General features: G+C 39.5%; 3 protein-coding genes, 2 long non-coding RNA genes and 2 pseudogenes across 10 annotated transcripts in view; 5 read left to right on the top strand and 2 right to left on the bottom strand.

The window, feature by feature from the left end:
• The first annotated feature begins 5,655 nt into the window (after positions 1 to 5,655).
• Positions 5,656 to 11,308, top strand: LOC104450705 (annotated as a pseudogene).
• Positions 11,309 to 31,279: 19,971 nt separating this feature from the next.
• On the bottom strand, positions 31,280 to 33,448 carry LOC104450706. 2 transcript variants are annotated; one of them, XR_005552038.1, is made up of 3 exons: positions 32,468 to 33,448; positions 31,874 to 31,998; positions 31,280 to 31,470 (listed from the first exon to the last, which is right to left on the bottom strand). It is a non-coding gene; the product is annotated as an uncharacterized LOC104450706 (long non-coding RNA). The 2 variants fall into 2 exon arrangements; XR_726723.3 differs by lacking the exon at positions 32,468 to 33,448 and having other exon boundaries at positions 31,874 to 32,443.
• A 14,315-nt stretch (positions 33,449 to 47,763) lies between these two features.
• On the top strand, positions 47,764 to 53,402 carry LOC104431739 (annotated as a pseudogene).
• On the bottom strand, positions 53,075 to 56,660 carry LOC120294664. Its single transcript, XR_005551891.1, has 2 exons — positions 56,292 to 56,660; positions 53,075 to 53,807 (listed from the first exon to the last, which is right to left on the bottom strand). It is a non-coding gene; the product is annotated as an uncharacterized LOC120294664 (long non-coding RNA).
• Positions 56,661 to 66,991: 10,331 nt separating this feature from the next.
• On the top strand, positions 66,992 to 72,037 carry LOC104450708 (beta-amyrin synthase-like). Of its 2 annotated transcripts, XM_039315212.1 has the most exons (16): positions 66,992 to 67,201; positions 67,980 to 68,255; positions 68,370 to 68,567; positions 68,699 to 68,783; positions 69,045 to 69,211; positions 69,307 to 69,495; positions 69,599 to 69,712; positions 69,887 to 70,006; positions 70,114 to 70,236; positions 70,332 to 70,430; positions 70,616 to 70,672; positions 70,787 to 70,977; positions 71,055 to 71,232; positions 71,342 to 71,422; positions 71,537 to 71,620; positions 71,915 to 72,037. In XM_039315212.1, exons 1-16 carry the CDS (start codon positions 67,001 to 67,003, stop codon positions 72,035 to 72,037), a joined length of 2,286 nt encoding a protein of 761 aa, XP_039171146.1. In that variant the 5' UTR covers positions 66,992 to 67,000. The 2 variants fall into 2 exon arrangements, with proteins under 2 accessions (XP_039171146.1, XP_039171145.1); XM_039315211.1 differs by lacking the exon at positions 70,616 to 70,672 and having other exon boundaries at positions 67,001 to 67,201.
• Positions 72,038 to 73,738: 1,701 nt separating this feature from the next.
• LOC104452272 lies at positions 73,739 to 77,504 on the top strand. The gene is made up of 6 exons (XM_039314679.1): positions 73,739 to 73,820; positions 74,346 to 74,437; positions 74,513 to 74,641; positions 76,147 to 76,228; positions 76,794 to 76,979; positions 77,239 to 77,504. The coding sequence occupies exons 1-6, from the start codon at positions 73,739 to 73,741 to the stop codon at positions 77,502 to 77,504; spliced, it is 837 nt and encodes a 278-aa protein (XP_039170613.1).
• Positions 77,505 to 122,854: 45,350 nt separating this feature from the next.
• Positions 122,855 to 125,884, top strand: part of LOC104452270 (beta-amyrin synthase-like) — a 5,880-nt gene continuing 2,850 nt past the window's right edge. For 3 of the 4 annotated variants that reach the window (XM_039316081.1, XM_039316080.1, XM_039316079.1), the window contains exons 1-5: positions 122,870 to 123,070; positions 124,711 to 124,986; positions 125,099 to 125,296; positions 125,428 to 125,512; positions 125,777 to 125,884. The exon at positions 125,777 to 125,884 is cut by the window's right edge and continues 59 nt beyond it. In XM_039316081.1, the coding sequence (XP_039172015.1) occupies positions 122,870 to 123,070; positions 124,711 to 124,986; positions 125,099 to 125,296; positions 125,428 to 125,512; positions 125,777 to 125,884 (868 nt within the window). Of the gene's footprint in view, positions 123,071 to 124,710; positions 124,987 to 125,098; positions 125,297 to 125,427; positions 125,513 to 125,776 lie in introns of all 4 variants that reach the window. The other variant, XM_039316082.1, reaches the window with a different exon arrangement.

The following is a 125,884-nucleotide window of genomic DNA, read 5'->3' as shown; positions in this document are numbered from 1 at the left end:
CAAAAGTGCGTTCAGTTCATCATTTGCAAAGGCCTTTAGGCTTCAAAGTCACTATTTGGCAAAATTTTTGGGTTTGCATTTGCCCAAAGCTCTCTAAATGCTTTTAGCCCAAGGCAAGTTTGCGGTATTTTGGAAGGCTGTATTTCCAAAATGCAAAGAGTTTTTTTCTTTCAATTTTGCCCTTGCTCAACTTTATAATTCTGAAAATATATTCAAAAACTCTAACTTTACCTTAGTCATCAAGCGAGCAGTGGGCGTGCCATCGACGAGCGATTGGCGAGCCACTGCCACCTGTGCCTCTAGATTATTATAAGAACATCTCTATCCTTCAAATATGCAGCACAAATTTTTTTTTTTTATCAGTTCAATTTAAGCCCAAGTCTGTTATAATTCGGTGACACTACTACTAACCTGCATCTTCATTCTGTCTTCAACAAACTACCGGTAATCTGATATCCTAGTAAGATGCTTCTCAAAATAGTCACCGTCTAGGTCTTCTGTCCAGCAAGCAAGCATGAATAACACCTGTCCAAGTCCAAAGCAAGAGATATATTCTTCCCATGATTTGTGAATTTTGCAACTTATGTGTCTCTCTTCTCCTTGTATTCATCACCTTTCTACACAACCAATAGTGATATATAGATTGTTCTCATCTTCGTAGTGAATGTGCTTGATTGTCATAAGAAGAGACTGTTCTCTAAGATTATTAAACGGCCAACAGTTAAAGAAGGAAAAAAAAATACCTCAAATGCCAAGACTTAGCACGAATGAATACATAAATGCTAAAACTTCCAAAAAATACATTTTAAGTGCTATTTTCTTTTTTTTGAAAATTGGATACTTAAATGCCAATTCCAATGACGCTTGCTGGAAATTTGACATGTCGTTAATTTATTAATAAAATTGTCTACGTGGCTTGCTAGAATGTTTACTTAACAATCCTTGTCCCAAAATGACATCGTTTGCCCTTAAATTTAATTTTTGATATAAATATTAATTAAATTAGATTTTTTTTTAATTTAAAAGGAAATCAGCAAGGGCCATCAAATTTGACAGTCACGTTAGCGCCACATGGATAATTTTCTTTTGTTAGGAAATGACATATCATTTAAAGTTTTCATCAAAAAATGTCACATTAGTTGTTTGGTCAGAAATTCCCGCCATTAGTACTTAAGTGTTCTTTTCTTCTTTGATTTTGGTATTAAAATGTACATCTTTAAAATTTTGGCACTTATATGTCCATCAGTGTCAAATTTTGGTACTTGGGTTTTACTCCCTTATTCGGGATTGATATTTTGGAACAGCTAGAAATACTTGCCTGAGCACAAAGATGGCGGACTTTTCTCCAGCAAATCGTGTCGTGGGTTTGAGTATGAATTTCATCTGTCAACTGTTGAACAAGAGGCTTGATCTGGCCTACGATTTTTTTTCCCGTACAAGTACCACACGGGCATGTAAATTATCCGACAGTGGCACCACTTCATAGCTAAATTATTCAAAACGGGACTATTTAGACAACACATCCATGAACCTAAGGAGAAAAGCAAGTACAAAACAGAACTTGAAACTTTCTATCTTCTAAGCGGAATTCTGGAAGGGTGGCCACTTCAATAACAAGCCCATACGATATTCCTGTTGATGCAGCAAAAAATGCCCTGTGGTTTCAATTTGAAAACTAGTCCAACAACTTTGTTTTAATGCTTATACAAAATTACATATAGATAGGGTTTTCAAGTGGGTGGCTCAGGTCGAAAATGTTCGATTCATATTGACCCATTTAACCCATTTTAACCTATTTCATGAAATATAAATTTGATGACCTATACCTGATCCGATTCATACTCAACTCAACTCATATTACCAATACACATTAATATTTAACTCAATTTAGGTTAATCCACTCACACCCTTTTAATTCGCTTTAAGCTCTTCAAATATATGTTACTTGAATAAAAACTTCACATCAAATTTAAAAAGTAAATAAAATAAAAAGAATGTGAAAATCCTTTAAATTGAAATACTTTTGAAGAATTCTTGATAAGAAAAAGTTTGATAAGTTAATAATTGTCATGAAAATAATATTTACATATATGTGAAAAACCATTTTTTTGTATTGCATGACTTGAATGGCGCTGCCGGGCAAAGCTTTTTTGGCACTCCACTGGTTTCTCTCCGGTGCACCATTCTCTCGTTCCTCAGGATTGAACAGTCATCACGGGCCGTGCTCTTGAGTGCATCCTCACGAGACTACATGAATACGTCGGTCCACCTCGACTCGTTACATCGAGTAAAACGAGTACGCTTACGGTGAGAGAAGCAAGCAAGTTTGGATTAACTTTCGATCAAAAAAAAAAAAAGTTTGGATTATCTTAGTGTAACATACCTACGATTCAGACTGAGCATGTGAGAGGCAAGGGCTTTGAAATATAATAAATACAAAACAGAAATCAAAACCCACTTTTGTGGTTTTTCTTGTTATCATAAATACAGATCCGAAGGACTTATAGTCCTAGAATAGAGGACCCAAGCTAAGACGATGGTGTTTTGATAAGTCATTGTAATATAATTCAAAGAAGCTTTATACACACTTTTTTTTTTTAATAACTTCAACAAGTCATTGTCTTCCTTTTGTCTTTTTTTTTTTTTTTTTTTAATTCCTATAATTGAACGTTCCACTATTTATTCTAAAATATTTAGATTATTAAAAAACCAGTGGAATTTATATCTGGTTTCCCAATTTGCATGCATGTCTTGGTGGTACCTTTAATTGAAGAAGTTAATACAGCTTGCTTTCTTTAATGTTGCATTAGAGAGTGTGAGAGCAAGATGCCTCCCCATTACTCTTTGATTAAATGGGTTGAAAGCGGGTCCTCTCTTAACCCATCGTAAACCTATCATTAGTTGGTTTTTTGGTTTATTAGACTCATTCTTACCCATATTTCAAATATTAGGTAACTCATATATCACCGACGAGATTAATTACTAGTTAAAATATGGGTCCATCATCGATCTTGCCACATCTATGTGAGACCACGGATGAATTGATAAGTGATTGACATGGGAGACTCGGATGGACTTAAAAGTTATTTCAGTTATGAGTGTGGAAAGCCATATTGATACGGCACCGGCAGCTCGTCTTTCCTTGTCGTCCTCGACATCGCTAAGTTCAAAGACATGGCCCAGGTGCTTCACTAAAAAGTCGAGACAAAACATGAAGATATTGTATATCCGGGTCGCAGGTCTCTCGCGGTTCGACTTTCCACAAAGGCAGGCGTAAGTCTCAGGCGCGGGACCTTGAAACCCCCATTAAAAAAATGGGTTCTTATGCGCACTTCGCGCCTCACGAGCCTCGTGAAATGCAGGTGATAACGATTGAAGCCCGAGTTAGATTCTCCAGAACTGAAGGCGCGAAATAGAAGGGATATGTAGGCATTGTATCGTTCACGATCCACCGTCACTTGTACAAATTTTCGCCACTGACAGCCCAGTTTGACCTTGCTTTATGAAGGAGGAAAAAAACGCTTATCGAGTGATAGGCCAATGCGGCATATCATCGATTGCTTCTTTTTAACTTCGGATATTTGACATTCGACTTCTTTTCTTTCACACCTTTTACATCGAAGGGTGATGTCGACGTCCGAAATTTGATTTTTAGTTGAGTGTGGACAAAATTAAGTGAAGTAAATCAAGATATCGACGAATTTGCTAAAAATATAAAAATAAAAATCAAGATATCGACGAAACCACGAGGACTAATTGCACACCTTCCCATACCGAGATCAGGTTTTTCTCGCCCACCTTTGAGGACCTTCTTGCCTTTGTCCACCTCTCAAGTGTTTACCACAGGAAAATAATGCAAAAAGGGGGCGTTGATTAGTCTCGCTGATTTTGACATAGAAAAGTACAGTTAGCTACTCAATCGAATCCTCACATCAATCGGAATTTTCGATTATTTTAACGAATCACGTTAACAGATTTTTATAACAAAAATAGAATGTTTTCCACGAGGAATCTTCTGGTTATAATTTAACAAAATATTTAAATTTGCCATGAATATCGTTCGTACATTTATTAAGCATATATACATGACTTTTCATAAAATCCTGTCCCCTTTCACACCTTCACGAATAGTCGTTCATTTAAAGTATAATGTAGTATGCACGTATAGAGCACATGCCTTAATGTACTCTGGAAAGATTACTTCAATTTTCAATATAGTTAATATCTTTTCATTTATTAATCAACGAAATGCCAATACAATTGTTATTTATAAATTAAAGTCATGGTAGTGTCACGACCTATCAACGCACAAAAATGTAGTTTTCTTTGATTTATTATCAAATAGCAGGCAAATGTGAGTTTTTTTTTAACAAATTCTTGTAATTCAAAAGGTCATTTTTTATTTGTTTGTAAGTTTTCTCATTCATAATATGGTCGGTATATCTACATGATAATAGAATTTTGAGTACTATCAAAGTAAAGCCAAAATTTTGTCACGTACTTTTGAGAAGATTGATGGTATTTACTTATTCGTATCCACTATCATGTAATCTCAATCCCTTATATCAGTAACAGAGGAAAGGAGCTCATGCTTGCAGGTCAGTACTAATTTGTTGCTTGGATCACACATGACTTGAATTATATGGGGAGTACACGAACATCTTTCATCATTTATTAGAAGAAGTATACACGTCACAATTAGGAAGCGCCATGGAATCGAAATCATAATAGCAAGACTATGAGAGTAATTTCATGCCGCATTTTAATTGGAATTGAATTCTCAAGAACCTTATTCTTATTTTGTAGGATGTACTTTCAAAAGGCTGTAGTTACATTCTTTTGAACTTAGATCCCATTTCCCGTGAAGCAAACGATGCTTCTATGGTAATGTGATTCTAAATAATGTGTGGCCAAATAAACGTGTTATGTACTATACGTTTTTCATTTCTATGAATGTGTTACAATACAAATACATTTATATCAGACTCTGGATGGTGACCAATGATACTACAACTTGATATGGAAGCTCGGATTGAGCTGATGAAAGCGATTCATGGTCAAGTTTGTATGCCTGTTCCGGTATTGCTACCCAGTCAGGATGGAAAAAGCCATGGCTCTTATTAGGTATGATAGGATGATATATCTAGCATTATTTTGCTTTTGTTTGGCAAACCCTAAGTACTATTTTAAATGAGATAAAGAGAGTAGGAAGAAGCTGGCGACCCAAAACGTGGGTATTAATAGAGTTCCCTTTCTTCTCCTAAAGATCACAGCAACGCTTGGTTTTGGAGAGAGAGCTTGATTCTTTTCTCATCAACTCTCACATATCTCTCACAGTCAAAAGAGGTGTCTCTGTCTGTCTGTCTGTCTGTGTGATAAGTTCATGCTTTAGCCATGCTAAACCAAGATCGCTGCGGGATATGTTTTGATATCTATAATGTGATATGCATGCACATGGTGACATAACCTTAGAGAACAAGCATAGTTCATGGATATATAGCGACCTTGTTCATCGATGAGTTTTGGTTTGTGGCATCTGGCAACTCATTCATCATTTTCTTGTGCGGGTTGTTTTACTTGTTCGTTTGCATGATCATCAGGAAGGACAGTACAGGAGAGTCCCGATATAATCAGCCGAAGGAAGAGAGGAAAAGAGAAGGCCTCAGCATGTGGAGGCTGAAGATAGCAGAAGGAGAGGATGGCCCCTACTTGTACAGCACCAACAACTACGTGGGGAGGCAGACTTGGGAGTTCGACCCTGAGGCCGGCAACGCTGAGGAGCGTGCTGAGGTTGCGGCCACCTACCAGCACTTCTACAACCACCGCCACCAAGTCAAGCCCTGTAGTGACCTCCTCTGGCGCATGCAGGTACATAACATTAGGAGTAAGCATAGTTCTAGGGTAGAATTTGGAACTGAGAGTCAGATTGATGGGCACTTGTAGATTCCAGGTTTTAAGGTATGCAGGGTAGATTCTAGGATCCAAAAAATGAGGAACCTATTTTGATGGGTGGGTTCCAAGTTTTTACTTGGAGAAATACTGAACTTGGAACCTGGAACCTGTAACCTAGAACTTAGAATAAGTTTTAATGTTTTTCTTGGTTCATGTCTTCGTGCGATCTTACAATATTCCATATTATTTCAATGATAAGTGTATAATCTTGAAGCATTAATTTGAGCTTTCATTTTATGACCGAGACTTTTATTTATTTATTTATTTTGTTAATTTTTTTTATTTATTAATGTTAATATTTTTCGTCTTTATGATCAGTAAATTATAGCAGCAAGTGGTGGTTATTAAGAAAATTCATTACAATGATTCAATTGATAATATAGATGGAACTTGAGTAGACCATGGAATTGATTTTGGAACCTATAACAAGATAGGTTCCAAGTTATAAGGTATGCGAGGTAGGTTCAAATTTCCAAAAATTGAGGAACTTGTTTTAACAAATAGGTTTCAAATTCTATATAGAACTTGTATAGAACCTGAAACTGTTCACCCATACATAATATACACCGTGTACTTGAACACACATACATGCCTACTCATTCTCATGTAGCAACAGGCTTACTAAGAGGCAGTTGTACATTGTGCACGGGCATACATATCAAACTTGACATGGATAGGTAGAATCAATTCCCAGTTACGCTAGCTAATATTGTATTTAGTCTCGGTGACGGAGATAGCGTGCTATCCAGTTGCTGTCGGGCCTACTTTGAAGGAGAAGATCCATGGCCACACGCCCCTCCTCTGGGCTCTTCTTTCCTTTCCAAAAATTTCGCTATAGCTCAATCCCCCAAGTCCACCAAAACGTGAAAATTCTCAGTTGTGTTCTTAATATGAGCTTGTCACCCTATTCTAAGAAGGAATGCTAGATCTCATGCATTAGTCGGGCTGAGCAATCGTATCGATCTCGAGACTTGGGGTTTGTAGATAACTAGTCTATATCCTCTGTTGCCACTACTAACGATGAGGGACGGATAGTTTTTACCGAAAGCTTTTTACAAAATGATAAATCATATCATAAACACACTGACGGAGGAATGGAATTATGTCTTCTACGTACAAAAATCACTTTAGAACCTTGGTATATCATTTGTAAACTAATAGGAGAGTTGTTTGAATCCCTGTCATAATTCAAAATTTTAATTGTGTTCTGAAAATGAGAAAGACGGTAACTCTCATACGCCAATTGGAATTTTACTGTTGTTGCTCGTCATTAAGTTTAAAATTTGTTAAATGTGTGGCAATACGAAGTAATGGGCAATCTACAGCTGATGCATGGTGCTGATTCCTGGGCAGTTTCTGAGGGAGAAGCAGTTCAAGCAGACGATCTCGCCGGTGTAGGTGGAGGACGGGGAGGAGATCACGTACGACAAAGCGTCCACCGCCCTGAGGAGGACTGTCCACTTCTTCTCCGCACTGCAGGCCAGTGATGGCCACTGGCCCGCTGAGAATGCCGGGCCTCTTTACTTCCTCCCTCCCCTAGTCATGTGTGTCTACATCACCGGCCACCTCAACGCCGTCTTCCCTGCCGAGCACCGCAAAGAAATTCTCCGCTACCTCTACAACCACCAGGTTACTCTTTTTTTCGCAAAAGGAAGACACCCAGATGGAGAAAATAGCAGAGGAACTTTGAAAGACTTAAGTCTTGAAACTGTTTGTGGGTTTTGCATTAATTTTGTTGCAGAATGGAGATGGTGGGTGGGGCTTCCACATTGAAGGTCACAGCACCATGTTCTGCACGGCCCTGAGCTACATATGCATGCGCATTCTCGGGGAAGGGCCTGATGGTGGCCAGGACAATGCTTGTACTCGGGCGAGGAAGTGGATTCTTGACCGTGGCGGGGTCACCTACATACCCTCCTGGGGCAAGACGTGGCTTTCGGTACTCTCTCACTCTTCCTTCAGTAATTGACAAAAAATTGTGCTCCAGATTGTTCTGTGCAAGTGTTTGGGTGAATTGGATATGTGACATTGTGCTTGTGCATGTGTGTTGTCTTGTCACATGCTATGTAGATTTTCGGCCTTTTCGATTGGTCTGGAACCAACCCAATGCCCCCAGAGTTCTGGATCTTGCCTTCATTCCTACCCATGCACCCAGGTTTGTTTTTGCAGATTTTCTTGATCATGTCCTTGATGGTAATCTATAGTAGTCTTAACATATATAAATTTGGACTATTTTCAAATTGAAAAACGTGGCGTTTTTGCTGAACGAACAAGAATATGGCATTGGCTTATTATTGAAATGGCCACCCTTCCAGAATTCCCCTTGAAATATAGAAAGTTTCAACTTCTGTTTCGAGTGACTACGTTTCTCCTTAGTTATATGGAAACGTTGTCTGAATGTCCCTTTTTGAAAGATGTAGCTAAGATGTGGTGCTACTGTCGGACGATTTACATGCCCATGTCGTACTTGTATGGGAAAAGATTCGTTGGCCCAATCACACCGCTTGTTCAACAGTTGAGAGAAGAACTTCATACTCAACCCTACGACATGATTTCCTGGAGAAAAGTCTGCCATCTTTGTGCCAAGGCAAGTATCCATAACAGGTCCAAGATATCGTTCTAGAATCAGATGGATTACGAGTCAGAAAATTTTTAACAAAATGACTCGAATTGTTGTTGCAGGAGGATCTCTACTATCCCCATCCCTTAGTACAGGATCTGATCTGGGATAGTCTTTACATATTTACAGAGCCTCTTCTCAACCGTTGGCCATTTAATAAACTTAGAGAAAAGGCTCTTCAGGTGACGATGAAACACATTCACTACGAAGATGAGAACAGTCGATATATCACAATGGGATGTGTAGAAAAGGTAATGAATACATAAATTTGAGGAGAAAGACACATTAAGTGTAAAATTCTCGCATCGTGGGAAAACACTACTGAGAATTTGTCTTTTGCTTTGGACTCGGACAGGTTTTATGCATGCTTGCTTGCTGGGTAGAAGACCCAGACAGTGACTATTTCAAGAAGCATCTTGCTAGGATACCGGATTACCTTTGGGTTGCCGAAGATGGAATGAAGATGCAGGTTAGTAGTAGTGTCACGGAACTATGACAGAATTGGGCTTAATTCGAAATGATAGGTGCTTATGCTGCATATTTGAAAGGTGGAAGCAATCTTATAATAAGGAGAAGATTAATTTAGTAAAGTGTGACCGTCTAGAGGGAAGCTTAGTTTGGTTGTTGGCTCATTCATATGCAGAGTTTTGGTAGCCAAGAGTGGGACACGGGCTTTGCCATCCAAGCTTTGCTTGCCAGTAATATGACTGAGGAGATAGCACCGGTATTAGCTAGAGGACACGACTTCATAAAAAAATCTCAGGTTTGATCTTTGATTGTTGCGAGCATCGCTTATCTCCAAACATCTTCCTAGTTTCTTTTGCTTCCTTGCATAAACTGAAGTGCATCGATCTCTTCATAATATTCCAGGTCAAGGACAATCCTTCTGGTGATTTCAAAAGCATGCACCGTCATATTAGTAAAGGATCTTGGACATTTTCAGATCAAGATCACGGTTGGCAAGTCTCCGATTGCACTGCAGAAGGTCTGAAGGTAATACTCCAATGGATGCCTTCACTGTATCTGCAGGTTCAATCCAATCCTAAATTGCTCAGTTTCTCACTGAATTTTTCCCTCTTTATTCAGTGTTGCTTGCTTTTCTCAATGATGCCACCTGAAATTGTTGGTGAGAAGATGGAGCCAGAGAAATTGTATGACGCTGTCAACATTTTGCTTTCTCTACAAGTGAGTATACCATTGCTTTTCTTTCTTTAGAAAGACTTGAGAAAATCTTTGATTAAACAAGAAATATTGGCTAAGCTTTGTTTGCTCTATGCATCCAAAATCACGTTGCGAGTTAATTCTTTCATTGAGTTTGATTATATTTACAATATCATCACATCGTCCATGAATGCCACTTGTTCCGGAGTGAAAATGGCGGATTGCCAGCATGGGAGCCTGCAGGAGCTCCAGCTTGGCTAGAAGTAAGTACTTGATAAATTTTTTGGAATTCCTTGGCGGTCCTCACGGACTAAGACATGTCTGTTTGTTCATAAATTACTATAGCGGGACTTCTTCCTCATCATTTGTCACTTGCAGCTCCTAAACCCGACAGAGTTCTTTGCGGACATTGTCATCGAGCATGAATATGTTGAATGCACGTCCTCAGCTATCCAAGCTTTAGTTTTGTTCAGGAAGTTGTATCCTGGGCACAGGATGAAGGAGATTGCAGATTTTATATCAAATTCTGTAAAGTATCTGGAGAATGTACAAAAGCCAGATGGCTCGTGGTGTGTTCCTCTTCCAGTGGGTATTGCTGAAGAATTCAGATAAATTAAAGAAACAGCTGACTAACTGAGCAATTCTTGCAGGTATGGGTGCTGGGGAGTTTGTTTTACATATGGCTCATGGTTTGCGCTCGGTGGACTAGCAGCTGCTGGCAAGACATATAGCAATTGTGCAGCTATGCGCAAAGGAGTCGCTTTTCTTCTACGAACACAGTTGCAGGATGGCGGATGGGGAGAGAGCTATCTTTCTTGCTCGAAGGAGGTAATTTCTAGAGGGACCTTCCACCGCATGTTTGGCTTTAGCTGTTTTAGTTGCTCGCTTTTCTGGAAACACGGAAATCTTGAATTTTCTGTTTGCCAAATGGGTTGATGTAGGAATACGTACCGCTTGAAGGAAACAGATCAAATCTGGTGCAAACCGCTTGGGCTATGATGGGCATGATTTACGCGGGGCAGGTCAGTTGATGATAGTGTCGTTTTCGTCTCCATGGCATTAAACATACTTTGGTGATGGTAAAAGATCAATATTCAATGTGAAGTTTCTGACTTTGGTTCATCTACTATCAGGCAGAGAGGGATCCGTCTCCCCTGCACCGTGCCGCAAAGCTGCTAATCAATTCACAAATGGAAGACGGTGATTACCCTCAACAGGTTTGTACCTTTCAGAAAGTTGATTTCATACAGGGTTAAAATCTCAGGAAATAAGAGAGTGCGCGCCACCAATATCCCGGGAAAGAATTTCCTGCGAACTAATCCATACAACTAGGAAAATCCAGAGATGATTATGGTCCACGCATATTATCTTACAAACAATTGGTTCAACTGATTCGGTATGAATTGCCTTACAACCAAACAACATGATCTAAGCATGAACTTTGCATTGCAGGAAATCACTGGGGTTTTCAGCAGGAACTGCATGTTGCACTATGCCAATTACAGGAACATTTACCCATTGTGGGCTCTCGCAGAGTATTGTAGGCGGGTTCCCTCACCGTCAACAGCCCTTTGATGAAACAAGGCATACCATCACAGCTTGCATATTGAGAAAACATAGATTTCACTGGAACAGTAATCAAAATTCATGTATTTGGTTTTTCTAGTATGATAGATGTAGATCCGAAGGACTTTTGGTCTTAGAATAGAGGATTGTCACACCCCCAACTCTACAAGTACATGGGCAATATCACGGCCATCCTTTCTCTCAAAAGATGCTACCTTAAGCATAACTACTATCAATACGTACGCTAAAGAGTCATCTGGTCACAATATTAGAGTTTTTATAATCCATCAAAAGAATAGGTATGTGTTAATCTAACAACTAAACTCAGGAGTTCATTTGAGATATAATTTTCAAAATGTCATCCCAATAATGTAAATGCTCTCATTTTACTTGCTTATGGCTAGTTGAAGAACCTGAAAAGCAAGTAAGATGAATAAAATGAGCAATCACAGCCCAATAAGTAATACATCTTTTATATGCACATTATTATAAATTAATACCATAAACTCACAACCCAAATCCAGTATAAGATATAAGTAAAATATCAAAAAGTGGATAATATCTTTCCAATGAAACTTTTTACAAATAAGATCAATCAACAATATCAACTCACAATAACAAGTCGACCATATATTCAATTGATTAATCTCAAACAAGTCAAATGTTAATGATCCATTCCATGGATTGATCTAATACTTGGTGTCTAACTATGGTCAAATTTAACGCTTTGTGACATAGGCAATCAAGTTCCCTTGGTTAGGTTTTTCCTTTCTTTCTTCTCCTCGTGCATGTTCACTGTTCTTTCCTTATAATGTTCTTGGTCCTTCTCGTTTGTTATTAACGAAGAAGGAAAGAAGAACTTCTCCTTAAATAATATATGTGCTAAGGCTAACGTAATAATGGGCTTAAGTAGTGTAACAGCTCATTATTACAAAGATAACTGTGTATCCATAATTTATTGTTATGTAATCTAATTTGGTGTTGAAATAAATGGAAATGGTCAAATACAAAGTGGCTGAAAGCATTGGAGCGCTTACACATTTTTTTTCTATTCCTTTTCTTCTGGTATCGAGTAAAAATTGTTTGTCATTTTGCCCTTTTAATTAGAATAGGTACCGATGCAAGATTCGCAGATATTTATTCATTTTAATTTTATTGTCGTTCTTTAGTGACCTACTCTTTTCTCTCATCCTCTTAATGATACACGAGGCAAAGTAGTTCTTTTATTTATCATATGTAGATATAGTCCATTTTATCTATATAAAAATTCTATTATGACTGTTTTTAGATCCATTAACATGCATATACATAGATGAGGGTGTAATTATTTATTTTAATGAATCAATTTAGTGATTGAGTTCCTCTTATGGCATTTCATTAGACCGGCTTCATAAATAAGAAAGGTCCTCCTTAATTAGGTATTATCAATTGCTTATTTTAACTTTGGACGTTTAATATGGGACTATTTTATTTTCATACCACTCACTTGAGCACTTAACAGTTTCCCCCTCACATGTGAGTTTCTACCACATTGGGCCAATTCCCCTCAATCCAAGTCCAATGTTCCTTTGCATCGACAAATTTTGACCCAAATCTCCAATCATTGCCAATCGATGCAAACATGCACCCATGGTCTCCTCATGGGCCTAACCGTGATGGCAATACGTACTTGATAATCACGAAGATCCGTGAGATTCCTTATATAATCCAGGATACCAATGCACTTTGAATTGCCATTGATTAATCATCATTGGCTATTATATCGAAGTGCCGTAAAAATGCGCTACCTTCATAATACAAAAATCCAAGAGGAAGCCCAAAATTTAAGCCTATTGACAATTTAGTTAAACCTATCTTCGCTAAGAAATACAATTCATTAAGTTGTCGGTCAATTAGAAATTATTGATTATTTCTGTTGGAGAAATCTTCTTGAAGTGTTCTGAAGTTGACAAAACGTTTCTATCAATCTAGTCTGAAGGCTTGCAGACTCTGCTATTTAAAGTCTGAAGACCTCCGGACAGCCAGACTCAAGACTCAAAGTCTATCCTCATTAACAGTCTCTAATCCATTGAAGAAAGGTTATCCAGAATTGGATGTTTCGTTAAGGATTTGACCTTATCAACTGGAGAAGATCTCGTGGCTGGAGAAGATAAACGGAGTCCTTTGATTGATCGAAGATTGACTCGATAAATTGAAGATCCGGTGATTGCCTAAATATTATTGGAAGGTTCTGCTTATGGAAACCGAGATCTTGATTGTATGGGCGAACATGATTGATGGGCTATCAACACGTTCCTTTAATAGCTTGAACAATCTTCCTAATTGATTTCGTCCAACGGGTAGATTGGAGGAATTCCTTTGGTAAGTGCCAACGGGTATGATGGCATAAAGGAGTATATAAGGAAGACTGTCTTAGTTGTTCAAGGTGTGCGCGATAGAAGAATTCCAAAGTCTGAAGCTCCTTTTTGTTTAGACAAATCCTTTGAGCGAACACTTGTATACGAAAGAAAGAGTCTATATTTGTGAGAAATCTTGAGGAAGTGTGGTAGAACATCTACACTATGGAATCAAGGCAAAGCTGTGCTGTAACTTCTCTTTTGTTCATAGTGGAATCTAGCCAATAGGCTGTCAGTGAAGAAGAGTGGACGTAGGCTTGATATAAGCCGAATCACTATAAATCGCGTGTTCAATTTTCTCTTCTCTCAGTCTTACTTTGATTATCGTTTCCTTCAACTGTCTAGTATTGTGCAATTGTTGAAGAAAAATCCTTTATATACCTATTCACCCCCTCTAGGTACTCATACTACCAATATCAATTTCATCTTTCTTTTGACATCCAATATGGGTCCTTGTCTTTTCACACCACCAACATACGCATTTCCTCATCTCAAACGCGTGCTTACGTTCGGGGGGAAGTGCCCAATGCTTGGGTCTTGGACCGACGTCAAACACGCGAGGTTTAAATTTCATTTTTGACCTATTGAAAGCAAATAAGAGTGTTGAGATTTCCTCTTTATGAGTTTTCTAATGAACTCTTTATGAGATATTGTGAGATAACATTTTGTGAGTTTGTTTTGAGACTAATCTGACATTGCCAAAGACTTTAGCAATTGAGTGATTATAATTTTGTAATTCTCGAAATTCATAGTGAATTTCCTTCATGGTTGAGTCTCTAGATAGCAACACTTAGACAGAACTGCCTTAATTTCCAATGTCCTCATTGTCCTTTATTGAGTTCTCTGCAATTTCATCTCCTTATTTTTTTTTTTTTGGTCAGAAAGATAGATATTTCATTACGTACTTTCAACATTACATAAAGGAGTGGTATTACAACCAGAAGCTATGGCTTTGGCGGCTACCAAACTTTGCAAAATAAATGGAGGAAATATATTCCAGTTATGGGCTAGATCAGATCTATTGTGGGCTTTAGCAGCCCAATCGGCAACTCCATTAGCCTCCCTTTTACAATGCAGCAGCTGCAAATTAGGGTAACGGGATTTCAAGTCTTCAATCTTAGCGAACATCGCACGTTCTTCCCACGGTGGCTTCCGTTTCGCTTGAACTATATCGATCAAGAGCAAGCAGTCCGATTCAATGATAAGATTTTCCATATTGAGGCCTTGGTGCATCAGATAATGAAGAGCAAAAGTGAGCGCCTATACTTCCGCTTGAGAAGCCGAAACCGCTCTAAATCCTCAAGTGTAGACATTGGTAAGAATACCTTGATAATTGCGGCTTATACACGCCATAGTGAATTGCGCGGTCTATTAGCTTACACATTATTTTACAACAAAACAGTTGTTTATGTTGAACGATAAAGGTTAGGAATTCCCTTTTTTTTTTCTTTATTTAATTTGTATAAATGTGTTGAGGCTAACAATACAAATTAAATGGATAATTTTTTTAAATGATTTTGACAATTATTAGGAATACTTCATATTAAACTCTGGTAGATACAAAATCAGTTTAACAATAGCAAATGCAAGTAATTCTATTAAGAGATAATAAAATGAATGAAGAGATAATAGATATTGTAAACACATTCAGTGATTTAGCTTATATTAAGTCTACATTCACTCTCCTAGACGAATGCAGAATCAACTTTTGTTGTCTTGGGTGGAGAAAGGATTAGACTTTTTTATTATTATTTATTATTATTATTATTATTATTATTTTTATAAATTATCAATAAGTGCCTTCCATCAAAGCATATTGTATCTTCATAAGAGTCACACATTTTCATAAGTATTACACATTCTAATAAAAATTACACCTTTTCATAAGAGTTGCATTGAGTTGCACTTTCTTACGACCAATGTTTTTTATATAGCATTCAAAAAATTATTAAATCATTAATTAATGATATCATGTGTATCACGGTGATTCTTACAAGTCTCTCGTGGCCTCCCCATACACCGGAGGTTGTAGGTCAAGTCTGATTGTGTTCCATCTTCAATAGGATAATAAATCTGTGTTGTCAATGAATCTAATCTGCCAAAAGTAAAATTGAGATATCATTCAGACTGTTAATAGTCAAAAAATCGCCAACACAGGAAAGGTAGTAGGATCATTCTCATATCTACAGTGATGAACTTGCAACGAAAAGCCCGAAATGGAATGACATTATGACTAATCCAAGTAGGAAGAATAACATTAAGAGAACTGCTCACTTGAGGGAAGAGCTGCCAAGACTTGAGAAATAATTTTAACTAATTGAAAAGGCAAGAAAGGACGAAGACAAACAAGCCACCGCCAACTTATCTACAATGTCTGAAGATACCTCGAATGGACGACAAGCACGGTAATGTCAGATATCATACGGAATTTAATGGCAAAGCTCAAATAGGGATTCTCTCGTAGATCTATACATCCAATGATTTGAACTTAGATTCACCTTGAACATCAGTTTCGTCCACTTCTTCAGCATAGAACAATACCAACTCCTGGAAGGCTGCTTCCTAATAAAGACAATAGAAAATGACATGTGGTGAAAAGCTAGGTTAGGTGCTGATTTAAACCACCAAATAGTGCACATATTTGTCCATGCCATAGATTTTAGAGGGACTCTTTTTTGTTGAGGGGGAAGGAACGCGCTAAGCAGAAAAACAGAGTCTGGCTTGCCGCACAATTTGCCAATAAAACCGAAGGAAGTGAGCAGCTCAACTTGCATTGAAAAATAGGATGGAGTAAAAGTTACCAAAAAGAACATAGTGTGGTTTGATTTGGTAAACCGTGTAAGAGTTTTCCTAATGTGGACTAAATTAATTGATATTGTAATTTACTGTTTTTATGGTTACCGTAAAACATGGTTGGTCTAAAGTGAGATAGAATGTTTCTTAATTAGTTTAATATGGGCTGGCTAGTGTGGGCCGAGTTGAGCCTGGCCCGTAATGAGGGGGACTGGCTGGAAACTCTATAAATAGTGCTCAAGTCTCTCCTCTAACCCTAATTCTCACCTGTATCCTCAGCTAAGGGGCATTTACCTAACGCTACACGTGAGGGGGGCCGCCTCATTGAGCCAGTGATACGGAGGGCAATAGAGGAGAAGGACTTGTGCGTGGAATATTGTGTTTCTGCTTCCGTTTCAAGAACAATGGATCCCAAAACAGGTGCGCTAATATTTCTACTCAATTATGCATGTTTTTGTCTAGTTATGAAAATCTTGGGATTACACAATTTGCGTCCAACATGTGATATCAGAGCCACCATAACCCTAGAACTTGAACGCATAAAGTTTTTGCCCTAATTTGTGATTTTCGAAATTTTTTGTTCAATAAAAATAAAATAAAATCATAAATTCGGATTGGGCTCGATGAGACGAGCAAGACAGTCGGTGGCGCATTGCCGGAGGCCGCGCGTGAGCTTCACACGCCGCGCACTCAGGCGGCGCGTGTGGGCGCGTGGAGCCTTCGTTCGGCGCGTGGATGGTGGCGTTAGGTTCGTATGATCATCCTCTACGTCGTGGTGTATTTATTTTACATGTTTGATAATTTTATGGATGTGAAAATACATATGGAACCCTAAATACGTGTATTTTTAGTATATTTTTGCGTATTTTTCTTATATTTTTTGTGATTTTGGAAATATAAGTATTGGGTTACAGGTATGTTATCACATAAACATTATAATGGTGTGATTCATTAATAAAATTAAACTTTATTGTGAACTGAAGTTGGCTTAATGAGATACAACCATTATGGAATAGTAATTGAGCTATGTATTGAGCTGATGAGAAACAGTAAAGGTTATGAAACTTTTGTTACTCAAGCATACTCCTTGACACGCTGGTAATCTTTGAATGATAGACGTTCTTAAGAACTCATGACCAAACTGATTGTACTGATTAACATATCTGCTGTATGTGGGTAATGCATGTCAATTAAGTTACTGCATATGGTACATGAACTCATCTGGTCACATGTTAATGTCTATCAAGTTGAATATTTTTTTATGGTTAAGGAGTATGACAACATTTACGCAGAGCAATAGTATCTACTGTTAAATTTTAGATATTTAGTTCTCTGGTTTGACTCAATTAATAGGTCACTGGTTGATTACAATGATAATTTGTTACTTAAAAATTGGCTAATAAATCAGTTGTTGGCCTTGGAGTTATTTTTTTGGCTTATGAACTCATGAGTGATAATGGATAAGCTGTCAAGCTTGTTGATTTGGTGTACCTTATATTACTATTGATGTTAATTTGTGAGAGATATTTTATATCAGCATTCTTTTTATGTTGTTCTGGTAATATGTAATCGGGGTGCATAAGAGATGTTTTATTCTTTGTGATGAGAAGTTTCTTGTGTTACTGTGATCAATGATCTCATTGGAATCTGTCTTTCAGGTTCGCTGTATATATATTTATATATATGTATGATTAATTTTTATTAATGATTAAAGCAATGTAATTAGCATGATATGTGATTTTGGTGATATGCTGTCCTTATCACTAAAGTTAAAATCACATATATATGGTGTATGTGAGGAGTAAAGTTTATATCCCTAGTATGAGAGAATTTCAATGATTCAATTGAGTAGTGACCGCCAAAGTGGCACGCTTGATTGGGTTTGACAAATTTTGGTCTCGTATGATGATTATGATGTCTCCTGATCTAATGCGTAGTCATACTCCCAAAGGAGGTGATTGTGTATTAGTTTATGGAGGGATACATGATAGTGTGGTGGAGGAGTGACTGATTCTAGTGATTCATATGCCTAAAGGTGATGAATTCACGAAGAATTGGAATATATTCTCATAACCGCTATCATGTGGGGAGTGTACAACTGCATGTCATGTATTTTGCCCAAAGGTGATTATATGATTATGCATATAAATTTCTGGATGTGTACTTGTATGTCAAGTTACACGGTACTCACATGATGCTAATTATATATATTGCTTGGTTTTTAGTCACCTTTTCTGTAATTAATAACTTCATTATTATTGAGATTTTTACTGCTTCAAATTTTAAGTTGTGGACACATGATTTGTTGCTTGAGAAAATAGCAATTGAATTTGCTTACTGTCCATGAAGCGTTCCATTCTGGAACACTTGAAAAGAGGTTTGCCTGCGGACTGCACTGCTATAAGATAATGGAAGCCTTAGTTGCTTGAAATTATGTCTTGTCTGATATTGAAATTAGAACATATTTGCAAAGATTGTGTTTAAGTCCTAATGACATATATATCTCGTATATGATTAAAAGGTTGTCTCCGAAAGTTTTCTATTTAAGGAAAATGACCAAGATAAAAAATAAAACAATTACAATTAGTCTTAAAAGGTTGTCAGGTTTAACAGTGGCCGTGAGTATTTTGGCAAGTATGACAATACGAAATAGCTTAAAGGGTGACTTTACCAAAAAAAAAAATAGCTTAAAGGGTGATTTGTCAAGTACTTGGTAAATTCTGGGGTGGTAATTTAATTACTATACCTGAAAATTCTGACAAAAAGATTTGGCCGAAAGGTATAAATGCACCATATTGAACATGGTGATGAGTATGATTAGTAAGACTAATTTATCTGTTTTTTTTTTTTTTTTTTTGTGGGCTGATAATATGAAAGCAATTTTTTCACATACAAAATGTATCTCTTATCAAAGTTGTTTCATAAACTTCTTTTGAGTTATAAATTGGACATAAATTACTTGAATCATATGAAATTTAGAGGTGTCATGCAAAAGTGAAGTTATCTAATCCAATATTAAGTGCGTTGGAATTCAGATCCACTCGCAATTATTTTGTATCTTATCTAAATTGTTAAAGGGGTATTGATCTTATGACCCTAAAGAAGGTACGAGAATTATGGAATCACATATTCTAAAATTTCTAAAGATTGGCGTAATTATAGAGGATAGCTGCTCTCAGACTATTAAAGATAATAGTATGATGGAGGTTACTATGTTTTTGTCTTTACCTATATAGATAATTATGGAATCTCATGTGCCATAGACTAAACTTGTTGAGGTTCAAGGTACTAATTTTTTTTTTTTTTGGGTACCCAGGGAACTTCCTTTCGCCGCTTTCCGCTATTTGGAGTAAACCCTGGGGTGACCTAGGCCCCCACCGCTGACCTAGAACCATAGTTAAATCGCGCGTTAGCGCGACCACGAAGTTTCGAACTCCTCCGCCCTCGCAATGCGTACTAAGCCCAAACCAGCGCGGCCACCGCGGGCGGTGGTTTCAAGGTACTATTCTTGATATAGTTTATAATGAAATTTCTTAAACCTCTCAAGTGCAGAATGAAGTGGTTGCAGCTTTATTAAGGAGATTTGTTAGGGAAAGACGATCAGTTATACCATCAGATTATATAGTCTATTTGTGAGAGCATGATTATAATATCTACTGTATGGTTGATGTAATGACATATTTATAACATCGTTTCTTATTCTTAATAAAGTATGTGATTAGATGCCATAAAAGGCGGTATACAATCTATGAAACATCATAGTGTTTGGAAACTAACTTACTTGCCTAAAGATCATAAGTTCATTAGTTGCAAATAAGTGTACAAAACTAAAAAAATTTCAAAGAAAGATTGTGGAATTTAAAGCCAAATTGGTAGCTAAAGTTTTCACTCTGAAAGATGAGTGGATAGTTAATAGTGAAGAAATAAATATTTCTTTCTAGTTTTTTTTAAAGATTCTTTCAGAGTGAACGTGGCAATAATAATTTATTTTGATATGGAGTTACGCCAAATAGATACAAAATCTATATTGTGCAATTTGAGGATTTTGCAACAAATTGTTGACACCTATTTTTACAAAAAAATCATCAATCAAAAAGTAAAAAAAAAGGAGAGAAAGAAACAACAACAACCCAACCCCCCTTTTTCCCTTTCAGCCCACGAGTGAGGGTCTTCTTCCCTCTGTGTCGTCTTCGAAGACCTGCAAAAAAGAAAGAAACAGAACAGAAGACAGAATAGGAGGAAGCCGAAGAAGGATCTGCAGAGGATCAACAACTGCGATTTCAGAAAAATGGAAGCAATGAACACTTGGCTGCAGCGTGGCAGCTCCTGCAGTTGACGAAGTCCAAGAAAACCTGCAATTGTTGTAGCTGAAAATAGATTGAACTCGGTCCCAAGGAGAAAACCGACCGAGACATACATAGAGGCAAGGAGGTTGGACTGACCGAGGAAAATTAGAGCTGAAGATGGAAAAGAAAGAGAGCTGGCTTCGTGGGCTAGCAAAAGACATTTCGGACAAAAAAAAAGGGGAACCAACGGCAGTTTTAAAAGAAAACAAGGGATGAACAGATAAAAGGGGGGGCGGACCCAAGACAAAGAAAAAACGGAGAGAGAGAGAGAGAGACCGAGGAGGAGAGGGAGCGAGTGAGCGACCTAGATAGAAAGTGCAAGCTCGAGAGAGTGGTTGGTCGTCGCCGGAGGTTCGTTCGTCAGTTGCTATTTGACGCGTTCCTCCTCTTGAACCAGGTAGGCTTTTGTCTCGACTGTGTGTACTTGTTTTTTTCGGGAAGCGTTAGGCCGGAGCTCGTGCCGACTAGTTCGTGCGAATTTCGGTCTGAGCCGGTCCTCCTTGAAAGCTGCTAGCTATTCTAGTATATGTCGTAGGGAGATTTAGATTTGTCTAGTGCGGAAACTTCCCCATGTCAGGAATGCACACCAAATGCTTGTGGAAATGTGTAAACGATATCTAAGTTCTGCAAGTTTGTTGAAGCCCAAAGATACTTGTTGTACTCACATCCGTTCGAATGTGATTGATATGTCCCTTAGCGGATCTTGAGCGTTGCTCATGCATGTTGTTGTGTTGATCTTTACCCGAATCCGAGCCTCGAGTGAGTCCGTATGCCCCTTTTAGCTGCTGCACCTCGACTATTTGACAAAATGCCCCAAAGAGAACCGAGAAGCATCCCAAGTTTAAACTCCGTCTGATTCGCGCTTGCTCATATATATGTTGGACCGTACCTTTCTTATATGTTTCCATTGCGAATCTATACGATTTTCATGGAATAACCATGTGTGTTTGAGCCGTGGGAATGTTTGCATCCGAAAATGGTTTGGCTGTCGGTGTTCGTGGCCGACGGTGGTCGTTGCCGGTCGGAGTGGATAACGGGTAGATAGTGGTGTTTTGGCGGTGGAAAGGATGGCGGTTGCTCTCACTGGTGTTGTCGTGCCGGTGGGTTCTCGGTTGAAGGATGTCCTGGGTAAAGAGTCGGGCATGAAAGCGTAATGAAGAAGGTCAGAAGGGAGGAGGGAAAGAATAAAAAAAATAAGAACAAAGAAAAGAGGAGAACCAGCAAGTAAAAAAAAGCGAAAGAGGAAAACCCAAAAAAATAAAAGGGAAGGAAAGACAATAGATGGGGATGTTCGGTGAAAAGGCCAGAAGGGAAGAAAGAAGGATTAAAAAAAAAAAAAAAAAAATCAATCAAAAGAAAGAAAAGAAAAGCAAAATGAAAAATAGAAAACTATAAAATGAAAAGTGGGCTTCGGGAATGACTGTTGAACAGTAGGTGCAAGAAAAGGACACAGAGTGTGCGGTGAGAAAAGACAACCGAAAGGATATATATATATATATATATATATATATATATATATATATATTTTTTTTTTAATATTTTCTTTTCTTTTCTTTTCTTTTTTTTTCTTTTTTCTTTTTAAAAAAAAAAAAAATCTAAAAGTGTTGGATCCGGGTTCGGGTTGGGTCCTGGGTCGGATCGGGTTTACCCGGTCCGAACCCATTTTATTGAAGTATAATAATATTAAATATTAAATATATATTAAAAAATTAAAAAATTCAAAAATTAATTATAAAAATAAAAAAAAATTCAAAAAAATTCAAAAAAATTCAAAAATATTTCCGAAAATTCAAAAACTCAGAAAGCATTCAAAAAAATTCGACCTTTTTCTTAATTAAAAAAATTTTAAAATTTTAAAATTTTTAAAAAATTTAAAAAATTAAAAAATTAAAATTTCGAAAATCCAAAAAATGTAGGATTTGGCTAGGAATTGTTATGTACTGCCTTTTAGTGTAATTAGGCATTTATTTGCTCGTTTATTATTATGTAGCATGTTTAATTTGCATATTTTATTATGTTTGATTGCACGTGTTTAGTCTTACTGCAATTAGGATCTTGGTAGTTATGATTATTACTTTAATGATTGCGCGCCTGCATGATCACCTCACATGTTAGTGGATAAATATAAAATCAATCCAAATTGCTTGCCAAAAATTCATTTTGTTAAAATGAACAAGATTAGGTACCGAAAGGGCACTAATTGGTTAATTAGTGTAATCAAGTCCCCGAACCTAAATTCTCTGGTTGCGTAGGAAGTGAGGCACGCTCCCATGCCTCACTTGGTTTCTAGCCGACCCCAATAGGCTAGTGGCGACTCCTTTTATGCAAAAATTCATGAAAAATATCCCAACGTCACGCGGGGTATGGGCTTGGGAGAGCCCGCGCCTAATCATGGGTCTTAGGTCCATACTTTGGGCAATACCCCTAAACCTGTTCCCTCCCCCCGAGGGTAGGTCGCGACACAAATGTTTCAAGTAAATTTGTGTGTAGACTGAAAAGTTTTATTCATAGTTTTAAGCAAGTTTCTAGACAATATTATTAAAGTTTCATAGTGTTATTATTTTGTTCAATTGTGAACAAAGTAATTCAATATATTGCAAAGTCAGTGGGAGAAAATTTATTTTTTCATACTCTATGTACATGATATTTTGCTTACAAGTTGTGACCTTTAGATATCTTATGTCCATTGTACTGAGGTCTGTAAGGATTGTTTTTGCCATATTATATTAGATTTTCTCGAAGGACATTTGCTGATTGTATATTAAAAATATTCAATATACATCATTGTAAGCCAAGAATTGCTCCTGTTGTTAAGGGTGATGGACTAAATCTATCACATTGTCCTTATTTAGATATTGAGAAAATCTAATTGAAGGGTGTACATTGTGTTAGTGCACTTAAAAGTATAATATATGCTCGAATTTGCACTAGACTAAATATCATCTTTGTGACGGGATTTCTAGGCAGATATTGGTCAAATCCAAGACGTGATCACTGGACTGCTGCTGAGAAGGTTTTAATGTACTTAAAGAGGACAATGGATTATATGCTAATTTATAGACATGTTAAATTCTTGCAGTTAGTAGGGTATTTAGATGTAAACTTTGCTGGCTATTCTGATGACATGCAATCAATAACAGAATACATATTTATGTTAGCAGTAAGTGCAGTAAATAAAGTTCTATGTCATCTTCTACTATGTAAGCAGTGTTAGTAACATTATTTTGGCTTTTTAGGCTCCATAACCTCATGAAGGAGTTGATCGTTTTAACTTTATGAATAGATCCATACGGTTGTATTGAGATAACAAATTTGTAGTATTATTTATTTATTACAGAGGTCTCAAGGGGTCTAAATATATGGTGGTCAAAATTTTTGACTAAAAGGAAACGGTACAGTAAGGTGACATAATAATATAATATATTTTCATAGATGATATGGTTGCAGATCCACTAATTAAAGGCCTATGCCCATGTGTATTTAAGTGACATGTCATTAGTATAGGCTTAGAAGCATTATGAGATGCTGTTATTTAGTGGGAGCTATTTTGGTTTTACTCTGATAAAGATTTCATCTGTGTTCATTACACTTTGTAACGGTTTGATATGTATCAACTTTTGCATTCAATAAAATATTTTTGAATGAGTTGTTATTGATAAAGTCTCAAGGGATTGTATAAACCTTGAGTGAAGGCTAGGGGCATCTGGTTATTAGCCTCATGCATATGTCTCGTGATACATAAATAAATGTTAACCGTAAGGACAAGACATACGTGGGTTCATTGGAACCATAAAGCATTCTCTAGTGGCACAAGTTTTTGTAACGCCTAAGGTAAGAGAATGGTGACTGGCAAATGGGATCTCTCTATGAGAGATGTTATCCATTTGCCACACCACCATATCTCTAACCCTAATTCTCACTTGTATCCTCACCTAAGGGGCGTTTACCTAACGCTACACGTGAGGGGGGCCGTCTCATTGAGCCAGTGATACGGAGGGCAATAGAGGAGAAGGACTTGCGCGTGGAACATTGTGTTTCCGCTTCCGTTTCAAGAACAATGGATCCTAAAACAGGTGCGCTAATATTTCTACTCAATTATGCATGTTTTTGTTATAGTTATGGAGATCTTGGGATTACGCAATTTGCATCCAACAAACCGTATTAATGCAATTCGTTTGGTTCGGTGCCCAACTGAATGAAAAAGGGCCGTGCTCACCTCCATTATCAACGGTGCAATGTACATCGACCAACAACTTAAATGGATAGATCAATGAAGGTATAAAAATTTAAAAGAGCAACACATTCCATGAAGCTAAATACCCGAAGGGTAGATTGCGAGAGGAGGATGGACACTCCGGTCTACAACACTTCAATGGAGGTTTATCGGGAGCCAATGCCTCTGCAAGAAACCGTGGCCCAAGAGCTGAACCTCCGATTCCAACTAAAAGTACTTGGGTAAAGCGATCCACGGGAGAAGAGGAGGGGGCTTAATCTGCAAATTAAGCGTCAAAGATAATCAAGTCAATCAATCCATCCGTGTCCGATGCAATCAGCTAAGCACACTAAAAGAAAACCAACGATCAAAAACCGAATTTTATGCTGACATTAATTGGAAAACCTAAAGAAAATTTTGAAATTATTGCGTCTCAGAGTCGGAAATTTCCATACACGGTCATTTCAAGTGAATAACACGTAAATGAGCTCTCAACCTCTTCGACCATAAACCAATTCAATTTATCATTGGCTCGCACTTCCTTGAGTGACTAAGACAATGTTGGTATTTAACAGAAAACTGACACAGGTATTTATGACAGCCAACCGATTCTAAAAAAGAAAAAGAAAAAAAGGAACGCAGGGAACTATAGACTCTGTTACCACACAGAGAGCAACAACGACCGAAATTCTAGAACTGACCTTATCGTTGATCACGTTGGCAGCGAAATTGCAGATGGCATCGAGCGTGCTCTCAATCTAGCGCCTTCAGGAACCAGGCCGGCATGAGTTCCGACTTCCTCAACCAGTAGTGCCTGACCATGCGGCCCTCGTCCAGGCCGGGTTCGCCATCGAGCCCTTCTCCAGCTTCTCCATTGTCACGCCTCGACCCTCCGGACTCGTGCCCATCCCTGCTCGGTAAATATAATAGCAATGTCCTAGGACGCATCACTGACTCATTTGTTTAATATACGCATGCGGAAGCAAATATAAATCCCCAGATAATAAAACAATGAGATAGGAAAGTAGGGCCTGTTATGAAATACATGAATGAATAGAATACATGAATGAATATTCATTATATTCATCTTATCCAATGTACTTATTATGGTACATTTGTATCAAATGTTCTAAGTACATCTCCCTATACAATAAACGTTCGTCTCCCTTATCTTGTACATGTATTATTCGATATATTGATATTAATGATAATTGCATTCTTGTTCTCCTATAAATATGAGTTTAAGTTTTGATGTATAATAACACAACAACTATCAGAACAACAATCATAATACAGTGAAATATCTGGCTTTCTCTACCATCTCTAGTGTTCACTTACTTTCTCTTCTCAATTTCTCTATTATATATTTGCAACGCAATATTTTACAACACGTTATCAGCACGAGGATCTACCGACTGAGTAAGTAAGTTTTGCAAGGTGGGTATTATTTTTATTAATCAACTTATACTTCATCTTCTTCTATCAATTCTTCATTTTTATTTTTCTTGGCCCGAAGCCATATTTCAAATCTAAAAGTATCTTTCTGCTCTTGAAGTAGCGGTGGATATTTGGAAATCCTTTTAATTAATTTAAGGATTTATTTTTGCAAGGATTATGGCAAATATTGAAAAGCCCAAATTCCACATCCTGGAAGTGAGTGGAAAGAATTATCTATCCTGGTGCCTTGACATGGAAATGCACCTCCAAGGGCATGGTCTCGCTAATACAATTACAGAGGATGGAACCTCAAATGAAAGGGATAAAGCAAATGCGCTGATTTTTATTCGCCGTCATTTGCATGAGAGCCCGCAGACTCAATATTTATCCGTTCGAGATCCTCATATCTTGTGGAGGAGGTTGAAGAATAGGTATGATTATACCAAAACTGTTATCCTCCCTCAAGCATAATATGATTGTCAAAATCTCAGACTGCAAGATTTTAAATCAGTGTCTGACTATAATTCTGCTTTATTTGATATCGTTTCTCGGCTTGAATTATGCTGTATCAAACTCGCTGATGCGGAATTGTTAGAGAAAACTTTCTCTACCTTCCATGCTTCAAATATTGTATTGCAACAGCAATACCGGCAGCGTCAGTTTGCCACATATTCTGAATTAATTTCTGTGCTTCTTACTGCTGAGCAAACTAATGAATTACTGCTAAAAAATCATGATCTTAAACCTGCTGGCTCAAAAGCATTGCCTGAAGCACATGCTAACTTTGAGAAAAATACTGGCCATTTTAAGGGCTATAAGCGTAGGCAAGAACATAATCCTAGAAGGGATGACAATAAATTTAACCACCTTAGAAAATCAAACTTTAGCCTGAATCATGGCAAAGAAAAGAAGCCAAAGAAGGTGATTAATGAAAGTATTTGTAATCGCTGTGGCATGACTGGGCACTAGTCACGTACCTGTCGTATGCCAAAACATTTTGTTGACCTATACCAGACATCTTTAAAGAATACGGGCAAGTGTGGTGAATCTCATGCCATTGAAATCAATCCTACTGCCATAACCACTGTTGATGCCAACAATATATCCGTTGGTGGGACTCCTCTTGCTCCTGAAGTAGCAAATGCATCATTGGATGTCTCGATTTCTTTGAGGACCCTCGATTACTTTGATGAATCAGATTGGTTGATGATAATTTGAATTTCGAATTTTATGTTGTTTCGCTTTAAATGTATTACTTTTTATTGTTTTTTATGAAATGCTTATGAACCTTATATTATATTTATTTTTGAAATTTTATTCAACTATATAACTAATATGCAACTCTTATGATACTTGACACCTGAAGTTGTTAATATAAATGCAAATGAAAAATACCGGGAAAAAAGAAGATGTTTGTTTGCTTGATAGTGCAACAATACATACTATATTTTGTAGTAGACACTTTTTCTCGAGTATGACATTGCGTAAGGCACAAATCCATACAATATCAGGTCCTGTTCCGATTATTGATGGTTTTGGGAATGCTACAAATATTTTGCCAAATGGCACAATCCTGCATATTGAGAATGCGTTTCTAAGCATTCGATCAAAAAGAAATCTACTCAGTTTCAAAGATGTACGCCGTAATGGGTACCATATTGAGACTATTTATAAGCAAGATAAGGAATATATTGGCATTTCCTCTTATAAGATGGGCCTGAAGACCATCCATGAGAAGCTAGAAGCTTCTTCTATGGGTTTGTATTTTGTCATGATTAAGGCTGTTGAAACCTACGCCACCACATCCTGGAGATTGGTAAGCCCTGATCAGTTTGGATTGTGGCATGATCGCTTTGGTCATCATGGCGCTTCAATGATGCGTAGGATAATTCAAAATACAAAAGGGCACCCTTTAAAGGATATAAAGGTATTGTTGTCCAAAGATTATAATTGTGAGGCTTGCTCACAAGGAAAGCTCATTATTAAACCTTCTATAACAAAGGTTAATTTTGAATCTCCTTTATTCTTGCAAAGAATTCAGGGTGATATTTGTGGACCAATACAACCACCAAGTGGACCATTTCGATATTTTATGGTATTAGTGGATGCATCCTGTAGATGGTCCCATGTTTGCCTATTATCTACGCGCAATGTCACCTTTGCACGTTTACTTGCGCACTTGAAGTGTGGTATACCAATAGGATCAAAAGATATTATTCCTCGAAAATGAAGGGGAAAGAATCATGAATCCGCTCCAGAAGAGCCTGACGTTGTGCTTGCTCCTAAAGAGCTTATTGCCTCTGAAGAGGCTCAAACCCATGAAAGAAACACTAGCCCCGGGAATACCGAAAATTCCATTACATATTGTAATGAAATTTGGGATCGAAATGAAATCATCATTGATGATGCTTTTGTATTCTCAGTTGCTCATAAAATTATAGATGATGATTGTGAGCCGCAATCTATTATTGAATGTCGTCAAAGGCAAGATTGACCTAAGTGAGAGGAAGCAATTAAAGCTGAATTAGCTTCCCTAACTAAACGAGAGGTTTTTGGACCTGTAACTCGTATCCCCGATAAAACTCGTTGGATATAAATGGGTATTATCCGAAAACAAAATGAGAAAAACGAGATTATCAGGTATAAAGCCCGACTCGTTGCCCAAGGATTCTCCTAGAGACCTGGAATTGATTATAATGAGACATATTCACCTGTGATGGATATGATTACATTTAGTTTTCTCATTAGCCTAGCAATCTTTGAAAGATTGGAAATGCGTCTTATGGACGTTGTGACGGCATATCTATATGGCTCATTAGACTTTGATATTTATATGCAAATTCCTGAGGGATTCAAAATGCCTGAAGCATGCACTCCCCGCAATTTATTCTCAATAAAATTGCAAAGATCCTTGTACGGGTTAAAGCAATTCGGTCGCATGTGGTATCAACGCCTAAGTGAGTACCTAATTAAGGAAAGGTACAAGAATGATCCTATCTACCCATGCGTGTTTATTAAGAAATCAGAAACCGGATTTGCTATTGTAGCAGTTTATGTCGACGATATAAATTTAATTGAAACTCCAGAAGAGTTAGCTGAAACTACTGAATATTTGAAAAAGGGAGTTTGAAGTTAAAGATTTGGGTAAAACCAAACTTTGTCTTGGTCTAGAGCTTAAGCATAAAGTAAATGGAATAATCGTCCATCAATCAGCATATGTTGAAAGATTGCTTAAATGTTTCAACATGGACAAAGCTCACCCATTGAGCACCCCGATGGTTGTAATGTCTTTAGATCCCCAAAAAGACCCATTTCTTCATAGAGAATCTGATGAAGAGATATTTGGTCATGAAGTACCATATCTCAATGTAATTGGGGCTTTGATGTACTTGACATAGTGTACGAGACTAGATATTGCTTTTGCGGTAAATTTATTGGCACGTTTTAGTTCTGAGCCAACTCGGAGACATTGGAATGGAGTTAAACATATTTTCCGTTATCTCCGAGAAACCATAGATTTGGGATTATATTATTCCAAGGATTCCACTAACTCTGGTTTAGTTGGATATGCCGATACTGGATATAGATCTGATCCACATAAGGCTCACTCTCAAACCGGGTATTTATTTTGTTATAACGACACTGCTATTTCTTAGCGTTCTACGAAGCAATCGCTAGTAGCTACATCTTCTAACCACTCTGAGATTATTGCTTTATATGAAACTGGAAGAGAGTGTGTTTGGTTAAGATCCGTTATAACACACATTCATAATTCTTGTTGCTTAATACTGGTTACAAATTTTCCCACTATAATTTATGAAGATAATGCTGCTTGTGTTGCACAAGTCAGGGGATGATATATCAAAGGTGATAGGACCAAGCATATCTCGCCGAAATTTTTCTATACTCATGAACTCCAAGAAAGTCGACAAATTGATGTTAAACAGATTCGATCCATAAATAATCTTGCATATTTTTTTACCAAATCATTGCCAACATCAACTTTTGAGATTAGTAAATGGCATTGGTATGAGGCAAGTTCATAAAATGTAAGATTGATTAGCGCCAGAAGTGGCTATATGGCTCTATTGAAGGGGAGATATTATGAATTATGCATTGCAGCATTGATATGCGGCTAGTTCACAAGATGCAATAATGATTAGCCTCGGGAGTGGCCATATATGCATTGCACTCTTTTTTTTCTTTATGTCCGGTTTTTTCCCATAGGGTTTTTCCTACTTAAAGTTTTTAACGAGACAATTAATGCATCCATAAAAGGGAGAGATCATAACTTTTGTGCTCTGCACTCTTTTTCCCTTTTGTCTGGTTTTTATCCCACTGGGTTTTTCCTGCTTAAGGTTTTTAATGAGGCAGTATCATTCGATGCACATTCATAATGAATACAATGAATATTCAAGGGAGAGTGTTATGAAATACATGAATGAATATAATACATGAATGCATATTCATTATATTCATCTTATCCAATGTACTTATTATGGTACATTTGTATAAAATGTTCTAAGTACATCTCCCTATACAATGAACGTTCGTCTCCCTTATCCTGTACATGTATCATTCGATACATTGATATTAATGATAAGTACATTCTTGTTCTCCTATAAATAGGAGTTTAAGTTTTGATGTATAATAACACAACAACTATTAGAACAACAATCATAATATAGTGAAATATCTGGCTTTCTCTACCATCTCTAGTGTTCACTTACTTTCTCTTCTCAATTTCTTCTCTATTATATATTTGCAACGCAATATTTTACAACATGGCCATAAATTTTTCAAACCAAAACCAACTTTTTATAAACACATAAGTTTATTTACATCATCAGGTCGCTTACAAAATTATCGGCTTAATCAAAAAGGTACTGTCCTATGACTAGCGAGTCAAACAGATTTGCCGATTCTGCTTCCTTCGCTTCCCCAAACTCCAGGACTTCAAGTCCTCCATGAACATTGTCTAAGGACCTGAAAATGGTTATTCAATAACCAGTGAGACAATGTCTCAGCAAGTTTTGCTCCCTAAGACCCGATTAGTAATAAAATATGTCCTAAGGGTTGCCTAAGCACATCACGGGTCAGAGGGCTTACCTTGGCCTCAGTTTCCTTCCTGCAAGTCAATTCAAATAATAAATACTGACAATCATAGCATCCAATCAATCAGATCGAGTCATCAATCAATTGACTCGGTCGATTACATGTCAACAAGACCATTTCCGGTCGTTTCGATTATTCATTCTCGATTTTGAATCACGGCCCTACAGGCATAATTTTTAATTAGTGGAATCACGACCCCACTTGGCAAGTTTAGACTTTAGTGGTATCACGGTCCCACTTGGCAATTTTAGACTTAGCGGCATCACGGCCTCACCTGGCAATTTTCTCGACTTGGTGGCATCACGGCCCCACTTGGCAATTTTCTTGACTTGATGGCATCACAGCCTAACCTGGCAATTTTCTCGACTTGGTGGCATCATGGCCCCACCTGGCAATTATCTATTAAACTCACAACCTCACACAGTTATTTTCCCTTCAAATAACGACATTTTCCAATTTTGAGATAAATCCCCATAACCACCAATCACACTCAATTTTCACAAACCGATACTCAATTAAATAAACAGAGAGCACCACCGAAATCAGCACAAAATTCTAGTCATCGGCTATTCCAGCCTAATTTCCGGAAAATAATTACGAAAATAATAAATAAATGCAATAAATCCAACTTAGGCCCATAATGCATGATTGGAAGTCGATACGAGCCCGGAAAATTACCGAAACTCGTTCAATAAATACTAGGACATATTTCCTTGCTAATTACACTAACCATATGCCTAACATGCATTGATAAGTCTCTAATTTGATTACTCTAATCTAATCTATCCACCTAATTGCACTTAATTAAATTTAATCAACACATAAGCATAATTAACTGACTAATAAGAGATAAGTGAGAAAAACTCACTTGATTAAAAGTGGAGACTGGATCACCGCGACGGCGGCCGAAATCCAACTTTTCGGCGGCGTCGGTGGATACTCGGACTGGGCCCAAAATCTTGCAACCCACAGAAATTTCTGGGCTTAGACTTGGGCTTGGGCCTGCTTCTTGGGCTTCAAGTGGGCTGCTGGAGTTGATGGGCCAAAGACTTGGGCTGCTGCAATTTTTCTTGGGCTGAAATAATCTAAATTTCACTTGGGCTGTCTTCGTGGATGGGCTGCGGCAGAAAATGGACTAGCTTTTGATTCGTGTGGGCTGATGGGCTTGTGTTGGAGGAGCTGGGCCGAACAAGAACCCAAGAAGGAGCTGAAATTTTCGTGGACTGTTTCTGGGCCGAGCTGGATGGAGAAACGGCTCGCTGGCATCTTGCTTCGGCGAGCGGAAAAAGCTTCGGTTGGCTGCACACACGGAAGACTCGAGGAACAGCTGAACGTTGGCCGCGTGGAGTTGCTGCGCGGGCGTGTGCTGCTTCGGTCGGTCTCACGCAGTAAGATGGAGACACCAACAGCGAAGGAACCAATGAAGCGGCAGACGTGAAGACCGAAGGAAATGAAGACTCAGCAGTGGAGCAGGGTTGGTCTTCGATTTGAGGCGAGACGTGGCCACGGGTGAGAGGAACGGAGTCAACTTCTTGAGGCCGAAGTGCTGATCGGTTGCTGCAGTGGTGGATGGATTCTGTGGCCGACAAAACTCGATGGAGAAGTCGATGGTCTTCAAGATGCGCTGGAGTTGACTGAGGAGGATGGAGACTCGGATGCGTGGGCGTGAGGTGGAGAAAGAAATGGGGGTTTACGGTGGGATGGGGATGCTGGCGTGAGGGAAATACACGGAGGAGAGAGAGAGAGAGAGAATTTGAGGGAGACCGAACTTCGTCGAATGAAAAAAATGAAAAGCAGAAGTGGCTGAGAAGGAAAGCAGCGAAGGAGATGGGAATGGAGAATGCGTGATCGAGAAGCTGCTGAAGGTGGAGGCAAAGTCAACAAATCTCACCCATTCCATTAATTGTTGGTCCCCCCTAAAGCCCTCATGAAATATCCAAATGTAAATTCCACCCCACTTACTTTCTAATAAGTAAATTCCACCATTAAACCAACTTTGAAGCCAACAATTTCAGCCATTAGTCTAAGCTCCGAATTTTCTCAATTTCTCCACGAATTTTCTCAAATCAACGTCCAATTTCATTGAAGAAAAACTCTACTCGTGGTTAATTTTCTTTGAGCCACAATGAACCCATTCGATACAATAGCGACTCCCGATTGTCGTGAAAATCTCGATATTTCAAATACGGGCACCGGGTACCAAAACGATAGAAAAATCGATCTAGTGTCGATCAACGAGTATTTTGCGATCCAGTGGAATCACTCACACTCTGATGACATATCTTAATCGAATCGATCTATCTCTGGTTTCTGATCGATTTCTGATAGTACCGCAATGACCCTTGCAGATCAACACGGTCGAGCAGTCAATTCCTAGTCGAATTCTCAAGTCTCTTACATTTAGATTTCTTGATTGCTTCCCCATATAGCCTAGTTATCTCTTGAGTGATCAGCTCAGAGAATAACACTATAAGCGCGTCAATGAAAGGCCCGATTTATTTAATCGAAATCGAAATCTGAAAATTCAGGTTGTCACATCCATTGCCTTGAACGCGGCTTGGAATCGAGGCTCCATCTCCTCTACGAACTCGTCCATGAACTCGATTCGGCTCACGTCCAAGGAAAAGCCCTAGCTCTGGTGCTGGTGTAGCTAGTCCACGTACCTTGTCCACAACAAGCGGGAATCCTTCTCCAACCCTCTAGCTCGCGCCTCTCCTTCTTTGCCGCGTCGTCAACCTTGCCCAGGTTCGCCGAGATCTCCCTCGTGACCGATCGGGCCAGCGACAGGGACATCACCCGGTTGACGGTGGGGAGCTTGGCGCCGCTCGGGAACAAGACCGAGGCCGCCTCCCTCTTGCTGAAGGCCGACAGCGTCTTTGGCTTGAGGGAGGGGGAGGACAAGCAGATGCTAGAGATGGAGGATGCCATTGTCGTCGGTGGAAGCGGCGGCGGCGGCGGCAGCGACTCAGAGTCGGAGTTGATGATGAGTTCATTGGAGGGAGGCAATCAGACGGAGGCCCAAAAGTTTCCGAGGAAGCTTATGCTCGATCTCCGTGTTGGAAACAGTCGAAGGCAAAGGGGGTCGGGAACCGGTTATGACTGGTGAGGCTCTTGGAGGAGGCGACGTGCCAGAGGTAGATGACAGGCGAGGCTTTTGGGTGTCTGTTCTTCCACGAGGAGAGAGAGAGAAAGACAAAATCCATAAAATTCAAGTGAGGAGAGAGAAATTTTAAGCGGGAGGGTTGCGCATTTACTACCCATTGACTTGTCCTTTCTTTTGCCAGCCATGCCGAGCCACTAGCCGAGAGTCAGCCTTTCAAATTTTGAATGGGTCCCACTCACAAACATGTGTTGATATCTGAGTGGTAAATGCGTACCATGTCAGCAGATGATGTGGCGCGCTCATACTATTGAATATTTTCTCCCGTGCATGAACAATAGAGGAGGATGATGTGATCACGTGGCCATGACCATCAAATGACGTAAATTATATTAAGGATAGACATTAATTATAATAATATTGAAGAGAGAATTGAAAATGATGTGACTGCATGATAGACTACTAACATAACTATCAAATGACGCAAATTACATTGAGAATAAACGTTAATTATAATAATATTGAAGAGAGAATTGAGAATGATGTGACTGCATGATAGACTACTGACATAACTATCAAATGACATAAATTATATTAAAGATAGACATTAAAAGGAGGATATTAGTTGTCATTGAAAAAGAAAATGACATAAGAAGCAATGGAGCTCCAGATGTACAATGTCATGTCCCCAATGCAATCAAAACTTTCTCAAAATCACTTAATTTTGACATCATGATAAACGATGTTGAAGAGAGAATTGCAAAATTCTATGTAATTTATATATTCCTGTGTATTATAATGAATAGTACATTAGTATTGGCTTTTAAAGATAAATATCAATTCTAATCAAGCAATCGCATGCATAATTAATGGATATAGATACGCAACCTTAAGTGATATGAGGAATTAAGATATATATCATAATTATCTTTAACAAACGTGAAAGTAAAAAGAAAAAAAAATGGCAAACATGTTTGTGCATTTCCCTCTAACCTAGGTTACAACAAATCAATACTAACTTGTGAGCATGAACTTCCTTTGCTATTAATATAGGGAATGAAATTACACCATGCGGGATACGGATGGATATATACTGTCACTTTCCCGAAGTGCGAGACAAAAATTAGGCGTTACTTTAATAACATATAAGAATGATGTTATCATAGGTTTATGCCATCTATATTATAAATAAGAAAAACTTGCATACATGTGGAGGACCTTTCAAATTACAAGATTCTGTGAAAATCTCTCATCTATTAATTAAATGTGTGGTTACTTTGGTATTTAACAGAAAATCAAGAGAAAGCTATATTTTTGCATGTTAATAAGTCGTGATATATTCATCGCTGTTGTCGCCACTTCGGACATTGTCAAATCTCTCTGCATTGCTGTCACTGATTAGGCCACCGTCGACTCTCTCTTGCTGTCAACCAAGCTTGATCACCACCAAGCCATGAGAACATATTACGTGGTCTGAAATATTAGAGACGATTTTCAGATCTATCGCAGTGGGACTTACCCTCTGACATGGCTTCACCCGTCGCTCGATGAGTGCAGCTAGACTATACTAATGTGGTTGAGTGGGACCACCTAATATTTTCTCGAGATCATTGGACAAAAATAGCATTGCTAGCCTAACAGTACTATATTTAGATTAGATGTTGAGAGAGCATTAATTCTATTTCAAGAAATGGATATGCTCATATCATTCAAGATGGAGAATTGAAGACGGATAAGCCACCGTTTCGTTTGAAGGACTAACGGTGCTGTCAGCTCACCAATGTCAGCTCACCATTTCCTAAAATGAATTGATTTTCCACATCTACTACTTTGAAAGGAATAGCCAAACTGTCATCAAAAGATAAACGAAAAGAACTAGCGCCGAATCGCATTAGATTCAATTTTTCTCTAAAGGTAATTCCGTGATTTAGGTTGCCCCCTTCTCAAATACAAAAATGGATTTGCCAATGATCAAAGCAAGTTAAGGGAATTAACATGAAAAGGTTTGCCAATGGCATGAACTTAAAGTAACAATGATGGCTTGGCGGTACGATAGCTTGGTCGACAACAAGAGAATTATGAGGTTGTGTCGAGTTAGTGACTTGTGACGACAATGCGAAAGCGGTTTGAAAATGTCAAAAATGTGGATTTTGTCTCTTTAGCAGACATAAGTACAGTGAAATTATTTATTAGATGTGAGATTTTTACGCGATCATGTAATGTGAAGGATTGCATAAGTTCTTTCTCATTTACAATGTAATTAGAATAAACCTATAATAACATCATTCTGATAAATTATTAAAGTAATGCCGAGTTTCAGTCACGCACTTTTTCAAAAATTGACGGTATACATCCGTCCGTATCTCGCATCGTGTAATTTCCATCCTGTAACTAATAGAGGAAAGGATCTCATGCCCATGGGTTGGTACTAATTCGTTGCAACCTAGGCTAGAGGGAATGTAGGACCCGAATCGCGCGTGACTTGAATGGCGCTGTCAGGCAAAGCTTTTTTGGCACTCCACTGGTTTCTCTCCGGTGCACCATTCTCTCGTTCCTCAGGATGGAACGGTCATCACGGGCCGTGCTCTTGAGTGCGCCCTCACGAGACTACACGAATACATCGGTCCACCTCGACTCGTTACATCGAGTAAAACGAGTACGCTTATGGTGTGAGCAGCAAGCAAGTTTGGATTAATTTAGCGTAACATATCTACGATTCAAACTGAGCATGTGAGAGGCAAGGGCTTTAAAATATAATAAATACAAAACAGAAATCAAAACCCACTTTTGTGGTTTTTCTTGTTATCATAAATACAGATCCGAAGGACTTATAGTCCTAGAATAGAGGACCCAAGCTAAGACGATGGTGTTTTGATAAGTCATTGTAATATAATTCAAAGAAGCTTTTTACACACACTTTTTATTTATTTATTTAAATAACTTCAACAAGTCATTGTCTTCCTTTTGTCTTTATTTTTTTAATTCCTATAATTGAACGTTCCACAATTTATTCTAAAAAATTTAGATTATTAAAAAACCAGTGTAATTTATATCTGATTTCCCAATTTGCATGCATGTCTTGGTGGTACTTTTAATTGAAGAAGTTAATACAGCTTGCTTTCTATAATGTTGCATTAGAGAGTGTGAGAGCAAGATGCCTCCCCATGACTCTTTGATTAAATGGGTTGAAAGCGGGTTCTCTCTTAACCCATCATAAACCTATCATTAATTGGTTTTTTGGTTTATTAGACTCATTCTTTCCTATATTTCAAATATTAGGTAACTCATATATCACCGACGAGATTAATTACTAGTTAAAATATGGGTCCACCATCGATCTTGCCACATCTACATGAGACCACGGATGAATCAATAAGCGATTGGCATGAGACACTCGGATGGACTCAAAAGTTATTTCAGTTATGAGTATTGTTGGAAGATACGCAATATCTTCTAGATATTATCTAGGATCAATTGATATCAGATCTGATTCATAGATTATTTAGTTGCCTTTTCTTGTACATGACTTGTACTATAATATCACCCTTGTACATTGAGATGAATATACAGAAATATAGAAAATTTCCCCAAGTTTTTCCTCTCTTTCTTCCTTGCCTTCATCCTCTTTCATGGTATCAAAGCACAGCTGTGCTTCTGTATTTCGTTTCCGCTCTCTATCTCTTTGATTGCCTATCCAGAAAAACAAGCTAACCTGCAAAACAGCGTTAGCACTTCGGCGCAGGAATCAGTCACTTGAATTTTTCTATAAACAAGCGAAGGAAGGAAAGGAATCTTACCACCAACATGGCTGATGAGCAGATTCCTGCAGAAATACCTACCTCGGAGGTGCATGACCTCATGCGGAATAAAGCCGGCGGAGTCCAAAATTAGCCAATTACAAGGCCATTAATTCAATGGCAGCCCAATCTGGGGCAACCCGCTTCGGGTTTTCCATACCAGTGGGTGCTGATGCCCATGTATTATGGGCCCAACTCGAGTTTTTCTTTTTCAGGAGCCCAGATGCGGAGAGATGACGGCCCACCAGCCATAAGTGGGGCGGACGCAACAGAAGGATCCGGGTTGTCTTATGTAGGTACAGACCCCAATGGGCCAGGCGAATCGAACACAGGAGTGTCGGGTGGGTCACATCCGGGCCAAACTACAAATCCCTACCCGGGAGTTCCACCCAGTTTCCTGCCGTTCCCCTTCACGGCTGCCATGAGTCACCTAGAACTTAGCGACACGCTGTACATCTCCACTGCCAATGGACCGAAATTGCGGCTCATCAGCCACCTTCTCATGGGACCAAAAAATTACTCGAACTGGGCGAGGGATTTCCGTCGAGCCCTTGTCACAAAGGACAAGGACAGCTTCATCGACGGAAGCATCCCCATTCCAATCGACGAAAAATTGGCAAGGCAGTGGAAAAAATATAACCAGTTAGTGAGAACTTGGGCAGGAAACTATATAAGCCCCAGGATTGCAGCTGGTCTACCCCCCATAGAAGACTCGAAAACCATTTGGGAAAGCATCAAAGAAATGTACATGAAGTTAGACTGGACGAAAATCTTCTTGCTGCACCAAGCCCTCACAGAGCTGAAGCAAGGAAACATGACCATAATGGCATGCTTCAACAAGCTTTCAGCTTTGTGGAACGAGCTGGAAGTGGCCGAGGAGAAGTTAGAAGGATCGGAGGTGACGCTTCGACAATATAAAGCCATGAAAGACCGAGAAAAGGGCACTCGGTTTTTCTTAATTTTGAACGATTCTTACCTCAATTTCAGGTCGTAGATCTTAGCAATGGAGCCTGCACCTTCTCTTGGCCGGATCTTTCAGTTGGTGGTGTAGGAAGAAAGCCAACGCCTTACCTCGTCGGAGACAAAGGGAGCCGGGAGTATAGCATTGGCGGCAAGAGGAGAAAGAGGGCCGAAAACCCTAGACAAAGAGGAAAGACGTGTCGCGCTAGGGTTTCCAGCGGATCAGGCTTTTAAGGGCTGTGGGTTCAACGGCCAGATTGTTCACAATCATCTGACGGCTCTAAGAGCACTCGTGATCTTCAGACCTTGAACGGCAGAGATGGCTCCGCATCAAAAGGATCCAACGGTGGTTATTTTTCAAAGAATTATGGGCATAATTCAAGAAATATAGGGAAATTCTACTGTGAATTTTGCAAGCGGCCCCACCACACAATTGAAAATTGCTGGAAATTACACGGTCGACCTAGAGAAAAAGAAAAAGAGAGGAAAAGAAACTTCAGCAGTAGCTGCTTATCAAATTACCGGGTCAGGAGATGTAAATCAACCCATCAATTATGGACAATATCAACAATTGCTGCAGGCCCTACAAAAGTTGGAGACTTTCAACAAAGGAAGCAGTTTCATAGGTATTTCTCATAACTTGATAAATGCAATATCGAGAAATGCTTGGATTGTTGATTTAGGAGCCAGCGATCATATTGCATGTGATAAAAGTCTGTTTTCCGTTATTCATGAAAAATTGGATAATCCCATTGTTGTCCACTTGCCAAATGGAAACATTACCCATGTCACCATAACAGGAACAATCAATCTTAGCCCTGAGATTATCCTCACGAATGTTCTTTATGTCCTGGGTTTTCAATTTAATCTTATTTCTGTGTCTAGAGCCTATGAGGAAAATTCATGTCGTGTTCTTTTCAATGCTGATACCTGTCTCTTTCAAGCCCGTTCAACTGGCAAACTGATGGGCTAGGGTAACATCTCTGAAGGTTTATCTTTTTGGAATAGTTCATCCAAGGAACTTAGTTTTTCCAATATTCCTTGTAATAAGAAATCATTGTGTAATTTGACTACCAATGATGAAAATTGTCTTTTGCATTCCAGAATGGGCCATAGTTCTTCATTTCCTTATCCTCAATGTCATATTTGTCCACTTGCAAAGCAATCTCGTGTTCCCTTTCCAATAAGCAAAAATCGTGCAAACAGTATTTTCTCATTACTTCATATTGATATGTGGGGACCATATCATACTCCAAATGATGATGGGTCTTGATTCTTCCTCACAGTTGTGGACGATCATTCTAGATTAGGGGTGTGCGTGGTCCGAGTGGGCGGTTCTCGACCTAGAACCGAGAATCGTTCACTAAGAACCGGTTCCGAAAAATTGGAACTGGAAACCGCCCTCTAGTTGCATGGATCCACTCGGGAACTGGACCGCCGGTCCGGTCCTGTTCCCAGGTGGATCCATAGAACTAGTCCAACCTTCGCATCTTGCCCTTTTTGCCCTCCCCACATTTACTTATTATGGCTCTCTCGACCATGGTAGCTTTATTCTCCTCGAGTACTAGCGCGGCGGTGACGGCTGTTGCGACCTTCGCGCCCCTTCCGTACCAACCACCAACATATCCTTTCCCTTTTGAACCTTTTCTCATAACGGAATTCACCAACCTTCCACAGCGTTTTTCGAAGATTTACTGGTCTTGTTCAAACCTGCATAACTTGCTGCAGCATTTTCCATTGAAGTAAAGGTAGCTTCCGACAATTTATAGGACACTAATGAGTGGCAACGAAGAATGAAGAGGAAAGATAAACTACCTGGAACTTTTGGTCCATGTGTATTTTCAGTAGAGTTGGATGGCTCGGAGAAGCATTCAACAGCCAAGATCAAAATGGTTTGAGCAGACACTATGAAAAACAACCACACAAGAAGCTTCGTTTTCGTTTTGTAACCTCTGAATGTGCACGCGTGCGCGTGTGTATGTTTACAAAGTTGAGCTAGAAAAGAGCGAGTGATTCAGTGATTTGCAGGAGAGAAAGAGAGAGCCTACTTCAAATACCAGAAGGCTTTAGAGAAAGATGTGCTGTTTCTTTTTGCTAATTAAGAAAGATTGCGTTGTCGGCTCCACGGGATAATATTTTTGATAGAAGTATCAGAGAGAATAAACAACTATGCCAGGAGGAAAAATGAAGAAAAGGTGTGGAGGATGGCTTGGCGATATGCTGTTCGAGGGAATTAAAAGAGAATGGTCCATAACCGGTTCGGTCTGGGTGGGCAGGCGGGCAGATCCGCCCATGGAACCGGGAATCGGACCAGTACCCACCGGTTCCTATAAATTGGAATTGATTGGAACCGGAAACTGGACTGGTTCCCTTAAGAACCACCGGTTCCGGGCGATTCCAGTCCGGTTCCAGGCGGTCCGGGTGGGTCATAGTTCTTTTGCACACCCCTATTCTAGATCTACATGGATTTTGCTCATGCAATTTAAGAGTCAAGTTTCATCGAACTTGAAAACCTTTCTTTCTCTGTCAAAGACTCAATTTAGAAAATCTGTGCAACGAATCCGGACAGACAATGGACGAGAGTTTTTTAATCATGATTGTGCTGCACTGTTCTCTTCTCAAGGGATATTACATGAAAGTTCATGTACTTATTCACCACAACAGAATGGAGTGGTGGAACGGAAGCATCGCCACCTATTAGAAGTTGCACGGGCCTTGAAATTTCAAGCTTCCATTCCAGACAAATTTTGGGGCGATTGTGTATTGACTACAGCTTACTTGATCAACTGCACGCCAACTAAGGTACTTAATGGACGAACTCCCTTTGAATTACTTTTTGGCAAGAAACCAGAGTTGAGCCATTTGAGCGTTTTTGGATGTTTATGCTACGCCACAATAGTAGGACCTAGAGATAAGATGGGTCCTCATGCTCGCCGCTGCATATTCATGGGATATCCTACTCTTCAAAAAGGATATCGGGTATTTGATCCATTCACAGAAGAGTTTTTTGTTAGTAGAGATGTCGTGTTCCAGGAAAATATTTTCCCATTTGCTACACAAGAACCAACCGTGGATAAGGGGCATTCTTCTACTTCTCATACTGAGGAAGTCTTCAGCTATCCGGAATATGTTCTCTTTCCTTCCTTAGAAAACACACGTAATTCCTTGGCATTTAAGTCCACTGCGGAAGTGACTCCTCGTATGGAAGTGATAGATCAAGACTCTAATGATGGGGATACAAATGACTTATCTCAGTTAGAGACTCAAGAAGACCACTCACCTCCAAAGAATGATCAATCGCAACATTTTGGACGAGCTACGCGTCCACTGACTTGGACTCAGGATTACATATGTAGTGCATGGAACTCACCAGGTACTCGATTTCCAATTTCTTCCTATGTTTCTTTTGATCAATTATCTCCAGAACATAGATGTTGCATCACTCGCATATCTGAAGAGCAAGAACCATCTACCTATAATGAAGCATGCACTGATCCGCGATGGCAAAAAGCAATGGAGGCAAAACTCCAAGCTTTAATGGATAACTAGACATGAGAAATTGTTTCATTATCGCCTCATCGGAAGGCAATTGGCTACAAATTGGTATACAAGATTAAGTATCGAGCAGATGGATCGGTAGAAAGATACAAAGCGCGATTGGTTGCAAAGGGTTTCATGCAGCGAGAGGGTTTTGACTATCACGAAACCTTTTCTCCTGTGGCCAAAGATGTTACAGTTTGTTCTTTTCTTTCAGTAGCGGTATTTTAGGACTGGCCCTTACACTAGATGGATGTCCACAATGCTTTTCTGCATGGAGACTTAAATGAAGAAATTTACATGGACATACCATAGGGTTTACGGAGACAGGGGGAGAATAGAGTATGTTGTCTCCGCAAATCCCTGTATGGCCTTAAACAAGCTTCCAGACAGTGGTACGCCAAGTTTGCTGACTCTTTGATTGCTGCTAGTTTTCATCAATCTAGATATGACTATGTTGTTTTTAGATGGACAAAAGGTACGTCGTCTATCTATTTGATGATATATGTAGACGATATATTTATTATGGGCAATGATGAAGTAGTTGTCAAAAACTTCAAGGAATATTTGCATTCTACCTTTCATATAAAGGATTTGGGTTCACCCAAATATTTCCTTGGAATTGAGATTGCATGATCAGACCAGGGGATTTCTCTCAGCCAAAGAAAATTTACCTTGGAAATCATATCAGAAACAGGTTTATCAAGATGCAAGCCAGCTGCTATCCCAATTGAGCAGAATGTCAAATTAACTACAACAGATTATGATGCTGGAGTATCTCAAGAAGATGATCCCGTACTCAGAGATCCTTTGGGATATCAGAAGCTCGTTGGGATACTCATATATCTGACTATGACCAGACCATTTATAAGTTATGCAGTGCAAACGCTCAATCAATTCATGCACAAGCCACAACAGTCTTATATGAATACGGCACTGAAGATAGTGAAATATTTGAAGAAGTGTCCTGGACTTGGGATCCTCCTTTCCAGAAAGTGTGATATGAGCATGATTGCTTATTGTGATGTGGATTATGCGAACTGTCCGATTAGCAGAAGGTCTATTACCGGTTTCTTTATTAAATTGGGGGATTCCTTACTTTCGTGGAAGACAAAGAAGCAACCAACCACCCGGGTTTACTCGCCAGCTGCCGGCTGTACGAGGTTCCTAGGTCACAAAAAAAGAAGAAGAAGAAGAAGAAGTAACCAATTGTCTCTTTGTCTTTAGCAGAAGCAGAATATTGAGCCATGGCAAAGATCATATGTGAAATAGTTTGGTTGCGAGGCTTACTTCAAGACCTTGGGATACGAATTAGAGGACCTACTAAATTATTCTGTGACAATGATGCAGCTCTCGAACTTGCGTCAAATCCCATTGTTCATGAGAGGACAAAGCATATAGAAGTGGATTGCTATTTCACTCGAGAGAAAATCCAACAAGGAGTGATTGAGACACAATGAATTGGGATAGAAGAGCAGCCAGTAGATATCTTCACAAAACCCTTATGTCAGAGATAGCATGCGTATCTTTTAAGCAAGCTAGGTGTCTTGAATATCTACAAGCCACCAGCTTGAGGGGAAGTGTTGGAAGATACGCATTATCTTCTAGATATTATTTAGGATCAATTAATATCATAGGATCAATTAATATCAGATCTGATTCATAGATTATTTAGTTGCCTTTTCTTGTACATGGCTTGCACTGTAATATCACCCTTGTACATTGAGATGAATATATAGAAATATAGAAAATTTCCCCAACTTTTTCCTCTCTTTCTTCTTTGCCTTCGTCCTCTTTCAAATATGCCATATTGATACGGCACCAGTAGCCCGTCTTTCCTTGTCGTCCTCGACATCGCTAAGTTCAAGGACATGGCCTAGTTGCTTTACTGAAAAGTCGAGACAAAACATGAAAATATTGTATTGCCGGGTCGAAAGTCTCTCGCGGTTCGACTTTCCACAAAGGCAGGCGTAAGTCTCAGGTGCGGGACCTTGAAACCCCCATTAAACAATGGGTTCTCATGCGCACTTCGCGCCTCACGAGCCTCGTGAAATGCAGGTGATAATGATTGAGGCCCGAGCTAGGTTCTCCAGAACTGAAGGCACGAAATAGAAGGGATTTGTAGGCATTGTATCGTTCACGATCCACCGTCACTTGTACAAATTTTCGCCACGTTTCGAGGAGTTTGGTGGGTGGAGGGGGCTTTGTTTGACCGTGCCTTGAGGCTGGCGAGGGAGGGACGCAGGATTCTCGGTCGAAATTTCTTCGTGTCTTGTCAGCAACTTCGGGAAGACCGGAGATAAAAATGTGCTGAGTAGCGTTGAAAGAGTGCCACGTGCGTGACACTTGTGGAGGGAAGGAGATCCTAGAGGGAAGTCATGACTTCGAAGCCATCGACTGCTCAGTTGACCTTGCTTTACGGAAGAAGAAAAATAACGCTTGACTTATCGAGTCATAGGTCAATGCGGCATCATCGATTGCTTCTTTTTAACTTTGGATATTTGACATTCGACTTCTTTTCTTTCACACCATTCACATCGAAGGGTGATGTCGATCCGAAATTTGATGGTTAGTTGAGTTTGGACAATATTCAGTGAAATAAATCAAGATATCCACGCAACCACGAGGACTAATTGCACACCTTCCCATACCGAGGTCAAATTTATCTCGCCCACCTTTAAGGACCTTCTTGCCTTTGTCCACCTCTCACATGTTCACCACAGGAGAATAATGCACAAAAGGGGCACTGATTAGTCTCGCTGATTTTGACATAGAAAAGTACAGTTAGCTACTCAATCGAATCCTCACATCAATCAGAATTTTCGATTAATTTAACTTGTCGTGTGAACCACGTTAATAGATTTTCATAACAAAAAGTTAACGCTTTTCACCAGTAATCTTCTGGTCATAATTTAACAAAATATTTAAATTTGCGATGAATATTGTTCTTACTTTTTTTTTTTTGGTGACCCGGGAACCACCGTACAGCTGGCAGCCGGCGACGTAAACTCGAGATGAATTGAGCCACCACCACAGACCTAGCCACGGGTGAGTCGCACGAATGCGACATTTGTGGGATTCGAACTCCTTCCCTTCGTGAGGGGGAGAGAGCCTGAAGCCAGTTACGCCACTCCTGGCGGTGGTTTGTTCTTACTTTTATTAAGCATATATACATGACTTTTAATAAAATCCTGTCCCCTTTCACACCTTCACTAAACTTTTAGAAGATACTCGTTCTTTTAAAGTATAATGCAGTATGCATGTATAGAGCACATGCCTTAATGTACTCTGGAAAGATTACTTCGATTTTCAATTTAGTTAACATCTTTTCATTTTCTATTAATCAACAACATGCCAATTCAATTGTCATTTATAAATCAAAGTTATGGTAGCGTCACGACCTATCAATGCACAAAAATATAGTTTTCTTCGATTTAATTTTAGATAGTAGGCAAATATGAGTTTTTTTCACAAAATCTTGTAATTCAAAAGGTCATTTTTTTTTGTTTGTTTGTAAGTTTTCTCATTCATAATATGGTCGGTATATCTATATGATAACAAAATTTTCGAGTTATCAAAGTAAAGCCAAAATTTTTGTCATGTACTTTTGAGAAGATTGATGGTATTTACTTATTCGTATCCACAATCATGTAATCTCAATCCCTTATACCAGTAATAGAGGAAAGGAGCTCATGCCTGCAGGTCAGCACTAATTTGTTGCCTAGATCACCCATGACTCGAATTATACGGGGAGTACACGAACATCTTTCATCATTTATTACAAGAAGTTTACATGTCACAATTAGGAAGCCACGGAATCGAAATCATAATAGCAAGACTATGAGAGTAATTTGATGTCGTATTTTAATTGGATTTGAATTCTCAAGAACCTTATTCTTATTTTGTAGGATGTACTTTCAAAAGGCTGTAATTACATTCTTTTGAACTGAGATCCCATTTCCCGTGAAGCAAACGATGCTTCTATGGTGATGCAATTCTACATAATGTGTGGCCAAATAAGCGTGTTGTGTACTATACGTTTTTCATTTCTACGACTGTCTTACAATACAAATACATTTATATTAGACTCTAGACGGTGACCAATGATATTACAACTTGATATGGAAGCCCCGCAGGATTGAGCTGATGAAAGCTAATGATGGTCAAGTTTGTATGCCCGTTCCGGTATTGCTACCCAATCAGAGGATGGAAAAAGCCATGGCTCTTATTAGGGATGATAGGATGATATATATTATTTTACTTTTGTTTGGCAAACCCTCAGTACTATTTTAAATGAGATAAAGAAAGTAGGAAGAAGCTGGCGACCCAAAACGTGGGTATAAATAGAGGTCCCTTTCTTCTCCTAAAGACCACAGCAACACTTGGTTTTGGAGAGAGAGCTTGATTATTTTCTCAACAACTCTCACATATCCCTCACAGTCAAAAGAGGTGTCTCTGTCTGTCTGTTTGTCTGTGTGATAAGTTCATGCTTTAGCCATGCTAAACCAAGATCGCTGCGGGATATATTTTGATATCTATAATGCGATATGCATGCACATGGTGACATAACCTTAGAGAACAAGCATAGTTCATGGATATATAGCGACCTTGTTCATCGATGACTTTTGGTTTGTGGCAACTGGCAACTCATTCATCATTTTCTTGTGCGGGTTGTTTTACTTGTTCGTTTGCATGATCCTCAGGAAGGACAGTACAGGAGAGTTCCGATATAATCAGCTGAACGAAGAGAGAAAAAGAGAAGACCTGAGCATGTGGAAGCTGAAGATAGCAGAAGGAGAGGATGACCCCTACTTGTACAGCACCAACAACTACGTGGGGAGGCAGACTTGGGAGTTCGACCCTAAGGCTGGCAACGCTGAGGAGCGTGCCGAGGTTGAGGCCACCTGCCAGCACTTCTACGACCACCGCCACCAAGTCAAGGCCTGTGGTGACCTCCTTTGGCGCATGCAGGTACATATCATTAGGAGTGAGCATAGTTCTAGGGTAAAATCTGGAATTGAGAATTAGACCGATGGAAACTTATAGGTTACAGGTTCCAAAGTATGCAGGGTAGGTTTTAGGTTCCAAAAAATGAGGAATCTATTTCGACTGGTAAATTCCAAGTTTTTACTTGGAGGAATGTAAAATTTGGAATCTATAACCTGTAACCTAAAACCTAGAATAAGTTTTAATATTTTTCTTAGTTCATGTCTTCGTGCGATCTTACGATATTTCATACTATTCGATGATAAGTGTATAATCTAGAAGCATTAATTTAAGCTTCTATTCTATGACCGAGACTTTTACTTTATTAATGTTCATATTTTTCTTGTCTTTATGGTTAGTAAGTTGTAACGGCAAGTTGTGGTCATTAAGAGTTTTAATTTATTACAATGGTTTAATTGATAATATAGTGGAATCTGAGTAGACCCTGGAACTGATCTTGGAACTTATAACAAGATAGGTTCCAAGTTCTAAGGTATGCGGAGTAGATTCTAATTTCCAAAAATTGAGGAAGCTTTTTCAACGAATATGTTTCAGATTCCATATAAAATCTGTACAAAACCTGAAACTGCTTACCCATACATAATATACACCACGTACTTGAACACATACATGCCTACTCGTTCTCATGTAGCAACAGGCTTACTAAGAGGCAACTGTACATTGTACACTGGCATACATATCAAACTTGACATGGATAGGTAGAATCAACGGAGATAGAGTGCTATCCAGTTGCTGTCGGGCCTCTATTTTGAAGGAGAAGATCCATGGCCATACGCCCTCTCCTCTGGGCTCTTCTTCCTTTCCAAAAATTTCGCTCTAGCTCAATCCCCCAAGTCCACCAAAACGTGAAAATTCTTAGTTGTGTTGTTAATATGAGCTTGTAACCGTATTCTAAGAAGAAATGCTAGATCTCATGCATTAGTCGGGCTGAACAATCGTATCGATCTCGAGACTTGGGGTTTGTAGATAACTAGTCTATATCCTCTGTTGCCACTACTAACGATGAGGGACGGATAGTTTTTACCGAAAGCTGTTTACAAAATGATAAATCATATCATAAACACACTTATGGAGGAATGGAATTACGTCTTCCACATACAAAATCACTTTAGAACCTTGGTATATCATTTGTAAACTAATTGGAGAATTGTTTGAATCCCTGTCATAATTCAAAATTTTAATTGTGTTCTAAAAATGAGAAAGAGTGCCAATTGGAATTTCACTGTTGTTGCTTGTCATTAAGTTTAAAATTTGTTAATGTGTGGCAATACGAAGTAATGGGCAATCTACAGCTGATGCATGGTGCCTGATTTCTGGGCAGTTTCTGAGGGAGAAGCAGTTCAAGCAGACGATCTCACCGGTGAGGGTGGAGGACGGCGAGGAGATCACGTACGACAAAGCGTCCACCGCCCTGAGGAGGACTGTCCACTTCTTCTCCGCACTGCAGGCCAGTGATGGCCACTGGCCTGCTGAGATTGCCGGGCCTCTTTACTTCCTCCCTCCCCTAGTCATGTGTGTCTACATCACCGGCCACCTCAACGCCGTCTTCCCGGCCGAGCACCGCAAAGAAATTCTCCACTACCTCTACAACCATCAGGTTACTCTTTTTTTCGCAAAAAGGAAGACACCCAGATGGAGAAAATAGCAGAGGAACTTTGAAAGACTTAGTCTTGAAACTGTTTGTGTGTTTTGCATTAATTTTGTTGCAGAATGGAGATGGTGGGTGGGGCTTCCACATTGAAGGTCACAGCACCATGTTCTGCACGGCCCTGAGCTACATATGCATGCGCATTCTCGGGGAAGGGCCTGATGGTGGCCAGGACAATGCTTGTACTCGGGCGAGGAAGTGGATTCTTGACCGTGGCGGGGTCACCTACATACCCTCCTGGGGCAAGACTTGGCTCTCGGTACTCTCTCACTCTTCCTTCAGTAATTGACCAAAATTTGTGCTCCAGATTGTTCTGCGCAGGTGTTTGGGTGAATTGGATATGTGACATTGTGCTTGTGCATGTGTGTTGTCTTGTCACATTCTGTGTAGATTTTCGGCCTTTTCGATTGGTCTGGAACCAACCCAATGCCCCCTGAGTTCTGGATCTTGCCTTCATTCCTGCCCATGCACCCAGGTTTGTTTTGGAAGATTTTCTTGATCTTGTCCTTGATGGTATTCTATAGTAGTCTAGCATATATAATTTTGGACTATTTTCAAATTGAAAAACACGGTGATTTTGCTGAACAAACAAGAATATGGCATTGGCTTGTTATTGAAATGGCCACCCTTCCAGAATTCACCTTGAAATATAGAAAGCTTCAACTTCTGTTACGTGTGACTACGTTTCTCCTCAGTTATATGGATATGTTGTCTGAATGTCCTGTTTTGAATGATGTAGCTAAGATGTGGTGCTACTGTCGGATGGTGTACATGCCCATGTCGTACTTGTATGGGAAAAGATTCGTCGGCCCCATCACACCACTTGTTCAACAGTTGAGAGAAGAACTTCATACTCAACCCTACGACACGATTTGCTGGAGAAAAGTCTGCCATCTTTGTGCCAAGGCAAGTATCCATAACAGGTCCAAGACATCGTTCTAGAATCAGATGGATTACGAGTCAGAAATTTTTAACAAAATGACTCGAATTGTTGTTGCAGGAGGATCTCTACTATCCCCATCCCTAGTACAGGATCTGATCTGGGATAGTCTTTACATATTTGCAGAGCCTCTTCTTAACCGTTGGCCGTTTAATAAACTTAGAGAAAAGGCTCTTCAGGTGACGATGAAACACATTCACTACGAAGATGAGAACAGTCGATATATCACAATCGGATGTGTAGAAAAGGTAATGAATAAATAAATTTGAGGAGAAAGACACATTAAGTGTAAAATTCTTGCATCGTGGGAAAACCTTATTAAGAATTTGTCTTTTGCTTTGGACTCGGACAGGTTTTATGCATGCTTGCTTGCTGGGTAGAAGACCCAGACAGTGATTATTTCAAGAAGCATCTTGCTAGGATACCGGATTACCTTTGGGTTGCCGAAGATGGAATGAAGATGCAGGTTAGTAGTAGTGTCACGGAACTATGACAGAATTGGGCTTAATTCGAAATGATAGGTGCTTATGCTGCATATTTGAAAGGTGGAAGCATTCTTATAATAAGGAGAAGATTAATTTAGTAAAGTGTGACCGTCTAGAGGGAAGCTTAGTTTGGTGGTTGGCTCATTCATATGCAGAGTTTTGGTAGCCAAGAGTGGGACACGGGCTTTGCCATCCAAGCTTTGCTTGCCAGTAATATGACTGAGGAGATAGCACCGGTATTAGCTAGAGGACACGACTTCATAAAAAAATCTCAGGTTTGATCTTTGATTGTGCGAGCATCGCTTATCTCCAAACATCTTGCTAGTTTCTTTTGCTTCCTTGCATAAACTGAAGTGCATCGATCTGTTCATAATATTCCAGGTCAAGGACAATCCTTCTGGTGATTTCAAAAGCATGCACCGTCATATTACTAAAGGATCCTGGACATTTTCGGATCAAGATCACGGTTGGCAAGTCTCCGATTGCACTGCAGAAGGTCTGAAGGTAATACTCCAACGAATGCCTTCACTGTATCTGCAGGTTCAATCCAATCCTAAATTGCTCAGTTTCTCACGGAATTTTTCCCTGTTTATTCAGTGTTGCTTGCTTTTCTCAATGATGCCACCTGAAATTGTTGGTGAGAAGATGGAGCCAGAGAAATTGTATGACGCTGTCAACATTTTGCTTTCTCTACAAGTGAGTATACCATTGTTTTTCTTTTTTGAGAAAGACTTGAGAAAATCTTTGATCAAGCAAGAAATATTGGCTAAGCTTTGTTTGCTTTATGCATCCCAAAATCACGTTGCCAGTTAATTCTTTCGTTGAGTTTGATTATATTTACAATATCATCACATCGTCCATGAATGCCACTTGTTCCAGAGTAAAAATGGTGGATTGCCGGCATGGGAGCCTGCAGGAGCTCCAGCTTGGCTAGAAGTAAGTACTTGATAAATTTTTTGGAATTCCTTGGTGGTCCTCACGGACTAAGACATGTTTGTTTGTTCATAAATTACTATAGCGGGACTTCTTCCTCATCATTTGTCACTTGCAGCTCCTAAATCCGACAGAGTTCTTTGAGGACATTGTCATCGAGCATGAATATGTTGAATGCACGTCCTCAGCTATCCAAGCTTTAGTTTTGCTCAGGAAGTTGTATCCTGGGCACAGGAAGAAGGAGATTGCAGATTTTATATCAAATTCCGTAAAGTATCTGGAGAATGTACAAAAGCCAGATGGCTCGTGGTGTGTTCCTCTTCCAGTGGGCATTGCCGAAGAATTCAGATAAATTAAAGAAACAGCTGACTAACTGAGCAATTCTTACAGGTATGGGTGCTGGGGAGTTTGTTTTACATATGGCTCATGGTTTGCGCTTGGAGGACTAGCGGCTGCTGGTAAGACATATAGCAATTGCGCAGCTATGTGCGAAGGAGTCGCTTTTCTTCTACGAACACAGTTGCAGGATGGCGGGTGGGAGAGAGCTATCTTTCTTGCCCGAAGAAGGTAATTTCTAGAGGAACCTTCCACCGCATGTTTGGCTTTAGCTGTTTTAGTTGCACGCTTTTCTGGCAACACGGAAATCTTAAATTTTCTGTTTGCCAAATGGGTTGATGTAGGAATATGTACCGCTTGAAGGAAACAGATCAAATCTGGTGCAAACCGCTTGGGCTATGATGGGTCTGATTCACGCGGGGCAGGTCAGTTGATGATAGTGTCGTTTTGGTCTCCATGGCATTAAACATACTTTGGTGATGGTAAAAGATCAATATTCAATGTGAAGTTTCTGACTTTGGTTCATCTACTATCAGGCAGAGAGGGATCCGACTCCCCTGCACCGTGCCGCAAAGCTGCTAATCAATTCACAAATGGAAGACGGTGATTACCCTCAACAGGTTTGTACCTTTCAGAAAGTTGATTTCATATAGGGTTAAAATCATAGGAAATAAGAGAGTGCGCGCCACCAATATCTTGGGAAAGAATTTCCTGCGAACTAATCCATACAACTAGGAAAATCTAGAGATGATTATGGTCCACGCATCTTATCTTACAAACAATTGGTTCAACTCCTCAAAACATCGTCAGGAACTAGTGCAAATAAAAGAAAACTGATTGAGAGGGGGAACTGATTCGGTAAGAATTGCCTTACAACCAAACAACATGATCTAAGCATGAACTTTGGCATTGCAGGAAATCACTGGGGTTTTCAACAAGAACTGCATGTTGCACTATCCCAATTACAGGAACATTTACCCATTGTGGGCTCTCGCAGAGTATTGTAGGCTGGTTCCCTCACTGTCAACAGCCCTTTGAAGGAACAAGGCATACCACCACAGCTTGCAAATTGAGAAAACATAGATTTCACAGGAACAGAAATCAAAATTCATGTATTTGGTTTTTCTAGTATGAAAAATGTAGATCTGAAGGACTTGCGGTCCTAGAATAGAGTATTGTCACACCCCCAACTCTACAAGTACAAGGGCAATGACATGGCCATCCTTTTACTCAAAAGACGCTACCTTAAGCATAATTACCATCAATGTATTATCGAAATATACATCTATATGTACGATAAAGAGTCATCTGGTTACAATATTAGAGTTTCTATAATCCATCGAAAGAATAGGTATATGTCAATCTAACAACTAAACTCAAGAGTTCATCTAAGATATAATATCCAAAATGTCATCTCGATAATGTAAATGCTCTCATTTTACTTGCTTATGGTTAGTTGAAGAACCTGAAAAGCAAGTCAGATGAAAAAATGAGTAATCACAACCCAATAAGTAGTGCATTTTTTTTTTATGCAAATTATTATAAATTGATATCATCTCACAACCCAAAATCCAGTATAAGACATAAGTAAAATATCAAAAGTGGATAATATCTTTCCAACGAAACTTTTTACGTATAAGTTCAATCAACAATATCAACTCACAATAACAAGTCAATCATTAACAGTCTATTCCATTGATTAATCTCAAACAAGTCAAATGTTAATGATTCATTCCATGGACTGATCTAATACTTTGTGTATGTTCACTGTTCTTTCCTTATAATGTTCTTGGTCCTTCTTGTTTGTTATTAACGAAGAAGGAAAGAAGAAGTCCTTAAATAATATATTTTGCTAAGGCTAACGTAATAATGGGCTTACATAGTATAACAGATCATTATTACAAAGATAACCGTGTATCCACAATTTATTGTTATGTAATCTAATTTGGTGTTGAAATAAATAGAAATGGTCAAATACAAAGTGGCTGAAAGCATTGGAGCGCTTACACATTTTTTTCCATTTCTTTTCTTCTGGTATCGAGTAAAAATTGTTTATGTCATTTTGCCCTTTTAATTAGAATAGGCACCGATGCAAGATTCACAGATATTTATTCATTATAATTTTATTGTCGTTCTTTAATGACCTACTCTTTTCTCTCATCCTCTTGATGATACACGAGGCAAAATAGTTCTTTTATTGATCATATGTAGATATAGCCCATTTTATCTATATAAGTATGACTGCTTTTAGATCCATTAACATGCGTATACATAGATGAGGGTGTATTTATTTATTTTAATGAATCAATTTAGTGATTGAGTTCCTCTTATGGCATTTCATTAGACCGGCTTCATAAATAAGAAAGGTCCTCCTTAACTAGGTATTATCTATTGCTTCTTTTAACTTTGGACGTCTAATATGGGACTACTTTATTTTCATACAACTCACTTGGGCACTCAACATATTCCCCCTCATATGTGCGTCTCTACCACGTTGGGCCAATTCCCCTCAGTCCAAGTCCGATGTTCCTTTGCACCGACAAATTTTGACCCAAATCTCTAATTATTGCCAATCGATGCCAACATGCTTTTCACCCATGGTCTCCTCATGGGCCTAACCGTGATGGCAATACGTACTTGATGATCACGAAGATCCGTGAGATTCCTTATATAATCCAGGATACCAATGCACATTGAGTTGCTATTGATTAACCATAATCGGCTATTATATTGAAGTGCCGTAGAAGTGCGCTACCTTCATAATACCAAAATCCAAGAGGAAGCCCAAAATTTAAGCCCATTGGATAAAAAAAAGAAGAGATATATATATATATTTTAGTTTAGTTTTTTAAATTTTAGTTTAGTTTTTATATATATATTTTTTTCTCTTTTGTCTTATCCCTGTTTTGTCTTTTTCTGCTGCTCCATTTTCTGCTATATGCATTCTTCGCAGAACGTCCCTCCAAGTTCAACGTCTTCTCCTCCGATTTGTCCCTTCTTATTTCTTTTCTTTTTATTTTGTTCTCTCTCCTCCCTGCTCCCTCCCTGTCTTTCCCGAAGGTACTTTTATCTTCTTTTCTCTCGCTTTTTTTTTTTTTTTTTTAAAAAACTTTTTGCTGCAGTTTTACTCTTGCTTTTCCTTTTTATTTATTTATTTATTATTATTATTCCTCCCCTTTGGTCTTCTTCTCCCTCGTGCATCCTCTCTGCACGCCGAAGCCTTCTCTTCCCCAAAACATGGCCTCATCGAAACTCAGCCAAATAACGACGCAGCCCGGAACGACCGGCGACCCTTCCACCGCCGAACCTCCGCCGGCCACTAGTTGACCGGAGATCATCACCGTTGCCGGAATGCTTCCGGCGAATGATTAGATTTTTTAGCTCTAAATTTTCGTATGACCAAAACTCCGTCGATTTGTGTACTAACACCGGCATGAGCAAACAGCACGATGGAAGCGACTCAAACTCGAACAAAGATAATATCATAGCAACAAACCTTGCAGAAACCATTTCCAAATCTCATTTTGACATTTCATCAAACAGATAGAATGCACCAGCTAGAGGGAGGACCCAGGCTCGTCCGGGGCTATTATTCGGACCAAGCAACGATCATCGACACACAAACAACATTCCAGATCAACTCAGAGACAGATCACATCAAATTTAACATGGATATGAACTCAAGGACGATAAGGCTCGGTCAAGACCAACTAAGAATACTCGGACTTCATTCAAGCATCCCTGCAAACAGTTGACGTGCGCGACTCGAACGAGAGATTTCCGACGCGATCGAGACTCAAACACAGCCCTAAGTTCCTACCGAAACATACCAGAACGCGCAACAAAATCAACGAAGGACCAGCGGGACCGAAGCTCGCGCGAAATGGTCGGTCGCGAGCTCCGGTCCGACACCTCCTAAAACGGAGCACCAACGGTTCGGAAGACTTACCCGGTTCGGACGATGAGCAACGGGCGGATCTCAGGAAATGCCGAAACGCTCTCTCGGTCTCACTCTCTCCCTCTGGCTCGCCCTCCGTTCTCTCGAGCTCTTCGATCTCTCTCAAGCTCTCTGTCCATCTCCTCTCCGAAAAAAAACCCCTTTCTCGCTCATCTTCTCCCTCTTTTGAGGGCCACCGGCCAGCGCGCATGGCTTCTGCCATCGCCAGCTTGCTGGCCGGCCTAGCCCCGACCCACAGATCATACTGCCATCTCGCTTGCGATGCTCTGCCCCTCTGGTTTGTACGTTTCTTTTCTGCCAAAGCAAGACCGGCATGAGGGCATGAGGAAGAGAGGAAAGAAAGAGGGGCCGGGTTGGGGAGAAAAGTGAGGCTGGCGATATTTCTCTTTCTAACCACACAATTACGAGTACAGTGTCGGCCCACCAGAGTGCTTTCGCCGTTGGTGTTCTTTCCGATCTCTACGCATTTCACCGCTCCACCGGAAATTCCCTCTGCCCCTACTGTCGCTACCTTAGGACCGTTATAGTTACGGCCGCCGTTCACCGGGGCTTCGGTCGCCAGCTCCCCTGTCATCAGGTCAAGAAGTGAGTTATTTATCATCCAAGCATTCTTCTTACGGCTAGATCCTCCAGGTGAAAAAAAATGATCCAAAGGAGAGTAGAACCGAAAAGGATCGGGCCTAGACTGGTCCCTTTTTTTATTCAAATTATTTTTTAAAATTTTAGATTTAATAATTAGTGATAGTTATGTAAATGCTATGCGTAATGGATTTTAACGAAAGCATACAAAATGCATTTTAATGAAAGTTATTTATTTTACTCTTTACATTTTTTTTAGCAACTAATCTTGATTTTGCATGCGATTGAGTCATAAAAAAATGGTAAAATTTATGTGTCAACAAATATAATGGAGAATAATGTGCAAAGTGTACAATCTCCCATATGGCTCGCAAAAGTATTATTTGTCGATGTTTTGACATTGAAGGCGAAACTTTTGTAATTGCTTTACAAAGATAAGCCAATGAATGTAAATGAGGTGCTAAATTGCTATAATAAGGAAAAATAAATATATGCAACATAAGAAGAAATGGAGTCAATGAAGTCAAATCATGTTTGGAAATTGATTAATCTTCTAAAAGGATACAAAACTATTGGAAACAAGTGGGTCCTCAAAATAAACTATAAAGCCGATGGCTTAATAGAAATACATAAGGCTCATTTTGTGGCTAAGAGGTATAATCAACTGAAATGAATTAATTATGAGGAAACATTTTTTTCTATAGTGAGATTTACTTCAATTCGCCTTATTCTGGCAATAATATCTAATATGGATCTTGAGTTATATCAAATGGATGTAAATGCTGATTTTCTCAATGAAGAATTAGAAGAAGAAATATATATGGAACAACTCGTTGGTTTCATTTTGAAAGGCCAAGAACAAAATATATGTCGACTTTTGAGATTGATATATGATCTTAAGCAGTCATCGAAACAATGGTATATATGTTTTTATAATGCTATAATAACATATGATTTTACAATGATTGATGATGATCATTGTGTGTGTATCAAAAGATTTAAAAATTAATTTGTGATCATATCATTATATATTGATGATATATTGATTGCCGGAAACAATATTAAGTTTGTTAATATTGTCAAAAGTTGGTTATTTTCCAATTTTGAGATGAAAGACATAACTGAGGCTGCATACATTTTTGGAGTTAAGATTTTAAGGGATCGTTCGAAGAGATCATTATCTCTTTTACAAGAGACATATATAAGTAAAGTTCTTGAACGATTTCGTATGCAATATTATAAACCAATAAATACTCATATTGTAAAAGGTGAATGATTGAGCAATAAAATGCGTCTAAAAACTCCACAAAAGATGGAACAAATGCAATATGTTCTTTATGTTAGTGCCGTTGGAAGCTTAATGTATACTATGATGTGTACAATACCTGATATATATTTTGCAGTTGGAATGGTAAGTAGATACCAATCCAATCCAGGTTAAGCACATTGGAAAGCCGTTAAAAGAATACTAAGGTATCTGAAGGGAACTACTGATTATACATTGAGTTATTAAGGAAATGATTTGTAAGGCTATTTAGATGCTAATTGGGGATGAAATTTAGATGAAAGAAAATCTTTCTCTCGATTTGTTTTCTTATTGAATAATGGTGTAATATCTCGGAGCAGTAAAAAACAAACGTGTATAGTCTTGTCCACGATGGATGCTGAGTTCGTGACATTATCAACAGCAATACAAGAAAGTGTTTGGCTTAAGAAATTTTTGAATCATTTAGGTATTGTTAAAAATGCTACAAACTCATTGTTGGTTAACTGTGATAGCCAAGCAGTAATAGCGTATGTAAAAGATCCAAAATATCATGATAAGACCAAACATATAGATACAAAGTATAATTTTGTCAAAAATATGGTTGCATGAAAAGATGTGAACTTACAATACATATCTACGCATAGAATGATAGCAGATCCAACGACGAAACCAATACTTAGAGATGTGTTCTGTGGCCATATAAATCTCTAGGACTGCATAGATGCTGATGTACTGAATATTGTAATTTCTCTTAAGTATTCGCATTTAATGAATTTGTGTTTCATTGTTAATGTCTATAAGTCTTTGTTTGACATTTATGCATATTTATACTTAGTGCATCGTATAAAATTGAGAAAGTATGTTGGATAGATAAGAGATTAGCCCACTCACATGAGTAATCGCCTTTATTTACTATGTGATGTTGGATAGATAAGATATTAGTCCACTCACATGAGTAATCGCCTTTATTTACTATGTGATAAAAAAAGATAAGACGGTTTTTAAGATAAGTGATAATCGAGAGCTCAAACTTAAAATATAGATGTCATCTTAACTTAGTGTAAAATAATTAACATATTTTACTTTATCTGTCTTTGATGCCAGATGTAAATTCTGATAGATTCCGTGAAAGAGTAGATACATAAACTCAAGTTAGATATTAAGAATGTCTAAATTATTATCTGTACGGTATCAAAAGTGTAGATATACGCTCCATGAGAAATTAGTTAATATCATAAATAAATGCATGAGACGACTAATAAAAATAGCAAAATTTTTGATCTCAACTTTTATGCCATATGAAACTTTTGAGGAAAAGAGTCATCAATTAAGTGTCCTCATGACTCTTATTTATTCTCAAGATTTCTATTCAATGTTTGCTATCTTAGAATGTTGTCAATGATTATGAATTGATTTGATTTAATGGGACATTTATAGAAAAGCAAAAGAAAAGAGAAATATCGAGTTTGGAGAATCATATTCTAATTTTGTATCCACTAGTCGCCAAATTATGATTGTTTTGAGATAATCATAATTGTGAATACAATATATCATTATTAAAAATAAAAAAAAGAGATCAAGAGAGATATAAATGTAATTGATCGATTTAGAGTATTGCATACTATATTTACTCAAAAATGTGATGCTTATTATGAACTACTATATATTTCTAATATAACGAGCTTTCGAAATATGCTGGTTGCATAGATTATTTACTGGTATGAAGGTTGTAGAGATGTGAAGAAAGAGTTATGTTCTATATACCATGTGCAAGTGGGAGATGATGGGTTTTTTATTTGATGAGTTAAGTCAAGCCCGTGCCAAAACTCGGCCTATAAATGAAGGGTCCATAAAAGATAGTGTAATTACTATTGTATAAATATTAAAAAGGAGAAGTTTGAATAATATACAGTGAAAGACATAACGTATTTTTTCTCTCCTTAGACAATAGTGTTTTCTCTCTTGACGAACGGAATTCCAGGGTTTCGATTAATTCTTCTGAGATTGCAACAATACTTAATCAGTGACAAACAAGGTATTGCCGTCTCTATGATATATCTTTCAATCGGTATTCCATGTTTCCCATTCCGCGTTTATTTTCGGTAATTGATCGTTTGAGTATCGGTTCGTTATTTAGGAATCTGTTTTCGACAAGTAACTTAGAAAAGAGTTTACACAACTATGATGAGTTGTCGATACAATGCACTGACAACTAGCTACTCAATTGAATCCTCACGTTAATTATTTTTTTTCTAATAAGGAATCCTCACGTTAATTAATTTGCCCGTTCTTGTGCCGTGGCGGTGCGAACCACGTTAATGGATTTTAAAAGTACAGAAAGCCAATTCGATAAAAAGTTGTAAATTTGGGAATTACTTTTATTAATTATTTTTTCCCTTCACGTGCGAAACCACCTGGTGGAAGAAAATTGACTGCAGCTATGCTACGATCTCTCTCTCTCTCTCTCTCTCTCTCTCTCTCTCTCTACAGTTGGGTAGTTCTGATTCATTTTTCAATATTTCCTTATTAAAATGGGAGATTTTAATACCATTTTAATAAGGAAATAGCAACACGATTCAATTTGTTAGATTCGGAATTTTTACCAAATCTTGTAATTTGAATGGTCCTCTCTCTGTATGCAAGTTTAACTCATTCATGATATAATTAGTATAAATCTGCTTGCACAAATTTTTTTACCAACTTTTGATTATCATCTACAAATGATAGACTTAATTGATGAAAGCATAATTTGACCATTTATGAACATAATTATAGATAACTTGAAGGGAATCAATAACTCGTTAGCGAAATTGGTGACGACACACAACATGAAAATTATCGACAAATTTATCAATATCGACAATGAGCAATCAACTTAAGGATAACACTAAGTAGTTATTTCAATTGCCGCTATTTTAAGATTCTAATTTCTTATAAGAGTTAGTGGATAATGTAATTTAGTGTAATTTGTAATTGCCATAAGAAGTTTTTTTTTTCTTATCCATTTTTAACCATCGATTGTAGGCTTAACTAGCCACAATTCTTGCAAAAACAAAGAAACCTTTTATCTTTCAATTCTTGCATTGTAGTTATAGTTATATATCTTCGATACCTTGTCGTCAATTGATTTCCGATGTGTATATTAGTTGTACTTTCCAAATAACTCATTGTTGATTAAATTCTAGAGTTGTATCTTAATTTGTTGTCAATTAAATATCAGCAAAGTATTGTGTACTTTGACATTGATTAATTTCTATCAAAGTATATCTATCGTTTCCTTAAACTCTAGTGATATATCGCATTTGAAATCGCCACAAGACTTGTCTCTTTTTATAAAAATCGAAGAGCGATTTTTGGTAAAATTTATTTCATTGTCAAGACGACAAAACAAAACCCATGACAACATCATTTTTATTTATCATGAAAATAATGTCAAATTTTTGTCAGGTGCTTCTGAGAAAATTGATAGCATATACCCGTCCGTATTCCGCATCATGTATTTCCGTCCCGTGTATTTCCACTCACGGGTCAGTATTAATTTCTTGCTACCAGGATATGACCTGAATTACACATTACTTGAAATTACGGGAACGCACTAACACGTTTCATCATTTCGTCAACGGAGTATTCGTGCCACAATTAGGAGTCCATGAAATTGAAATCATAATAAAATGGACTATGAGAGTAGTTGAATGCCACATTTTAGTTGGAATTGAATGTTGAATAATCTTATTCTTATTTTATAGGATGTACTTTGAGAGGCTGTAATTTCATTGTTTTGAACTTAGGCTTCACTTTTTGTGAAATGAATGAAACCTCTAAGATGAAGTAATCTTATAAATCGTGTTATCAAGAACGCCTATTACATATAATATGATTTATTTATGTTTATTAACAACACGTTGCAATATAATTGCATTTATTAATATTATGGTTCAAGTTTGAGTTAGTGGAACAAACCCGATCCAAATTGGATCTTACATAATGTGGAAATTGCATTTGTATTGAAGTCGCGATTAAGAACAGAATTGTTTCCTCTACTAGAGTCAACAAGGAATAAAAGAAAAATAAAGGGAAATTCCCAAATTTGGATTTTGTTTTTAATCTTGGACTTCTCTGGCCGTGGCATTATACATATGTATTCAAGGTTTTGTCTCTATGCGAAATTGATGTGCTTCCTCATGAACTGTGTGGCATTGCATCTAGTGGCAAGAAGAACTTTGCTTATTGCATCCTGGAAGACCACAAGGGTTTGAATAGTTGATAACAAATCTTGTGGTAAGGTTTGTTAATTCCTTTATAAGATTGACATATCATTTTGTGAGACACTATGGAGCTAAACACTATATGAGTTGTTCAGTGTAATTGGAGGTTAAAAAACACCGAAAGTGTTTGAGGTTCGTTTTGGTAACATTTCTTTTTTTGAGAATAATTTCTTTTCAGAAATAGTTCTTTTCTATTTCTACTCTTAAAAATAATTTATGAGTAAAACAATGTGTTTTATAACTATACAAAATTTAAATTCTTGGAATAAAAAATAATAAGAATACGTTTGATACGATCCACAAGTCTTTTTGTGATGTAAAATTTCTTTAATTTCAAAAAAAATTTTGGGATTTTTTTTTCTTTTCTTCTTCTTCCTCACCTGCTTGCTCGTCACCACCAACCAACTCCCATCACTGCCCTCCTTCACCATTCGTCACCGTTGCTTGCCTCCATCGATTGCCGTTCATCGCAACCCCGATCGCCGTCTGTTGCTCGCCATTCGTTGGGTGGGCAGCAGTGGGGGGGTGGAGGCACACGGCGGTGAGAGGTGGCGAGTGGTAGGCGATGAGGAACAAGGAGGAAAAAGAAGAAGAAAGAAAATGACTTATTTCTAGAAACTGTTTCTAATAATAAGAAGTTACTTTTTTTCTATTTTTTGTTTCTGTTTCAAATCTATTCCTTGGCCAATTTTTGTTCCGAGAAATAGAAAAATTAATTGATATTATCAAACAAATTTTTGTTCTTTTTGTATTCCGAGGAGTAAAAGAACAAAAAAACAGAAGAATAGAAATATTACTATGTGAAGCTTGAGTGACTCGAATCTGCTTGTAATTTCCAATGTACCGCTTGATCTAAAATAAAATTCTTTGCTGCTCTCTTTGTGAATGCCACTTAAATTTGTTATCTGTTTTTTTTTTTTTTTTTTTTTTTGCATTGTCTATTTTACTGTTTAATCGTTTGTTTCTATAATAATTGTTATCGAAGCTAGACTTGGTTGACTTGAAGTGAATCAATGGCGACAGAAGAAGGAAAAGAGAGGATTGACATGTTTGATGGGAATAATATTGGTTTCTGGAAGATAGAAATTGAGGATTATCTCTACTAGAGAAATCTGCACTTACCCTTGTCTAGAAAGAAACTAGATTAAATGAAGCAAGGCAAATGAGAATCAAGCATTGAGTGTTATTGAGTTGAAGTTGACTTGTAATGTTGTGTTTAGCATTGCGAAAGAACATTATAGTTTGATGAAAGCTATGTTGAACGTGTATAAGAAGCCCTTTGTGATCAACAAGATCTACTTGATGCAACATCTGCTTAACCTAAAGATGAGCAAATGTGCATTGATTGTCAATCATATCAATGAATTCAATGTGGTCATTAGCTAATTGAGTTCAGTTGAGCACATGCTTTGCTTCTATTATCTTCATTACTATAATTGAAATACTATTGTTATTGTTGTTAGTGATTCCTCTAGGTCAGCAAGCTTGACGATTGATGGGGTCCACGACTTGATTTTGAGTGAGGCCATAAAAGAGAATCTGGTGAACTTGTGTCTACTACTTTAGTAAGTAAAGTAGAGGAAGTTCTTGTGTTAGCAAAAGTAGTATAAAAACAGAGGTAGTCAATTTAGGACTAGTGGTGCTATTCGTTGGAGTTATGACAAAAGGAGACATCTTAGAAGAAATTGCATTAAGCTAAAGAACAAGAAGGGTAAATGAATTAAAATTGAGTATGCATATGATGTTGTAGCTATAACTGTAACTGACTGTAATTTGAAAAGTGCTGACTATGTCTTGTCCATCATTGATGATTTGTTGTTTCATTGATTGACTATGAATTCTAGTTGTTCATTTCATTATACACCAAATAGAAGCTGGTTTACTACTTATCAATGCATTGATAATAGTCAAGTGCAATTACGGAAAAACGAAAGGGTAATGTTGTAGGTGCTGGTGATGTTGGAATCAAAATGGATGATAATATTATGAGGACATAAACTGGAAAGAAGCATGTTCCAAACTTGAAGAAGACCCTAATTTCCTTGAATTCAACTAGGTGTATATATACCTTAGAATGGGGAATTTTGAAGGTCGTTTGATGTGCCTCAATGATAATAATAGGAATTTAGCACACTTGCCTATATCAACTTTAAGGTGAAATAGTGAAGAATTTTGCAGCAGGGATGTCATATGCATATGTTCGATAGTTTGAATTGTTGCCTATGCATTTGGGGCACATCAGCAAGAGAAGCCTGAAGGTTCTAAGTAAAAAAAATCTGTTGTGTATATTTAGGATAAGCTAAATGTATGCAAGTGTTGTGACTTAGATCAATAGCGGAAAAGTAGTTCGGCACCACTATAAGTGAAACGACGAAGATTGCAAAGTTGATTCATTTGGATATTCGCAGGTTATAGCAATTTCTTTCAAGAAAGAATGTCAAATCTATGCTAACTTTTTTAGATGGCTACTTGAGGAAGATCTAGGCACAAGTATGATGTTGTTGTTAGGATTAGAATGCTAAGAGTTTTAATTGAAAATGAGATTGGTAGAACAATCAAGCATGTGCAGATTGACTATAGCATTGAGTTTTCCTTGGAGCCGTTAAGTGAATTCTATTTGAAGGAAGGCATAGTGAGACACCATACTACCACAGCATGTTAGAGAGTTGATGAGCAAAAATTGCTAGACATGGCCCATAAAATACTCTCTAGTACTAGTATAGCTAGGAAATTCATGGTGAATGTGCTTATTACAACGGGTTGCTTGATAAATAGATCCTCATTGACTGTGATTGGATGTCTAACTATTCTGTTCTTAGAATAATTAGTTACTCATGTTAAATTCAAGTGAGTGATGGTAAGCTCAATGGAAAGATAAGAAAATGTATTTTCCTAGACTATGCATAAGGTGAGTGAGGCTATCAATTGTGGTGTGCGGAATTAAATTCGCTTGTTGTCAATAGATAAGTTACATTTGATGAGTCTCCAATACCCCTAGTTAGGAGTGTTATTGATAGTGCTTGTACTAATCTAGATGGAGTTCACCTCGAGGTGGAGTTGTAATTGGAAACTCTTGACATAGCTAGTACTAATGAAGTGATCGATACAAATTGTGCTAGTAGTAAATTGGAGCTTGTAAAGCCAATAGTTGCTATTATTGCTTAGTTTAAAAAGGTGCATGTTCAATTTTTAAACAGATATAGATGCAATTTTGCTTGATCTATGATTGAGAAGATTGTGTTTGAGAGTCCTTGTGAAGCAATTAAAGGCGCAAGTAGAGTTGATATTCTGATGAGATACACAATCATGACAAAGTTTAAGCGAGGTTTAGATTTGGAAGATGTCTATGACTACTGAGTTCATGAAAATTATGGGAGAGTACCAATGAAGTTTATATTTTCAGAGAAACAATTATAACTTGATTCAAATGTCGAGTCAAAATGAAAATAAAAAGAATTATGTCACAACTTTGAGCCCGTTAGACAAATCCGACCTAAAACAAATCCGACCTACATTGAATTGCATATTACCTCGGTAGATATAAGTTTAAAATGGAATCTTATATAATGCAAAAATTGCATCAGTACTGAGTCACGATAAAGAACAGAATTATTCTCGCTCTTGGAGTCGGCGGGGAATACAAGGAAAAAGTAGGGAGAGTGCCAAAACTTGCACCTTGTTTCCTATCTATTCTTGGACTCCTATATATTCAAGGTTTTGTCCTTATGCGAAGTTGATGTGCAGGGTAAACTTCTTCATGAAGTGCTGACCGTTGTATCCAATTGCAAGAAGAGCTTTGGTAATTGCATCTGGCAAGATCCACAAGTGTTTGAACAGCCTATAGAAAATCGTGTGATATGATTTGTTAATATTTTTTATGAGATTGAGACATTATTTCACGAAAAATTATCGGCTGAAATACTATGTGAGTTATTGAGTGTAATTGAAACTTGGAAACACCCTTATAAAGTAGGTAAATCTGATTTCCAATTTACCTTAGTCTCCGGAGGATAACGCTGGTGAAAGCGACTGATGGTCAAGTTTGAACTCCTGCTTCGTTATTGCCACCCAACCGGAGGGTGGAAAAGCATGGCTTAGGGATAAAATATCTGTATTATTGTACTTTTGTTTTGGCCCGCTTATGAGCTAAAGAAAGCAGGAAGAAGCTTGCGACCGAGAAGGTGGGTATTAATAGAGGTACCCTTTCTTCACCTGAAGACCATAACGGCGCTTGGTTTTGGTGAGAGAGCTCGATTCTTTTCTCATCGACTCTTGCAAATCTCTCACGGTCGAAAGAGGTATACGTCCCTCTGTGTGATAGGTTCATGCTTGCGCTATGCTAAACTAAGATCACTGCGGGATACGTTCCGATATCTTTAATGCATATATGTATGCGTATGGGGACATAACCTGAGAAAACAAGCATGGTTCATGAACATATAGGGACCTTGTTCATCGAGGAGTTTTGGTTTGAAGCAACCCCTTCATCAATTTGTTTTTCTTTCTCATTTGCATAATCATTAGGAAGGACGGTCTAGGGGAGTGGCGATATAATCAGTTGAAGGAAGACAGGAAAAAGGAAGACCACCATGTGGAGGCTGAAGATAGCAGAACGAAAGGACAGCCCCTACTTGTACAGTACCAACAACTACGTCGGGAGGCAGATTTGGGAGTTCGACCCTGAGGCCGGTACCACTGAGGAGCATGCTGAGGTCGAGGCCACTCGCCAGCACTTTCATGACCACCGCCACCGAGTCAAGCCCTGTGGCGACCTCCTCTGGCGCCTGCAGGTACATAACATACACTTATGCACCTGAACACATAAATAGTCGTTTCAACGACAGACACACAGTACATTGCACGTGCGCATACGTATAAAAAATGACATGGATAGGTAGAATCAATTTCCAATTACGTTTAACTAATTGTTTATTTAGTCTCTGCAACGTAGATAGCGCGCTATGCCGGGCCTCTACCTTTGAAGGAGAAGATCGGTGGCCACACGCCCTCTCTTCTTGGCTCTTCTTTCCTTTTAAAAAATTTCGCTCTAGCTCAATCCCCCAAGTCCACCAAAACGTGAAAATTTGTGTACTGAAAATAAGCTTATCACCATATTCAAAGAAGGAATGCTAGATCTTATGCATTAGTCGGGCGAAGCAATTGTCTCGATCTCGAGACTTGGGGTTTACAGATTAGTAGCCAATATCCTCTGGTGCCACTACTAACGGTGAGGGAGAGAGTTTTTACTGAAAGTCGCTTACAAAATGATAAATCATGTCATAAACACACTTATGGAGGGATGGAAATATGTCTTCCACATACAAAAATCACTTTTATCACTTTAGAACTTTGTTGTATCATTTGTGAACTAATCTGAGAGCTGTTTGAATCCCCGCCATAATTTCAACATTTTCCTTGCGTTCTGAAAATGAGAAACAAAGTCACTCTTAAACACCAAAGGAATTTTACTGTTGTTGCTTACCATAAAGTTTAAAATTTGTTAATGGGTGGGTTATACGAAGTAATGGGCAATCTAAAGCTGACGCATGATGCCTGATTTCCGGGCAGTTCCTGAGGGAGAAGCAGTTCAAGCAGACGATCCCGCCAGTGAAGGTGGAGGACGGCGAGGAGATCACCTACGACAAGGCGTCCACCGCCCTGAGGAGGACCGTCCACTTCTTCTCCGCCCCGCAGGCCAGGGACGGCCACTGGCCCGCCGAGATCGCCGGGCCTCTCTACTTCCTCCCTCTCCTAGTCATGGGCGTCTACATCACCGGTCACCTCAACGCCGTGTTCCCTGCCGAGCACCGCAAAGTGATTCTCCGCTACCTCTACAACCACCAGGTTACTCTCTTTTTTTCGCAAAAAGAAAGACACCCGCATGGAGAAAATAGCAGAGGAACTTTGAAAGACTTCGACTTGAAACTGTTTGTGTGTTTTGCATTAATTATGTTGCAGAATGGAGATGGTGGGTGGGGCTTCCACATTGAAGGTCACAGCACCATGTTCTGCACGGCCCTGAGCTACATTTGCATGCGCATTCTTGGGGAAGGGCCTGATGGTGGCCAGGACAATGCTTGTACTCGGGCGAGGAAGTGGATTCTTGACCGTGGTGGGGTCACCTACATACCCTCCTGGGGCAAGACTTGGCTCTCGGTACTCTCTCACTCTTCCTTCAGTAATTGACAAAAATTTGTGCTCCAGATTGTTCTGTGCAGGTGTTTGGGTGAATTGGATATGTGGCATGGTGCTGGTGCTTGTGTATTGTCTTGTCACATGCTCTGTAGATTTTCGGCCTTTTTAATTGGTCTGGAACCAACCCAATGCCCCCAGAGTTCTGGATCTTGCCTTCATTCCTGCCCATACACCCAGGTTTGTTTTTGCAGATTTTCTTGATCTTGTCCTTGATGGTATCCTATAGTAGTCTAGCATATATAATTGTGGACTATTTTCAAATTGAAAAAAGCGGCGTTTCTGCTGAACGAACAAGAATATGGCATTGGCTTGTTATTGAATTGTCCACCCTTCCAGAATTCCTCTCGACAGATTGTTTGAACTTCTGTTTCGTGTGGACTGCTTTTCTCCTTAGTTACAGGATATGTTTGTCTGAACTTCCCATTTTGAATAATGTAGCTAAGATGTGGTGCTACTGTCGGATGGTTTACATGCCCATGTCATACTTGTACGGGAAAAGATTTGTTGGCCCGATCACACCTCTTGTTCGACAGTTGAGAGAAGAACTTCATACTCAACCCTACGACATGATTTGCTGGAGAAAAGTCCGCCATCTATGTGCCAAGGCAAGTATCCCTAACAGGTCCAAGATATCATTCTAGAATCAGATAGTTTATGAGTCAGAAAATTTTTAACGAAATTACTCGAATTGTTGTTGCAGGAGGATCTCTACTATCCCCATCCCTTAGTGCAGGATCTGATCTGGGATAGTCTTTACATATTTACAGAGCCTCTTCTCAACCGTTGGCCGTTTAATAAACTTAGAGGAAAGGCTCTTCAGGTGACAATGAAGCACATTCACTATGAAGATGAGAATAGTCGATATATCACAATTGGATGTGTAGAAAAGGTAACAAATACATAAATTTGAGGAGATAGACACATAAAATGAAAAATTCCTGCGTGGTAAAAAACATCACTGAGACTATATCTTTCACTTCTGACTTGGACAGGTGTTATGCATGCTTGCTTGCTGGGTAGAGGACCCAGACAGTGACTATTTCAAGAAGCATCTTGCTAGGATACCGGATTACCTTTGGGTTGCTGAAGATGGAATGAAGATGCAGGTTAGTAGTAGTGTCACCGAACTATAACTGAATTGTGCTTAATCTGAAATGGTAAGTACTTCTGCTGCAAATCTGAAAGGCGGAAGTATTCTTATAACAAGGAGAAGATTAATTTGGTAAAGTGATACCATCTAGAGGAAAGCTCAGTTTGGTGGTTGGCTCATTCATATGCAGAGTTTTGGTAGCCAAGAGTGGGACACTGGCTTTGCCATCCAAGCTTTGCTTGCCAGTAATATGACTGAAGAGATAGGACCGGTATTAGCTAGAGGACATGACTTCATTAAAAAATCTCAGGTTTGATCTTCGCTTCTTGCAACCATCGCCTGTCTCCAAACATCTTCCTAGTTTCTTTTGCTTCCTCGCATAAGTTGAAGTGCATTGATCTGTTTATGATATTCCAGGTCAAGGACAATCCTTCTGGTGATTTCAAAAGCATGCACCGTCATATCACTAAAGGATCTTGGACATTTTCGGATCAAGATCACGGTTGGCAAGTCTCCGATTGCACTGCAGAAGGTCTGAAGGTAATACCCCGATGAATGCCTTCACTGTATCCGCAGGTTCAATCCAATCCTAAATTGCTCAGTTTCTCACTGAATTTCTTTCCCTGTTTCTTCAGTGTTGCTTGCTTTTCTCGATGATGCCACCTGAAATTGTTGGTGATAAGATGGAGCCAGAGAAATTGTATGACGCTGTCAACATTTTACTTTCTCTACAAGTGAGTATACCATTGTTTTTCTTTCTTGAGAAAGACTTGAGAAAGTCTTTGATCTAGACAAGAAACATTGGCTAAGCTTTGTTTGCTCTATGCATCCCAAAATCACGTTGCCACTTAATTCTTTGGTTGAGTTTGATTATAAATTGTAATATCATTACATCGTCTGTGAATGCCACTTGTTCCAGAGTAAAAATGGCGGATTGCCAGCATGGGAGCCCGCAGGAGCTCCAGCTTGGCTAGAAGTGAGTACTCAATAATTTTTTTGGAATTCCTTGATGGTCATCACAGACTAAGACATGTTTCTTTGTTCAATATTACCATATCGGGACTTTTTCCTCATCATTTATTGTTTGCAGCTCCTAAATCCGACAGAGTTCTTTGAGGACATTGTCCTTGAGCATGAATATGTTGAATGCACGTCCTCAGCTATCAATGCTTTAGTGTTGTTCCAGAAGTTGTATCCGGGGCACAGGAAGAAGGAGATTGCAGATTTTATATCAAATTCCGTGCAGTATCTGGAGAATGTACAAAAGCCAGATGGCTCGTGGTTTGTTCCTCTTCCATTGGGTATTTCTGAAGAATTCAGATAAATTAAAGAAACAGCTAACTGAGCAATTGTTGCAGGTATGGGTGCTGGGGAATTTGTTTTACATATGGCTCATGGTTTGCACTCGGAGGACTAGCAGCTGCTGGCAAGACATATAGCAATTGTGCAGCTACGCGTAAAGGAGTCGCTTTTCTACTACGAACACAGTTGCAGGATGGCGGGTGGGGAGAGAGCTATCTTTCTTGCCCGAAGAAGGTGATTTCTAAAGGACCTTCCTCGGCATGTTTGGCTTTTGCTGCTTTAGTTGCACTTTTCTGGCAACACGGAAATCTTGAATTTTTAATTGTCAAATCGGTCGATGTAGGAATATGTACCACTTGAAGGAAACAGATCAAATCTGGTGCAAACTGCTTGGGCTATGATGGGTCTGATTCATGCGGGGCAGGTCAGTGGATGATATTGTCGTTTGGGTCTCGATTGCATTAACCATACTTTGGTGATGGTAAAAAATCAATATTCAATGTGAAGTTTCTGACTTTGGAACTTCGTCTACTATCAGGCGGAGAGGGATCCAACTCCCCTGCACCGGGCCGCAAAGCTGCTTATCAATTCACAAATGGAAGACGGTGATTACCCTCAACAGGTTTGTACCTTTCAGTAAGTTGATTTCATACAGGGTCAAAATCTCAGGAAATAAAAGAGTGCACGCCACCAATAGCCTTGGAAAGAATTTCCTGCAAACTAATCCATACAACCAGGAAAACCTAGAGATGATTATGGTCCACGCATATTATCTTACAAACAGTTGGTTCAACTCCTCAAAACATCGTCAGGAAATAGTGCAAATAAATGATAACTGATTGAGAGAGAGAACTGGTTAGGTAAGAATCGCCTTATAACGAAACAACATGATCTAGGCATGAACTTTGCATTGCAGGAAATCACTGGGGTTTTCAACAAGAACTGCATGTTACACTATCCCAATTACAGGAACATATACCCATTGTGGGCTCTCGCAGAGTATCGGAGGTGGGTTCCATTACCGTCAACAGCTGTTTGAAGAAACAAGGCATATTGTCACAGCCTGCATATTGAGGAAACATAGATTTCATAAGCACACCAGAATTCAAATCCTATGTCTTTGGTTTTACTTTTATGATAGAAGAGAAGGAATAGAAACAATACAGATGCTCCAATGCGCCCTATAAGGTGTAGATAAAACGTGTAAAAGCTTGTATTTGATCATTTACATTTATTTTCGTCAATAGTATTGATTAGATTTGATGCAGCCCACATTGAAGACCGGCTCTCTCGACCAAGAAGATCAGCCTGCATTCAAACTCGACGAAACCGAGAAGCCGTAACGATATCTTGAGTCCATTCCGGAAGCTTGAAAGACACCTTGGGAGCTCGCGTGACGCTTTTACTAGCTTATAGTTTCCATGCTCTTTTACTAGTTTCTAGTTCCTAAGCTCTTTATTATTTTTCTAGTTTCTAGTTCCTAGGCTCTTTAATGCTTTCAAGTTTCTATGCTCTATCTTTATTTCTTCGATGATATAAGCCATCAAATTCCTTGTAGAAGACAGATGAATTTTGATAAATGAAAAACTTTGCTTGAAGCAAGTATCGTGAATCTTGTAGAGTTCAACCCTTGAAAACCTAGAAGAGTTTTCACTCCGTCCTTGAAGAGTCGGAGCTTTTCGAAACCTGCATCCTTGAAGAGTTGCAGTCATCGATCTAGAAGAATCGGTGTCCCTTTCAACTTCCTTGGAGGCCTAGAAGAGCAACCAAAGAAGTTTCTATCTTTTCCTATTCTGTTCGTTATTTCCAACCCAATTTCGACCATCCTACAGTGCTTATTTCAGAAAACCCAAAACATATAAATTGTAGATCCAGAAGTCTTTGTTCATTTGGCTTTGGAATCAGGTCAATCCGATCTGTATCGACAAAGATACGACTGTTCTCCTGAGCTCGCGCAGTGCTGAGATTCCTGTTTGTCCTGTTTCCGTGTGCGAGTCACTCTCCCGATCCTATTGTTTGAGAAAGCCTCCCCTAGGCTTGCATCAAGATTACGATGAACTATGGATACAGCATCATCTTACATAATTTTTTTTCCTTTTCTTCTGGGGTGGAGTAAAAAGTGATTGTGTCATCTTGCCCTTTTTATGAGAATAGGTGCCGATACAAGATTCGTGGGTGTTTGTTCATTTTAATTTTATTGTTGTTCTTGTCTACTCTTCTCTCTTATCCTCGCAATGACACACGAGACTGATTCCTAGTGAGGGCGAAGGCGACCCTCACCCAGCCCTCTTCAGGCATCTCCAGTAGCCAGTCCTGGCCATTGGCGAAGGAGAAGAGAAAATCAAAAAAAAGAAGAAGGAAAAAATAAAGAAAAAAGGGAAAAAATTCAAAAAAGATCAAAGAAGAAAATACTCTTGATTAACTAGAAGATTATGTTATTATTTGAAACTGATATAGTTATTTTATATTTTTATTTGAAACAAGTTCCATTTTAGTTCCTTATTCGAGAAAATGACAATACTTCAACATCTTATTTAAAATGAGATTCACTTTAGACTTTTATTTGAGAAAATGATGATATTTTAGGAACCTTACTTGAAATTTTCCCAATTTTCACCTAAGGTCTTTTTTATTTATATATTAGGAATTCTAAAATTATCGAAACTTATGGGAACGCAATCCTAGAAAGCCCGGGAATGCTGTGCGGTGGTGGTGGGGGTGTCGGGGGGGGAATCTGGGGATGGGCGAAAGCAAAATTGAACCTCGGGAGAGCCGCGCTCGGCCACATGATGTCGGGATAATCCGGTGCGACTCTCTCGATCGTTTAGACATGGATGCTAACAACCAGTGAACCACCACCTCCCATTCATCGGATCCCGCAAAAGGCAAAGAAAAGACTAGAACGCAAGCTAAGAAGTTCCCTCCTTCCTCTTTCAGGCGGGGCGCGGAGCGAGTTCCGAGAGAGAGAGACAGAGAGAAAGATGAGCGTCGCGCGGCGGCGGAAGCCATGTGAAGAAGCCGCCGCTCGCTTCGTCCCCGCCCCCACCCTCCTCCCCGAGAAGCGACCTTAAACCTAGTGCCAAAGAAACTATTGATACCTACAAAAAGGAGGGCTACATTGGGTGAAAGAACAAGGAGTACCCCATTACGTGGTTATACATTAAAATGTATCATAACAATTCGTAGTGCTTTTTTACCAAAAAAAACAATTCGTAGTGCTTGATCATATTGTTTCACTTTTGACTGAATACTCTCATCATCAGAGTCAATCTCAGAAAGTGTGTCTGCTTCTTTATGGTCTAGTGACAATATCTTTGCTTTCGTGAATTTCCTGAGCTTATTGTGAGCTATCTCTTGCCTTTCTTTTTTTGGTTGCTTACAGGATGGCCCCCTGAAATACCTGAGTGTGACAGTATTTGAGAATTGCTCTCCTGAATTGCTGAGAGACTTTTACATGGATAATTTTTACAGGCAGCAACGGGACAAAACTGTCGCTGAGCATTTCCAGTTGCATATGGATATAAATAATGGAACTGAAATTGGTCGAACGATTAAAAAGTTTCCATTGTTGACAGCCAGAGAGTATGTATTGGCCTGGAGGCTTTGGGAGGACTCAGATGGAGCTTTCTACTGTTTTACGAAGGTAATTCACACATCTCTATGCTCTGGTAACTCTGAATTGATGAGCTTTCTTTTTTTTTAATGATGGATCTTATGAATACATTGCTTGCATACAACTAGATTCTCTCTCTCTCTCTCTCTCTCTCTCTCTCCCCCATATGCTGGCATGCTGGTTGTATTGTGTGACAGGACGGTATGGTTAGGAGATCATATGGCAGATGCTTTTGGTCCAACAGTCAGAACTAGAAACTAATGCCAAATGTCACTTGCCCTTTATTTCTGTACCAGAGTAATACTAAATTTATTCCTAATTTCTCAAGGTTTATTCAGGAGTTCAGTCTTGGGGATATTTTTAATGGGATGACTGCCTGTATTGGATCATTGGTACATTTCCATTTTAGAAATAAATTAATGTTTCATCTCTATGCCAAGGAAATATGATTTGATTGTTTGGTGAGGCTTGGAGTTGCCATATGTCCAGATAATTGGCATAAGACCTCATAACTTTTGACTCCGTTGCTTCATCTTCTTGAGACTCTAATTTGGTTTGCTGAAGATAATATCAGGAGTTTAGCATTTTGATTCTCCGTGATTGTGACCATGGTGCTTATCATATGTTGATTCAGTGACAAACCACCTAAAGAAATGTTATGTGGGACTCATTGGTAAGGATCGGGTCTAGAACAAGGCAGAGGGAGGCAACTGTAATGTGATTGGATGAATATTTTTGTTAAAGGCTTGAAAGCCTATCGGTCCATGCTGTCGTGGTAGCAAGTCATATGTTAAGCTTGGTTATCACATTTCACAATGAGTTTTCTTGAGAAGAGCTTTGCAAAAGAATACAGGGGCTATTCTAGCAAGGAAAGCTTTTGACTTTTCTGAAGTTTCATATGAACAAGACTGCTCCTTCCTGTAGAGGCTTCTTTGAGAAGGACTCAAGACTTTGTGCGAGAGAGTAGAGTCTTGTCACTGGCTTACTTGTCTTTATCTTTATTCGGGCTCACCAAGAGTCATGGGTTCAACGCCAGACCGTGCTCTATATTTTGCTATCCTAAGCGCAAAGGGTGCTGTCAGCCTGTCACATCAGTTCCGAGGCTTTTATAATGAGGCTGCAATTATCCCCAGGTATTGTTGAAGGCTCTAGCGATGTGAATATTAAGTGTGATGTCTCAACTCTGGGTGCTAAAACGGGTCCAAAAGATCTTTCCAATCGGTGGTTTGTGGTAGATAGCGACTGGTTTGAGGATGTGCAACTAGAGCCTAGAGGAGAGTTGATACCCCAAAATATCTTGCTGCTGGCTAGGAAAGTTATGTGACCATATCAAGTTGCGGTGACTAATATTTTGGTACTCTGAGAGATAGTCCACACACTTTACCCCGCAATATGCTAGATTAATTGAGATTTTAAGAATTTTACACGTGATCAGGTAGGTATCTATGACCTTCTTATGTTAAACTTACTATTAATGAGAAGACTTTGTATTTGATGATACAGGCCTTTCATTTATCTTCTTCGACTATTACCAGGAATGTCAACATCCCTCGGCACCACAGCACAGGAAGTATGTCCGTGTTAAGTACTTTAGATCAGGATGGAGAATCAGGAAAAGTATGTTCTCAAACTTCTTGTTTTAGTGACTTTTCTTTTTCTTGATACTAGACTCTGTTTGAAGCTTCGTTGACCGGGACATCAACTGAAACCCTTTGTGGGCGTTTGATTGTTTGGTTTGGCTTCCGCACTGAACTTTCTGCCTCTTATTAACTTTTAAATTTGGAAATCAGTCTCCCGTTTTATGTTGAAAATCTTAGATATATTTAAAAAAATTATAACTCCATTAAAAGTAAAATAATTTTTTATTCTTAGCGAGAAATTCATGAGAGGCTTTTGGTTTAAATTTTGCTTTTAGCCTTAAGCAATTTCGCTCTTATATGATATTGTCTACCTGAAATCCTTACCAGATAGATATTAACATTTAAAGTCATTTGGAGCAGTGTAGATTCTTTTAAATATTTAAAAAAAAAATTTAAGTAGATAATAATTTTTCTGTTGGAAAGCCCATAGGCACCTTTTAATGTTTAGAAGTTGAGGCAAACATGCATTGCGTGTTGACCGCCTCGTATCAGCAGGCTTATGGGCTTTTACTTCATGAATCTCTTTCCCCCCTGCTTTGCAGTACCCGGCAGGAATGCGTCTGAAATTAGAATGTTCCATCAAGAAGATGCCGGTTTGAATGTGGAAATGGCTTTTGCAAAGGGCATATGGAGTTATGTGTGCAAGATGGACAGTGCATTACGCAAATATTCATTGGGTCACATGCAACACGGTTCATCTCTCAGTGCCGTCACTTTCATCCAGAAGGTCTGACAAGGAGATTAATTTACTAGCGCTTTAGTTTTTCAAGGTCGTTTTTAGTTTCACCATAACCTGATTAACTGCTCATATAACAGAAATAGGGGTACTTCTGATTTTCCGGTGGTCACTAAATTCATTGACCTCCTTAGTTCCAAGAAATGAGCTTACGCTGCTCAATCCTTTCCGTATTTTCTTGTTATATCTACAGGCAAACTCTCCTCCGAAATTTTCTACATGGCTGATATGTGCTTTTCTCTCACTCCTATTACCTCGTGAACTACAAACGTCAAGCAGCCCTAACTCTTCATCAGGGGCTGCAGCACCTTCAGTTCGTGTTGAAACAATCACTGAAAAGAAGAAACTATTGAGAAGACCATCTATGAAAGCACTCGCCAATGGTTTTCTTCTTATCGGGGGCATCATTTGCCTGACTCGTGGCCACTCTACACTTGGAGCTAAAGTAGCCGTCGGCTACGTGTTGACAAAACTGACTAAGCGCGGTGCTTCTTCCAGTCAAAGACCGCGGGACTGAGGTACCAAGACCTAAGAAGTCGCTGGAACTGCATAGAAAGTCTAAAGAGCGAAGTACGTTTCGTTACAACACTAGGCTGATCTATTCGCACAACGACAGCCGGTTGGAAGGTGTAGAAGAGGGGAAAAAGGGAGGTGCGTGGGTTAGAGAACACAGAGCAAAAAAGAGAGATCGATCCTTATTTGTTTTTCTTTGTGTTTGGTCAAATGTATGTAATTACCTGGAGCAAGACTTAACAAATGTACACAACAGAATTGTCAGCTTCTATACACAAACAGCCCATTCTCCAAAACTGCATGGGGTGATTTCCCTCGTCCTAATAAACTTTTTTCATACGAAAAGAAGGGACCAACCTTATAACTTGATATGGAAGCCCCCCCGGTATTAAGTTTGAGATTGATTTACAAATATCACACGACACTTGTCCATCCAACTAACCAAGAAAACATCATCGCGACCTACCCCTTGGGGGAAGGGAATAGGTTTAGGGGTATTGCCTAAAGGACGGACCTAAAGCCTATGATTAGGTATGTGTTCTCCCAAGCCCATACTTTGCGCAAAAATGGGGTGTTCTTAAGAATTTCGCAATAAGGAGTCGCCACTAGTCTATTGAGGTCGGCTAGAAACCAAGTGAGACATGGGAGTGTACCTCACTTCCTATGCAACTAGAGAATCTAAGGTCAGGGACTTGATTACACTAATTAACTAATTAGTATTCTTTCGGTACCTAATCTTATTCATTTTAGAAAGAAATTTTGTCAAGCAGTTTGGATTAATTTTAGATCAATTCACTAACATGCGAGGTGATCATACACTTACGCAATTATTAAAATAACAATTAGTAACCAAGATCCTAATTGCAGTAAAACTTAGCACGTGCAACTAAACATTCGCAAACGTGATTAAATATGTAAATCAAACATGCGGCATAATCAATGTGCAAGTAAACAAAGGCCTAATTACACTAAGAAGGCAAGACATGGCAATTCCCAACCAAATTCCCACATTTTTTAATTTTTGAATTTTTTTAAATAAATTTTTTTTTACCGGGCCGGGTCCGGGCCGGTTTGACCAGAGCCTGGGTCCAACCTGGTCGGGGTTGTTGGAGAAAACTCCATTATCTGTTTTGAAGTTGACAAAACGTTTCCATTAGTCTAGTCTGAAGACTTGCAGATTCTATCGTCAAAGTCTGAAGACCTCCAGACTCAAGATTTAAAGTCCGCCCTCACTGATAGTTTCTAGACCATTGAAAACAAAATTTATCTGATGAAGAAGACTTATCCATATACAAGTATATCTTTAAGGATTTGGTTCGTACGGTTGGAGAATATCTCACGGCTGGAGATAGCATCTCGTGATCAATTATTCTTATTGAAATCAATTTAAATATTTAGATTTGTTGATTGGCGAAGTATACTTGGAAGGTTCTACTTATGGAAACCTAGATCTTGATTGTATGGGCGAGCAGGATTGGTGGGCTATCATCACATTCCATAAATAACTCGAGATCTTCCAATTTGATTATGTCCAACGGGTAGATTGAAAGAACTCATTTGGAAGGTGTTGATGGTTATGATGGCATGGAGGAGTATATAAGAAGGACGCTCAAGTTATTCGAGTGAGTGCGTGAAAGAAAAAGTCTAAAGTCTGAAACTTTTAGTTCTTTGCTGTTACAATTTGTCGAGCTTAAATTGTATTAAAAAAAAGAGATCAAATACTTGTGAGACCTTGAGGAAGTATAGTAAAGTCTCTACACTGTGGAATCAAGGATGTGATACTGTATAATCTCTTTTGGTTTTTAGTAGAATCTAGTCAGTGGGCTGTCAGTGCGGGAGAGTAGACGTAGGCTTGGTCTAAGCTGAACCACTATAAATCTTATGTTTCAATTCTCTTTCCCTAACCTCTTTACTTAATTCATAGTCTTATATATCACCTTACAATCTTTTATATCTTCAATCTACTGTTTTATTATACATCGCATTAAGTTGTTAAGTCTTGCAAAAACTTCTTTAACACCTATTCACCTTCCTCTAGGTGTCCATACTAGCAATATCAATTGGTATCAGAGTCTGTGTACTCAATTAATTGAAGTGTTTTTACTTCTGAGTTAAAGATTTATGGCTAGTATGTTGGCTCTAGGTTTGATTGAAAGCCAAAGCAACACCAGACTGCCTTATTTCGATGGAAAGGAATACAACATATATAAAAACAAGATGAAGGCATTCCTAAGATCAAAAGATCCTCTGGAATGGGATGTAATAGAAGAATGAATATTTCTAAAGCTAAATCAGTTTTAGAAAGGGGAAAAGAAGTTGCAGACGTTGGCGAGATGACTTAAGAAGAAATAACCAAGAGACAAGCTCTTGATGCTAAAGCAATTTGCTCATTATATTGTGCATTATCTTCTACTGAGTATAACATAATATCTTCTTGTGAAACAGCTAAAAAAGTCTTGAATAGGCTGCACATTACCTATGAAGGAACTGATTGAGTGAAAGAAACAAGGATCAATATCCTACTCGGGCAGTATGAAGCCTTCAAGATGAAGCTAGGAGAATCTATTATTGACATGTTTAGTCGTTTTACAGAAATTGTAAATGGTCTAGAGTATTAGGGATAACCAATCTCAGGACCTATGAAGGTTAACAAGTTGCTGCGTGGACTCTCCAAAAACTGGAATCATGTAAAGACTTCGATAAGGGAAATACAAAGGATCATGTCACTTTCCGTAGACGAATTGGTTGGCACACTTCAGTCCTATAAAGTGGAGCAAATCAATGAAGAAGAAGATCCCAAAGGTAAGAAGTCAATTGTTTTGAGATCTAACGATGATTTTGATGTTACAGACTCTAAAGATGATATGGATGATGAAGAGTTAGCTCTTATGATAAAGATGTTTAGGAAACTAAACAAAAAGGGAAGAAGATTCAATTGGAAGAAACAAAGTACTCAAAAGTTTCAAAACAAATCAACTTAAGATGATGAATCCAATAAAGATGTGATTTGTTTTGAATGCAAGAAAAAAGGACACATCAGACTCAACTGTTCCATGTTGAAGAAAAAGAAAGGAAAAGCTAAGAAATACAGGAAGGCTCTCAAGGCAGAGACATGGAGTGATACTGAATGCGAAAAAAGTGATGAAGATTATGCCAATATTTGTCTAATGGCAAAATCAGAATCAGATTCAGACTCCAAAATAGATACAGACTCAGACTCAGATAGTGAAATCAAGGTAAATAATTTAAAAATCCCTACTAAAGTCTCGAAATACATTGATGAATTATGTCTTAGTTTCAAAACCTCTCTCAAGAGGATTTTCGAGCTAAAAAAGGAGAATTTTATACTGAAGCAACATGAAATTTTATGGAAAGAAAAGTTTTAAAATTTAGATAAAAGTTTTGTTATTTTAAAAGAAAATGCAAACTCTTTTTCAAAAGAAAACACATTTTTGAAAAATGATATTTCAAATATTTCAAAAAGGTTTTCTATAGGATCTAAGAAATTGGAAAATATTCTTTTAGTACAAAGACCCTACTTTAACAAATTAGGCTTGGGAATGACTTCTAAACCTATTCCTCTAATTGATTTTCCAAAAGTGAAAGAAAGAATCAAACACAGGCCTACAAAAACTTTTTACATAAATCATTTTCAAAAGATCTTTGTAAAATCTATTGGGCGAAGTGCTCTCAAATATTCTAAGTGCAACAGCTGAGAACACTTTGAGAAAGAATATCCTATGGTTTGGAGACCTATTAAGAAGGAATGGACAAAGACTGCTTATTGCACTAACTCCTCTGGACCTAAGAAAATGTGGGTACCAAAGAAAGCTTGAATTTATTTTTTAATTACAGGTCACTGTCAAGAAAAATGTTAAATGGTATTTGGATAGTGGCTGTTCAAGGCATATGACTGGAGATTCAAGCTGTTTTATAAAACTTATGTAAGTAAATGGTGGAAAAGTCTTCTTTGGCGAAAACAGCAAATGAAGAATTATTGGATGTGGAACTATAAAAATTGGAAGTCTCACAATCAACGTCTCCTTAGTGGAAGGACTCAATTACAATTTACTTAGCATCAGCCAATTGTGCGACATTGGATTCAAGATCAACTTTTAAGAAGGAATCTGTTCGAGAACTAGTAAAGATCTTTCACAATCTTTTACTGGACAATGACATGGGAACATTTATCTTTTGGATATAAAATCAGAGAAGTCCCAATATTTAATTTCAATTCAAGATGAAGCAAATCTTTAGCATTGAAAGCTTGGCCATGTTAATATGAAGCATATTGCTAAGATCTCTTCTAAGAATCTCGTTCGAGGATTGCCTAACCTGAAGTTTCAACAATCTGACTTATGCACACCATGTGTATTAGGAAAACTGGTTAGAAGTTCTTTTAAACCATTGAATTAGGTTTCTACTAATCGTGTTTTGTAGCTTTTGTATATGGATCTCTTTGGGCCAACCAGAACTAAAAGCATAGGCGGAAAGAGATATTGTCTAGTAATTGTGGATGATTACTCACGATTCACTTGGATTTACTTTCTGGCAAGTAAGTTTGAAACATTTTCTTACTTTTCAAAGTTTGCCAAGAAAGTTTAGAACAAGAAAGGATATGCCATTTCAAGCATACGAACAGACCATGGAGGTAAGTTTGAAAATAAAGACTTTGCAAAATTTTGTGATGAATTAGGTTTTCAGCATGTTTTCTCTTCTCCTACCTCCAGAACAAAATAGAGTTGTGGAAAGAAATAATAGATCTTTGTAGGAGATGGCAAGAACTCTTTTAATCAAAAGTAGTATTTCCTCTCATTTTTTGGGCCGAAGCAGTTTCTACAGCATGTTATATTATTAACATAGTCTTTTTAAGGCCTATCATGGAGAAAACTCCTGATGAGTTATTCAAAGGAAAGAAGCCAATTGTCTCTTACTTTCATGTATTTGGTTGCAAATATTTTGTTTTGAAAAATACAAATGATCGAACTGGTAAGTTTGAAGAGAAATTAGAAGAATGAATCTTCCTTGGATATTCAACCACCAGCAAAACCTACAGAGTATTCAACAAAAAGACTCAGTTTGTGGAAGAATCTACGAATGTCAAATTCCAAGACTCTTTGCAGAATCAACTGATTCAAAATCATCATGAAGAATTTGAACCTACTCCAAACTCTATAAAGTTTACCTCCCCTAAAGCAACTCAGATCTCTGAAAATCAGCGAAAGGAAGTTGAAGAATCAGCTGAAGTAGAAGAACAGCTTCCTGCCAGGCCATCAAGCAACTGGAAGCACAAATCTAGTCGTCCCAAAAAACTCATCATTGATGATATTGATGAAGGGATTCGCACTAGATCCAGAAGGCAAGAAGAGTCTAGCGCCGTGGCACTTATTTCTGAAATAGAACCCAAAAGCATATAAGAAGCTTTAGCTGACGAAAACTGAATTGAAGCAATGCAAGAAGAACTAAGATAGTTCAGCATTAACGATATATGGGAGTTAACTCCTAAACCAAAAGGTAAATCCATTATTAGAGCTAAATGGGTTTTCAGGAACAAGTTGGACGAAAAAGGAAAAGTGATCAGGAACAAAGCAAGACTTGTGGCCAAAAGATATACGCAAGAAGAAGTGATAGATTATGATGAAACCTACACACCAATAGCCAGGTTAGAAACAATTAGATTATTACTTGCTTTGGCTTATTATAAAAATTTCAGGTTATTCCAAATGGATGTCAAGAGTGCATTCCTAAATGGATTTATCAAAGAAGAAGTCTATGTGGAATAACCTCATGAATTTGAAGATCCAAAGAGACCAGACTCAGTATTCAGACTGAAAAAGGCTCTTTATGGTTTAAAACAAGCACCTCGAGCTTGGTACAATAGGTTAAGTAAGTTTTTAATGCAAAATGATTTTGTCAAAAGAAAAATGGATACTACCTTGTTTATTAAAAGGGAAGGTAAAAACTTTCTACCTGTTCAAATTTATGTTGATGATATTATATTTGGATCGCCTAACGAAAACCTGTGCAATAAGTTTTCTAAATCTATGTAGGATGAATTTGAGATAAGCATAATGGGTGAATTATCATTCTTTCTCGGATTACAAGTAAAACAGTTGAAGGAATGGATTTTCATTCACCAAGAAAAATATGCGAAAGAACTTGTTAAAAAGTTCGGATCGAAAAATTGCAAAAAGACTGAGATACCAATGTCTAGTTCTTCAAAGCTGGAGAAAGATGAAGGAGGAAAGAAAGTTGACCAAAAACTTTACATGAGTATTATTGGTTCACTTATTTATCTTATTGCTTCTAGACCTGACATTTTGTTTAGTGTTTGCATTTGTGCTAGATTTCAATCTGATCCAAAAGAGTCTCATCTAAGCGCCGCAAAACGCATCGTTAAATACATTGCAACTACTTCAAGCTTAGGTTTGTGGTATCCCAAAGAAGGAGATTTTACCCTTCTTGGATATTCAAACGTAGATTTAGTAGGTTGCAGAGTTGATAGAAATAGTACATTTGGTACATGCCAATTGCTGGGAAACAGGATATTATCTTGGTTCTCAAGGAAGCAAAGCACTGTAGCTCTTTCAATAGCAGAAGCAGAGTATGTGGCTCTTGGAAGTTGCCGTTCTCAAATCTGATGGATAAAACAACAACTGAGAGACTTTGGAGTCAAAGACTTTTGCATCGAGATCAAATGTGACAACACCAACGCAATTAACTTCACAAAGAATCCAATTCTTCATTCAAGAGCAAAGCATATAGAGATTCGACATCACTTTATTAGAGATCTTGTTCAAAATGGAGAAGTTATGATTCAATTCATTGACTCAAAGAATCAACTGGCGAACATATTTACAAAGCCTCTGGAGAGAAGCCTATTCGAGTCTATTCGCACCAAACTGAACATCATATCTCTTACCCAGTAAAGTATGGATGTGTTCAAGACTTAAAGGTAAAGTTGAAGGTGCTCAAACTCAAAAGATCAAGAGTTACAACTGTAAGTTATTTCTATTTCAGTATTTTAAACTTTAAAAGGTACGGTTACTTATTAATTGCTAATCGATTGAAATTATCTTTTCAAGTTTTTTTTTCTTTTTCAAAAAGGCAGTTATCAATTTTGAAAAGACAGTTATTTTCAAAAAGGGAAGTTATTCTTTTTTAAAAGGTATTTTTATTTTTCCTTTTACGACATTTCGTTTATCTCACTTCACTTGCCTTATATACTGTCGAGAGTCGTCTTCTTCGTTTTTACACTAAAACCCTGGAATACAAAAGTTCTATCTACATTCACTTTCACTCTCGATCTGTCCAAAATTTTTCACCTTTTTTCGAGCAAGTTAGTGAATTCCTCCCTTGAAGCAGCAATATCTTCAAGAAAGTCTTCAAGGATTGCAAGCAGGGGACCATGACATATGTCTGAGGGTCCTACGCATTTTGACTTGACCGAGGAAGAAGATTCTTCTCCACCACTGTGTCCGAGTCAGCGACAACCTTCTCAGCAACGTCAACCTTCTCCACCGACTCAACCAGACGATGAAGTTATAGAGGATGCTGAACCTATAAGAACACTAACTCCCAAGGTTGCTTCAAACTTTACTTTAATTTGAAGAAATGAGGAACGCCAATGTCTTTAATCGATGAATTTTTAAGAGATATAGGATACAAGAATGAAACCATGTTCTTGCGAGAGTTGGAACGGTTAGGAGTTGTAGAGAAAGGAACAACTAAAAGAACTTTTGCGAATTTCCCGAGTGACCCATTCTATGACATTGCAAATCAACCACAAGTTCTGGACGACGATGAACTGATGTTTACTCATTTTCAGCCTAGAACGTGAGTGGCTACAAATATTGCTGATGGTTCCAATTTGTTTAGATCGAAGAATCAGAAGAAGGTTTATTTGAACCAAATGAAGAGAGGGGTTATGAACCCTAGGACTGTTGACTTTGATTTCCTTAACTCGATAAAAGTCAATCTGCGAGAGAAGTTTGCTCTACTACAATTGGAACGCTTCTGTTTTAAATCCAATGCTGCTTATCCAGAGCTTACTACATAACTTTACTCGAACTTATCTTTCTTGGATGCAAACAGTTTTACTTTCACAGTGAAGGACAAGGAATTTTGGTGGATACAGACACATTGGCTGACATAATTGGGGGTGGAAAGAATGAGTTTCCAACCAATTAGCATGTCTATTGCTCATGCTACTCTGTCGTTGGTGAAAGATAGGGATGTTGAAGGCAAGATTTCATACTCAAGGATGAGTGCCTTTAGCATATTGCTGCACAAGATTGTGATCAACTGCATTCATCCCAAGTCAACATCCAAGACTGATGTCTCTCGATTTGAAGCGAAATTGATGTGTGCCATCAATACTGGATTTAAATTCTCTCTACCTCACACCATCTTGTTTCATATGTACCGAACTGTGGTAAGAGATGAGGGACAACTCCCTTATTCTGCTCTTATCACGCGTCTCTTTAGACACTTTAAAATTTACATCTCTGCCCCATTATGTTTGACAACCATCTCTCCAATGGTGATTAGTTTCAAAATGGTCACAAAGATGCGCTTGAAAAAGCTGAACAAGGTGTTGGAGCGCATGAAGGAGAAGTCTCCCATCAAAGCAAAACAATACTCTGCTGCAGCGAAGAGAAAAGGCAATGAGCCCATGGTTGCTCCAGTAAAGAAGAAAATAACTCTCATCTTGCAAGATGAAGAAGATGAGGATGAATTGACTCTTTCAGCCTTAAGAAACTTAAAAAGTTTTGTCAGTTTTCATGAGACAAGAGAAGAGCCAGAAGAAGGAGGAAAAGAGAGAGAAGACACAAAGAAGGAAGATGAAGAACAGAGGAGGATAAAGGAAGAAAGAAGAGAAGAGGAAGAAGAAGAGGAAGAAGAAGAGAGAGAAGGAGAACAAGATCAGGGTCAAGAAAACTATTTCAAGCCAACTTTGGCTGTCTCCCTGTCTAGTGATTCTGAGATGGGAGGAATTGGAACTGTTGATGCTCATCACTCTAAAGTTGAAGTTGAACAAGAAGAAATCTTACCTACTCCACCCGAAGGCAACAAAACAGGGGGAGCTGTTGGAGCAAAAGGTATTTCTTCACCTTTATTTGCTAGTGATATAAGTCATTCTGCAGCAAACTCAGAGGATGTGTATGCTTCGCATTACCCAGAAGACAGTCATGGTGGACAATCTGTTGACGCTCCATCCATTCTTAAAATCCTTGGAATTGACTCAGCTAGTCCTAGTGATGCAATAACTTAAACAACGAACTTCTCAAGACTGCTAGAGATTCTATTGGATGTCAGGAAACAACAATATGTTATGGGATTTGAGATGCAAGATCTCAAGAATGCTTTTAAGGCCACTTCAGTGTCTTTGCATGAACAGTTGAACGTCCTGAAGATTCAAGTACAGTCTACCGTGCAGGGTGAAGATTTTTAGTCACTAAAGCAGAGTTTTGAAAGGCTTGAGTAGATAGTGCATTCTATGGGAGAATTTGAGCTTGTTCGCTTTCCCAAACAGCCATGATTTTGACTCCATTTTTCAACCAACTCTTTTTCATTTGTTCTTCACTTTTTGCTGTTGACAAAAATGGGGAGAGGTTTTATGATGCAGATTTGATGACTTTTTGTTTGGACTTATCTTTTGTTTGGTGTGGTTATGATTTGGACTGGTTTGGATTGTTGATGCTTGTAAGTAACTTAAGCTATGTTATTGATTATGATAACGATAGTTGCTTTTATAGGACTAACATGTTTTCTGCGGTTGCAGAATCGCTACTATCCTTATCCTAATCTGTAATTATTTTTTATAAGAAATAATAATAAGAAATCTTAGCTTGCTTAAGTGTTGTTTTGCAGGTCAAAATATCAAAATCTGCGGGAAAGTTTTGTCACTATAAAAAAAATGGGGAGATTGTTGGAGAAAACTCCCTTATCTAATTTGAAGTTGACAAAATGTTTCCATCAGTCTAGTTTGAAAACTTGTAGACTCTATTGTCAAAGTCTGAAGATCTCTAGACTCAAGATTTAAAGTCTGCCCTCACTGATATTTTTCAGACCGTCGAAAAAAAGATTTATTCGATAAAGAAAACTTATCCAGATACAAGTATATCTTTAAGGATTTGGTTCATACGGTTGTAGAATATCTCACGGCCGGAGATAGCATCTTGTGATCAATTATTCTTATTGAAATCAATTTGAATATTTAGATCTGTTGATTGGCGAAGTATACTTGGAATGTTCTACTTATGGAAACCTAGATCTTGATTGTATGGGTGAGCAGGATTGGTGGACTATCATCACATTCCTTAAATAACTCGAGATCTTCCGATTTGATTTTGTCCAATGGGTAGATTGGAAGAACTTCTTTGGAAGGTGCCAACGGTTATGATGGCATTGAGGAGTATATAAGGGGGACGCTCAAGTTATTTGAGTGAGTGCGTGAAAGAAAAATTTCAAAGTCTGAAACTCTTAGTTCTTTGCTGTTACAATTTGTCGAGCTTAAACTGTACTCAAAAGAAAGACCAAATACTTGTGAGGCCTTGAGAAAGTGTAGTAGAGTCTCTACACTATGGAATCAAGGACGTGATATTATATAATCTCTTTTGGTTCTTAGTAGAATCCAACCAGTGGGCTGTTAGTGCGGAAGAGTGGATGTAGGCTTGGTCTAAGCTGAACCACTATAAACCTTGTGTTTCAATTCTCTTTCTCTAATCTCTTTACTTAATTTGCAGTCTTATATATCAGCTTACAATCTTTTATATCTTCAATCTACTGTTTTATTATACATTGAATTAAGTTATTAAGTTTTGCAAAAACTTCTTTAACACATATTCACCCTCCTTTAGGTGTCCATACTAGCGATATCAGGGGCGAGCTTGTCAAACCTACCCGGGTTTGACCTGCTTGGGGGCGGGCTAGTCAACCCGCCTGTAAGGGCCATGCTTGACCATGGCTAGTTGGGCCTTTACTCAGTTGCGGGTTGGGCCAGGTTAGGCCCAACCCCTTTGCAAAAAGGCTCCCCCAGATCTGTGATCTGGCCCAACTCGGCCTGCGCCCTCTGGTCCGTGACTGCCTAATCGCGACAAGAGAAGGCGATGTTGTGCACAGCTTGAGTGATTCTCTGACGAGGATGGTGGCAATTGGTGTCGGTCAAGGGGCCCACGAAAGCGGCGAGGCGTCGATCAAGGGTGGCGTTCCGCTGGCCTACAACCTCTGCTTTGCGGTTGCTCGGTCGTGATAAGGAAGGCGGGGATGGCAAACAGGGCGGGTGGCTTCTGGCCAGGGCACGACGGCCCTGTTTAGGCTAGGTAAGGGCATAGATCGGCTATCGGGCAGACGGCGGCCACCCCGGTGGCCGACTGACCTGGCTAAAGCTTTATGCAAAGAGGTGAAAAAAGGGGTCTCAGCTGGGTATTTCAGTGAACAAGTGGAGTGCGCTAAAGAACCTAGAGATTTTTGGCTCAATCGAGACCCGAGCGCGAGTCCAAAGAACTACTGAAGCAAATCAGAACATCAGGAAACGCAATGGGGACGGGTGAAGGGCTGGAGCTTGCTCGAAATGGTCGAGGTGAGCTCTGATCGGCTCGGTTTCACCATACGTGTACCGGGCGTTCAATTGAATGCCTACCTGAGTTCCAGAGGAAATGGCGACGATCGGTGTCGGTTGGCGTCTCACCAGCAGCAATAGGGCATCTCGAGGACTCTCCTTCCCCTCGACTTTGCTTTCCATGAGCTTTCTCCCTTTTTTCCTCCGGTTCCTCCTCTCTGTTTCCTCCTTGCTCTCCTTTTGGTGCTCTCTCCTTTTTTCCTTCTGTTTCCCCTTTTTTCTTTTGCTCGGCTGGTGCGCGTGGCCTCTTACGACGCCGGTTGTCACATCCCGACCACCAACTCTCGGTCAACGCTCCCCCTCTGTCCTGTTCCCTTTCTCCCCTTTGTTGCTGCCTTATTTTCTTTTTTGGCAAATCTTGCGCACAAAGGATAGGCAGGAAGAGGAAGATCGGCTAAGGCATGGCCGAGCCGAAGAGAAAATGAGGTTGGGTCGGGCTGGGCCTAGCTATGCGAGAGAGGGGGGAAAGAGGAGGGGCGGGTTGGGCCAAGGTCAGCTTCAGCCCGACCCGACCCCTATCGTTTTTTTTTCTGATCGTTTTTTTTTTGTTTTTTTGTTTTTTTGCTTTTCCTTTTCATTTTTTTGTTTGGGAGAAAAAAAAGATAGGTGTCGATAGCTGCCCCTCTTTAAATGTAGCCTCGGGGAGTTTGCATTCAAAGATAAAAGACATCTAAATTATTTCGACGGGAGAAAAACCTTAGGTGCATAGGCACATGCCATGTCGACCAAAGGGACTTTGGGTTAAGGAAATGCGTCGTGTTGATAAGATGGAGAAAGACTTCGGACTACAGAAGCACAGTGTGTCGTAAGAAAGAGAGTAAAACCCCAGGCTACAGAAACACACCGTGTCATAGGAAGACAGAAATACCCCGGGCTACAGAAGCATGCTGTGTCATAGGAAAAAGGGAAGATCCGGAGCTACAGAAGCACACCATGTCATAGGAAGACAGAAAGATTATAGGCTACAAAAGCACGCCGTGTTATAGGAAGAAGGAAAAGACCCCAAGCTACAGAAGCACGCCGTGTCATAGGAAGAAGGAAAGACCCTGGGCTACAGAAGCATGCCACATCATAAGAAGAATGAGAGACCCCGGGCTACAAAAGCACGCTGTGTCATAGGAAGAAAGAGAGACCCCGGGCCACAGAAGCACACCGTGTCATAAGAAAGAGAAATAAAATATCACCGTGTAATAACGGGTTTTGTCCAGATCGGAAATAAATGATTTAAGGATAACCTATGAACCTTTGTAGATGACATGATTTAAGGTTGATCATGAACCTTTGGAGATGACATGGTTTAAGGCTAACCATGAACCTTGTAGTCTTTAGGGAAGCATCTGCTAATCCCTTGGAAACTGCATGGCTTCACTGGGGAATCCTATCAAACTCAACTTGAGCAAATGTCATTAGTGACGTCATCAAGAGACGTATTGGCAATATTGCAGCATTAATTGAACAAGCTAATCAAGCTAAGTCTGACTGCTTTGAAAAACATTCGATGTCAATTAGTATCATGTGGTACAAAATTTTCATCTTGCTCGGGGGTATTTCATTAATTTTCAGATTCTCTAGGAGTCAAGTTCTTATCAAAATGACTTCTATTCGTGAAAAAGGCTCATTAAGCATGCCAAACTAGAGCTTCTTAATCAGAAAAGGGTTTTTCACATACTCTTGATAAAATAGCTGCTTGATCCCATCCATTAGCGTGGGAAGTAACTGATTGCTGAGGGTATCTCACATAACCTATGTTAAAGGCTTTCAAAAACATTCGTGATGAGCACAATTTGATCAATCAGAAAGGTCTTTCGAAAGGACCATAATATAGGTTTGATCATGGGCTTACACAAAAGGGATTATTATTTTGAGGCCAATAAAGGACCATTTGTTGCTATCTTCATTGTGTTTACAAGTCGAGAACTTGGAAGATAAGACAATATAGAATTGCGTCCACTCCTTCAAGCGGTAGCTTTTTTGTGACATTCCTATTTCCACTCAAACCATCCCAATCAGAAGAGACTTCGGAAGATGGTTGTAATGTTGGATAGGGAGAGGCTCGAAAGGCTTAAAATTTTCAAGAGGGTTTTTAAGAGTTGGTGATCATCATGGCATCGTGACCAGTCACTCAATCTTTTGAAATCACTTGGCTTTTGAAATACAACATATCTTGAAAGTCCCTTGACTAATCATCTCCGCATTAGAGCTTTGCTCATTTCTCTAATTTCTTTTGCACTTGTGATGATTTTTTTTTTTTATGCAAGCATTTTAACTTTGATAACTTTTCTTTCACATAAGATGCAGCCTTTTTTGGCTCTTTTTCTTGGCGAGCATTAGTCTTGCTTTTACCAGGTACATTGTTTTTTCATGCCCCCTAATTTTTGTCGAACTTTTTACTCTTTGAACTCTTGGAGCTCTTATGACTTTCGAGATGCTTTTTACATTTTCTCATAAATGTTAATTGTATGTGGTCAACCCTTATGCATTGCCTCATTGAAGGGAGATGATCATTGCTCGGGCTTAAAAAATGAACAATTAGGCCCAAATTTGTTCAAGCAACGGGTGTTAGTGTTTGGGTGGAGAAGGAAATGTTTTTCTTCACCTTGGGATGAGTCAAGCTCCGATGAGAATTGCTCTGAAGCTATCACAGGAAAATTGATGTAAGTGAAAGCAATAGAATCTTTCTCAATCTTTCGCTTTACATTTCAACCATAATCTCTTATGTTGCCCCAATGTAGGGTTGTTCTTGATGGGGGTGCTTTGAAGAATCATCCTTATTCGGCCCAAATGTCAGCTCGGTGCTTGGGATTGATGAAGGAAATGCCTTTATCATTTCGATCTTTGCGTTCAATGCGAATGAGTCCTTCGTCCTAAGAGAATGTCGCTTTTCACTCAACTCTCAAAAGTGTTTGAAGGATGTGTTTTGAAATGGTTTGCCTTTTTTCATCCTAAACACTTCTTGTTTGGCATGGTTAACATTTCACCATTTTGCCCGAATAAAATCATTTTTACGAGGCCCTTTTCTCGAGGGTCACCGACATAAAGCACGCATAGTGACATCGGAAATAGGTCATGTGAATGATGCCATGCATTTGTTTCTTTTGTTTTCATTTTTTTTTCATCTCGGTTACCTCTCATTTAAGAAAAAGAGATATTCAACAGTTTGTGCAGAGACTCGATTGATCCTTGAATCAACTATTTCCTCCGCCATTTCCTCATCGAACGGTAGGGTGCCTGAAATACAAATAGATATGCGTGTATGTAACGTATACATGATATCTCTGATGCTATGCATGATGTTATACGACTCAGATTGTGCATGAAGTGGCTTCGCGGCCTTCATTTCATTCATGGAAAATATTTCTCGACTGTATCAGCATTTACAGGTCTAGGCAATTTACTGCCATCCATTTCAACCAAACTCATAGCGCCACCAGGAAGAATCTTCGTGGTGACATATGGTCCTTCGTAGTTCGAGGTGAATTTTCCATGAGGGTCTAGTATGATCGGAAGCACTTCCCTCAGCACCAAGTCGTTGACCTCGAAGTGTCTAGGACGCACCCACCAGTTGAAGGCTTTTGCGACTCGTCTCTGATAGGACTGGCCATGACACATGGCTTGTAATTGTATCCACTCGGTCTCATCGAGCTTTGACTAGGAAAGAACCCTTAGCGAAGGGACTTCAACTTCAACAGGCAAGACCGCCTCCATTCTGTACACTAGTGAAAAAGGAGTTGCCCCCGTAGAGGTGTGGATAGAAGTTTGGTATGCCATTAGTGCATAAGGAAGCCTCTTGTGCCAATCTCGATAATTTTCGACGCTCTTGGACATAATTTTCTTTATGTTCTTGTTTGCTGCCTCCACCACTCCACTCATCTGAGGACAGTATAGTGATGAGTTCAAATGCTTAATTCGAAACTCACTGAGCAAGCCATCCACGACTTTATTGTTCAAATTAGAGCTGTTGTCAGTAATGATCACCTCCGGCACCCCATAACAGGCACCAATGTCGCGATGAATGAACTTGGCCACGTTTTTGGTGGTGACATTAACATATGAGTTGGCCTCGATCCATTTTATAAAATAGTCTATCGCTACCAAGATAAATCGATGCCCATTTGAAGCTTTAGTGTTAATGGGCCTTATCACGTCAATTCCCCATATTGAGAAGGGCTAGGAGTGGGACATTTGGTGAAGCTCATTTGGAGGGACATTTATCCTATCTCCATAAATTTGGCACTGGTGACACCGTCGTACATGCTAAACACAGTCAAACTCCATGGTCAGCCAATAGTAACCGAGTCGCATGATTTTTCTCACCAAGAAATGTCCATTCATATGGGTTTCGCACTCCCCTTCATGTATCTCTTTCATCAAATGATCGGCTTCCTTAGCATCGATGCACCTTAGCAATGTCGAGTCGAAGGACCTTTTGTAGAGGACATCTTCACTGGCAAAGAATTTTGACACTAATTTCGTCAAATGCTTTATGTTAGCTGCTTCACTTCCTTCAGGGAATTCGCCCTTCTGTAGGTACTTCAAGATGTCATGATACCAAGGCTGTCCATCAGGTTCCTCTTCGACCGTCATGCAATAAGCCGGGCGCCTAAGGATTTCAATTCTCAACGGTTCAATGTCCATGCCTCTAGTTAGTTGTAACATTGAAGATAGGGTAGCCAGGGCATCGACAAACTGATTATGAGACCTTGGTAAGTACTCAAATGATATTTCTTGGAATTCCTCTATTAACTCCTTTAGGAACTCATGATATGGAATTAATTTAGAACTCGTGTTTGCCATTAGTCTCTCAGTCTATAAGATGATAAGAGCCGAATCACCATAAACTTGCAGCTTTCGGATTTTCATATCAATGATAGCCTGGAGGTCGAGAATTCATGCCTCATACTCCGTGATATTATTCGTGCAAGGGAATGCCAATTTAGCGGCAACGGGATAGTATTATCCGTTTGGGGAGATGAGAACTGCCCTAGCACCCGACCCGACTAAGTTAACCGCACCATCAAAGTACATTGTCCATTTGTCACTTGATATAAGTAAGATTCGCTCATCTGCATCATTATCCTCATCAAATGCTCTTGACCTTTTGGAATTCACTGCCAACATGTCTGCTATGGCGCTACTTTTAACGAATTTATGTCCCAAGCTCTAAACGTCAAATTCCGAAATTAAGATTTGTCACTTAACCAACTTGCCAACCAGTGTCGGCTTCTCTAGGAGGTACCTGATGGGATCATTTTCGATCACTAACAAGATTCGGTGATGGAGTGTGTATTGCCGCAGCCTGTGCAAGACCCAAATCAAGGCTACAGAAGTCCTCTCAACTTCTGTATAGTTCATCTTGGAAACAATGAACTTCTTGCTCAAGTAGTATATCGCACATTCTTTCCCGTCATTTGGTCTTTTATGAGCTAACATGGCTCCCAGTGATTCGTCATGTATGGTCAAGTACAAAATCAGATGAATTTTAGGGAGTGAGGGGCACTAAGACTGGTGCGTGAGTGAGGTAGTGTTTTATCTTCTTGAAGGCACCTTGGCACTCGACATCCCACTCAATCTTTGCATTCTTTTTCAGGAGCTTGAATAATGGCTTCGCTGTTTCAGACAACTGACAGATGAACCTCGCCACATAATTAAGTAGTCCTATCAGGCTGCGAACTTCCTTGGCGGTAGTCGGGGGTCATAAATCACAGATGGCCTTAACCTTTGATAGATCAATTTCTATGCCCCTACTATTGACCATGAACCCTAACAGCTTCCCAAGTTTCGCTCCAAAAATGCATTTCGCGGGATTGAGGCGTAGCTTGAACTTCCGAAGACGTTTGAACAACTTTCACAAGACTTTAACATGGTCCTCACCTCGTCTTGATTTTGCAATCATGTCATCCACGTAACTTCAATTTCCTTGTGCATCAAGTCATGGAATAACGTGACCATGGCCTTTTGATATGTTGCCCCAGCATTCTTTAGACCAAAAAGCATCACTTTGTAGTAGAAAGTTCCCCAAGGGGTTATGAATGATGTTTTGCTCCTGTCTTCCTTCTTCATACGAATTTGGTTGTACCCAGAAAAACCGTCCATGAAGGAGAATAATTTAAATCTCGCCATACTGTCAACCAAGACATCGATATGCGGGAGCGGAAAGTTGTCCTTAGGACTAGCTTGGTTCAGGTCGCTATAGTCAACACACACCTTGATTTACCCATCTTTCTTCATTGCAAGCACATGTTTGCTACCCAATCAGAATAATGCGTCACTTCGATAAAATTTATTTTCAGCAATTTCATCACTTCCTCTTCGATCTTCTTGGACAACTCTGGTTTAGTTCTCCTAAATCTTTGCTTCTTGGGTGGCACATTAGGATCCGTCAACAAAGCGTGCTCCACAATTTCGGGGTATAATCCTGGAATGTCGGCATATGTCCAAGCGAACATATCTTGATATTCTTTCAAGAGATTAGTCATTCTTTCCGCATTTGACTTTGAGAGACATGCCTCGATCTTTACTTCCTTGACATTCTCTGTATCACCTAGATTTATGGTGACTGTTTGTTCTTCTGTCAACGGCTTCGATTCTTCATGTCGATTCTATTCATGCTCGATCCCTTTTTGATCATCGTTGGTGTCATCAGAACCTAAGAGACTTTCTTCATGCACATCCGGGTCATATGAGTCCTTATCATGGTTATGCATAATGTAATGCCTGAGATGCGATGAGATAAGTTAGAGCATGTCAATAATAAAGATGATGCATGTCGTTTTTGAAGAACTCATCCTCATATTTTCGGATTTCCTCGCCTTTGCAAAACAGTCAAACTAGGGATCATGTTAAGGCCTAGGCCTTAGCTATGGCACCCCAATCCAAAAGGGTCGCCATAGTGCGCTTTCCATTCTGATACCTTGACTTGAAGGTCTATAAGTCTCGAGAGTTTGTTATTTACGTTTAACGGTCCCGGCGCAATCTAAGAGGTATGGCGGAAGCGATTTCACAGCTCCCCAACTTCCAAAAATTTGAAATGATGCACACTTACTAGACAATTTCACAAGATAAGCCAAGCACTTTTATTTATATAACTTGATGAACAACATGAGTTGGTACAACAAAAGGCCAAGGCTTTTCTAAAACTCGGCTAACCCAAAAGTGACCAACTCCACATCAACCATAAACTTCCGTCCATCAGATAGTGCTGGCAGTCCAAAAAGAAGTTCCATAAGCTACCCATCACCCGAGGTCGATCACACCCAATTGGGTCCATCAGCTGGCGGCGGCGGCATCATCCCCAACATAACCCCGTCATGGAGAATGTGTATTGATAGGAACTCCTGCACCACAGGGCCTCCAGGTAGGCCCACATCGTACATGACTAGGACTCGGACGCGGACGAACACCAGCCCCCGCACACTAACACAAATGTGCTATGTATATGAGCACTCGACATCGACCGGTATGCCATAAAAGGTGCCACGAGAGATGGGTAGCAAAGGCATCTTAATCTGAAATGTTAGTCCCTAGACGGGGTGAGTACAACCACTCGGCAAGAAAAGATTCAACAAGCTATATCGAGCATAACAATCAGCCTCTAATTTCATACAAGATAGACAATGCAGTAAGTCAAGGGATAAATGGATATCAATATCATGGAATTCTTCAATATTAAAGCAGTTGCAATTCTATAAGAATCATATGCCACATAATCAGATTTCAATCATGAAAACCCTTCAATGTGATAACAACATATCCAAGATAAACAAATTTCTATCATAGGGCCAAACTGAAATATCATGTTCCGTTCCATGCCATGCACTCAGTTTTATATCCAGACCCCACACATTTATAGTCAAATCATTCATTTTATCATTCAAAAGGGTTTCATCCCCAGAAGACCAATGTTTGCATCTCTCCGGCATTCGCATCCCTCCAGGCATCACGAAAGCCTCCGGCATTCAGCCACTTAGGGCCACCGGGCATCTGTTGCGAATCACGCCTCCAAGCATCTCGTACCCCACCTGGCATCACGAGGAACCTCGAGGGCCTCCCATGAAAATGGTTACCCTAGCCATCCAAATTTACGTACTGACAAGCATACAACTGGGCATCCCGAAGCTCTTGGGGCATACCTCCAGCATTCAGCCTCTTAGGGCCACTGGGCATCCATAAGGCATCGACTCTCCCGATCCTTTGGACCTCCCGACTCCCCGGGCATCATTAACCCAAGGGTTCAATGGGTAACAAATCGCATTTTAATTCACCAATGCATCATCATATATCAAACAAGATATCTCATGAACCTTTTATCAAACAAAATATCCCACCATCAGCATCACCAAGTCACATAGCAATTCGAAAACCATACTTATAGGACAATATCTGTGGAAATCTCGAAATAGCAGCTTGATTTCTACAATTGCGCAGTTCTGGTAACAATTCCGAATTAGTTACTAAAAAGGCTCAGAAAATTATGAAAGTTTGACACGTTATCCATAATACCTAGAGGAAAAAATCTCAAGAAGAACACTAAGTCAAATTCTTTATGTACCGAGGGTAAAAATCTCGATCTTTCCTAACTACCATTCTGTAAAATTTCCAGATTTGGTGTTTTCATAGGAAAATTATTTCGATGGTCATAACTTGTTCTTTTTCTCTGAATTTTTGATATATTTTTCATGAGGATGTGCCCTAAAACTTTCGTTAAGAAGTCAAAGTCGGATTACGGCTAGATAATTACAGAAAAATTAAAAATTCGTCAGGGGTCGCACTGTTTTTCACAAGGCAGTTCACAAGGCAGTTCACAAATCAAGCAAGAACTCTTCCTATACCTTAAATTTCGACCTCCAACAATTATATCCAGTGTATATACATACACTTCACCACAGCACAGCATGATTATCACCGAAACTCCTCATGGTCAGATCTCAAATTCGTTTGGTTTCATTTGCTAATGCGAAATCCACCCCTCACACTTCATCCTCACCTAGTCTTCTTGATCTAACACCCTCCTATACACCAAAATCTCCACATGCAGCTCTAGTACTTCATCTCCCTCACATATTTCACTTCTTTTCTAGGCATGACATCATGCAACAACATAGATGGAAGAACATTTGCTTGCCTTAAACTCTCTCACTTGGTGGCTGTTCGAAAATGGAGGTTCGGGGGTCGCGGCTTGGCTGATCGGCGACGGAAACTAATGGCGTTGACGACGGCAGCTCGGACACGGCGAGAGGCGGCCCTTCTTTCTCTTTCCCTTGCTGCCCGCACCCATGCACGAACTCTCTCTCCCTCTCACTTGCTCGGTTTCACTCCAGCTCTCTCGGTTTCTCTCTCTCTCTCTCTCTCTCTCTCTCTCTCTCTCTCTCTCTCTCTCTCTCATGCCTTCGTACGAAACCCCCTCCCCCTTTTCTTTGTTTTTTTATTAATCAATAAGTTTAAAATGGACAGATGGCAAAAGAGAAAGGACAGGTGGGATTATGGTGGAAGACAAGTGTTTGCTTTGCATGCTCCCCCTCCTCCCCTTTGCTTCGTGCGACGCCCATGGGGGTGTCCTTGGGCTTGCTTGGGCCCGAAATCTTGGGCCCAAGAGTCCTTAAAATAAAGCCCAATTTCTTTATATATATAGTATTTTATCTCTATCAAATTTAATTTAATAACAAAAATTCAGATTGCTTTATATACAATATACAAGTACACACACACACACACACACACACACACACACACACACACACACACACATATATATATATATATATACTCCAAATTCTTGCGGCCCGCTCAATATCCTCAAGTTCTAATTCTTTAATTTTTAGCACATATAATTCTTATGCAATATCAAATCCCATCCTTTTGGTTCAAAGGATAAAATTGAAATACTATTCCAAATGAACAAATACAAATCAATGCCTGTAAAATAGAAACAAAGTCACAGTTCGGTGACTGTCACCTATTTGAGGGTTGTCTAAAATTTTGGATGCCACATCAGCGACCATCATAGGACTACTTTGATATGCTTCCACATGTCCTTAATAAAACATGTGTCTATTTTATTGAATGAGAAAGTTTAAGGCCATATTTTAACACACACCACCCTCGACCAATAGTTCAAGATTGGGGCTGACCATAGTTCGAACTACGACGAAATAGGCAAGAAAGAAAAAACTACGAGATTCCACGCAGGGGAGAGGACATAAAACAGAAGACTAGGCTAAACAAGAACCGCCCTACTCTGGAGGGACATCTATGACTTTAGATGACTCAGCTTCCTCGCATGCCAGGATGTCGCATATGAGGTCCTCCTCGAACAGCTCAGTCACACCAATGATGGCCCCCCTCTTCCTTGGATAACATCCTTGGAGGTCCCGAAAACATCTCTTCTAGCAATGAGGGAAAAGGTTTCTGACTGCCCCCATTCTCCTCGATTTGGGCAATGCATTTACTCTGGTCTCCATACTCACTTTGGCCTCCTTGGGCACTTTGACATCTCTGCCTTCCATGGCTTTCTCGGTTGCCACGGCCACCTCGCTCGATACGGCCTCCTCGCCCCTCAACATATCCCAAGCCTCTTCTCTTCAAGTTTTTACAAACTTTGATGGGTTTTCGCGCACCCTGGCTTTGCGGTCCAAGACCCTCTCCAGGGTTATACCCGCTTGCCAGCATGATTTTTCCCACCGTTATGGCCGGCTTAGACAATTCAAGGGCATTTGTGAAAGAACCCGCAAGCACATGAATCATAGATACCAGCTTGAAGATTTGAAAGCTTGATTTCTCGGTACACTTAGGCTCCACATAGGGGATGGCCGTCTTATGGTAGATCTTGAAGTCAGATTCTCCATGCACAGTGATAAGCTTGTTGCTAACCATAAATTGCACCTTCTGATGAAGGCTGGAAAGAATGGCGCCCACCATGTGGATCCATGGCCTCCCTAGCAGAAAGTTGAAGGCGCTCGACATGTCTAACACTTGGAACAAGACTTGGAAAAGCACGGAGCCAATCAATAGCTCAAGTTCGATCTCCCCTATCACCTCCTTCTTCATCCCGTCAAAAGTCCGCACAGTCGATTTGCCAGTGCGGATTCTCCCAAGATCAATGCCAAGATGGTAGAGCGTAGCCAACGGACATATATTGAGTGCAGAACCATTATTGATCAACACTCTACAGACAAGAATGCTCTCATGCTTCATTGAGATGTGCAGTGCTTTGGTATGATTATGACCATCGAGGGGAGAATCCTCATCAGTGAAGGAAATTTGATCTTTCAGTAGAATGGCCCCAACAAATTCTTCTAGTTGGACTTTATCGATTGTTTCTAGCACGTGTACCTCATTAAAGACCTTCAGCAAGATGTCCTTGTTCTTCTTGGAAGATTTGAACAGCTCTATGAGAGATATGAGTTGGCAATTTTCACAATTGGTCCACCACATTGAATTCACTGGATTTCACTACAGCCATGAATTGTTTCGCCTCTTCCTCGGTCACGGCCTTCTTTTTTACTCCTTTATTGGGTGCATAACAATGGCCCGATCGTGTGACTGCGTCCATCTCATTTGTCTCATAATTCCAAGGTACTGCTTTGGGATTGAATTTGGGAGGGTACTCTAACATTATCATTCCATCTTCCTCCTGGGGTGGCAATTCAATTGTGACTAGCGTCATGCTCCCTCCTATGACTTCGATCGCCGATAACTCCTTGACCATGAGGTCGATCATCGTGGGCTTGGTGATTTCCATCTCGACATCACCAGCGGGCTTCTCATTAGATAGTTCAATCACAATCTGAGTTATCATAGCTATCACCCCTTCCTTGTACAATGCTGGTGTCTTTGAAACACCAGGCACAACTTTCTTCACTCGGGGGATACAAGTAAGATTGTAAAAAGATGAACAGAATGATGATGACACTATCATGGACACGGACCACTCCTCCTCTTCTCTACGTCAGATTACCCCCATAGCTACCATCTTGCAGACGCGGTTTAGTTTCTCCTCTATGGTCACATCTTCCTCATCCTCATAATATCCCACCAGCATCAAGGACTCATATAACTTGGAAGCATCTACCACTAGAGGTCGTTGACCCACCTGCGTCTCCTCGAAGATTGAGTTCACTCCCTCTGCATGATTTGGTAGGGGGTTCTGCTATACGTTAAGCTGAGTTTCCTTGAAAGTCAAGATGTCCTTATCTAGCAGCTGTTGGACGTAATTATCTACTTCATGCCCCCTTTCTCCTATGCGATACTCACATGTTTTGGTCACATCGAATCTGGCAAACTTCGCGAGATTGTCCTTAGGTACCTCCTTCATAACCATCCTCTTTTCGAGAAGCATGGGCAACGGCTTTGACAACGGGCGCGATAATGGGGAAAATTCCCTTCGAATGGGCCTCTTCCCCTTGTCATATGCCCGGGACGAGTTTCCCCTGAACGACTACAGGCTTATGCGTGGATGTTGAAGGTGGCCTAGAGAGAAGCGACTCCTACACAAGCGCTACTTTAACTGCAGTTTCCTTATCTTTCCTTGCCGAGAATTTCTTAATGCTTCCGGTAGGTATCCTTCCCTCAATGATTGCCCACTCGACTCCTTCACGCACATCTACCAATTGTGAAAACATATGGAATCTTGAGTATACTAATCCTTGGAAGTATTCATGGGGCATTGTCTTGAGGAATAACTGCTTCATCTCCCTCTCATTCAAGGCTGGCTTCACCTGTGAGGCAATGGTTCTCCACCTTTGTGCGAAGATCTTAAATGACTCATTCTTCTTCTTTTCTACGCGAGTCAACTCTTCCCTCATGGGGGCGAGCTCGATATTAAACCTGTATTGCTGCTGGAACTCATTGACTCAGTCTTCCCAACTAGTGAATTCTTCGATGTCCAGTGCAATGAACCACGTCAGAGCGATGTCTTCTAAGCTATCTTGCAACGTATAAATGAGGAATGGCACGTTGTGAGCATAGCGAGCCATTTTCCTCAAGTAGTACCTAAGGTGAGTCTTAGGGCATCATATTCCATCATATTTTCTCGTGAATTCAGGCTCTTGGCAAGTCTCAGGGAAGTTTGTCTTAGTATATGGGAATAGCTTTATAACTCCATTCAGCTCGTATCCTTGCAAGGCGCACAATCGCTCCTCCATCTTTGCCAAGTGTTTTTCACTCTCTTCATCTAGGCGAGACGTTGGCTCTTTCTTCAGAGGAGGATCCAAGTTGACGACGACTAGTGTGATAGAAGGAGCTTCTCTAGCAGTTTCCTTTACAGGGGGGTCGGCGACGTGCGGACCTCCCGTCAACAGGGGAGCATGTCTTGACGATGTAGGAGTGGATGTCTCGATAAGAGCTATGACAGGGGACTCTTTGAGCTTTTGGCTTATCTCGAGCATCATTGTGGTAAGTTAGGCTAGCTAGTCCTCCATCTTGGCCATGTGCGTGTTCGTTTCCTCATTCTCCATCCTAACTTTCGCGTGAGTGTGAATCCGGGATCTTCGCTTGGCCATGTCGACGATCGACAAAAGTTAACCGATTGGCTAGTACTTGATGCAAGGGTAAATAAGCATATATAAGCATAAGAAATAAACAGGTGATCGGTCCATGACAAAGATCTAACTGTCCCAATTCGTTTGTTTCATTGAAAACAAGGTTGTTACATAACGTAGGAAAAGACACGAGAGAGAACCCCTAAACATTTTTAGTGAAGTAACATATGTGGGCAGGGGCCCACTACATATCGCACTTGACTCAATCTATACTAATGGGGACAGCTTCCACTCGTGGCAACCCCGCTAACTCGGGTCAACTTTGAGGCACGCTCCTGGGCCCCCTCGAGCTTCCTTTTGAGGCATTTGCTCTTGGCTCGGTAGGTGATCTTCAATGCCACGTCAGGAATCTTCGAGCGTAGGTTCTCCGGAATCTTGTGCCTAAGGATATAGTCCATCGAGGCATAGTAAGTCTTCTCTTGCCCCTCCAACTCTTCTTTAGGCCACATCAGCTTTCGGGGGTGGCACATATCCCACATTGACTTGATCAGCGTGACGGAGTCTTCGTGATCTTGGCATCCATCAGGGAAGTCTATCCTAAGCGATTTCTCTTGAATTGCCGGTGGAAGTTGTTGAACCTCTTGGAATTGGCGGGCGACTCGGGTCGGATAATATTTAGTGACTCCAATAATTCCCAGCAAAGGAATAGGTCTAGTAAGCCCACACATGAACCGCGCTTCATGGACTTAGTGCCATTTAGCATGCCATTGGAAATCTTCAGGTCCAGGGTTAGTCATGAAAACTAACCACTCATAATAATGATAGTCCGGGGCAAACATTTTCCTATTTCTAAACTTCAGGATAGGGTGGCTAAAGTAAAAAATGTCACTTACGGTCATCAAGCTACCAAATCCCTTGATGTGAGAGAGGAACCAAATTTACAAGAGCTCGGGAGGGGCGTGGAAGGCTTTGTCTTTGTTCTCTTTAAAACGAGTAAGGGAAAGAAAAGTTTTAGTTAGGATAGCATTAACAAAGCTCTTTCCCATACATACCTCACGAACTACCCATGCCACGGAGGGGTTAATAGCATTCCTATAATGTGGGAATATCACAAACCTGAAGAAAGCTAACAGGAAGATCCTATTCTTTGGAAAGATGAGGCATTTTGAAAAAGCTTATTCAAAAATGAAAATGGACCGTGATATTCCAGTGGCTAGTACAATGCAAAGTATTTCAAGTGCTTCACTAACATCATGGGTGACGATCCATCCAACTAATGAAAAAACGTTGGTGTTGGTGTTGATAGATTCTTGAAGAAGAATAAGAAAGTCCACATCACATAGTGCTCCATACCTACTTTGAGAAAGACTAAAACCTCTAGCCTTGAATGTGTTACTGAGGACACACTACAATGCAATGTGTTACTGAGGACACACCTTTTATGCACCTGAAAATGCATAAATACTTACTTTATACATGCCCCAAAGCATAATCAATAATTTAGTTTACTTAATACACATAGCAAATTGAATTTGAACTGTTAGATCTGATGAGACCCATATGGTTTTCACCATTTTCAATATTTCCAATTAATTAAATTTAGTAACGGCACTCATGCAATAGTTTCTCCAAATTAAGCAAGATTATCAAGTGGTGGACCAATTGAGTTTGATAGCTTGGGCATTTGAGTAAAGAAATTGATCGGCATCCAAATAGCGAGAGATACAGTATGCGCGCAATATGTTCCCCATGATGAATCAAGAGGAATTTCTTATAATTATTGCAACTTTATTTTACTGTCAAAATGGTAGGAGTGAGCAAAAGAAAAATTAATCCCAAAAGCACCGCACATATCATTGACTAAACTTAAAATCGAGCAGAATTTCTAAATTTGCTCACCGACCAAAATGAGAAAAAAAAAAGTACATGAAGCTCCAGATGGCAGGAAAAAGAAAAGGTCCAGCCTCTTCTCTCCCGGTCCAGCCCAAGTGACGGGGACAATGGATTTCTATCGTATATTTGCGAAATTTTAAGACTGCGTTTGGTTCAACTTTTGAGGAAAGCCATTGGGAAAATGTAAAGGCTTTTAGCCTAAAGGGGTTTAATGAAATGTAAAAACTGTTTGGTAAATTGTAATTAAAAAGTGATTTGGGAAGTAACTTTGGGAAAATGCTGTTTGGTAAATATATATTTGGAAAGTCCTTTAATATGATCAATTTAAGTTTTTTTCTATTTTAATTTATTTAAAATTGAAAAAATAACACAATGATGGTAATTTTTATATTTTCGAGTTAAGAGAAATGTAAAAGGGACATGATAACAAATTTATAAATAAAAAAATCACATGAGAAGTGTCGAAAATAATAGAGCCCTTAAATTTACAAATGGTAAAGAAAGTATAATGTCCAATTGGCAAAGTTAGTGAGAATATGGAAATAAAATTTGTTGTTTACGATATCATATGGAAAGTTTTATCTAATATTGGCATGTGATAAGAAATATGTCTCTTATTTTGCAACAAAAAAAAAATTAGACATGTCTTAGCTACAACATGATAACACTAAATGACATATCTTGTTCATTCGGAATGGACAACTGAGCAGCTCTTTGCTTTAAATTACTCCATCAATTTACCCATATAGTCTTAGAGCTCAAAAATCACTAGGAATGGACCGAACAACATAACACTTCTTGGATATTGATTGTAGAGTGAGTACCCCCTGAACACATTCGTGATGGCAATAATAATGAGCTTCTGCTCATGTTCAAAGCCTTGTCATGCTAGAAAATTAAAGAGCTCCAACTCTTGAGGAGCAATGGGCTTCTTTTGTGAACCTTAGATTGCTGACAAAGTCGAGGATTAGCCTTAGAAAAACTGTTCCTCCCTTAAACAAAGTACCATCATAATGTCTCAATTCACAAGCCAATGCACGTATTGATATACAAGTCATGAATATTCCAAAGAATTTAGAAGCGAAGACTAACTCCTAATAACTGCTGGATACAATGGAAATGATCATTCAAAGCCCAAGATTCATCCTGGGGAAAATGGAAAAGTGTGGAGCAACAGACTTTGATTACATCACATCAAGTAAGAATGACATAACAAATGAATTAAAGCATTATCCTGTAGTATTCTATCAGCACTGGCAGCTTCTATTGATTCCAGTTCTTCCATGACTTCAGTCCCTGAAGGCCACTAGTTAAGAGTCCTTCGGAGGCATTTTAAAGCACGATGTGCCATTTGGAATGCATAATCTATACATGTGAGGTATATGGACAGTATAAATTTGGTCTCCATTTTCCTGCAGGTCGCAACATCATGAGCAACCAACTTCTTCTAAAATAACGAGCATTTCTTTTTCGATTTCTGAGGAATTGTATACATGCAAAAAATGAAAAGTTCTGAAGGCAATGCAACTGTAAATTCCATGCCAAAGGATTTAAGTAGCCAAAAGGAAAATGCACCTCATAGTTCATAGAGTGGAATATAGTGAACCTCACTAGAAACTCAATCAATACTCTACATCAGTTGAAAGTAAGGTTAACGAAAGGAAAATCTAAAAAATATGAAGTTTCAAAAGACGAGTTGCACATTGAACAAAAGCAACAGTAGATCAATTGCAAATGTTCACATCTAGGTTCTAAATCAATCAAATATATATTGAACCGTACCAAACTAGCTATTCTTAGTAAGCCAAAGATCAAATATTTAATTTCCCAAATGAACAACAAGCAAAGCATCACAAAGGAGGATCTATGCATATATGTATGCCGGCAACACATTTTTTCCCAAGACAAACAAGTTTAATATATACCATTTATACTTTTAACAAACCAAACCCAAGAACTTCACATTCATCACATTGCACCTACTAACGATTTCACCCAACAAAACAACTATGATGAAGAAGACAAGCAAGCAATACCCTAGGCAAAGGGAACCTATAAATCCAATTACCCAACAATAATCAAGCTGTGAATATAAGTATCATCTTCAAGCTCGTCCAACATCAACCAAATAAGCATTGAACATCAATGACTAACCAGAACAAATAACTTCATCATTCTTCAAAATCCTACTTTCTAACAACTACCTGTTGCCATTATACACCATTCATCACAACATGGACTAATATTCCGAAAACAAGCTCAATCACAGAGAGTATTATAACCAAAAACACAGAACGGAACAATTCATGATGATAGACATAATAAAATATCAAGCAACATTGAGTGGTTGCCATTCAATTCAATCGAGCAAGCTAAATTCGGGGAAAAATGGTAACAAATCTGTTGTCACTGCACTTTTGACATAGATTAGCCAATCAAACTGAATCACGTCCTAACCCAATCGAAGGCAACTAAATTTCCATTCGGGTTGAGCTAGACATTAGTGCCAGACATTAGTAGTGAAAGCATAGGTACCTTGCTGGTGGAGGTGCAAAGAGAGAGGAAGCCATTGCGACAGACCTTGTGCTTTAGCTTTTGCTTCAAGTGCTTCATGAAGATGACATTCCATTACTTTGGAGCTTCCATGGTCATTGCAGTTGGGATTAAGAAGATTTCTAGGGTTGTGTTCAAAGCCCAGGTGATGGCTTTGAGGCTGCCAAACTCCAGGGGCAATGACACCTAGTTGCACGACCTCCACGAGCCTTGCAATACTCCCGACTAGTCCAATACGATTTCTCTCCGTGCATTTCTCAGAAACTAAGTGGCAATCGACAAAATCCATCAAAAATCACAACAAATCGAAATACCAAATGTAACTACCTCACTCATCCCTCGTCAAACCATACCACAATTGACCAAATAGAAAATTTAGGAAGAAAAGAAGGAAGCAGATGGAAACGTACTTGCAAAGAGCAGAAGCCATCTTGTTGGTGAGCATGCCAGAGACGATCATGCAATCGGACTAGTGAGGGTTGGGCCTAAAGATGATGCCAAAGCGATCGAGATCTTCCCCGGCGGCATCAGTGTGCATCATCTTGATAGCCTAGTTCATGAGGTCATCGACCTTTGAGATCACGTACTCCGCCGCCTTGGAGAGGCTCAGGGTGAGGAGGCGGAGGGAGGAGGCGGGCGGGCGTAGGGGCCGGGAGGGACGGCGGCCCCCCGGTGGCAGCGGTCTTCGCGAGGAGAGCCATGGTCACACTTAGAGAGAAGATGTGATTTAAGAAAGGGGCAAATGTTGAATAATAATTAGTGAGTGAGGATAATATTGGAAATTCAAAAAATTCATTAACCAAGCCTCTTACATGTCGAGAAAGCTAGAAAGCCAAAGTAGGTGGGAGGGAACCTTGGGCTAATGATCTTTAAAAGGCCTTGAAAATGCTAGCATTTCGGAAATGGGCTACCAAAAATAGATGCCAAACACATTAGCATTTGCTCAAGGGCCTTTAGAGGTCCAAAGAGCTTTGCAAATGGGTTCCTAAACGTAGCCTAAGTACTACATCAGCCAAGAGAGAACTCATTAAATGATTTTTAAGTCAATACTCAACCCTGCATTACTAGATCTTTATATATGGTACTAAAGTAGGATACCTAGCAGGAGTGTGGTTTGTAAACAAACTAAGCTTGTATCAAATTGGACAAGGTGGGTACAATGTCGAGATGAGAGGCTTCATATAAGATACAGCTCTTGACAAACTTCTAAGATAGAAGAGGGAATTGGAATGGACTAGAGCACACATTGAATAAAAAGAGTCCCTAAATAGTCACCAACTTGTGTGATTACTCAAAGTACCATTTTGAGGAGGTTTAGTCCATGTAGAATGTGTTTGGTCATTACAATACTAGAGTTTCGTACAACCTACTTATTATGAAAAATTATACTATTGATTATGATGACACATTCTAACATTACCATATAATTTTTACAAAATTTATCTAATCAAAACGGCGACATAAAATAAGGTACGTTGTTGTAAGACGTTTCAAACTATGATCGTCTCTTACCTAAGTAACACAGAGAGCTAAAGGGCAGCAATGCCCTCACTATCAATCAAGCACCAAGTTAAGATCAAATCGATCATAATGGAGGCGGTTCCACGCTCATAGATCCGCTTGAAAGCTCATATTTATTTTTTAATGGCATTCACTACAGTCCTCACATATTTAACCCACGAACTTCTTTCTATTATCCCATGCAGGACACTTTCACACGCAAGTACATTACCAACCGGCCAGCAGCCGTATATTATTCTTAAAACTAAAGTAAAAACATGTTAGCCAAAAGCCACAACCCAAAAGTCAAACCAAACATCCATTTCATTTGCACTTTTTGCGCGACATTAATTTCTGAGTTTGATCCTTGGTGTCGGTTCAAGGTAATATTCCACCAAACAGAGACCATATACGCCTGTCCACACTACCAAACATCCATTTCATTTGCACTTTTTGCGCGACATTAACTTCTGAGTTTGATCCTTGGCGTCGGTTCAGGGTAACAGGGGTGATATTCCACCAAACAGAGACCATATGCGCCTGTCCACTAATGTAACGGATTGCCAGACTATATTTTTTATTTTAACGTATCAGTACCCACACTCTATTCTCCCTTATAGGCTCTGCACCTGGCTCCACCCTGTCTGTATTTAACATTCAAGAGATGCCGAGATCCACACAAGATCTCAAATAAAGCTGTTTAAAGACTTCCTCAGATCCGAATCTCTAATGGGAACTTTTATTCAATGTCAACTGCCTCAAACTTTCAATACAAGAAATGCCACCATTTGAAAATTCTACCTAAGATCTTTGTACAATCCGAAACGCAATGATTGTTTTGATGTAACAATAGGGTTGCGGTGCTGAGCTTAGAGAGAAAAAGAAGCGCTCTCACAATCTCTTTCCAATTATGATACAAGAGCGAGGTTCACACTGTGTGGGTTGAAAATAGCTCGAAAATGACAGTGAAAGATATATAAATCTTGAGTTGAGAATGAACCATGGATGTGACCTGTCGTTAATTTCCTCCAGGCTTTGCGCATAGATAGCCCACAAATTAGTGGAGTGGTCCCAAGAAATTTCACCACGCATTTGCCAATTCCTATTATTTTCTTTATGAAATTTGAGTGCCAAGTTGAGTTCAAGTAATCCGCATCCAATCAACAACAAACACAAAAGCGTACACGGTACATCATCCACATGTGAATCAAGCGGGAATTTCATATGACTGTCAGAATTAGTAGTCTTAGGGCGCGTTTAGTAATCATTATATTCCTGGGAACAATTTCTGATAAAAAATTATTCTTTTTTATTCTGTTCCCGGGAATAATTTCTGAGCAAAAGAATGCGTTTGGTAACTACATAATATTTCTATTCCAATTCTAAAATTTTATCAAATCATAGAAATTCTATTGATTAATTATATTTATACTAAGTAATAAACATATTAACTAATCAATTTTTTTATTAAATAGTAAATAATAAACTATAGTATAAACTATAAATATAAATACTAAATAATAAATTAAAATAAAAAAATTAAATATGTATTCAATATATAGCAAAATTTCAATTCATACTTCAAATTATTTTTTAAATAATTTTATTAAAATTTCCCCCTTTTTTTTCCCCTTTCTTCCTCCCCTTCTTCTTCTTCTTCTTCTTCTTCTTCAAGGTGGTCGGCGACCCACCGGAGCGTCGCCGGCCTTCAGCGAGGCCGTGCCTCATCGGTCGAGCCTTGGCCGGGTGAGCGGCCTCACCTAGATCCAGCAAGGCCGAGCTCACTCGGGCGCCACCGGGGATCGACCTCGCCGGGCTTGCCCGGCCAGGCGAGGCTTGTCGGTGGCCGGGGGAGGCCTGCCTAGCCACCGACAAGGCAAGCCTCTAGCGAGCTTGCCAGGCCTTGTCAGCACCTCGCCCAGCCACCTGCAAGCTTGCCGATGGCTGGGCGATCCTCTGGCAACTGACGGCGATGGGCAGCGAACGGCGGCGTTCGGGGGTGGGGCGCGACGGCAGCGGCAGACGGCAGCAACAAACGAAATAAGAGAGGGAAAAAGAATAAGAGAAGAAAGAGGAGGAAAAAGAAAAATTAGGTAAACTTAATTATAGAATTGTTCCCGGGAGCAAATAATCAACTTTTTTTTTATTCTTGATTCTACTCCAAATCTGTTATCGGGAACAAAAATTTTACCAAACACGATTCTATTCCAAAATTACTCCTAGGAACAAAAGAATAGAATTTAGCATTATTTGGATGGTTACCAAACATGCCCTTATTCTAATAGCCCCAAATGCCAGAACCTTAAAAAAAGAAACAAGAAAAATCAACCACGGAATCACAACAACCTAAAATGGTTGACCAAAGATGTTCACGTTGGTAAAAGAAATTTGAACAACCAATCATTCGCCAACACAAACGAAAGTTTCACATGCTCATTGCATTCCAATACCAGATCTCCCTCCCTCCCTGCCCATGTGAAGAATGGTCACTGCTGACGCATAGAATAGTCATTGCTGACGCATGCGTTTTGCACTACCTATTCAATCGAATCATCCACTTTAAAACAAAAATCCGATGCAGTTACCGCCTATATTTACTGTTAAAATATGTCTCGAGTTTGAGCCTAATGCGAAATTCCAAAAATTCCGAATTGGATATGTTGCGGATGTTCGAAATTGAGCAAAGAAGATCCGAAGATCAACTTCCCAAATTTGAATCTGCGTTTGAGAGTTTGGCCGCTAAAATAGGAAAGTCTAACTTTCACTTGGACTTGGATTTTGTTTAAAATATACATAAATATGTTTTGGATAAAATTGGGTAAGATAAGAAACAGAATCCTATGAGAAGTTGGCAAAAGAATAAGGGTTTCACTTATATATATAGACTTGTGGCCATGGATAGAAAGTTGATCATGAAGAATTGGTCTTGAAGCGTCATCTCGTCGTCGAGTGCTTAGGAGGGATTTTCTTTGTCGTTCTTGTCCGTGAATTACATCCAAGAAAGATTAGTGTTTGTAGCGGATTTAAATCTTGTGATAAGATTTACGTGTAATTCCTTCGTGAGATTGAGATATTATTTCTTAAGAAATTTCGGGGCTAAACACTACGTGCGTTATTGGGTGTAATTGGGGCTTGAAAAACACCGAGAGGGTGTTTGAGTGACTCGAGTGTATAATCTCTTTGTATTGCTTGATCTATAGTGAAATTCACCGCTGCTCTCCCAGTGGACATAAGTCTTTACAACTGAACCACATAAATCTGGTGTCCGATTTATTTTTTTCTTCTATCTATATTATTGTTTGATCGCTCACTTTATCGCAACAAGTGGTATCAAAGCCAAGCTTGGCTAAGTTGAAGCGAATCGATGGCGACAGAAGAAGTAAAAGTGAGAATCGACAGATTTGATGGGAAGGATTTTAGTTTTCGGAAGATGCAGATTAAAGATTATCTTTACCAGATTAAACTACACTTGCCTTTATCCGGGGAGAAACTAGAGACGATGAAGCAAGCTGATTGGGATTTGCTGGATAGACGAGCTATAGGTGTTATACGGTTGACGTTGGCTCGTAACGTCGCGTTTAACATCTTGAAGGAGAATACCACTGTTGATTTAATGCAAGCCCTATCGGATATGTACGAGAAGTCCTCTGCGATCAACAAGGTCTATTTGATGTGACGTCTGTTTAATTTGAAGATGAGCGAAGGTGCGTTAGTTGCAGATCATATCAATGAATTTAATGTGATTGTTAGTCAATTAAGTTCAGTTGAGATTGACTTTGAAAATGAGGTACGTGCTTTGATTATGTTATCATCATTGCCTGATAGTTGGAGTACTACTATTACTGTTGTTAGTAATTCCTCTGGATCAACAAGTTTGACGTTTGATGGAGTTTGAGATTTGATTCTGAGTGAGGACATTTGTAGAAGAGAATCTGGCGAACCTGTATCTACTGTTTTAGTAGGTGAAAATAGAGGAAGATCTAGAACACATGTAGGTAATAATAGTACTAATATAAACAGGCATAATTAGTCTAGGACTGGTAATGTTGTCTATTGGAGCTGTGGCAAGATGGGGCATCTTAGAAGGGATTTCCTTAAGCTAAAGAATAAGAAGGGTAAGGGGAAATATAGTTGATTCTGCAAATAATGTTGCAGTTGTAGCAGATAATGCCAATTATGTCTTGTCTGTCACTAATGATTCATCGTTTGATAGATGGATTATGAATTCTGGTTGTTCTTTTCATGCCACACCAAATAGAAACTGGTTTATCACTTATTAGTGCACTGGTAGTGATAAAGTCCAGTTAGGGAACAACAATGAATGCGATGTCATCAGTGTTGGTAATGTTAAAATCAGAATGCATGATGGTATCATGAGGACATTGACTGGAGTGAGGCATATTCCAGATTTGAAAAAGAATTTAATTTCCTTGGGTGCCCTAGATTCAGCTGATTGCAAGTATTTTTCAGAAGGTGGAGTTTTGAAGGTTGTTCGAGGTGCCCTGGTGATAATGAAAGGAATCAAGCACGGAGGCCTGTATAAACTTCAAGGTGAGACAGTGACAAATTTCGCTACGGAGATGTTGGATGCATCTGTTCAAGAGTCTTTTGACCGCTTGAGGAAGACCTGGGTGTTTGTGTCAATGCACAAGTTTGATGCTAGTGTCAGGATCACGTGGTTGAGAGCTTTGATCGAGACGGAGATTGATAAGTCGATCAAGCATGTGTGGATTGACAATAGCATGGAGTTCTACTCGAAGCTGACAAATAAATTCTACATGAAAGATGGCATAGTGAAACATCGCACTAGTGCTAGTAAATCACAACAATTTGTAGAATTGATGAGCAAAACATTACTAGAGACAGCCCATAAAATGATCTCTGGTGTTGGTATTGCTAGAAGAATCCTAGCTGACGTGCTTAGTACGATAAGCTACCTAGTGAATAGATCCCTATCAACTGCTATTGAAGGACGGACTCCTGAAGAAGTGTGGTAAGGTAATGTTGCTGGTTATTCTATTATTAGAATGTTTGGTTGCCCGTGTTATTTTCGAGTGAGTGATAGTAAGCTTGATTGGAGGGCAAGGTACGTATTCCATGGCTATGCACAAGGTGTGCGGAGCGATCGGTTGTGGTGCCTAGATATAAATTCACCTATTAACAGCAAAGAAGTTACCCTTGATGAGTCTCTAGTACTTCTGGCTAGGAGTGTTTGTGGCAGTGTTAATACGGATTTGGACGGTGTTCAGCTTGAGGTGGAGTTGCGACCAGAAACTCCTGAGGTAGTGAATACGAGTACTAGCAAAGTAATCGACATAGATGGTGCTTGTAGCGAGGTGGAGCCTATAGAGCCAATAGTTATTGTAACTGCTGATATTTACAAGGCATGAATTCGATCTCCTGACAGATATAGATGCAACAATATTTTTGCTTTATCTGCAGTTAAGGAGGTTGTGTCAAAAAAATCCTTACGGAGTAGTTAAAAGTGCATGTGGAGTTGGTATTCTGATGAGGTCTTCAATTATGGCGAAATTCAAGCAAGGCTTGGACTTGGATAATAAATATGGCGGTTGAGCCCATTAGGGGCAATGGAAGAGTAGCATCAGAGTTTGAATTTGTCCGAAGCGATTGCGACTTAGCTCAAACGCGAGCCAAGGTGGAGATTGTTAAAATATGTCTCGAGTTTGAGCCTAATGCGAAATTCCATATGTTACGGATGTTCGAGATCAAGCAAAGAAGATTCGAAGACCAACTTCCCAAATTTGAATTTGCGTTTGAGAGTCTGGCCGCTAAAATAGGAAAGTCAAACTTTCACTTGGACTTGGATTTTGTTTAAAATATACTGAGATATGTTTTGGATAAAATTGGGCAAGATAGGAAATAGAATCCTATGAGAAGTTGGCAAAAGAATAAAGGTTTCACTTATATATATATAGACTTGTGGCCGTGGATGGAAAGAAAGTTGTTCATGAAGAATTGGTCTTGAAGCGCCGTCTCGTCGTCGAGTGCTTGGAGGGATTTTCTTTGTCGTTCTTGTCCGTGACTTACATCCAAGAAAAATTAGTGTTTGTAGCCGATTTAAATCTTGTGATAATATTTACGTGTAATTCCTTCGTGAGATTGAGAGATTATTTCTTGAGGAATTTCGGAGCTAAACACTACGCGCGTTATTGGGTGTAATTGGGCTTGAGAAACACTGAGAGAGTGTTTGAGTGACTCGAGTGTATAATCTCTTTGTATTGCTTGATCTATAGTGAAATTCGATGCTGCTCTCCCTGTGGACGTATATCTTTACGACTGGACCAGGTAAATTTGGTGTCCGATTTATTTTCTTCTTTTGTCTATATTATTGTTTGATCGCTCGCTTTATCGCAACATTTACCAACCTTTTTGCCTTTGCCCGCCTCTCTCACGAGTTTTTACCCAATTAGCTTACGGCGTCAAAGAAGAATAATACATGTGATTTTATTTAAAAAGAATAATACTTGGTATATCTCTAATATCGTGGAAGAGTTTTTTTTTTTTTTTAAAGTTAGTATAACTAGGGGTGTGCATGGTCCGAGCGGGCGGTTCCCAACCTAGAACCGGGAACCACCCGCTAAGGACCGGTTCCGAAAAATTGAAACCGGGATCCACTTATTTGTTGCATGAATCCACCCGAGAACCTAACCGGATGGAACCGGTCAGCTTGGTTGGTCACCGCAAGGCCGTCGATAGCAACAACGTCCCCAAAGCAGGGAGTTATTGCAACATGAAGGAAAAATAGAACAAGCTTGGCGTCGCTACTATTGGGCTTCCCAAATCAGGGCGGTGGCGAAATCGACGTCATCGTCAGAGGCACCTACTCAGTGAAGGAGAGTAGAGGCTCGCGAGGCAAAGACTTCTGTTGTGCGGGGTAGCAATTCGTTGGTCGGTGTCGCAATTTGGTGAGGTGGAAAAATGGCGGTGAGGTGCTGGATGGATGCCGGTGTGGAGCTTCGGCGAGGAGATCGGCGGAGGTGTGGCGTCAGCAGCAAGGCGAACCAGCAATAGACAGGGGAAACCAAAGTCGCAGGGACTACAGCGATCGCGCAAAGGGGCAACGGAGCAGCGACGGAGGCGCAGCGACCGATTTGGGATCTGCTGGTGTTGGTCGTCGCAGCTGTAAAGGCTGCAACAGCGTCAGATTGCTGGCGGAGGGGACCTGAAGCAGAAGCAACGGCAATGATGCTCGGACGGAAAGTAGCAGAAGTGAAGGCAATCGCGGTGACGGGCGAACGGGTGAAGGGCACTCGCAGCTACCAGTGCGGTGGTCGGCGTGGAGGCGAGCTGTGGCGTCGCGGGTCACTACTGGGCAGAGCAAAGGTTGTGGCGGCCAGCGCGAGGGGGCCGACAGCAGCAACGGAGGAGCAGCGGCGGCAGCATCAATGCTCGGGGAGGAATCGAAATGGCGATAGGAGGAACTGAGGAAGAGATAGAGAGAGAGAGAGAGAGAGAACCGAAGACGAAGAGACAATGAGATGAGATTTAGGGTTTGTTTTAGTAATTTTTTTTAATATTAAAAATTAATTAGTTCAATTCGGGTGGGCGGGTGAGCGAATCTGCCCATAGAACCAGGAATTGAACTGGTACCCACCGGTTCCCATAAATTGGAACTTGAAACCGAACCAGTTCCCTCAAGAACCGCCAATTCCAGGTGGTTCCGGTCCGATTCCGGGCGGTCCGAGCAGATCCCGATTCTTTTACACACCCCTAAATATAACACACGTTGGTTCTCTTGTAGTTATTGGGGAATAATAGGGAAGATTCTGCTTGCCGCTTCTATTGGGCAATACCTTGCAATGACAAATAACAAAAGGCAATTGCGATTTTTGTTATGCCTTTTGTTATGGTTTGAGCGAAGAGATCAAAACCCACTAGATAATTTGATCGGCGATTGCACTATCTTACCATATTATCTTAACACATTCGACAATCCTCATTTCATGTATGCTAAGTGCGGATAACTAGGCAACATGGTCAAAGGGGACCAGATGTGCATTGCAAGCAAAAAGCAAACTCGACTTTATTGTTGGATCGCTAGAGAAGTCGGATCCAACAACATGAATTGCATGGTAACTTAATGGATTTTCAATTATCTCGATAGTAATTTATAAGGAAGCGTGATATATGTAAATGAAGCAAAGGTAATGCCGAACAAGCTAAAGTAGAGATCCGCGTAAGGGAACAGACCTCGCGTCCACAAGACCAAAATCGAGATTAGGTTGGTATAGGCAAGGACAACTACCAATAGTGGAATATTACACCAAGTTGAAGGTCTTATGGGATGAACTCAATGGCTATGAGGATATCCCAAAATGTACCTATGTTGCAATCATGAAGTATGTAAAAGGAGGTAGAGAAGATCTACTGGTTTCTTAAGTGTCTCAAATTGGAGATCCGTGGGAATGCTCATTCTCAAATTCTCAATCGTTCCCTATGGTCAGCTAGGAAGAGCGCCAACAATCAATTGCTCAAGGCAAGAGTGTCACACATTCTAGTTTCAATGAGTAAGCCCCAAGAAGGGCTTTCCTTTGAGAAACCCCAATATGACCACTATGGAAAGGTCGAGTACGAGAAGAGTTACTGACATGAATTGATTGGAAATCCCCTGAAATGGACACGAGGCGAGGCGGAAAGGTACACAAATCGAGTCCTCCCACAAGGTCCATACCCTCACCACATACCAACGGCGGTAATGCTGGCATTATTACAGCCCATAATCCCCATGATTGTAACCGGGAGCTTCATGGGGACACATACAATATCAACAAAGAGCAGGTATCAATATAAGCAATATAATTCAATTATTTTTTATACGAGGTTTTAGTAAAATCTTGTGATTCGAATGATTCTTCGTTTCGTGCGTAAGTTTTCCTCCTTAATATATTGGTTATAAATAATAATCATCTTGTCTGCTGCTCCACAATGCCGATACGCCGGACCTTGGTCAAGTCAAATCAGCATCGGGCCGCCAGTACCTGGTACAGGTTGTTCGCGACGGCGTGCTGCACGAGGGCGGCGAGTTCCATGGCACCTATGCTCTCGTGCATTACGTCCCAGAACAACGTAAGATCATCGTTAATTTTTATGTTTCAATCCTTCTATATCCTCTCTTTATATGAGGGAGGAAGATACAAATCATTAATCGGATTGGATAAAAATCGACTGAGTGTTTGTCATTTACGAGGTAGGTCTCTAACTCTTATTGACTCGAACTATCGATTGGCCCCTACAAATACATAAATACCTTTATCCCTCACATCGGAATTCATAACCAGGTCTCACCGAATGGCTCCCGTCGACTCGAAGAAATTTGGAAGCGAAGAGGAATCGAAGCAGGGGATACTCCACCCTCTAAAGCACGGTTTGGTCTGCTGGTGATTTTTTTTTTTTTTTTTCTTTTGGGTCGAATAGAGATTTGGCGAGCCAGGATCTTACGCTTTTCTTTGAATAAGAGGAGTAAGGGGAGACATGATGGCTATGTGTGATAACACGAGGGACTAGTCCTTTGAATCTCTTAGGACTATACCTACATCAATTCGTTAGGACTCTTAGTATTATTTTAGAAAAAATTACCAAAAAAATCATAAATTCATTGCACTTATACCAATTTAGTCTTAAACATTTTAATTTGACCAATTTAATCCTAAATATTTTGATAATTTACCAATATAATCCATTCGACTAATCTTGATCGAAAATCGCTAACATGAATATTGACTATTCTATGTGGTATAATCGATGTTGACGTTGATAGTTTTTGGAAATTTTTTAAAATTTTTCTGAATTTTTTTAATTTTTTCTTTTCATTTTCCTTTTGCCCGTTGTCAAGTTTTACCTAGGTAAGGAAGAGTGCCAATGGGGGGCACCATTGCCAGATCTAGTTAGTCCAACCCTTGCCCAGACAAGGTCTACCCTCGCCGCCTATCACCTTTGGTGTGGTTGATAACTAGTTGCTGACCACTAGCAAAAAGAAAAAGGAAAAACTAAAAAAATAAAACAATAAAAATAAATAAAAAATGTCCATACTAGCGTTAACCATCCGATCGTATCATATAAGATCGCTAGCATCTACGTTAACAATTTTCAATGAAAACAGACCGAAAACAATGCCGAATACTTTAAGGTTAAGTCCCCGCCAATCTAGCATCGTAAGTGACGTGCGTCGAGATTCTTAAATCTTGACATGCTTGCGGGGCTGGTCTTTCCAACGATTGCGCACGATCCATCGCAATAGCGGCGGCTTGAGGGGGTCGGAAAGTGATGAGCCCAGCATTTCAGGGACTCCAAGGTCCAATCAAATATTCAATGCCAAACATTTCTAGTATCAATGAGTCATCCATGTGTTTCAGCATGGGCATCTCGGCCGGCCAGAGAGTAAAGAAATCGATTTGGAGGGATCGCCTTACTTATTTTTTCTGGTACGTCCTTATATCATGGGGGGTCGGGTGGGTCACTGGATCAGATGACAACGAAAGGTCGCCCCGTTTCCACAAACCTAATCCTGCGCCACATTTAAAAGCCGGTGGTTCTGTTTCCTTCCCACCCAATTCGTCATTTAATGTTGTCGAAGGCGCGCGGGGGGGCATCATCACCAATGAGCATATATGCTCGATCGAATTTGACAAATCTGCTATAGGCATATCTGAACTTATACGACACATAAAGTCAAAATCACCCGTAAGTAGCCCGACATGGTACTTCGTGCACGCATCCCATTCGTCGACCGTACGATTTCAGTATGCAAAGTAATCGGACAAGCTTTTTTGGCACTCCACTGGTTTCTCTCCGGTGCACCATTCTCTCGTTCCTAAGGATGGAACGGTCATCACGGGCCGTGCTCTTGAGTGCGCCCTCATGAGACTACACGAATACATCGGTCCACCTCGACTCGTTACATCGAGTAAAACGAGTACGCTTATGGTGTGAGCAGCAAGCAAGTTTGGATTAATTTAGCGTAACATACCTACGATTCAAACTGAGCATGTGAGAGGCAAGGGCTTTAAAATATAATAAATACAAAACAGAAATCAAAGCCCACTTTTGTGGTTTTTCTTGTTATCATAAATACAGATCCGAAGCACTTATAGTCCTAGAATAGAGGACCCAAGCTAAGACGATGGCGTTTTGATAAGTCATTGTAATATAATTCAAAGAAGCTTTATACACACACTTTTTTTTAAAAAATAACTTCAACAAGTCATTGTCTTCCTTTTGTCTTTATTTTTTTAATTCCTATAATTGAACGTTCCACAATTTATTCTAAAAATTTAGATTATTAAAAAACCAGTGTAATTTATATCTGATTTCCCAATATGCATGCATGTCTTGGTGGTACTTTTAATTGAAGAAGTTAATACAGCTTGCTTTCTATAATGTTGCATTAGAGAGTGTGAGAGCAAGATGCCTCCCCATTACTCTTTGATTAAATGGGTTGAAAGCGGGTTCTCTCTTAACCCATCTTAAACCTATCATTAATTGGTTTTTGGTTTATTAGACTCATTCTTACCTATATTTCAAAAATGAGGTAACTCATATATCACCAACGAGATTAATTACTAGTTAAAATATGGGTCCACCATCGATCTTGCCACATCTACATGAGACCACGGATGAATCGATAAGCGATTGGCGGGGGACACTCGAATGGATTCAAAAGTTATTTCAGTTATGAGCGTGGAAAGCCATATTGATACGGCACCAGTAGCCCGTCTTTCCCTGTCGTCCTCGACATCGCTAAGTTCAAGGACATGGCCCAGTTGCTTTACTGAAAAGTCGAGACAAAACATGAAGATATTGTATTCCCGGGTCGAGAGTCTCTCGCGGTTCGACTTTCCACAAAGGCAGGCGTAAGTCTCAAGCGCGGGACCTTCAGACCCCCATTAAAAAATGGGTTCTTATGCGCACTTCGCGCCTCACGAGCCTCGTGAAATGCAGGTGATAATGATTGAGGCCCGAGCTAGGTTCTCCAGAACCGAAGGCACGAAATAGAAGGGATGTGTAGGCATTGTATCGTTCACGAACCACCCTCACTTGTACAAATTTTCGCCACGTTTCGAGGAGTTTGGTGGGTGGAGGAGGCGTTGTTTGACCCTGCCTTGAGGCTGGCGAGGGAGGGACGCAGGATTCTCGGTCGAAATTTCTTCGTGTCTTGTCAGCAACTTCGAGAAGACCGGAGATCTAAACGTACTGACAGCGTTGAAAGAGTGCCAAGTGCGTGACACTTGTGGAGGGAAGGAGATCCTAGAGGGAAGTCATGACTTCGAAGCCATCGACAGCCCAGTTGACCTTGCTTTACGGAAGAAGAAAAATAACGCTTGACCTATCATGTTTACCGCAGGAGAATAATGCACAAAAGGGGCACTGATTAGTCTCGCTGATTTTGACATAGAAAAGTACAGTTAGCTACTCAATCGAATCCTCACATCAATCAGAATTTTCAATTATTTTAACTTGTTGTGTGAACCACGTTAATAGATTCTCATAACAAAAAGTCAACATTTTTCACGAGTAATCTTTTGGTCATAATTTAACAAAATATTTAAATTTGCGATGAATATTGTTCTTACATTTATTAAGCATATATACATGACTTTTAATAAAATCCTGTCCCCTTTCACACCTTCACTAAACTTTTAGAAGATGCTCGTTCTTTTAAAGTATAATGGAGTATGCATGTATAGGGCACATGCCTTAATGTACTCTAGAAAGATTACTTCAATTTTCAATTTGGTTAACATCTTTTCATTTATTAATCAACAAAATGCCAATCCAATTGTCATTTATAAATCAAAGTTATGGTAGCGTCACAACCTATCATCGCACAAAAATGTAGTTTTCTTTGATTTATTTGTAGATAATAGGTAAATGTGAGTTTTTTTAACAAAATCTTGTAATTCAAAAGGTCATTTTTTTTTTTTTTGTAAGTTTTCTCATTCATAATAAGGTTGGTATATCTACATGATAACAGAATTTTTGAGTATTATCAAAGTAAAGCCAAAATCATGTAATCCCAATCCCCTATATCAGTAATAGAGGAAAGGAGCTCATGCCCGCAAGTTAGCACTAATTTGTTGCCCCATGACTCGAATTATACCAGGAGTACATGAACATCTTTCATCATTTATTACAAGAAGTATACATGTCACAATTAGGAAGCCACATAATCAAAATCATAATAGCAAGAGTATGAGAGTAATTTGATGCCGCATTTTAATTGGATTTGAATTCTCAAGAACCTTATTCTTTTTTTGTAGGATGTACTTTCAAAAGGCCGTAATTACATTCTTTTGAACTTAGATCCCATTTCCCATGAAGCAAATGATGCTTCTATGGTGATGCAATTCTACATAATGAGTGGCCAAATAAACATGTTGTGTACTATACGTTTTTCATTTCTACGAATGTCTTACAATACAAATACATTTATATCATACTCTGGACGATGACCAATGATATCACAACTTGATATGGAAGCCCCGCAGGATTGAGCTGATGAAAGCTATTTATGGTGTAACTATCCGGGCCCCACTGTGTAATATTGCCCACTTTGAATACTAAGTCCTCACGGCTTTAAAACGCGTCATACAGGTTAAAGGGACCCTAAGCCTTATAAACTAGCCCAAGACTCCCCCCCAAAGCAATGTGGGACTAGAGAGGACCCCTCCCCTTCCTTGGGCTGTCACACATGGTCAAGTTTGTATGCCCATTCCGGTATTGCTACCCAATCAGAGGATGGAAAAAGCCATGGCTCTTATTAGGGATGATAGGATGATATATCTGGCATTATTTTACTTTTGTTTTGCAAACCCTAAGTACTATTTTAAATGAGAAAATGAAAGTACGAAGAAGCCGGCGACCCAAAACGTGGGTATAAATAGAGGTCCCTTTCTTCTCCTAAAGACCACAGCAACACTTGGTTTTGGAGAGAGAGCTTGATTATTTTCTCAACAACTCTCACATATCCCTCACAGTCAAAAGAGGTGTCTCTCTCTGTCTGTATGTCTGTGTGATAAGTTCATGCTTTAGCCATGCTAAACCAAGATCGCTGCGGGATATATTTTGATATCTATAATGCGATATGCATGCACATGGTGACATAACCTTAGAGAACAAGCATAGTTCATGGATATATAGCGACCTTGTTCATCGATGACTTTTGGTTTGTGGCAACTGGCAACTCATTCATCATTTTCTTGTGCGGGTTGTTTTACTTGTTCATTTGCATGATCATCGGGAAGGACAAGATGCAGGAGAGTTTCAATATAATCAGCTGAACGAAGAGAGAAAAGAGAAGACCTCGGCATGTGGAAGCTGAAGATAGCAGAAGGAGAGGATGGCCCCTACTTGTACAGCACCAACAACTACGTGGGGAGGCAGACTTGGGAGTTCGACCCTGAGGCTGGCAACGCTGAGGAGCGTGCCGAGGTTGAGGCCACCTGCCATCACTTCTACGACCACCGCCACCAAGTCAAGGCATGTGGCGACCTCCTTTGGCGCATGCAGGTACATAACATTAAGAGTGAGCATAGTTCTAGGGTAAAATCTAGAACTGAGAATTAGACCGATGAAAACTTGTAAGTTCTAGGTTCCAAAGTATGCATGGTAGGTTTTAGGCTCCAAAAAATGAAGAATCTATTTCGATTGGTAGATTCCAAGTTTTTACTTGGAGGAATATGAAACTTGGAATCTGTAATCTGTAAACTAAAACCTAAAATAAGTTTTAATATTTTTCTTAGTTCATGTCTTCATGCGATCTTACGATATTCCATAGTATTCAATGATAAGTTTATAATCTGGAAGCATTAATTTGAGCTTCCATTCTATGACCGAGACTTTTACTTTATTAATGGTCATATTTTTCTTGTCTTTATGGTCAGTAAATTATAATGGCAAGTTATGGTCATTAAGGGTGCGCATGACAAAATTTCTGGAAAATAAATTGATTTCTGAAATTGAAAAGTTAAAATTTTTTACCTTTTTTGATTTTTTTTTTCAAATCTATTTCTAGATTAGAAATCTTTTCCAAAAATAAAAATAAAAAACAAATTGCGTTACCAAACGGATTTCTGTTCCAAACCTGTTCTGGGGAACAGAGAAATAGAAAAGTATAAATTTTATCATGCGCGACCTAAAAGTTTTAATTCATTACAATGGTTTAATTGACAATATAAGTGGAACCTGAGTAAACCTTGGAACTGATCTTGGAACCTATAACAAAATAGGTTCCAAGTTTCTAAGGTATGTGGAGTAGGTTCTAATTTCCAAAACTTGAGGAAGCTGTTTCAACAAATATGTTTCAAATTCCATATAAAATCTGTACAAAACCTGAAACTGCTTACCCATACATAATATACACCACGTACTTGAACACACATGCATGCCTACTCATTCTCATGTAGCAACAGGCTTACTAAGAGGCAACTGTACATTGTACACGGGCATACATATCAAACTTGACATGGATAGGTAGAATCAATTCCCAATTATGTTAGCTAATTTTGTATTTAGTCTCAGTGACGGAGATAGCGTGCTATCCAGTTGCTGTCGGGCCTCTACTTTGAAGGAGAAGATCCATGGCCACACGCCCTCTCCTCTGGGCTCTTCTTCCTTTCCAAAAATTTCGCTCTAGCTCAATCCCCCAAGTCCACCAAAACGTGAAAATTCTTAGTTGTGTTGTTAATATGAGCTCTCACCATATTCTAAGAAGAAATGCTAGATCTCATGCATTAGTCGGGCTGAGCAATCGTATCGATCTCGAGACTTGGGGTTTGTAGATAACTAGTCTATATCCTCTGTTGCCTCTTGTAACGATGAGGGACAGATAGTTTTTACCGAAAGCTGTTTACAAAATGATAAATCATATCATAAACACACTTATGGAGGAATGGAATTACGTCTTCCACATACAAAAATCACTTTAGAACCTTAATATATCATTTGTAAACTAATAGGAGAATTGTTTGAATCCCTGTCATAATTCAAAATTTTAAATGTGTTCTGAAAATGAGAAAGGCAGTAACTCTCATACGCCAATTCGAATTTCACTGTTGTTGCTTGTCATTAAGTTTAAAATTTGTTAGTGTGTGGCAATACGAAGTAATGGGCAATCTACAGCTGATGCATGGTGCCTGATTTCTGCGCAGTTTCTGAGGGAGAAGCAGTTCAAGCAGACGATCTCACCGGTGAGGGTGGAGGACGGCGAGGAGATCACGTACGACAAAGCGTCCACCGCCCTGAGGAGGACTGTCCACTTCTTCTCCGCACTGCAGGCCAGTGATGGCCACTGGCCTGCCGAGATTGCTGGGCCTCTTTACTTCCTTCCTCCCCTAGTCATGTGTGTCTACATCACCGGCCACCTCAACGCGGTCTTCCCTGCCGAGCACCGCAAAGAAATTCTCCGCTACCTCTACAACCATCAGGTTACTCTTTTTTTCGCAAAAAGGAAGACACCCAGATGGAGAAAATAGCAGAGGAACTTTGAAAGACTTAGTCTTGAAACTGTTTGTGTGTTTTGCATTAATTTTGTTGCAGAATGGAGATGGTGGGTGGGGCTTTCACATTGAAGGTAACAGCACCATGTTCTGCACGGCCCTGAGCTACATATGCATGCGCATTCTCGGGGAAGGGCCTGATGGTGGCCAGGACAATGCTTGTACTCGGGCCAGGAAGTGGATTCTTGACCGTGGTGGGGTCACCTACATACCCTCCTGGGGCAAGACTTGGCTCTCGGTACTCTCTCACTCTTCCTTCAGTAATTGACAAAAATTCGTGCTCCACATTGTTCTGCGCAGGTGTTTGGGTGAATTGGATATGTGACATTGTGCTTGTGCATGTGTGTTGGCTTGTCACATGCTGTGTAGATTTTCGGCCTTTTCGATTGGTCTGGAACCAACCCAATGCCTCCTGAGTTCTGGATCTTGCCTTCATTCCTGCCCATGCACCCAGGTTTGTTTTTGCAGATTTTCTTGATCTTGTCCTTGATGGTATTCTATAGTAGTCTAGCATATATAATTTTGGACTATTTTCAAATTGAAAAATGCGGCGTTTTTGCTGAACGAACAAGAATATGGCATTGGCTTGTTATTGAAATGGCCACCCTTCCAGAATTCCCCTTGAAATATAGAAAGTTTCAACTTCTGTTTCGTGTGACTACGTTTCTCCTCAGTTATATGGATATGTCGTCTGAATGTCCTGTTTTGAATGATGTAGCTAAGATGTGGTGCTACTGTCGGATGGTGTACATGCCCATGTCGTACTTGTATGGGAAAAGATTCGTCGGCCCCATCACACCACTTGTTCAACAGTTGAGAGAAGAAC

Source organism: Eucalyptus grandis, chromosome 6 (genome assembly GCF_016545825.1).
Source record: "Eucalyptus grandis isolate ANBG69807.140 chromosome 6, ASM1654582v1, whole genome shotgun sequence".
Classification (NCBI taxonomy): Eukaryota; Viridiplantae; Streptophyta; class Magnoliopsida; order Myrtales; family Myrtaceae; genus Eucalyptus; species Eucalyptus grandis.
This window is presented reverse-complemented; position numbering and strand designations above follow the sequence as displayed.

Coding starts and splice junctions, on each gene's coding strand:
- LOC104450708 (XM_039315212.1), top strand. CDS start 67,001: ATGTGGAGGCTGAAGATAGCAGAACGAAAGGACAGCCCCTACTTGTAC. Junction 67,202..67,979: donor ACCTCCTCTGGCGCCTGCAG/GTACATAACATA, acceptor ATTTCCGGGCAG/TTCCTGAGGGAGAAGCAGTT. Junction 71,621..71,914: donor ACGGTGATTACCCTCAACAG/GTTTGTACCTTT, acceptor TTTGCATTGCAG/GAAATCACTGGGGTTTTCAA.
- LOC104452272 (XM_039314679.1), top strand. CDS start 73,739: ATGGGCGAAAGCAAAATTGAACCTCGGGAGAGCCGCGCTCGGCCACAT. Junction 74,438..74,512: donor AGAATTGCTCTCCTGAATTG/CTGAGAGACTTT, acceptor TTCCAGTTGCAT/ATGGATATAAATAATGGAAC. Junction 74,642..76,146: donor CTTTCTACTGTTTTACGAAG/GTAATTCACACA, acceptor GACTATTACCAG/GAATGTCAACATCCCTCGGC.